General features: G+C 36.7%; 1 protein-coding gene across 1 annotated transcript; it reads right to left on the reverse strand.

Annotated features, from left to right (window-relative positions):
- Positions 1–7484: 7484 nt before the first annotated feature.
- On the reverse strand, positions 7485–58903 carry AHR (aryl hydrocarbon receptor). The gene is made up of 11 exons (XM_077757664.1): positions 58771–58903; positions 47705–47892; positions 31650–31753; positions 27207–27296; positions 25541–25664; positions 24825–24955; positions 23059–23261; positions 22208–22317; positions 21167–21308; positions 12769–13990; positions 7485–9916 (listed from the first exon to the last, which is right to left on the reverse strand). Exons 1-11 carry the CDS (start codon positions 58833–58835, stop codon positions 9770–9772), a joined length of 2526 nt encoding a protein of 841 aa, XP_077613790.1. The 5' UTR covers positions 58836–58903; the 3' UTR covers positions 7485–9769.
- Between the last annotated feature and the right edge of the window lie 85276 nt (positions 58904–144179).

Below are 144179 nucleotides of genomic sequence, written 5' to 3' on the forward strand. Positions count from 1 at the left end.
GTGGGGCAGAGTGTTAAAGTCAGGGTTTCAGATCAATTTACAAGGAGCTTTAGAATAATGTATTTTGTGGATAGAGAATATTTCTGGCTTGTCAGGTTATGCCGTGCAAATAACAGCTGTCTCTGTAGTCAAGAATCAGGAGGAGGTCCAGCAAGGAAAGTGGGATGCTTGAAAGAGCAAGAACAGTCATAAGTGATGGAGACTACTTGCTGTGGGTTTCTGCTGTTGCTGCACATCTTGCAGAGGCACCAACTGTTTTTGTTCTGAACAATCTGTTAAGATGTTTGTACAATGAACAGCCTTAGAACGTAGCGTCTCCTTTCAGAGCAAAGGGTCAGGCATGCCTACCACCATTAAAAAAATTTTTGCCTTCCCTCATTTCAGGGTTCCTTTGTTGTAAGTACATGTCAAGATGTTGGTCTTGCCTTGTGGGGAACCAACGGAGATTTTAATCGGTTGATGCAATTAGGAGGAAGGGAAGTATCTTCAAAGGCAATAGAAATTAATACCCTAGAAAATAGATACCCACTTAGAAATTATGTTAAATTCTATGTTAACCTAATTCTAAAACACAAATTTCAGTCTCTCTTCTAAATCTTTATGCCAGAGCCCCCAAATTAGACATCAGTACCCTAAAATGTCAATAAAGGTAGTTGAAAAAACATTTTAAAGATACAGCATCATTGGGGCGCCTGGGTGGCTTAGTCGGTTAAGCGTCCGACTNAGATACAGCATCATGGAAAAATGGAGTTGAGAATAAATTTATAGATATTCTATAAGCATTAGGATATCCAGCATTACCTGAAGCGATAATCCTGAATAAAAGAACAAAGAAATTTCATGTATCAAGGTTAAAAAAAGGTATTTGAGTATTTTGATTTTTATAAGTAGAGAATAATGTGTCCTTCTTGTGTTGGGGAAAATATACTGGACCAGAACTCAAGATACATGAGGTCAGTGTATCACCAACTAAAGAGACTTGTATAGGATAGTCTTTTTTTTCTCCAAACATGAAATGGGGGGTGGGGCATCAAATCATTCTGAAGATCATATCTAACATAGACATTATGGAATCACAGATTCTCAGAAGTTAAGGAAACTTAGTAGTGACAATGTATATACACATCACAATTTTGAATTTTCTCAGAATTGTAAATTGTAATTGTAAATGAGCATTTCTAGAGACAGGAAGGTCATTAGATTTCACATCTGTCTAACTGATCTCCAATTCATCTTTTAATGATACTCTTCTTTATATTAAGGTAAACTCTATTAGCTTGTAACTTTTGTCATTGATCCTCAATTAACTTCTGCACCATAAACAAGAATATGTTTTTCCCCATGTTATTATGTTAGTTATTTGAAGTAATTATGTCACAGACAATCTTTTGTTTTCCAATGTCTTAATTGCTGATTCCTATTAATTCTTCTGTGTATGAATTTGTATTTCTTCATGGTTCTAATTGGTCTTAAAATGTGAGTTGCTTCATGCAGTCTATATACATCAGACACCACAAACAGAATTCTGTCAATCCGTCCTCCTGAAAAATTTTGCTAGAGGTAGAGGGCCTCGTGTCAGAAGCAGATTCTTAGGAGCTATGGATCCTGTCCAAGATGGTGGTGGTGGGATTGGAGGTGGGGACGGAAGCCAAAACTGGTTCTGCCTAGGGTGGAGTTTTAAAAGTTTAAATAGCACAGGAAAGCTAACTGGGTGGACTTAAATTCTATCCAAGCAAGTGTTGACATCCTAAAGATCACATACTGGGAGAGCAGGCAAGTTCACCTAATGAAGGTGACTTTGCTTCTCAGGTAGGAGTCAGAGGGTCAATCAGGGTCCCTGAGACAGGGAAACCTAGGGTGGGTCTCCATACTCTTATAATTACATCATAAGAATATGTTGGTTTTGGCATTTTAATATACATATGAATAATCAGAGATGCTAATTAAAAATAAGATTCTCAGGATTTTTGATTGAGCATGAAGGGTCTTCAGAAATCTAATTTTTATAGCATTCTTCATATGATAAGGCTGCAAGATGGCCCATGAACACCCAGGAAAATACACTATTTCTGATTCATTCAGAGACATCAAGTCCTAAGGACCTGGACCATTAGTGAGGGACTCCCTCCTAATGGGAGGGGGTAAAATACAAACTATTCAACTGGGTGCCTGAACATCAGTCTCAAACTGCTCCCTATAGCACTTCGTTGGCTAAATGTTCATGGAATGAACGACTCCCTACTTCCCCTCTCTAACCACTCTCAAATCCTTGCGTGTTGAAAACGTGTTTTTAATTTTAAAACTTCTCTCAATCCCTGTAATTGTTTCTCTCCTACATACTCCTTTCCTATCTCATGTAGGAGATTTTTGCCCCCTAGTTGGCCTTTTCCTAGGTGTGGGTCAGCACATCATTCTAACTGAGTTCTAACTGTGACTACAATCTAAAGTTTGTTAAGATCGTTGACATACAGAAGCAAAAGACTCCATTGTCCAGTGGAAGTACCTCCTATGGTAATGGATAGGGTAGCACAGAGATGGAGGTATAAACAAAAATGATGGGAGAGTCACTAGATTTATGCGGGGAAAATGGTTCATTCAGTTTGTTCAAAGACAATTTAAGGTGCTGGTAGGATATTTAAAAACTGTACTAAATATTTAACAAAACAAACTATGGAAAGTCTTGGCCAAGAATTCAGAGGAGAGGTCTAGGCCACACACTGAGTTGTACACAGTGATATGATTAGGTGAGATGATAAAGAGAAAAATATATAGAGATGAGATGAAAAGGGACAGACCAAACCTTATAAGAATGTCTAGACTTAGAGAAGGTTGGACAGAGAGACCAAGAGTAATCAGAAATCAAGAAATTTGAGGACAATGTTATGGAAGCTGAAGAAAGTATCAAGAAGACAAACTTTGCCCCTTAACAGCACACCTGTACACATAAAATTGGAAATAGTGAAATTCAGAGTGTGACGATTAAATAAGAGGTCAGTAATGAAGAAGTCATAGCCAGCTGCTCTATTCAGATGTAAAGAAATGAAACAAAACAGAAGAATGAAAGAGTGTGATTTCTTTTCATTAGAAGGGAATGGATTATGCTTGTATGCTGAAGACACTAGTGCACTGAAGGTGTGAGAAAATGAAGTAAGGGAAATCTGAGTTGATACGGTTGATAGAAATGTAAAAGTCCAAGAGTAGAAAACTGAAGTTTATGTCAGATTGGTTTTACCCAAATTAGAATGTTGTTATAGCAAGAGATGATAAGGAGGCCAGGGACCTGAGGGGTACAGATTAGAAAGATGGGGTTAGATTAATGGGGGTAGATATTGGATGCATTAACTGAGACAGAAGTCTTATCTTTTATATAAAAGACATACAGAGGTAGACAAAGGTTGGGTTGCTGGCTTTAAGTTATGAGGGATCTTGGCTCATCCTATTTTTTAAAATTTATTTAGTTTTTAATTTATATCCAAGTTAGTTAGCTTATAGTGCAACAGTGATTTCAAGAGTAGATTCCTTAATGCCTCTTAAACATTTAAGAGTCTCTTATGTTTTGTCCCCTTCCATGTTGTTATATTCTTTTTTGCTTCCCCTCCCTATGCTCATCTGTTATAATTCTCATATAGGAGTGAAGTCCTATGATAACTGTCTTCCTCTAATTTCACTTAGCATGATACCATCCAGTTCCATCCACATAGTTGCAAATGGGAAGATTTCATTCTTTTTGATTGCTGAGTAATAGTCCATTGTATGTCTATACCACATCTTTATCCATTAATCCATCAATGGACAGTTGGGCTCTTTCCATACTTTGGCTATTGTTGATAGTGCTGCTATAAACATTGGGGTGCAGGTGTCCCTTCAAAACAACACACCTGTATCCCTTGGATAGATATCTAGTAGTGCAATTGATGGGCGGTAGGGCAGTTCTATTTTTAACTTTTTGAGGAAACTCCATATGGCTCCTCTATTTTTGCCTCACCTTTCTAGTTTCCAGCTTCTGTTTTACAAGCCCCAGGGAACTGCTAGCCCTGTCTTCATCACATGAACATGTGCTGGCTAGCAGAGGAAAGGACAAAGGCAAACTAGATTCTTTGCTGCTGTGTCATGTGTCTTTAAGCATCCGTTCTGGAAGTTATCACACATTTTCCTTTCATGTAGTTGGCTGAAACTCATATCAGCTATACTTATCCATGAAGGAAACTGAAAAATGTAGCCTTTTTCCCTCTGAGCGACCAGAAGAAATTCAGGGTTATCCTATTTAAAAAGAAGGGAAGATGTACCTGGCAGTTGCTGCCGCAGATGGGGTCAACGTTTGTAGTGAGGCCATTTATTTCAGTTTTCTCACTTTGTCTATTGATCAGGAAAAGAAGGTGCTTTCCCCATGGCTATGGATGAGAGTGGCAGTTATCAAGAAGGAGGTGAGAAATTCCAGGATACAAGCAAAAATACTGTTGAAATCCTGATACTGAGGTCCAGGCTGAGGGACTTAAAAAGAATAATGTGCACTCTTGTGTCTGGAGAAGACCATAAGGGTGAAGAGCTAATTGAACAAAGAAGACGGGATTGGGAAAAGAGAGGAGTTAGTGTGATTAGAAAAGGAAATTTCAAGTTGGCAGAGAGGAGGTGTTGACTTATACATGCTCCAAGTCTGAGCTGTGGCTGTAGTCCTCTGGAATGGAAAAGTAGATTACTATAGTTGATGTGTAGGGGTTATAGAAGGGTCCTTGAGAAGGATGATGTCAGGAGATAAAAGTGGAAAGGAACATTGACCTGGATGCTAAAAACCAAGATACTCATCAAATCAACAGTGAATAGATGGAGAAGGATTGGTGTCATGCTTAGATTCACCTCCAACTAAGAGGTAGCATGGATATCCCAGGGAAATAGTAAAGACAGATAGATAGTTATTGAGTACTGTCTATGTGGCAATCATCAAACTAAGTGTTTTTCTAATAAGAAAATTATTTTTTTAATGTTTATTTTAGAGAAAGAGTACAAGTGGGGTAGAGAGGGAGATGGAGAATCTGAAGGAGGCTCCAGGCTCTGAGCTGTCACCATGGAGCCCAACGTGGGGCTCAAACTCGTGAACTGCGAGATCATGACTGAGCCGAGGCCCGACGTTTAACCAACTGAGCCACTCAGGCATCCCAGAAGATGATTTTTAAATACACTATTTTGGAATAATTTTAGATTTATGTTAGAGATGCAAAAAAGCACATTTTTTATGTTTATTAGAGAGAGAGAGAGAGAGCACGAGAGTGAGCATGTGTGGGGGGAAGGGCAGAGAGAGAGAGGGGGAGACACAGAATTGGAAGCAGGCTCCAGGCTCTGAGCTGTCAGCACAGAGCCAGAGGTGGTGTTCAAACTTACAGACTGCAAGAACATGACCTGAGCTGAAGTTGGCTGCTTAGCCACCCAGGCACCCCAAAAACAGAGCACTTTTTAATCCCTTTCATTCAAGTTCCTCTAATACCAGTGTCTTCCATAGCCATGGGACATTGTTGAAACAAGGAAATAAGTTAATAGTCAAGTACCACTCTTAAACTTTATTGGGATTTCTGTAATTGATGCTTTTTTTTTTTTTTTTTGGTCCACTTGGACCTTTGTTTGCAGTGTGCCCTTTTTCAACGATAGGATGCAATCCAAGATGCCATAATATATTTAGTGCCCCTGCCTCCTTAGTCTCCTTTGGTCTGTGACAGTGACTTGGTCTATTCTTCTTAACCTTTACATTTTAAAGAATACTATGAGGGACCGTGTGCATTGTTTCTCACTTCAAGTTTGTCTGATTCTTGGACACAATTAGACTGGGATTATGTGTCTCTGAACCACAGAGCTGAAGTGTGCTTGTCGGAGCATCACTTAGGGAGATAGGTTCTGAAGCAGTTCATCATAGAGGCAGGAGTTGTAGAATGGATGAGTTTCCAAAGGTACAGGATATAGGAAGAAAAGATGACAAAATGTCAGAACCAAGCCTGTCACCAGACGGGAGGAAGGGAAAGTAGCTAACAAAGGAAGACAAGGACACATGAGGCTGTAGGACACTGGATGTTGTGGAAGCTGAGGGAAGAGAAGAAAGAGTTCATCGATGATACAAATGGTGGGGTGCTTGGGCCTGCAGAGCCATAGACAACCAGCCTCTGGTGAGAAGGAAATTAAGTGAACTTCGATAAAGCAGCTGAACAGAAAGATGGAAAATAAAGCAAGATTTCAGGAGATCACAGATTGAGAAAATGGAGGTGAAGAATTTAGTAAGACAAGGATGCAGGGTCAAGTATTTTCCAGGCTGGAGGGAGAACCAGCACAGAGAGAAGTTTATAGAGGAGAGAACAGACTAGACAGGGGCCATGTAGATGCTCTGAGCATGAGACTTGGAAAGGACTGGATTCACCTGGGAGTTAGGGGAAGCTCTCCTCCCATATTGGAGGTGAGCCTAAAAGATCAAGGACAGTGGTCCTGTTGAGGTCTGGGTACAGACACACTAAGGATGTGTTACAAGTTTCTGATGATTTCAGTTTTATTAGTAAAACTGGAAGTGAGGCCATCTTCAGAACAGGGGAGACAAATGAGAGAGATATTACCTAGTCCTGTGAGTTAGCTAACACCGCTAGGTCAGCGTTTGGTAGGCTTGGGGAGAGGGTGCAACTTGAAGTCATTCCTGCTGATAGAAGCCATTGGAGCCAAAGCAAAGAGAATAATTATCATTATCTGGATTTTTTTACTTGATGTTTTCAGATCAAATGGTTAAAACTGAAACTCTTAGACAAAAGACTCAGTATTTCTAAAATGTTCAAAGTATGGTGTTAACTTGCCATGCTTATATATCCTGTGTTGAGAAAAGTATCTAATGATTGTAATGATTGTAAAGGCTAAACAAAAGATGAATGTAGAAAAAGTTAATAGAAGGAAAACTTTTTTCAGTATTTTTTTCTTCAAATGGTTCTAACTGCAACATTCTTGGTGAGTGTTTTAAGTCTTGAGTTGAGTTTAATGCCAAAGGCATAACATATCATTTACATTTGTTAGAGGATAGACTTAGGCAATAATTTTTCTAATCCGAGAACAAAATACAACGAATTGTTTTAAAAACTCATCAAATATTAAATCAGTAAGGTGGAATTTTAAAATTTGAGACACTAACACCACTGCATACCTAACACTAATACAAAGTTTAAAAGAGTACTCCATTTCAAAAGCATTTTAATCTGTGAAGTTACTTGAAGAGTCTTTTTTATATCCAGGTAAAGGCTAAAATATCCAAGGACAGCATTTTATAAATTATTGCTTCATGCAAGTATTGTAGATTGCCTTCATCTAATACAGCTATAATACTGTACTAAACAAACATGCTCACTCCCCCTCTGTGAACCAGAAAGAATTCACATTAAAAAAAATTTATATTCGATTATTTTATTACCATATATTATTATATACAATTTTGTTTGATAAGGAGATTATAAATCATACTTTAAACAAAACTGTATGTATGGCATAGGTAAGCAGTAACATTTTGAAGAAAAGAGAAAAGCCATGAAAACATCTACCAAAAGTTTAGTAATACTGAAAAACACTAGTCTGTGCAGAGTAATGAATGAAACTTCTTCCTAATACAATGGAACACTGGAAAATCTCCGAGTACTGGAAGAACAATTTGGCTTAGCAAAAGTCAAGTTAGACATATCCACACAATCAGAAGTGCATATTACCTAAAAAATGAGTCTCTCATTAGACCAGCAAACAGAGCATTCTTTCTTTGTTTGGCACTTAGCAATACAGACAAATATGGTTTAATGTGATTTTATTATTCTTAGATACAGTTTATTTTATATAGATAAAAATATACAATATTGCTTTAAAATTTTTTAATTTTGTTAAGTGTATACCTGTCATCCTATTCATAATTTAAAAAGCCTATTTTTCCACTAAATAATTCACCCAATAGCATGTGGAAGAGACTACCAAAAAAATGGTTCCGTGAGGACTTACTTAATGAAAGGTTTAAATGTAAAAATGGAATAGTAAGCCAGACCACTGGTCTAAATCTTTAGTGATCCCTCATGCTGGAAAAACATTATGAAATGTTTTAGACAAATTGTTTTTTTACCTTAAATTGATTCTATGGATTCAGGGTTTTAACTGAAAATGCATAGAACTGACAGATATTTTGTCTGAAGTCACTTTGATATACATCAATTTACTAAAAGAAGAAGTGAAAAATAGTGTATTTTACTGCACCTCGGTTCAAGATTCCAAAAGGTTTTTATATAATACATGAAAAATGTGTGTGCCCTTCACATGTCACATTTAAATAAAGGAGTCTTTTTAAAAAGTCACCTGAGGACAGTAAAGTTAGCAAGGTGATCATTTGCATTACCAATAATAAAGGTCACGGTATCCTGAAACAACGTAATGTTTGTTTGAAGTTGTTAAGAGAATGGCATGGTTGTCTTAATACAAAAGTAAAAGCAATTGGATTCATTATTTGATTTTTTTGAAAAGACACAAGAATATATGTAAGACTCAAATTACGTGCATATATAAGATATAGACTATTGGCAAATGACAGCTTGAAAATGTTTTAAATTTAATTTTGTTCATTACAAACTATATATGCACCATTCATGTCATTCAGAACTTTGCATCAAACATTGCTACGTTCAATCTTTACGCTCCTCAAATACGAGAAAAACAAATAGTTTCACTGTACTCATAAGTGAAATTTATAAAGTCAACATATTATACCTTAAAGTTCATTCTAGGTCTAAAGTAGTTTTTAAAGAATTTATACACATTGAAATGATGAGTAAAGAGCTAGAAATAAAACTACTTCCTCCTCATTTCAAGTTAATAAATATGGTTGCATTCAAGCAGATCTTTCTGCATCTGCAATACTGACCCACCATGATGGAAACTTAAGTAAATTGCAATATATCTCTTTCTTCTGAAAACACTGTTGGAATTTTAATGCTGCAGTCTTAATATTTATATCATGATCAAAAAATAATTTGGAAAGACATTTTACTTTCAAAATTTTTCAACATAAGGCACATAGCAACATTTAAGATCTAGAAGCAACTAGGTTATATAATAAATACTTTTTCAATCATAACTTGCCCTTTTTCTGAAGAAAGTGGGTGAGTAGTGCAGTTAACACATGCCTGGATTGATAAAAATGACTGAATTTAGGAAATACAAATAATATTTGTGCAGAATGTTATTAATTAAAAAGTATACCTGCTATCAAATATACATCCTACAGTGTTATAGGTATAAAAAATTGTGAGGCACTTACATAACAAAGGAGGAGGAAAGCACTGAGATTATTGTTTTATAAAAGCACCAAACCACTTACTTTAACATCTGAGATAAAAGCAGAAGCTAAAAATAAAATAGTTTAATTCGATATTTGGTGTGCTAATAAGAATATAGAAGTTGAGAACTCAAAAGTATTTCATTTTTTTCTGACACAAATTTTTATTCAAAAGTGTCATAAAGTTCTTCCGAATAAGTTTTGTATATTCGCTAGCATTCAGAACATTTGTCTATAGTACAAAGTCATAATTATCTTTTAATGACTATAGTATATGTAGTTTTGGTAACTTTTTTAGCTCTTAAAAAGACTACCATTTGGTTTGGAATACTAGTGCCAACAGCATACATCAATGCCTCCATGTATAGGTGCTGATGTCCAACACTGACAGTTCCATTATTCTGTAACCTTCCATAAATTAAGCCAAAACCTAAGGTAAAAATGGGCTTGGCCTTACAGGAATCCACCGGACGTCAAGTCAGGGAAAGGTCTGGCTTCTGATGTGTGATGAAGGGGCTGAAGGTGTGTGGGAGTCTGAGTGTTGTTTATATTACTTAATTCAGCTGGATAGGTTTCGTTTAAAACTCCTCCATTCTGAAACTGGAAACAAAAATAGCAATGCAACTTATTAGGATAGATTTTTCAAGTATCTTAAGCCACTACATGATAAGTATTTTTAAAATCTTTGCCTTGCATGTTGTTAACTTCAAATTCCTTACATAATTCAATGAAGACCAACTGAGCAAATACTATGCGTTAGTTCCGTTTATAACCTTTTTGGTTTCTCCATTAGATGGTATAGATATGTGACACACATTGGTCTCAGCTCAGAATTGGCATCAAGAGTATTTGATTAACAAATTGCCTTTGGTATCAGATAGGAATTGACGGATCAGAGAGTACCAGTTATGAGTCACAGTTATATATATCTGTCACGCATAGGTTTGCTGTGACCAGATTTCATCCCAGTCAAGTTCTGGGTACCAAAATATTGACTGCATTTAAAATTATTAGACTGGGCTGCAGGCTTAGGACTTTTCTGTAAAAGGTCATTTCTGACAGAAGCATCTTAATATTCCTAAAACATTACAGCATGGGTCTGATTTCCTAAAGCATTTTTTTTTTTTGTTATATGCTTTTAATAAGTGCTACTAAAAAGTATAATTACAGATTAAGTTACCAAATAAAATGCTTGCTCTTGTCTTCTTATAATAAAATTAGTCTAATTAGTCTACAACTGCTACTAAAAAAAGGCAGATACATAGTTCTGTAGGCTTTTATAGATTACAGGGCCTTTGTATTTTATATAGTTACTGAAAGTTACAGGAACGTTCAAATAGTTCGAAATCATACCCTTAATTCCTTGAAATAAACTCTACCTTTCTAAAGCCTATGGAACATCAATTAATGTTAACATCAGACTTAAAAGATTCTCTAATACATTAATACATAGTGAATGTCCTATAATCTAGGTCTTCAGAGAATGGTAGGCTTCGAATAAGTTACTGTTACAATTCATAACAAAATGCATGCCAGCAATTCTCTTTAAGTATATTATCAAAAGCAGTGCTAGTCAATTAAAATATACTGTGAGTCACATAGGTAATGTTTAAAAATAATTCCCTGGGGAAATATGCAGGTCTACAGACTTCGTATTCCCTCACTGTTCATAAAGAAGTAGGGGCGCCTGGGTGGCTCAGTCGGCTAAGTGTCCAACTTCGGCTCAGGTCATGATCTCACAGTTTGTGGGTTCGAGCCCCGCGTCGGGCTCTGTGCTGACAGCTCAGAGCCTGGAGACTGTTTCAGATTCTGTGTCTCCCTCTCTCTCTGACTCTCCCCTGCTCACACTGTCTCTATCTCTCTCTCAAAAATAAATAAAACATTATTTAAAAAAAAAAAGAAGTAATACAAAGTGGCAGGAAGAGGAAGGAAAAAACTCTCAAGAGCCTAGTAATGAAATTTTAGTTTATATAAATTGTCAACAATTTACCCAAGTTACCTACCCATGCTACTTCATAGCAACATTGTGAGTGTACTGAATAATGAATTTTGATGTAACTCAAGGATGAAATAATGGTAAGAGAAACTTTCACTGCCTTATCTACCAAAAAACTCCTATACAAACAAACCTATACTCTGATACACAGAAAACAGAAACTAATGAACTTAATTTTAATTAAGATTTTCTTCAAAAGCCTACTTAAGTATATAAAATGAAGTAAATATTTTCTAACAGAAAAGCATGAAGGTAAACATGATGCATTCCCCAGTGGCCATAGAGAGCAGCTCTCATCACTATTAACTTTAAAAAGGATTTAAACTGTGCTTGCTGCTACAAGTGTTCAGATGGTGTATTTAAAAAATACAGGGGCTCCTGGCTGGCTCAGTTGGTAGAGCATGTGACTTTTGATCTCCGAGTCATGAGTTCAAGCCCCTTAAAGAAATAAGTAAAAATAAAGGGGCTCTTGAGTGACACAGTTGGTTAAATGTCAGACTTGACTTCAGCTCTGGTTCATGAGATCAAGCCACGCCACAGGGCTCTGTGCTGACAACACAGAGCCTGCTTTGGATTCTCTGTCTGTCTCCCTCTTCTCTGCCCCTCTCTGCTTTCTCTCATACATACATACATAATTTTAAAAAATAAGTAAAAATTTAAGTACAGTACTCAGCTTGACCACAAGAGAAAAAGCCAATGAGTTAAGCTTTCTTTACAAAATGCTAGAAAAACCACTCCATTGTGAAAGAGAAAATGAGGATCTAGCAGATAACATGGAGGTATTGCCAGAGAACACTGAGGAGTGTGGGACTGAATTCAGGAATCACCAAGGACAAAGGCATCTGAAGAAAGCACGGGTGTATTGACTTTAATCCAATTTTAACACATACAAAAAAGATTGAGCTTCAAAGGAATTACTTTTAAAAATGCAAATATATATTTGAAGTCTGATTAAAAAATTTTTTAATGTTTATTTTTGAGAAAGAGACAGAGCATGAGTGAGGGAGGGGAAGAAAAGGAGACAGAAATGGAAGCAGGTTCCAGGCTCTGAGCTGTCAGAAACAGAGCCCAAAGCAGAGCTTGAACTCAGAGATAATGAGATCATGACCTGAGCCGAAGTCCGATGCTTAACCGACTGAGCAACCCAGGCGACCTTGAAGTCTGAAGTTTTAAAGGGACATATAATTATAAAGAAGAGAGAGAAACCAAAGGATCTATTCTAAACAATATACTTTTTCCTAATTTCACTAACATACAACATATTCACGTTGCTGTAGCCCTTGATTTCTTTCTCCTTGACTGTTTAGTTAAAAAAAAAAAAAGATCTATTAGTAACATACTACTACTGGAAAAGTATTGTCTTATAAAATAGTAGTCACATAAAATGTTTATAATTCAGGTCTATAATTTAAGAAGAATCACTGAAAGGGTTTATTCAGCCCAATAAAACTCTTACCTGGTTTAAAAATGCCTGCGGCTCCGGCACTGTCGGGCTGTACTGCATCTGTGGCATGTGGCCGTGCGGAACCTCTGGCTGGCACTGGTACAGGGACACAGCCCCGGCATAACAAGTCTGAGGAGTTACCATGGTTGACTCTGGAGTAAGTCCATGTGTTTGGTTTTCAGGAGCTTGTAAACACGTGAAAAAATCTTCTAAATTTGAAGTAGTAGGGTATGAGGATGGTTCTAAATTCCCGATGGGAAAGTCTAACTGTGCCCCCTGGGAATGTTGGGGTAGTGCGGGCTGATTACAGGGGACAAAGCTGTGTGTGTAAGGCATAGCATCCATCTCCGATTTGTAGGGACACTCTTGACTGGTCCCAGGTAAGTCCGAAAGGACATTATAGTGCTGTAGCTCTTGCTGCGGACAACTAAAAGGCACAGACTGGTTAGAGCTCCAGTTTGCAAACAGGCCATTAACTTGCATATGCTGCATCTTCTGACACAGTTGCTGCTGCTGCTCCGAGGCTACCAGGTTTTGATGGTGCTGCAGCTGCTCCTGTACCATACAACTGGAGTGCCCAGCCAGGGGCTGTTGCTGCTGGTACCCGGAACATGGGAAGGCAGGCTTCCTTAAAGAATCTTGGACGTAGGTCAGGATTTCATCTGTGAGGTCAGTATCTCTGAAGTCGTCCTCACCAGAAAAGTCAGTTCTGAAAAATTCTTCATTCTGTTGCATGTCTTTGATATCTTCAAAGTCAATGCCCAGGTGTTTCATAATGCTGTACAAGTCACTATTTCTGTTGTCTGCAAAGAGCCCTGATTGACCTCCAGAGATTGCTGGGTTCATTTCCTGAGACTGACCTATTTGCTCATGTTTCAGGATACTATTCCTTCCCATTGGTGCAATACTGTCTTGCCAATTACTGCATTCAATCATAGATTCATTAAAAAGATTTCTTTCAAAAGTTGTATTATTGGAAGCAGGATAGAGATAGATAGATTCATCTTGTTGCATCATAGCACCCAGGAGGGAACTGGGATGGACAGAATCCTTACTTAGAGTTGATTTGGTAGCAGACTCTCTACCACTAGCACCATTTTTAGTCCTTATTGGTAAGGGATCCATCATGGGAGGAAAAGGGTTGTTTATCTGGTATAACACAGCTTCTCCAGAAGTAAACATAAAAGGCAACTTTGTATTTCGTTTTCGTAAATGCTCTGTTCCTTCTTCATCTCTAAAATTGGGTACAAAAAATAAGAGTTGTATCAAACATTTTAAAAATAAAAAATGTTAAAAACAGCAAGCAAAATACACTGCAATTGAGTTTGATTTGGAACATGAACTTGATTTTGACACAAGTTTTCCAGATGACAAGTGCTGGAAAACTTTGTACACAAACTTAAGTGATTTAGAATTTGTCCCAGATGGGGCGCCTGGGTGGCTTAGTCAGTTAAGCGTCTGACTTTCGCTTAGGTCATGATCTCGTGGTTCGTGGGTTCTAGCCCCGCGTCGGGCTCTGTGCTGACTGCCAGCTCAGAGCCTGGAGCCTGTTTCAGAGTCTGTGACTCCCTCTCTCTCTGACCCTCCTCTGCTCACACTCTCTCTCTCTCCTAGAAATAAATAATTAAAAAAAAAAAAAAAAAATTTGTCCCAGAATCTTAAGTTATTATTTTCACCCTCAGTGTCCACCCCTGACATCCTCTGGCAAAACATAAATTCTAAGTGGAATAAAGATCCAATTATAAAAACAAACTCTAACAATTTAGGAATTAACTCTCCTGGTCAAGGCACCCCCTGTGCAGAGCAACTCAGGACTCCTTGCCTGTGCCCACTACAGCACTGGTCATTCAGCCAGAGACATGCAGTCTACAGAAGAGATCTTCCTACAACAGTCCACTCCTTCAAGACTGGGAGACGTACCTGTTACACCTAATTAATTAGAAAGTCAAAAAGAGAGAGAGGACAGAGGAAAATTCTCCCAACAAAAAAGACAAAACTTCAGGAAAAAAAATTGAGATAAACAATCTAGCTAATTGAGCTAGCAAAGAGCTCAAAGGAATGCTCAAGGGACTTCGGAGAAGGGTAGACAAACACAGTGACAACTTCAGCAAAGAGACAGAAAATATAAAAAAGAATCAGAGTTGAATACAATAAAGACAAAAGGAATCAACAAGAGATCAGAAGATGCAGAAGAATGGATCAGTGATCTGGAAAACAGGTCATGGAAAGCAGGCAAGGAGAATAGTAAAAAGAAAAAGAACAAGTTCAGGGGTCTCTGAGACAACATCAAACACATAAACATTCACATTATAGGAATCCCAGAAGAAGAGAGAGGGAAAGGGGCAGAAGCCCTATTTGAAGAAATAATAGCTAAAAAATTCCCTAAATTGGAGAAGAAAACAGGTTTTCAGATGCAGGAAGCAAAGAAAGCCCCAAACATGATGAACACCAAGACATATCAAAGTTAAAAGCAGGAAGAGAAAAGTAACTACTGATGTACAAGGGAAACCCCTTAACGGCAGATTGCTGTTTTTTCAGCAGAAACTCTGAAGGCCAGAGTACAGGCCTAGAGTACAGGCAGTAGATCAATCATTTATAAATGAGTGATTTAACCTTATGATGGTGAAAAGACAAAAGGAGTAAAAATCAATTAGATCTAAAAATTAGGGAATCATAAAAGATAAAAAAATAACATCAAATATCTAAAAAATGGAGAGGTAGTAAAAACATAGTGCTTTTAGAACATCTTCAAACTTAATCATCACTATAAACTGCTATATACTTAGGATGTTATATAAGAACCTCAAGGTTAATGCAGACCAAAAATGTGTGAATGACAGACAGAAAGGAATCCAAGTATGAGACTAAAGAAAGATATCCATCAGAAGGGAAGAAAGCAAGAAAATAAGGAAAAGAGAAGAACTACGAAAAAAAATCAGAGGAATAAACAAAATGGCAATAAATACGTATGTATTAAGTATAAATGGTCTAAATGCTTCAATCAAAGGATACAAGGTGACTGGATAAAAAACAAGACCCATCTATATACTGCCTATTAGAGATTAACGACAAATTCAGAGTAAAAGTGAAGGTATAAAAAATTTTCCATGCAAATGAAAGCAAAAAAAACCTTAAAAGACAAAATATATTTTAAAACAAAGACTATAACAAGAGACAAGAAAGGGCATTACATAACAATAAAGGGCTCAATCCAATAAAAGGATATAACAAGTGTAAATATCTATGCACCTAGCATAGGATCATGAACATATATGAATCCTATACAAATAGACATAAAGGGGCATAAACTGACCATACTACAACAGTAGTAGGGGACTTTAGCACCTCACTTACATCAGTGGATAGATCACCTGGGCAGAAAATCAATGAGCAAACAAGTGGCTTTGAATGATACTTAGACCAGATGGAGTTACTAGATACACAGGGCATTCCATCCAAAAGAAGTAGAATACACATTCAAATGCATACAGAACATTTTCTAAGTCAGATCATGTTGAGTCACAAAACTAATTTTAGTACATTAGAGACTGAAATTCTATCAAGCATTTTTTCTGACTATAGTGGAATGAAACTAGAAATCAATTTTGCAAGAAAAAAAACTAGAAAAAACATGAACACATGGAGGCTGAACAACATGCTATTACACAAGCAAAGGATCAACAAAGAAATCAAAAAGGAAATCAGAAAGTACCTGGAGAAAAAATGAAAATGGAAACACAATGGTCCAAATCTTTAGGATACAGCAAAGCAGTTCTAAGTAGTTTACCCTAATAAAGGCCTATCTCAAGAAACCAGGAAAATCTCAAACAAATCTAACCTCTGACCTAAAGCAACCAGAAAAAGAATAAACAAAACACAAAGCTAGTAGGAAGGAAATAATAAAAAGCAGAGCAGACATAAATGAAAAAGAGACTATAAAGAAAAGATCAATGAAACCACGAGTTGGTTCTTTGAAAAGATAATCAATAAACCTTTAGCCACAATCAAGAAAAAGAAAATACGCAAATAGATAAAATCAGAAATAAAAGAGAAGTAAAAACCAACACTACAGAAATACAAAGGATTATAAGAGACTATCTAAAAACTTGTATGCCAACAATTTGGAAAACAAAGGCAAAACCAAATGATCAGGACTACACCAAAATAAAAGGCTTCTGCACAGTGAAGAAAACCATCGACAAAATGAAAAGACTACTGAATAGGAGAAGATATTTGCAAATAATGTATCCAATATGGGATTAATATGCAAAACACAAAAAGAATTCATACAACTTACCAAAAAGAATCTGATTAAAACAAGTACCTGAATAGACATTTTTCCAGAGAAGATATACAGATGGCTGACAGACAGATAAAAAGATGTTCAATATCACTACCCAGAGAGAATCAAAAACAAGAAATCACAAGTGGTGGCGACGGTGTGGAGAAAAGGGAGCCCTCATTCACTGTTGGGAATGTAAATTGGCACAGCCAGTGTGGAAAACAGTCTAGAGGCTCCTCAAAAAATTAAAAAAAGACTAACATGCAATTCAGTAATTCCACTGCTGCATATTTACCCAAAGAAAATGAAAACACTAACTCAAAACAGATAGAGGAACCCCTAGGTTTATTACAACATTATTACAGTAGCCAAAATATGGAAGTAACCTAAGCATCCATTAACTACAGGATAAAGACAATGTGGTATAGGGGCACCTGGGTGGCTTAGGCAGTTAAGCGTCCAACTTGGGCTCTGTGCTGACAGCTAGCTCAGAGCCTGGAGCCTGCTTCAGATTCTGTGTCGTCTTCTCTCTCTGACCCTGCCCTGCTCATGCTGTCTCTCTTCGTCTCAGAAAAAAATAAAACATTAAAAAATTTTTTTTCAAGACGATGTGGTATATTGCTCAGCCATAAAAAGGAATGAAATCTTCCTATCAGTAAAACATAGATGAACCTAGAAGGTGTTACATTAAGTGAAAGAAGTTAGAGAAAGATGAATACTGCATAATTTCACTTACATGGAATCTAGAAAACTAACAACACACACACACAAACAGATATAGTGTCATACATATAGAAAAAATAGGTGGTTGTCAGACTGAAGGCGCTAGAAGGATGGGTTACATAGTTGAGTGGGAATAAGAAGTATAAACTCCCAGTTATATCATGGGGATGAAAAGTATAACACAGGGAATATGGTCAACAGTACTATAATAACTTATATGCTGACAAATGGTAGCTACACTTACAGTAAGCACTACACAATGTATATCACTGTTGAATCACTATGTTGTACATTTGATACAAATAAAACATTGTATGTTAATTATATCTAAAAAATTTTAGGAATCTGATTGGGAAGAGCCATGTCTAAATAAAAACCTAGAATCTCTATAGGAAAATAGTAGCATAATTGACATAAAAATGAAAAATGTTACATGGCAAAGGAATTCATAAATCAAGTTAAGGCATGGATAACACATGTCATGTTTGTAATTTCACATGTATTCTACATATAGTATGTGTGTGTATAAATATATCCAACTTAATACCCATAGGAAGTAAAGAGCTGGTCCAATGAGGACCATGAGAGGTAAACACCACAGTAGAAAATAGGGAAACAATATGAACTGACAAGTCACAGAAGGAATACGCCCTACTAAGATACAAAAGATGTCCTGCCTTATTGGTAATGAGGAAATGCAACAAATAACCTTTTAATAACTAATAGAATAAGAAAACACAAAACTCAAATAATAAAAACATGAACAGCAAAAACGAAATCACTGATAAATGAAGAGTACCATACCTGCAACAGAACATAGATTCTTGACCAAAGCACACGGGATCTGTTACTATCTATTTGATCATAAATAAGCTACCACAAATTTCAAAGAAATGAAATCACTCCTAGAATGTTTTCTAACATGGAAGTGATGTAAAATCCAGTAACAAGAAAACCAGGGGTGTCTGGGTGGCTCAGACGGTTGAATATCCAACTTCGGCTCAGGTCATGATCTCGTGGTTCGTGGTTTCAAGCCTCACATCAGGCTCTGTGCTGACAGCTCAGAGCCTGGAGTTTGCTTCAGATTCTGTGTCTCCTTCTCCTTCTGGCCCTGCCCCACTGGCGTTCTGTCTCAGCCTCTCTCTCAAAATTAAAGGCAATGAAAATTTAAACAAACCCAGAAAATCCCCAGTGTAAACAGTATATCCTACTATATTTTTAAATAAATCATAAGTGGAAAAAACAAGATATATCAAAACATGAGGACTGTACTTAAAGTTGTGCTTAAGGGGAAATTGATTGCTTAAAGAAAATGTTGGAAAAATATCAAATACACCCAAAGAAGGTAGAAAGAATAGGCAGACATAAACAGAGTAGAAAACAAGCATACAGTAGGAAAGCTCAACAAACCAAAAGTTGGATCCTTGAGAAGATTAGAAACTAATGGCCTTCTAGCAATATTATTTGAGAAGGCACAAATTTCTAATAACAAGAAACGTTTCTTTAAAAATCACTACAGGTATTACAAACTGAAAAGGAAACTGCATAAAAGAGAAAAATCATCATCATGTCAATGAAGTTGACACAGCTTACTAAACATTTAGTAAACTAAAGAGAAGGGAAACTTTTAAATTAAAAACCTGTACATACACACACAAATATGAACATATAAATACACATGTAGATATAAATCTATATATTTAATAGCAAAATATATATATAATATATATGAATATATGAAAATAATATCGACTGATGTATAGAAGTATATGTGTATATATGTTTGTATGCATGTAGTATCTAGATATTTTATATGTATATATATGTGTCTGTGTGTGTATATATACATATATATAATTTAACATCGAAGGCACTACCACAAATATCATACTTGAAATATTAAATGATTTCCCCCTGAGACGGGTAATAACACAAAATCAAAACCTGATATCATTATTTCTTTTACATTTTACTGAGGGTCTAACCAGTGCAATAAAGGAATTTTAAGAAAACAACAAATGTTGAAAGATTTAAACAAATATTGCAAATGACACGGTATATAGTAAAAATTTTGAAGGATCCAGACACTTATGAGAATAAGTAGATTTTAGTAAGGTCACTGAATACAAGCCAATATTTAAAAAATGATTAGAAAATGCTATACACATGCACACTATTCTTTTTAACGTTTTCTTTATTTATTCTGAGCAAGCGAACAAGTTAGTGGGGGGCAGGGGGGACAGAGAATCCTAAGCAGGCTCCATGATGTCAGTTTAAGAGCCTGACTTGGGACCTGATTGCACAAACCATGGGAGATCATGACCTGAGCTGAAATCAGGAGTTGGATGCTTAACCGACTGAGCCACCCAGGCACCCCACCATGCACACCATGTAAAAAAAGCATCACAAGATACCAAACATTTAGAAATAAAATTAAGTAAAAGATACCTAAGAGTCAGGTAAGAAAAATAAAACCCATTATTAGGATAAAGACATAGGTACATACTCATATACCCATATGCATATACATATATTCACCATGTTCAAGGGTTGGAAGAGTTAATATTGTAAAGATGTTGATTATCCCCAAATAAGCTATAGTTTCAATGTAATTCCATTCAAAATCACAATAGATAATCTGGTGGAACTTGACAACTTATTTCTAAAATACAAAGGATAAAGAAGAGACAATCTTGAAAGAGAACAATAAAAATTCCTCAACTAACATGGAGAGTTTACAGACAGACACCAAGATGTATTATAAAGATGGAGTAATTAAGATAATGTGTTATTAGAGTGAAAACAACTAGACTAATGGAACTCAGAAAGAGAACCACAGATATAATCCGCTGATTAAAATGCAGTGCAGCGGGGGGGAAAAAAAAACAGCCTTTTCAATAAATGTTACTGGTCAACCATATATACATATAAAGGAAAATATTAACGTTGATCTTACCTCAAGTCACATACGAACATCAGCTCTCTAGAGTGGAGAAAACATTTCTAATACAAATATTTGACAAAATTCTCATTTACAGAATCTATAAGAAACTTAAAAACCACTGGTTGCTTAGAAAACATGTACAAAACCCAGCACTAGTATGCATTTATTTTATTTTTACATATGGCACTAACTTTTCATCTTTCCTTCATACATCACAGTAAAACCCTGGAATTTTCTTTGGTTATTCTCTTTCTGTAACTCCATATATTTAGTTCAATAAGGTTTGTCAATTCTGTTTTCTCAATGTCCTTCTATACATATTTTCAGTTTTTACTGGAAATTTCTCTGAATTTCCAGAGAAAATTCTCATAGAATTTTTTAAAATTTTCATGTAAGAGAATTTATAAACCAAACTATTATTAAAAAATTAAAGACATGAAACATTTTGTCTTTGTACTTACGTCAGAGGCCTCTGAGTTGCAATGATATAATCTGGTCTTCCATTTTTATACACTAAGCGCGCATTAGACTGAACCCAAGTCCATCGATTGTCTTTGGTCAGAAGTCTGAATACTATCATGCCACTTTCTCCAGTCTTAATCACTGAAACAAAATCCAAAACTTAAATTATCAAACCTGAAATCAATGTTTTAAAGAACACATCTGAAACAAAGCCACTCTGATATATTTTTAGATATATTTCATTTATCACAAAAAATGATAAATGTCTTGACAACTTTTAAACACAATATATTAAAATGTAAGGAAACAGTTCTTCAGAGTTGTTTTTTTCTACTTCAGACTAAATTTATTATTTAAAAAACACTTTTTTAATGTTTATTTTTGAGAGAGAGACAGAGCGTGAGATTGAGGGGAGTAAGGAGAGAGAGAGAGAGGGAGACACAGAATCTGAAGCAGGCTCTAGGCTCTGAGCTGTCAGCACAGACCCAGCTGTGGGGCTGGAACCCATGAACTGCGAGATCGTGAGCTGAGCCAAAGTCACATGCTTAACTGACTGAGCCACTCACAAGCTCCTAGACTAAATTTATTATTATTTAGTAGGTTAAAGGGAAGATTAAGTCAAAATTATGGTAATACATCCAACTACAGAGAGAGTATACAATCTGAGAGAACAAAAAGATTAAAATTTCATTTTAAAAAGGGAATGTTTCTACCGCTTAGTATTTTATTTAACCATTTTAAACCATAATCTATATTAACACAGACTTATAAATAAATGATGCCATTTAAAATGCTATTAGAAACGGAGTGAAACATGGGGCAAAATGTTTATTTTCATAGTAATTAAAGTATGAGACTCTTGTGCGGTAGGTGTGGAACAGTTAATGAACAGTGTAATTCCAGTTAATCATAATGGTATGACACTGACTGGAAGTTTATCCAAATAATTGCTTTAAACTCGTTACATTATGTAATAATTTAAAACATACAATAGAATATATGCCATTTTTTCAGACATGGCATAATGAAATACAACTTACTCCGGATATGGTACTCTGCACAATAAAGCATGTCACCCGCGTGAACAAATTGATATCCTGATCCTCTCATGCACAATTCTGCTTCAGTATAGCCTAAAACAAGTTTTCCTCTGTTTTTTTTTAAAAAAAAAGGTAAAATAAAAGATTAAAATTTAACACGAATGAACGAAACAACCTAATCAGTTATATGCTATTTTCTGCAATGTTTTCCTTGATTCAGAATTTCATATTAGCAAGTAAAAACAACAATATCTATGCAAGTGCCCTCTTTTCTTTCTGGCTGTTAATATCAGTTTTATTTTCTTAAAAAAAACCATGAAAATGAGTATGTCTAAAGATGAATCTGACACAGCAGATTATGTAGGTAAAACAGAACTGTTAATCAAAACCTAGCATGCATATACTCCATTTCAAGAGGTGAAGTTTTTCAAATCTGTCTGCGTTCTCATATTAGGGGAACACCAAGTGCAGGTTTTGATATGATATGAATGCCAATATCACAGTCTACTTCATAATTTTCTGGAAGTTACTCAACTTCTAGGGTTAAAAATCAAATAGAGTTTGTGCATTTTAAAAATGTAAAACACACCAACAAATGTCATCAGGACAGTGCATCTTACTAATAGAAGCAAATATCTTTTTGATAAACTGTGACAAGTATTGTAAAAAAATTACAAGAAGCTTTATGAGCCACATGAAATTATTTTAAAAGGCTACACTGAAAGAGTATGAAGTAACAGCTAATAGACTAATAAACGTTATAATCTACGCTACATGTTTTACACGCTAAGACAGATATGCTGCACCAAAATATACATTTAATGAAAGAAAACTGAACAAGTTTTACGTACTTGGCATCACAACCGGTAGGTGTAAAGTCCAATTTGTGTTTGGTTCTAAAGATGAAGTTTTTGGTTCGAATTTCCAGTATGGAGGGTGGCTGAAGTGGAGTAGCTATTGCAAACAAAGCCAACTGAGGTGGAAGTATTGACCCATCCTTCCCTTTCTTGTTTTGTCCGTGAAGATACTTTAACCTCCCCTGGAAACTCATTGCCTTTAAAAAACCAAAACCAGCTCGTTAAAATTTACACTTTAAAACCCTTCATTTCCGAAGGCTCAGTCATGACCATTTCCAGTATTCTTGATAATTCCATAAAAGTTCCTGAGGCTGACTGATGCTACTTGCATTCTTTTCTCCGCAAGAAGCCCATTATAACTATCCCAAAGGACAATATGAATACTATCCTACAGGGGCTGCCCAGTAAGCCACTCCTTTTCAACTGTCACCACAAAAATGCCTGTTATCATCTCTGAGCTCACCACTGCCCTGTCATTCACACCTACAGTATACAGCTCCTTCCCCCCATGCCATTCGATACATGTTTCCTAAATGAATGATCAGTACTAACGTCATCAAGTACACATTAATTTTCAAATAGAGATGAACTATATTCCAAAGCTCATGGTCTATTTCATAACTCATGGCTATCTTTTACATAGAAATAAAATACAGTTTTATTAAAACACTAAAAATGAATCATAAAGTCACATAAAGAATGCAGAACTCAAGGTAACAATAAAGAGGGGTGCCACCTCTGACTCTGGCTCAGGTCATGATCTCATGGTTCGTGAGTTCAAGCCCCGTGTCAGGCTCTGTGCTGACAGCTCAGAGCTGGGAGCCTGCTTTGGATTCTGCGTCTCCCTCTCTCTCTGCCCCTCCTCTACTCACACTCTGTCTCTCTGTCTCTCTCTCAAAAATAAACATTAAAAAATTTTAAAAAGATAACAATAGCGGGTACTTTTAGAAGACCGAGGAAACAAAGATAATTTAAATGTGAACATGATCAACTTAGTTGCTTAAAACAGTATTAATCAGGCTGAGGGATGATTCTGACCTCCACAAGATATGGTAGCAAAACAAAGAACCAAAGACCTGATTATGCAAATTCCACCTGAGAAATACCTATTAGCTGATTGTCAGCTTTTTTTTTTTTTTTTTTTTAACATTTATTCATTCTTGAGAGACAGAGAGACAGAGCATGAGTAGGGGAGGAGCAGAGGGAGAGATAGGGAGGCACAGAATCCAAAGCAGGCTTCAGGCTCTGAGCTGTCAGCACAGAGCCTGATGCGAGGCTCGAACCCACAAACCATGAGATCATGACCTGAGCTGAAGCCAGATGCTTAACTGACTGATCCACCCAAGCACCCCTACAACCATTTTTCTATATGACAGTTACCGTAGCTGTGTAGAAAAGGACATGATAATTTTCTGTTCAGCAGGAATTAAATCCAAAGAGGGTATAAAGCAGCAGACAGTCTGCTAAAAAAAGGGCTACAAAGTTCTTGTTTACAGAAAAAAGGTCCCAGAGATATTTTGGCAAAATACAAGGTCCCATCTGACTTCTCTCAGTCTTTGTTACTACATCCTAAAAGATGGAGATTTTGAGTCACGGAAGATATTAGAAATCTGAAAAAACAAGTTACTTTCCTTCATGAAATTATTTTATATAGTAGGTTTCTAAAATCAAACTCCAATCTAACCAAAGAAAATGGTTTTGACATTTCTTTATTACTTTCTGAAACACAACTGCTAGTATCAGAAGATTTTGCACCTTACCAGAAAACCAGATGAGTTATCCAGGAGACACCTTAGTCGGCACACGAAGCTCCTCTCCATAAATGAAGAGTTTTCTGGAGGAAGCTGGTCGGGGTTATAACAGACTGCTGGCTGGGGGAAGCCATTTGCTTCTACAGACATAATAGCAACACAAATTTACATCCCATTTTGCTACACAATCAAGTGTCTGGATAGCTAAAATTTGTGTCAATTTCTAAACTGGATTCTATTCTGAATATAAAAATGAAGAATCATTTTAAAAGAGGAGCTAACGAAAAGAAATATATGCACAGAATATCACTTTTACTACATAGAACTTCACCTACTCAGTTTTGTTTTTATTGTCAATAATTTTCATCTCTAACACTTTGTATCAACACCTTCACACATTTCTAAAAGCAGAACAACAACTTCTACACACTCTAGGATCAACTTTATACACTCTTTCCAATCTTTCAAAAGTTATTTTTATAAAATATAGTACTAAGTATGGTAACACTTCCTCACTTGAAATTCATCAGTGGTGGTCATTTGTCAAAATATTCCTTAGGTCATCAGTCTCTATGACTTGGCTGTGACATACAACTGCAGACTCCTGTCTTTCTGCTTCTTCCCTACCTCTGCCAAGGAGTTATAAGCCTCCAGAGGTTTTCTGCCTCCTTGTACAGAGTTATATTAAAAACTCACCAACGTTATCTTTCGGTGAACATCCTTACCGTCAGTTCTTTGTCCAGAGTCTGTACACTGTGGAGGGTTTAATGTCCAGTGCAGCTGACGCTGAAATTCAGGTCGGTCTTCAGTGTGAATAAGTTCATACACACTCTGATGTATGACATCAGACTAAAGAAAAAAGAGAGAGGGACATTTTTTTAAAGTACTGACTAAAAAAATGTGGCTTACTAAATTAATTTCAGAATGTGACTATGTTACTGGGTGGTTGTTAATGGTGATGAATGCACATCAGACGTATGATCACAGAGCTGTTCAGTCATCCAAGACAGGAAAGGCTAGATGGAGGGGAGCTCTGTAACTGGTGAGCCTAGCGCTCCTTGCCAGCACTTCCCTACCTCGTCATTCCTTCATTGGAACACATTAAGTTCTGTGTGTTCTCAGCCACTTATTGTTCTTTTATATCCTAATTTTTTTCACAAAACTTTGTCTGCAAACAGTTGTCTTAGACTTCTCTAAGCTTAGGAGTATTAAATATCTTTCACTGTCCTATAATGACTTTTCTCTATATTAAAGTTTTATTTCCAGTACACTCTGGAAGAGTAAGGAATTATGCCTTTAGTGGGTCAGAATCCTTCTTTTGACTCTCCATAAAACAGGCTTTGTCGCAGAGCCAGGTTCCCCTAGTTTAGCTATCTAGACTCACACCTCCCAGTGAACTTGTCCATTACCCAATTACCAGAGTTCTTATCTAAAACACAGACTGGAGCATACAGATTCCCTTAACAAAAAAGCTAGAGGCTTCCACTGTGTATATAACACAGTTTAAACTTCAGTCTGTATAATAGTGCAGACACTGTTATTCAAACCAGCAGTCTGGACATCACCTGTGAGATTGTTAGGCATGCAAATTCAGAGGCCCTACTCTGACCTACTGAATCAGAGTATGTGGCATGGGACCCAAAGATTTTAGTTTTATATCAAGTTCTTCAAGTGAGTCTTAACACATTAGAATTTAAGAACTACTGATACATAAGAATAGCTAGCAGTCAGGTGTACTTACAAACTGTTCTCATGTCACATAGACACTCTTGCCCCTCAGATAGGACAAACACCACTCCATCTACGTACCATTTATTCACGAACATTAAACAAATCCAACACATTTCCCTCTTAAGGTACTCCCAGTCGACTGCTTACAGTAGTACTTCCATCTTTTCTTTCCTGTGTTCCCTCCACAAAAGTCCAACCTCTGAATCTTATGCTTAAATACTAATTGCATCAGGATACCTTCTATTATCAGCATTAAGTCAGAATTAGAGATATAAACCATGATATTTTGCCTGTACCTTTACATATCACCTCATTCATTTCATAGCTGCCACATGCCCTCTGGTATCCATAACTAATCTGATGGCAAATATTCTCCTGTCTGCCCCCCATCCAATGTTTCTAATATATGAGATTCTTTAACAAGAGAAAGATGAAACACAACATGCATGAATCTCATAAACATTTAAGAAAATTATAACGCAGTAAATTATTAATAGTAAAGAAATTATTAGAGGCAAAAAGATGATTTTTATTCTATAAGCACATTTTAATTGATATTTTCTATATATAAATTATCAGTTATGTCCCTAAAATGTAGGATAAATAGAGTAATTTTCTAAAAAAAAAAAGTTTTAAATGACCCAAGAACAATATATTTACCTGCTGGAACCCTAGGTAATCTTGTATAGTGGAAGAAGCATAAAATACCAAGGCATCTGTAGTGACAACCAGCACAAAGCCATTCAGAGCCTACAAGGGAAAAAATATCTCTAAAATTAGTAATGTGACTAAGTAACAGTACGGTCACTCATAAATACTGACTTCAGTTAAGGCCGTTACTTTTACTACTAAAAACTTTTCTTCTTAAAATGGTTAAAATGATCATACCGCATAAACACAGACATACTGTATACTGTGGGATGAGAGGGACCTATTCTTACCTTTTGATTTAGGTAAGGAAAAGCTGACAGCTAAATTTACTGCTCAATCACAGTAACTTCAATAGAAAATTGGTTTCGTCTTCCTCGTGCTTCAGATATTATTTTAAAAATAGTGTATATTTTTTACTGTACATGCTTTTTAAATTGTATAAATGTATTATAATCTGTCACATTGCTTTTTAGAGAAAGTCTGTAAAGATGCTGATTGGTTTTTTTTTAATGCTTTATTTATTTTTTGAGAGAGAAACAGAATGCAAGCAGGGGAGGGGCAGAGAGAAAGAGGAAAATACAGTATCCAAAGCAGGCTCCAGGCTCTGAGCTGTCAGCACAGAGCCCAACGCGGAGCTTGAACCCACAAACCGTGAGATCATGACCTGAGCTGAAGCCGGACGCTTAACCGACTGAGCCACCCAGGTGCCCCATGCGGATTAGATTCTTAAGAGAAATGTGATAGAACATCTTTGTACAGACTACTCAAACACTGATGCAATTTGAAATCTGAATACTCCCAAAGCATTAAAAAAACTTAAAGCTTTATTGGAAATATGATACATATATGGACTGCATATAAAACACACATAAACGTAATACAAGTATACACAAATGTATGGCAGATGTCCATTTAATTACTAATAAATTCAAGTTTAAAGATATCATTGTATACATGCTATTTCTGTTTGTTCCATCTGTACTATGCTTCTGTTTCTTTCCATTTTACCTGCTTCTGGCCAATTTTTATTTTTATTATTCCCTTTTCTCCCCTACTTTTAGCTTGGAAATTTATACTCTCTTTTTCTATTCTTTTAGAAATTACTCAAGTCCACTGTTAATATTTCTATACTCTTAGATAAAGAAAGAGTATTTAGATCACTTTAAACATTTACTGTTGTCACATATTTTATTCCTGTAAGCTTTCACGGTTTCCTGCTTCAATTCATTTTAGCAGAGTTCAGTCTGTTCTTTGCTGTTATGATGGCTAAACTCTTCTGAGACTTTCCTCTTCTTGACATGGTGCGGTTTAGTGAGAACCATATAGTTTGGAGTCAGAGTTAAACTGTATTCCTATCCCAGTCTCTTACTATCTGTGTGGCTTTGGTTACTTATGCCTTCAAATTTTAGTGTCATCATTTGAAAAATAGGCACTTTGGATATGAAGACTATTTCATCTTATCCAGCACCTGGCACAGAGTCGGCACTCAATTAACATAAGGCACCATTACTATAATATAAGGTTGTGAAAATGAGCAAATAAAGATTTACATGATCATGTTTTGTGAACTGTTGAGGTACATCATGATAGCAATTAGTTAGTTCAACACTTAATCAATAATGACAAACCAGAGAGGACACATATCAAGTACTGGAACTGGAAAATTACCAAGACACTGCCACTGTGCATAGGATGCTTGCAAAGTGAGGCAGGTATCTACCTTAATTATTAGATATGGTAGACGAACAGTGACTGTCTTCCTTTTCACCCTAATTCTTTTCATCTTCAAGATTCTTGGTCTATGACATATGCCTGCGAAACGGACTACAAAGACAATGCACAGGACCTACTATTTAACAGTCACTTTTCTAAATGTTTTTGTATACCCATCAACATTCCATTGAGGTAGGTGCCATATTCCAGTATTGCAATCAAGTAACTGAGGTGAAGAACCGCAAAACAACTTGCCGAAGGTCACACAGCGAAGCTGAGCCAGAAGGCAATCTAGCCTGACTCTATGAAGCCTGTCCACTTATCTACCATGGTCTGCCTTCTATTACTCACCAGCTGCGGCAGGACTGGGCTCGAAGGTCCTTGATTTCAGAGACTATGGCTACAATGCCTGCTGATTTCTCCAGAAGGAATGGTGCTGTCATCCACTGGGAACTTATATATTTACTCATTAACACCCTCCATATTAAATATTCTTAACTTTCAGTTGGCAATAACAGATATACCCATTTTTGTATTTTTTCCTCCCCAAAATATCTTCATTTTGGAAAAGAGTATCTATTTACCATATGCATTTTATTTTGGAGACTGTCCTGCTTTTTCAAACAGCAAAATGAAGTTAGTACTTTCCAATGACCTCATTCTACCAGAAGACACAAAGATAATTTAAGGTATAATATCATACTCTTATACAAACATTAATCATCAGAAATAAAAAGCCTTTAAAAAGAATATATGCATACTGATTTTATGTATATCGTCAAATGATCTTAAATACTAAATGGGACAAGGATATTACTTATATTGAATTATCAGTAAATAAAAAGAATATGGTAATTTCATATTAATAAATGAGATTATCATTCTCTAGGCTTATAAAGATTTGCCCTGCCTATCCAAGAGTCATTTTGAGATTATCTTTAATGTAAGAGAAATAAACTGCAATCGGTAGTATTATTTATAGTTTCAATGGCTGTTAACTAAAAAACAAAGCTGCTGATTATAATCAGCACCACGGTAAGTAGCACCAGACAGAACACGATTAAATAAATGAAAATAAATGTCTGAAATAAATAACAGCTAATGAAAGGATAAAAAAAGTCATTTTTTTCATTTTTATTCCTTTTAAAACAGTAATAAATTTAAGCTAAGCTTCAAAGTAATTATTTCAAATTTTTGTTAATAAAATATTATGTAACATTTTCTTTCTATATCTCCTTTGTTAAAACTAAAGGAAAAGATTTCTCATTAGTAAAAGTTTCACGCCAGAGGGTATACTGTACCTCTGGAAACATTCTCTATGTCTTAGGACAATTGTTTGATAATCAACAATATAAAGTTAGATGCCATTATGGTTACTGTATATAATGCAATATGCCATTTTCACATGTCTACAACGTTTTTGGTCATCTGTTTCAGAAGAGATAACAAGCATGATCTAGCAAATCAGACAATATGTGATGCTTCCTACTGGAAAATTTACTGCTGATATGCAATATAATTCATAACGTATGCATTTATTTTAAATACCTAAATGTTTCTAATTTTCAGATAATTAAGAAAATAAGACTAGCTTTTCATTAGTATTATTTTTATTCCTTGTCCTTGACATAGAATTTGTTTACAATTTGCCTAAATATTCTAGGAGGGAAAAAAAACCATTGGCCCATAATTTACACTGTTTTACCAAATGTTAAGCATTCCATGTCTGGTTATTTTCATTTGAAATAAAGGAAATCTTTATTACTTCACTACAGAACTCACGGTGTGTGTTGATTCACATGAAGCCACAATTATTAGAATGTTTTCCTATAACCTGAAGAAGGTGTCTTTCTGTTTCGAACTATTACATACATAAAGGTCCTTAGCCAGGGAGAGGATGACTCATGCTTGAATACATTTAATTTGTTTAATCTAATGGGTGCAAAAGTTAATTTTCACAATTACAAAATTATAATAAAAAGTGCTATAAATTCCTGGGTTACACATAAGCATTTTCAGAATGAATTAATGGAGCTACTAAAGGTTGCAGCTACTTTTGGTTACAATGGCAAACTAAGTACTTCATTCAGTTTACCAGGTAGAACTGAAGATGATCACATAATAGTAATAACACATATCACAGCATACATCTTCATTCTATCTTTTTTTAAACAAAATGAATACCTGAGAATTTTAGCTCAGAATCAAGCATCCTATGAGTTCCAAAAAACAGAGTAAGAAGAAAAAATTAAAATATTTTCATAGACAAATCTAGAAACTAAGTTCTAAAACAAAAATTAGGGCTTTTGGCTGTGGAGACAATTTGTAGCATGCCGAGAAGACAGATCTCACAGCTAAGAGACAAGAACACAGTGGAAAATAAAATTCAGTTAAGAACATTTTCGAACTATTAAGTAAATACAATTAACTGCTTTCATGAAGCTATATTCCTGAAAAAAATATATATGAATTCAATGTCTTAAATGAGAACCTTTAGAATAATGTAGGAATTCTAACTATTTAAAGAACTATCCCAGGGAACTTGATAGGTAGGCTTCTAATCTACTCAATATAATTACATTTTTTCATATCTAGCATTACACCACTGCTGCAGTCCTGGTAAAAGTGACAGGAAGCCCTGGGTGAGTTCTAAGTAAACTGGAGTAACTGAAAGACTGATGAATTAATCCTTCATTTACAATGTTTTTATTAGGAGAAACTATATTTACTAAAATTTACCTGTAATAAGAATTCTCCTTCTTGCAGATGCAGGCCTTCTCTGAATTTTGTTCTACAGTTTTCCTGGACCCCATGTCTGTCAGCAGGGGAGGGCTGTAATGCAACTGTGGAGAAAAGGAAAAGGCAATGATACAGTAAGTAGTTTGTAAAGTAAGTTATTTCAAAGGGCTATCATGGAAAATCTCCCTATACCTAACAAAAACACAGTTTGAAATATTGGTGTCTACTGCTACTATAATGACTAAGTAATATTCCTTTGTCAGTGATGGTTTTCAAGTCAATGGACAGATAGCTAAAAATAATAATTTAAAATAAATAAAATAATTTATTTAAAATAATAGAAACTTCTTATGAGCTCATTATGATTTCTGGCATGTAACTTAAGAGTTTTAAAGACTTGCATGGTGCCTCTATAGCCACTCTTCCCATTTCTCTTTACTTATGAGAATAATAAGGTTTCTGAGAACATAACCTATAACCTATGATATGATTTTCATATCAGTATATACTTATCTAAACAATGAACTAATAGTGGTGAGGAGAAAGAATCAACCACATGCTTTATTAAGAAATCTATTTCCATTAAGTTTAGAATCTTCTCATCCAGCTTTTGGGTAAAGAAAGCAATTAGTATTATTAGTAGAGACTTGTTAAATTTATAAATCAACTCACGGAGAATTAACACCATTGTGATTTGGAATCATTCTATCCAAAAACGTGCATTTTCTTCCTTTTGTTAAAATATGTATTTTTTGTCTCACTAGAGTATTTTAACATTTCCACAAAAAAGATTTGCACATTTTTATTTCTATGTATTCCATCTTGTAAAGTAGCATCCCCTTCCTAACTGCTTGTGGATTATGTAAAGAAGGAGAAGTCTGTTGCCATGTGGGATGCTTACTTCTGGAAGTAGCGTGTTATAATGCTTTCTCTTCTCCCCTCCCAACTCTCTTCTTCACTGTGTGTGTGTGTGTGTGTGTGTGTGTGTGTGTGTGTGTGTGTAGAGTGGGAGGCACCACAGCTGAAGGGTAGTAATAATAGCTGCTATGTACTTACTCAGAATTTTTCCAAGCACTCTCAGATATTATCTCACTTAATATTGGTATCTGACAGAATTAAGTTCAAATCTTAGCTTTGCCATTTATTAAAATGTATAGGCTCTTGGAGCCTCTGTCCTGATATGTGAACTGGTAATCGAAAACAAACAAACAAAACAACTTTCCAGGGTTATTGTAAAGAATAATGAGAATATATGTGAAGCTCCTGGCATTCAGCAGCTCAATAGTAGTTCAATAAATGGTAAATTATTATCAGTGTTTCCCAGATCCTAGAGACTATCTTGTTGTAATACATAAACTTTTAGATATGATTACAATACAGTATTTCCATTTTTTCTGATCTATTTTTAACCTTCAGAACTTAAATAAGAGAAATCATTAAGTGAAACTGACTTTGACATTCCTTTTAAGAGTTATTTCATTAGATTTTTATTGCACCGAAGATAATCTGGCTTGGCAAAAAACAAGATTTACTAAAAACCAGATTTTCTCTGCATTTGAGCAAAGCCTCACATATAAAACATTTTCCCGCTGAGGTATATTTTCTGGTAAATCAGTGCATGTATCACACTGGAATCTTATGCCAAGTTCTTGCTTTTGCAGAACTTGAAACATACCGCTTTCAAAGAAGAGGCCAAAAGATTGGCCTCTGAATGTAACAATTTCAAGAGGCCAAAGAACATATTTCCTTAGGCCAAAAAAATAGTTTGAGGTACATAAATTGATCTAACAGTTCATCAAGACCAAAGGAAACGCTTAATCTTTCTCAACGAAAGGTAGAAGAGAAAAAGGCTTTTTCTCCTTTCCTGTGCTACTGCTGCTTGCCTTCCAATGGTCAAATTTGATTGAGTGCATTAAAACCTCACAATGTCAGGGTTAACTATGCTCCAGTACGAGGCACCATTTAAGAGTTACACCAAGTGTCATTAAGGTTTACTATAAAAGAAAACAACAAAACCAAAACCCACACTTTGCAAAAAGCAAAGTACGTAATTATGAAAATGGATAGATATTATTAGTATCAAACTTTTAAAATGTCTAAATTACTAGGAATCTTTTCAAATTAATTTTTAATTAATAGAATTGATGTCAATTCCAACCAGAGCTACTGGACCACTGACACTATTCGACTCAGAGCAATTTACGACTAGGGATATTAGCCGATGTAATTAGAAATCAGGCTTTCCCTTTAGCTGGGAATGGAAGTTATGGAAATAAAGAACTAAGAAAGAATGTCAAAGGCCATTAAGTAGCAGAATGTAGTTTATTTAAAGTTGTACAGGAACCGGGGAGAAAAAAGAGAACAGACCCTTTTTAAACAACAATGCTTACAATTCTAAATGTTGGAAGGTTAATATACATGTAACTGCTAAAGCAGGAAAAGTGACAAGTGCTTACAAGGGAAGGACCACTGGAGGGTGCTTCCAGAAATATTTCTGTTGCTCTTAGGTTTAAGGTTAATAACCAGTGAGGGATTTAAACAAATACTGTGCACAGATGAGTCCAGAAAAGATGCACTCCCTTTGCATTCTCATTTTACAAATACACCAATGTGACTTTTTAGAGATCTTACTTTATGTCTCGGCCTCGTGACCCAAACTGTGCAATTTCTGCCCCTCTCTGAAGTTTGTCCTCTGTTTCTCGATCTCATACCTACCACCTCTCCATTCTTAAAACTGCAAGAACTACTTTAATACTAGTCCTTTTCACATACGTATTTCTTGCCTTCATTAGAAAGCCAAAGAAGTGTGAGATGGCGTGGGGTACTGTCACCAGGGTACTTCCACCACCTAAGTAGCCTTAAATAATTTCCTTAGTAATAGTATGTGCTACGTACTGAGCACACACTGTATGCCAAGCAGTTTGCATACATTCGATCTTGTTAGCCTTCCAAATAGTATCCTATGAGATTGGTATTATTTTGTCCTTTCAATGCAACTGAAACTAAGAGAGGTTAAGAAACTGTCCCCAGGTCAGAGAGCTTAAAATAGTGAAGTCTATCTAGATTAAACCCAGGTAGCCTGACCCTACTCGTGCAAGCTATTATTAACCACATGCTGGACTCCTCACCTATGCCAACCACCTGTGACCTTTAGTGTCTTCATCTTTAAGTAAGGTCATTGATACCTCTGGAGACAAATTCTTCTTAGGGCTAAAGTAAGATGTGGAGTGCCTATATACCTAAGTAGAATCATAATTTACAGCCCAGGATTGAGATAATAGGCTATATGTTGATATACCCTCAAACAAACAATTACGAAAAGTTGACACAAAAAATGCACACCAGGGGGGTGCCTGGGTGGGTCAGTCAGTTAAGCATTTGACTCTTGGTTTCAGTTTAGGTCATGATCTCGAGGTTTCATGAGTTCAAGCCCCACATCAGGCTCTGCACTGGCAGTATGGAGCCTGCTTGGGATTCTTTCCCTACTTCACTCTCTGCCCCTTCACCACTCATACTGTGTCTCAAAATAAATGGCTTAAAAAGATTTTTTTTAAATGCACACCAGAGATAACTGAGCATATTTTCATTTCTAAACCGGGAGCATTAATGAGTATCATCTATTAGGACTGCTATGATGCCTATATATTACAGATTTGAAAGCACCTCACAGTTATGAATTTTTATAAAAGTTCTATCAATAATAAGATGCATAAGACACCTAAACATTACATCACTGGAATGAAATATATGATATTTCATAGAAACAAAATGTAATTATCTGAAATTAAGTCACAGCCAATTCTGTTACTTGAGAAGCATTTGCTGTAATAAACACACTTGTTAAAATCCTCCCCACGTGCAAGAATACTACACCTTCTAAAATATAAAGATCTGACTTTGAACAGTCTGTGGAATATTAAGATTATAAAGCATCAAAATAGTTCAATTATTTCCTCATTGAGAGATCAATGAAGCAATTATACAAGAAGTTAATCTAATAGATGAAGGAAACTAGAGTATAAATACTATGAGAGCATTATCAAATGGTCATTTTACCAATTGATTCAAGTCTTAACTCCCACATGTATTTAACCATATCTGTTTCCTATATATGATACCTTCCTTCCTTATACATCTAAGCTTGGATTTCCATTTCTCCCTATAAGCCAAATATTTCCTCTTTGAAAATCATGTTCTAAAGTGTTCAACAGAGAAATTCATGAAGAAGAAATATTGCATTTGATAAGTTATATTTTGTATGCTACTGTAATATACAATTAAATAGAAAGATGACATGGTAAATATCTTGCCAGGGAAAAACAGAAAGCTTTTAAATCTCTACTTGTTGATTTAAATTCATTTTATTTTATAATAATTATTTCCCCTTTATTCTGGCAGAAAAAGTTAAATTCCCTTTGCACACTGATATAAGCATGAACGAGAGCAAAGCTATCACTATAAAATTTAACCACATATAAACTTCTATAAATTAGGAAGGGTTAAGTAATGCAGTAATTCTTAAATATAAGCAAAACATTTCTAGTTTAATCAAGCATGGATCAGTACTTATAAATAATTTCCAAATAATATATTAACTGCACCTAATGAGAGTGTCTTCTACATACTTTGGGGTAAAAGAAATATTTCAACACAGAGTTTGTGTTTGTAAATGAAGTGTTATTCTTTTGAGGGAAGAAATTTAAGAAGCTTATGCTATATTCTAAGGTCTTAGGACACTAAGATTAGGTCCATATAGTTTACACAATACTTTCACGTGATATTGACAGATTTTTTTTTCTACTTAGAAATTTCTAATCACCAAGGCAGAAAAAAAGTAAATTCATTTTTGAAAATGAAAATATATGCTTATATCTTTATGAATGAATATAGGTTGCAAAACTGGTAGTTTACTGTCTTTTTAGCCAATCTAAAACACATAATTTTAAAGCTAAGTCCTTAAAAGTTAGACCTATTCCTGCTCTCAATTTAGTGGAAACTGACTTCCAAAAATGTTAACATTTCTACCAGTTTTACATTTAGTGATCTGCAATCCTACTGTAACAATGTTAGGGCCCTGAATTAATGGATCCAACAAGAGCAGTTCGCTTACCTTTGTAGTGGGGAAGGAGTTGCACTAAGCTTTTTACATATTCTAGAGTAGAATTCAAATTGTATTCGAAGTAGCAGAATTTAATCAATTAAAGCAGTGATTCTCAAACTTTCATAGACAGTACAATTACCTAGAAGGCTATGGCTATCAAAATATGTTGCTGGACCTCACCCTCTAAAATTTCTGATTTAGGGGACCTAGGATGGGGCCTTATAGTTTGCATTGCTAACAAGCTCCCAAGTGATGCTGAGGATCAGGTGCCACATTTTGAGAACAATTCATAAACTTTAAAATGTTCTGGATCTCATTCCTTTATTATTTTTTAAAATTATTATTCATCTGCTTAAAGAGTGCATTTATCAATATGAAAGCCTTCAGGAAATGTCCCAATGCCAATTTAATAAAGATCAAAAGGGAAGCACATAATTTAAGACTAAAACATACGACAGTAACAAAAAATTCTGTATTTATACAAATACAGCCAGCAGCACCTCTGTGTACCCCTCACCAAAGCAAGTCATGTCACTTTTCCCTGAACAAATTGTCTAGATTTCTATGTGTGCCACTTTTGAAAAGGGAAACAATATGGGGAAATAATTACATATTATGCAAAAAGACTAAAGTTTATTAGCAACTATCTCTAATCAAAATACAAAATTAACTCAACAGATACCAGAGAATAGTTATGCCAGGTCTGAAAGGCCTCTATGCATATTCAACAATGACAACAAAATCACCTACTGAAACAAGTAAAATATCAGTATTCTGCAATTAATAATTATAATTTATGTAAAATTCTAATTATAAAATTTACTTCATACAGCTCATATGCTTAGGATAAATCCACCCCAAACAACACATGAGGGAGACAAGTATTTTTACTATCCAGGATGAGAAGACAAGACTCTGGGCAACAGTGAGGTTAAAGGTCCTATCTAAGGCCACAGGCTTAGCCTCTAAGTCTCCTGCCTGTCAGTGCTTTTGTTCTGTGACAGTCTCGCCTCTCTGCCATCCTAAGATAAAGAGACAGAAGGCTGCCTCCATAAGAGAGAGACCAGACGTAATGACACTAGACACCATTAACAATCCAGTTGACAACAGAGTATCTATACAACTGACCATAAAAGGCACTACACATCATATGAGAAAATTTAAGGCTGGAAGAAAGCAGAATAATTCAATACAATTTTGAGTTAGATTGATGCTGTGTGACTGTTTGTGTCTCTTCTCAACCTCTATGACAAGCACCTGAATGGCTTTCTGGCTTCTATGGTCAATCAAGGACCAGAAACGATCTCCTACAGTAATACACTTTTCCTCTATGGACTCTGATGTCATTTTAGTTCACAATTTCATGTGCAATTTTCTTTTGAGCCTCTAAGAACTTGAAATAGCAAAAGAAGGTATCGTTTTTTTCCTGGATATACATTTTTAAATTTATATCCAAGTTAGTTAGCACATAGTACAATAATGATTTCAGGAGGAAATTCCAGAGACTCATTTCCTACATATAACACCTAGTGCTCATCCCAACCAGTCTCCTCCCTAACGCCCCTCGCCCATTTAGCCCATCCTGCCACCCACAACCCCTCCAGCAACCCTCAGTTTGTTCTATTTAAGTCTCTTATGTTTTCCCCCTCACTGTTTTTGTATTATTTTTCCTTCCCTTCCTTTATGTTCATCTATTTCATATTTTAAATTCCACGTATGAGTGAAGTCATATTGTATTATTTGTCTTTCTCTGACATTTCTCTAATTTTGGTTAGCATAATACACTCTAGTTCCATCCACATTGTTGCAAATGGCAAGCTCTCATTCTTTTTGATTGCAAAGTAAAACTTTGCATCTTTAAAGGCATCTTTAAGCAAAGTTTCACCTCAGCACAGTTTCATACCCGATGTACACACAGATTTGCTTTCCTTCACTACTGCTCATCTTTAAAACATCTCATCTATGGTATTTTTCCTCTTGTTCTGTATGCTCTCCCCTGGAATATTTTATTCACTTTCATGGTTTAAAATATTATTTCAACTGTATTATAATGACTCCAAAATCTAAATCTCCAGCTATGAACAAATAAATGAATTTGAGCTACCAATTAAAAATGGTTGATCAAGGGGCACCTGAGTGCCTCAGTCGGTTAACCGTCTGACTTCAGCTCAGGTCATGATCTCACGGTTCGTGGGTTCGAGCCCTGCATCAGGCTCTGTACTGACAGCTCGGAGCCTAAAGCCTGCTTCAGAGTCTATATCTACCTATCTCTGTCCCTCCTCCACTCAGGCTCTGTATTTTTCTCTCAAAAATGAATAAACATTAAAAAAAAATTTTTAATGGTTCATCAAAAGGTAAAAAAACTGTAAGAGCATGATTTAAAAATATGACATAAATATGATTACTAACTAAAAATGATTAGTGGTAATGTAACTATATTTCATTACAGGCCTTAAAGTGATTAATTTTCTATTATATGTAAATACAGTTTCTAAAGCACTACAAGATGATGTTGTAGATTTCCATTAACCAGATCACAAAGCCACACACAAAAAAATTAAACAAATTAACTACAGACATTTAAAATCTTTTTTCCAGGGAAAAAAGGAAAAAATGCTAAAAGTTGACAGGGTTTAATAGTACCCCAGTGGTAACCTTTCTTAAAAACAAACAAACAGAAAAAAAAAAAAAAGAAAAAAAGCTAAAGGGATCAACTTATGACTACCTGGACCTACTCATGGCCAAGAAATTAAGGATGACACAGACATATAACACTAAGTATGATTAAAGAGAAAACCCATTAAAAAGCAGTAAATTTAAAAGAGAAAAAAGCAAAGCCTAACATAAAAGATGTGATGGGTTCAGTCTGAATCTTTAATATACAATTGTGTTTTTTGAAAATACCTATCAAAGTAAAAGAATACTCACTGATGAAAGTATCCTATATAAAATATCATTAAATATTAAACTCATTCACAGAATCTAGTGAATCTTCTAAGTGAGAATATCTGAAAAAAAGAGAAAGTATATTCCTTATCCAAAGAGGTAATATTATTAAACTTAACAGCCAGGATTTAATACAACTTCAAGGGATTCAAAAAAAATATTGTATTATGCCTTTTATTTGTCGCTGTTTCAATTTATATCAATTAGATTATATAAAGTCCATACATTAAAATTTTTTTAAATCTTTACATTTTTAAATCTTCAAGTTTTAGATCTTTAGTTAAGTAAGCTATCATGAATGTTATCATCAGTTTCATGTTTTAGAATGTGAATTCTGGGAAAAAAAAAACATAGTTCAGTTACACTAAGGTAGATAACACCAGAGATAAATGAAACTCAATCCTATATGATGATTTCAAATCTACTCATCTTTTACACAAACAAACCTACTATAGTTCTTTCTAGAATTAAGAAATCACATTTGCTATGATACTGTATTTCTGAAACTTTTGCAAACTACTTGGTAGCATACAAATCCCATGAATGAAAGGCATACATATAATAAAACCCTTAAACTTTATGAAGTTTCAACCCCTGAAACGGCTTTTTATTTAATTGATTTCTCTGCTTGTTTAAGCTCATGCTTTGCACATGTTTCTCAAGATAGTGTTCTGGGTTACTCAGACACCAAAACAGGATTGAAATCCAGAGGAACACACAAGCTCAAGATGAATAAACACAATAGCTCTCTTTGAAAACCTAATGAACTGGAAATGAACTGTTAACTAATGACAAAAGGAAGACCAAGAAAAGAGCACGGATAATTTTTTAATTTCAAATAAAGTCAACAAAGATCCATATTCGACAGTGAGGATGAATAAATGTTAGATCATCACATCGTGTAAATTAACTATTGTCATCCTCCCCCTTAGAGTATTTTTTAGACTTTGTGAATTTAGAACATTTCAGTATGTAAATAATACCACACTTTATAAAATGGTGATTTTTAAGTATGTGTAATGGTTCAGAATCAGATTTTCCCCTATGTTACTTAGTTTTGAAAATAACCAGAAACTATCCCTATAACCGCTGCCTCTGCAGGAGTTGGGAATTAGAAACTCAGACCTCCAAACATACTTTTTAAAAAACTTTTAATATTTATTTATTTTTGAGAGAGACAGACATACACAGAGACAGAGTGTGAGCAGGGAAGGGGCAGAGAGAAATGGAGACACAAAATCTGAAGCAGGCTCCAGGCTCTGAACTATTAGCACAGAGCCCAATGTGGGGCTTGAACTCATGAACCACAATCATGACCTGAGTCGAAGTCATACAGTTAACCAACTGAGCCAACCAGGCGCCTCCCAACCCCCGCCACAAACTTACTTTTGCCAGGCTTACTGAAACCTAGACAAAATCATCTTTTTGTGTTTATGTTTTCCTTCCATACATTAAATTTATATATCTCAATTATAAAGATGTCACAAAATATAACCCATGACATATACAATGGAGGATGTAGAAGACTTCACAGTTCATAATTATATTTTAGTAGTGTAATATATACTATGAATATTTCATTGAAATAATAGTACATGCCACTGATCCCTATTACTGCTGCACTGAAAGAAAACTTTTCTCCTTAGATACTTGCCTCAGCAGAGATATGAATTAGTCATTCCCATATTTTTAATTTTGGGAATGCTGTTCAAAAGTAATTTAAATGCAACGCTTATATAATAATCAGTATTTTTAAAAATGGTAATGAAATCTAACTCAAATATTTTTATATGCTACAATAACTCTTACAAGAACAAAATATTACCATACTGACTCTAATTAGTCAACAAGCCAAATATGCACTGTCTGACTTGGCACTACGAGACACAATACAAGCCTTTCCTTTAATATCGCCCAGTTTTAAAGGCTGGGTTGTAACCACCCAAATCCTAGTCGCCCTCAATAAACTATTATTGGTCATAGTAAATTATTTAAACTTCTTAGATATTTTCCCTCTCAGAGGTAACATGATATTTGACTTTACTACTCATTTTGTGACTTGGGTCTTCCTTTCATGCTCCACTTTTCTTTTTAATTAACAAAGTATAGTTTAATCTTAACATTCTAGAATTTGGTGAAAAACTTTGAACATAATGTTAAAGATTTCCAGGACCTCAGTCCACACTGACTTGTGAGGTCACAGCTCCATTTGATTCTTTACTGTTCTCAGGCTTCCCTCTGGTCTGATTTAATTTGCCTTGTGAGGCAAAAATGGCACTTTGCCAGGTTTAATCACCAGCATCAGAAAACGTCAATTTTGGATTGTGGGTATTTTTTAATTTTTTTTTCAATAATTTTTAAAATATTTGTTTATTTGAGAGAGAGAGAGAGAGCGAGCACAGTCAATGGAGAGGAGCAGAGAGCAGGGAAGGAGAAACTCTGCTATCAACCCAACGCAGGGTTCGATCCCAGGAACCGTGAGATCATGACCTGAGACAAAATCAAGAGTCGGACACTTATCCAAATGAGCCACCCAGGCGCTCCTGGGTATTTATTTTCTAAAAACAGAAGACTCTACAGAGGAACATCAAAGATACATAATTTAGAGGAGTCTTCATAAAATAAAAATAAGCAGGGAAAAACAGAAGATAATCCAGAAGAGCATTGTTACTGAGGAATCTGAATAGAACTTAAACAATTTAATCTATCCTTATTAATATATTGTTATTAATCCTTAAAATATGTCTACATGTGTCCATTGTGCATAAATTAAAGCATCACCTTATTCTTAACAAATTTACAAAAGGGACTGATTTTTTAAAAAGTATGTAGTTCTGTTTGCAACATTCCCATCTATACTGACAAAAATTTTTAAAGTACCAAGACTGCCAGACTCCTGGGAGGTACAAAAGGAGAATCCAACAAAGAAGAAAACAACCAGTGAACCAGGAACAAGCTAATACTCATAAAGATAAGGCAAAGGAGCAAAGCAATAGCTAACGAATGAACAGGAAAGTACTGATTGGAGAAGGATATAGATGATACTAGTTAGTCCTAAAAAGATGTATGTAGCTTTCACATTTGCATCTTTAAATATTTGTTCATGGTTCACTGTATGAGCCAGCCAATCAAAAACCATGTAAAAAATTTACTGCTACAATTCCATAAAATATTTCTCACATCTGAATATTTATAGATAGAAAATATTTGATGGAATCAGTAACTGTAATTGGCTACTGGCAGAGAGAGTATCTAGAAAAAGCAAAATATTAACATCTTAAACTAAGTGTCAGAACTACACATTCAAATACATAATTGAGAAGTTCAACATGAGGTTTACATTGTTGTCAGATGTAAGTTAGTGAAACTGAGTTAATAATTATTTACTGAATGCCTACTATAGATTGGACATTGTTCTAAGTGTTTAAGGAACAGCACTACACATAATACCCTCAAGGAGTTTCCATTCTAGTTAGTGAAACAGACAATATATAGGACTTTTACGCATGCCAGAAAAACCAAAGCACTATAATATAAAAATGAAAATGTTTATAATGATTATTTCATCTGTGGCATAAACAGTACAAAGTGAAAGATAATTCTCTGAGCTTTAGTGCTAGAATACATATAGTTTAAGAGTTTTCAAAGATTAAATATTCAAAGATTCCTTCAATTATTTCTTCAGTTCAAACCAAAATAACTAATAAAACTTCTAATCTTCTTACTTCCTTTGAAACTACTCCCTAAGTATTGCATGATGAAAACCGAATAGGTACAATTTTAAAGATTTCACATTATATATTTGTCACAGTTGCTGAGACACTTGACCTTGAGCTATTAGAGAGCAGAAATCTTTTTCTCTTTTTCCTTTTTGTGAATTCAGCACCTGCACAGGGTTTAGAATAAAGTGCAATCTAGAATTATAAAATTTATTACAGAATAATTTTAACCTAATAATGTTAAAGAAAGTGCTTCTAACTTTACCATACCTGAAAAATAACTATCTTGTTCAAGTACTTCAAAGTTCTATTTCTGAATGTTTTGATTAATTAGAAATGGATAAATATTAGTGTACTTAGCTCCTCAGTGCTGCTTTTCAGCCAGTCAGGGCAGTAGAGTCATGGCTCCAAAGTTTAAGAAGATCCACCCAAGCTGGATTATTTAAACTCGCAATAAATAGATGTATTTTCTTGGAAAAATATCTATTGTTACAGTAAAACTTGAGTTTCCTTTCTAACAAGATTGTATGATTACTCGTTTATATTGTTGTTTCCGCAGGAATTCACACACCCCCTGTTTGCATCCTGTTATTCACTTAGAGCTTCCCTTCACTTCTCTATACTGTTTTCCTAGTAGTAGGAGAGTGGTTTTAACTGCATATAAAAATCCCTATCAGTAAGCATGATCCAAGTCTTCTCGTTTGTAGCATTTAGTATTTGCTCAGATTTTAAAACTTACTTTGAAGTATTTATTGCCTGTGTCCTTTCAAAATATTGCATTGCCTTCCTACATCACAAAGACTGTGGAATCTATATTCTACTGATTCTCACTTTCCATCTAATTCTGTGAACAACCTAGGAAACTTTAGGGTATACACTCCACTAAAACCTAAGCAAGCACGTTTATATTCTTCCTAAAATTTTGTACATTTGGATTTGTCTTTCTGAAGGCAAAGAAAAATTTTTTTTAATAATTCAGGGATAATCAAAGCCAGGTTAAATCACTGCCTCAGACTCATCTAGGATGCATAAGAGAAGGACAGACTCCTTGGTTCTACACAGACCAGCATGAGCGGGGCAGCCCCAGAATGCGCCCTTGAATAACCTTTCCAAGTTATTCTGATACAAACTGAAGTTTAAAAACCAGTGATGCAAAGGACCTAAAATTAAAGGTAATATAATGGATGGAAGAATGACACAAATAGGGTAGTAAGACCCTACTTATATTAAATACACCAACAAGAGCTAAGAAAACAATTTTTAACATTTAAGAACTCCAAAATGAGCCCAGCTATGCTATAATAACATTCTTTATAACTCAGGTTTGAAATCTCCCTTACTTGAGGTATTCAACAGGACACACATGTCTCATGAAAAAAATATATACATATATAAATTTACACATTAAACATACATATATTATCTCAGTATATATGTGTATGCACACACACACACACACACACACACACACACACAGTGCTTAGAAAACAGTAGTTACATTAGTGCTTAAACTGCACCTGGCTACTCGGCAAGCAGCTTCAATGATTACCCACTACTTCTTTGAGAGACAAAGAGAGAGAGAGAGAGAGAGAAAAGAAGGGACAGAGAGAGGGAGAGAGAGAGCATTGCAAGCAGGCTCAGCACCTTCAGTGCAGACCCTGATGCAGAGCTCAAACTCACGAATCATGAAATCATGACCTGAGCCAAGATCAGTCCAATGCTTAACTGACTGGAGACACCCAAGAGCCTCTTACTACTTCTAAACAGAGCACAATCTATAAATTTTTTCTTTTTTAAAAATTTATTTATTTAGAGAGAGACAGAGACAGAGAGAGGGCACTTGTGCGTGCACATGAGTGGCAGAAGGGCAGAGAAATAGAGGCTCCCAGGTAGGCTCCATGCTCAAAGGGCAGAGTCCGACACGGGGCTCCATCCCAAGAACTGTGAGATCATAACCTAGCCATAATCTGGAGTCAGATACTTAACTGAGCCACCCAGGTGCTCCTTTTCTCTTTGTAACATTTATAGTTTGACTTCCGTTATACAGGAGCAAGAAATGAAAAGGCAAAAATGACTAACATCAATTCATCTTTACCAGAGTCAAGGAATAACATCTCTCTGGCTTCTAGTCAGTGAACTCTTTAAGGGCAGAGACCAGGTGCTGTGTGTCACAGAACCCCCTGCCACCAGGTCAAGCAGTAAGTCCTGCAGGTGAACTAATGCTGAGGATTAGGACAGCATTCCACAAAGCTGGGAGTGGTTAGTCTATGAGAGGGCCTCCCAAACTTCCATATGCATCGGCCCCACCACTCTACCAGAGCTTTATTCTGCAGGTCTAGGGTGGGCGCAAGATCTGGCATTTTTTTTTTTTTAATGTTTTATTTATTTCTAGGAGAGAGAGAGAGACAGCGTGAGCAGGGGAGGGTCAGAGAGAGGGAGTCACAGGCTGAAACAGGCTCCAGGCTCTGAGCTGGCAGTCAGCACAGAGCCCGACGCGGGGCTCGAACCCATGAACCACGAGATCATGACCTAAGCGAAAGTCGGACGCTTAACCGACTAAGCCACCCAGGCGCCCCAAGATCTGGCATTTCTAACAAGTTCCTAGGTGACACTATTGCTGCTTGTCTGGGGACTACACTTTGAGAACCACAGATCAGGGAGAAGTCCTCAGGACTGTGCTTTACAAATGGTTCCCTGAAAAGAAAAGTAATTGAAAGATGGTTAGGAAGAACACAAGGCATCCAAAAACCAGGTGCTAGTTCCAACTATATCAGACAATTACCATTTAGTTGATAAATACACACACACACACACACACACACACACACACCGGTGAATCACAAATAACCCAATCTGGAGATGAAGGATCTGATATAAAGGAAAATTCAAAGACTTTATAGAGAAGTAAAAATTTTAAGTGTCTACTCTGAACTTTTAAACATATAATCTGCCTTGAAATGATTATCCTTATAATCAGTGTGTATTGCTCAAATTACAATTCTTAAACTATATAGCTTTTATCCAAAATAAAGGTCATACAGAGCAAGCAAACAAAAAAATGTCCAGGCTAAACATAGCAAACCATTTAAATATAAACCTATAGGGAAATAACTGTTTTGCAATATTCTAAACACATATTATTAATTCAAGTTTCTGTAGATGTGTCTAGGGCAGCAGTATCAGCATGGTCTGAAAGCTTGTTAGAAATGCAAAATCTTGGGGCATCTGGGTGGCTCAGTTGGTTAAGCATCCAACTTCGGCTCAGGTCATGATCTTGCAGTCTGTGAGTTCTAGCCCACTGTCGGGCTCTGTACTGACAGCTCAAAGTCTGGAGCCTGCTTTGGATTCTGTGTACCCCCTCTGTCTCTCTGCCCTCCCCCACTTGCGCTCTGTCTCACTCTGTTTCTCAAAAAGAAATAAACGTTAAAAAATAATAAAAAAAAAAAGAAATGCAAAATCTCTGACTACTACCCAAACCTACTAAAAAATCCCATCCTAATAAGATCTTTATGTGACTTGTAGATACTTTAAAGTTTGAGAAGCACTGACTAGGCCACTGAGATTTTATCGTTGATTCTTTACTACTATTTGTAAAATAACATAATATATTTAAGACTCAACATTTCCTGAAAAAAAAATTTCTGACATATAAACAGATAAAAAGAGAAACTCAGGAATTATTTTACATGAGAAGATACACTGAAACTTCATTTTCAAGCAAAAATTTCCATTAAAATACTTTATTGCTATGAAACAACATGTGATTAGAAGGTAACTTCATGGCTGAGTAAACTGAGGTACAGGGATGCTAAATGGTTTGATTAAAATCAAATAGTTTATCATGGCATAATGGAGACTGAAATGTAATTCTGACTCCTATATACTCTTTCTGGTGGCAAAAAATTACATCTTCCTAGAGCATTTAAATACACTGTTAATACAAAAGTAGTAGAAGTGTACATAATATTTTAAAGAATAAATGAAATATCTACTCAAACATGTTGAAGGAAATCAGCAAAAATATGGCATAGTATATGTGTTTTAATCTCTTCATTAAAAAGAGAGAGAGAGAGAAAGACTTTAAAAAATTGCGATGGAAGAAGTGGCACTGGAAACTAAATGGGCATAACTTTCAAACCTATGATTTTCAAAGAATGACGCTACACATCAGGCAAGTAGAAGCATCTTTCTGATGAATGAACCTGAAACACTTATTTTTAGAAATACTACAAGCTTGGCTCTGATAACTTAAATTTTCATATACAGCAAAAAACAAAACTTCTTCTTACCATCAAAGAAGCTCTTGGCTCTTAAGTAACTAACACTGAGCCTGAGAACTGAAAGTTTGTCCAGCTTATTAATAACATCTTGTGGAAAAGGCAGCAGGCTAGCCAAACGGTCCAACTCTGTGTTAAGTCGATCTCTATGTCGCTTGGAAGGATTTGACTTGATTCCTTCGGCTGGGATTGGCTTCACACTGGAAAACAAACAAAATACCACAAAATAAGATACATAAAGCTAAATTTCTATTGCATTATAGCTCCTCAAGTGATTCTGTAAAAAACAAAAACACCTAAAAGTCTACTTCAAGTTTACACAAGTCCTTTCAAAATGCTCCTTTGTATCTTAATTAAGAAAAATAAGAAAATGGGTAAAATTCCTCATAATGTTTCATTAAAAGCTTATGAACTCATCTTAAGAAAATCCTGAGTGCATCTTATATACTTCATACTTCCTTCGCTTCATACATTTGTGGTACAGTGATTCCCAATAACAAATCCACCATAAATTATTTTTTCAAACCCTGCCACTGTTATGGAAGGAAATAAAAAAGAAATCCGCAATTAATTATGTGAAAATGATGCTTCCTTTGCTATTTTCCACAAGAAGCATCTTGGCATCATTTATGATATAGATAAATAAGAGCTACCCTAAATAAAAAACTTATCTTCATCACCCTCAACTTCCTATATTTAACACTTTCATCCTGTCAGTGACAACTATTCAAAGTCCTCTGGCACCTCCATATGGTCACCTGGGCATTTAATGGGATTCTCCAAAGTTAAAAAAAAAATTGGCTGTGGTTATTTATACTTGCTGACTGACAAGTATTAGAGGTTAACTGAGATGACTGGCAAATTTTGCATTTAGGACTTGTCAATAATTCTACTTAATTTATTAGCTTTCATAGCTTATGCCTCAGAAAACTCAATGACACCCCAACGTGTAGCATGATTTTCCTTGAGAGAAAAGATATTTATAGCTAAGAGTCCAACTTGAGTTAAGATATGAGAAGCTGGATAACTTCACACAAAGGCCTTTGCCAGGATTTCACAGCAGAAATTCATTATTTAAAATGAACTGATAGATCATCAGACACACATAATGAAACCTACAGAAGATATTAAAAAAACAAAGTAGATCATGCCTCTGAACCTTTCCATTTGCCAGAAAAATAAAAACGTATTCAGGACATTCTTACAACAAAGACATTTCCCTCCAGTTTTTTTGAGAAGACAAAGACATTTTCGACAATTCAAATTATAGTACTTCAAAAGTAGAAATTGGCTCAAGTATAGTGCTGATTTAATCAAATATTTCTAGATGCTTTATGTTTTCAATGTTGTATGTGGAGAAGTAATACTTTATTTAAAAATTAATAAAAAGTCAATAGAGGGGCACCTGGGGGGCTCAGTCAGTTAAGCGTCTAACTTCAGCTCAGGTCATTATCTCAGGGTTCATGGGTTCGAGCCCCGCGTTGGACTCTATGCTGACAGCTTAGAGCCTAGGGCCTGCTTGCAATTCTGTGTCTCCCTCTCTCTCTGCCCCTCCCCTACTCACATTCTGTCTCTCTCTCTTTCTCAAAAATGAATAAACATTAAAAAAATCTTCTTTAAAGTGAATAAAAACTTTAATGTTTGTTATATACTGTCCCTAACAAGTAATTTCTTCAGAACTTATCTATTTCTATTTTTATTACAGTTCATGTCATTTCTACAAAAGTACTAATAAACTAATAAACCATATGGCATATATACAGAATAAATCAGGTACTTTCTCCAGACTGCATAATTGCATATTTAACAGAAATTGATAACTGTTTCTCTATTTTTCCTTTATCATACTGCAATTATAATAAAATTCAAGTCATCTTAAATTTCTCCAATCAATCAAGTGGTTTTCAAATGTTAACCGATAATGCATGTCTACCTCACGGAATAATTCTCTACTGACTAATCTCTTGTTAACACAAATATTTACTTGCACTTATCATGTCTTGGATAGTCTAGAAAACATTCTTCTCCTCTATATTCAAAAAGTGTTATGGGAGCAAAGTATGTGAGCAACTACCTACCTGAATTAAGATTTTTATAGACAAGGTGGTATCTGAGATGGACCTTTAAAGATGAATGGGATTTCAGGAGGAGGCAGGGCTGAGAAACAGTGACCTGTGAAAAGTCCCATGTCTGGAGCACGAAGCATAGAGCACAAGAGAGAGGAGAAGGGGAAGCTGTTGGGGCCCCATTCATGCAACAAATAGGAACCACCTACCACGGGCCCACCTACCACGGGCCCAGCACAGAAGACTCCGCAGTGAACTATATGTACTCAAGTTCCTGTTCTCCTGAAGCTTACATTCCAATGGGAGGAAACATAAATAAATAGATGAATGAATAAATATACATATAAATTTCAGACCTGCTATGTGTTAAGAAGAAAAATAGAGCAAGATAAGGAACTGGAGAGTGACAAGTGTGCTGGTTTTGATGGGCAGGGAAGTTCTCTACTGATACATTTCAGCACTGACATAAATACAACAAAGGACTGAGCCATGTGGGTATCTGATGAAAAAATGTTCAAGACAGAGCAGTCAGTTTCCTCACAGAAATGGTATAAAATTAGACTCTGGTTTCTGGGAGTAATCTTAAGCTCTGAGCTGGGATTTACATGACCAGTCTTGTGTTTTTACTAAGCTGAGTCTGGCGATGGAGAGGATGAAACGTAAGGCAACTCTCAGTGAAGCTAGCACTTGTTTCTAAAATACAAATCTACGTCACTCCTCGGATTTAAACCTTTCAGTAGCTCTGGAGGGTCCATGTTTCTTAGCCTAGCAAACAAAACAGTCCTTGGTTTTTTATAGCCCCCTAACTATTCCTCTGGCCTCATTTCCTCCAGCCAAAGCTTTTCTTGTCCATTATAAAACAGACAGAAGAAAGTATATAGTTAACAATACATACTTTGGTACTTTCATGCACATTACTCTCCAGAATCCTCTTGTTCTGTCTCATCAGCTACAAAGTCCTGCTCAGTTAGATCACTTCTGTAAAGTCCTCCCTGACCTACTCAAAATGGATCCCTCTTGTACTCCTTCTGTATCTTATGCATCTTAAGCAAACGTCTTATACAACCATTCCATTAAGGAACATCCTGTGCAGACAGCATTTCCAATAAATTGAAAAGGAAATTTCATCTTGCACTCTTTGGTAGCTTTCCAGTAATGATTATAAAACACTGGGGAGAAGACAGTAACACAAACAATGAACCAAGACAAACTGATATGACACAGAGAAATAACAATCACAGTACAAAAAAAAAAAACCATTCAAGATATTCCTCCATGAGGTCCTGCTGTCCATCTTGCGGGGGCTCTCTGTAGTATGCAACCATGAGCTAGATGAAACTACTTCTCTGCACAACGTAAAACTGTCCACAGCTCTAATGTGTTATCATACACATTATGGAACATTTAGCATGAGATCAAATTTCTTGTTATGTAACAGGTATTACTTAGACCTGTTTGTTGCTCTTATGACTATGTAAACTTGATCGTTTTGTATCCCCATTGCACAGCATAGTACTAGGCACAGAGTGGACTTTCAATTAATGTCTGCTAATCAGAAGTATCTGGAAAAAGAGTTACCAGGGCCTGACCAAAGGCTTGGCATGAAATACTTTAAAAACAGCACTGTGTGCCTATCATAAAGCTTGCTATATAGCAAGACTCAAATGTTTGCTGATGGGGCAGAGGAAATATGGAAGAGGAAAACACTGAATGAGGAAGAAGGAGCTCATGGTAACGACTTTATCTCCTAATGGAAGGTGCACCAAACATAGAGAGCGAGACTAGGTGACAGAGCTTGATGATACGGACCTTTAGGTATAACAATGAGGAAGAGGTATGGGCAAAAACAACAGAGGAGGAATTATAAGAAGACAGGAAAAGAACCAGGCTGGACTATTCTGGACATTACAGAACAAAATCAAATACATTGAAAAATTAAATAAAGTCATACCTGAGAAGTACCCACCAGATGTGGCATTTCAAATGCACTACTGTTAAAGCTAAAGCTTTAGCTAGCTAAACCCACGTGGCATCCTTTGTCATTGATTTTGTGAGAAACGTTCGGAACTATTTTGTGAAAGTATTTCCTACTTATCTATATATCTTAAAGATATGCATAATAATTAGAGATCGAGAGTAGTATTACATCAGTTACATGTGACTTGGGTTATGCCAGGACTTTTCATTTGTATCACCTTTAAATCTATGCCAAAATACACTGCCAACTACCTGTTTAGATGAGAGGCTATATTTGAAATATAAACAAACAATCCTGTAACTTTAGACTTAGGAGATCTGAAGTTAAGATCTCTCTTGACATAGAGACACCACTGATGTTGATATAGCAAAGGAGCAATTTATTATTTTCTTAAAACCTTACCTCAAAAACCTTGTCCCAACCTGCAAATCACAACTGTTGTGAAATCAAGACTCTAGCTGACTGCAGGCCTTGTGTCTGTTTTTGAAGCCCTGCGTGCTCTAAGCACTGCTGCTGACAGGCCCAGCACCATGTCCAATGCCAGTATAAGTGCCATCTTTAAAGCCTTTCTAATATCCCAGTGTAGAATGTCTGTTAGACTCCTCACTTGTGCCCAGGGTTGAAAACAAAGTTAAAATTTTAACTCAGTTCAATCTAGGTTACTATTAAGTTACCATAACTGTAAGTTACTGTAACTATAAATGTTTAAGTTTTTATATGACATTTATCATAAAACCTCAACTTTCACGCAAAGACAGAGTTTCAGTCATCCTATAAGATTAAAGCAACATCTTCTAACAGAGATTACCTACCACAGTACTGAGTGTGCTCTATCAGCTTTTTCCTCTTGGTGATTTAATCTATGCTCCTTTAGTCTATGTACCAATAAATTGTTTATCTGTTTATATTTTCCAGGACTTAGGCATCCCCTTCTTTGCATGTGACGTGGTACTACTCTTCACTTTAGCCAACAGCTAGGAAACTGAAATAATCCTCAATAAATCTCTGCCCCATACTGACTTTACCCAAGCTACTCGTTCATCGTTTCCACCCCAATGGCTTCAGTGTGTACTTATTTATCTCTGAAAGTAAATGTTAAATGTTTAAAGTCATAAATTCTATGATTAACGTAATGTTGGAGAGGTGATCTGTGACACAAATAAAGACACAGTTCATTGGCAGGCTGAATACAGCTGGATATTTTACTTTCTCAGACGAAGGGGGAAAAAATCTATAAGAATTTCTGAGAATTCTAGCTGGAAGTCACTTTTAATGAGCCAGAATTCTTTGATCACTCTGTTGCTGCCACTCTATAGTTGGGATGAGTCCTTCCCTTTCCCCCGTTTTGCTATACCTAAAGAGAGACAATAAGGTAAAACCAAATATAGTCTCCAGCACAAGACGTTAACAGTGAAAACCTGGGACATGAAAGATGCCCTAGAAATCACGGTTATTTCCAAAATTCTGAAAAAAGTCATTAAAATGTTTCCTTTTTCCCTTCTTATACGAATGTACATTTTTTTTAGTATTTCCTTTGGAATCCATAAAAAAAGGATCTACTATGTCAAAATCACTAAAACATGACAATTTTAAGTGGTAGTCAATTGTTTAGTAAATAATTCTCAAATACCTACTCTGTGCATGGTATTAGGAAGCTCTGGTGGCTACAAACACAAATAAAAGCTGGAGCTAACCTTGAAGAACTTCTCTTACTAGGAGGAGATGCATTACAAGGCAAAATGAAACACAATGTGTCATATGGTTGCCTCTGAGGAGCTGAGGAAGTAAGAGCAGGCAGAGCCAGGGGAAGGGTTAAGGAAGACAAGTACATAGCTCCCTACAAAGACCCTTCTCTTCAGGTAATTCATGCTAGACAAGGAAAACAAGAGACAGACAATCTGTCTCCAATAAACCTAAAAGATAGCTAAACTCAGATATAAATAATATGAAGATGAAAAATAGGTATAAACAAAATCAATGATAACATAGAACAGGAAGGAAAATGTATTCATAGTATATTACTTAGCTCAACGGTAAACAATATTTACAGTTTAAAAATAAGAAAACACTAGAAGTTAATTTAATCCAAAATAGTGATAAAGTTATATTGGGAGGGTGACCAAAGGTGAGAAGGAAGGAGATATGAAGTAATAATCACTTTATCACAATAAAACATCAACAGATAATACCTAATATGCTGAAAAGATAGCATGACACACATATCCTTGACTTGTTTAACCATGCATGTGTTATTTAACAGGAGTACTGTTCAAAAAAATATTTCGAGCAAACAAAGGGAAAAAGCAAGCTGAAAAATACAAGACAAAGCAAAACAATACACTTCAAGTAGAAAAATCCGCAGATACACTATTACTACTAGTACTACAACTTCATACACACACACACACACACACACAATCCCAACATTTAAGTACAATTACCTACCCCTCCTCTTTTTCGCCTGTGAAATTGACAATTCACATTTTAAAGCAAAAATGCAAGGACACAGGCACTCTCCCATACTATCCACAGGAATAAATTTTTTGTAGAGTAATTTGACACTGTTTCAAAGTGTAACATTGGGCTCAACCTTGAAAGTATACATACATACCTTTGTACCTCCAGGTTCCACTTAAAGGATTTTTTCCTAAGGAAACAACTAACAATTTGCATAGAAACTCCTGTATCTCAAGGGTATTCTCTGAAATACCAGATAAAATATTAAGAAGTTGGAAATAACAGAATTTCTCCCCCAGAAGAAAAATAGTTAAATCATGGAAGATTTTACAGAGTGGAGTACTACGCAGCCACTGAAAACCATATTGTAAAGGAAGGAAGGCAGGTAGTAAATCATAAGAGAGACTAAGAGGAAAGATGATGAATCCAAGTATGGAGATAAGCACAAGTCTGGGAAACAGTAAATCATTTATTTCACATAACACTAATTAGTGCTATTGGAAATAACACTAATTATTTGAGGAGAAACAGAAGACATTAAGACATTAAGGAAATCCCTAGTATATGGGTGTGCTACATGTATCACTAAACTTATTCACCTGAGCATTATTGTGAAGTTGGTAATAACATAAGCTTTAGAGCCGTAAGACATGAAATCCGATATTCAAACTCAGCTTTTTCATTTACTGACAATTCTGAATCTAAACCCCAGATCCCTTTCTATAAATAGTAATACTTTTTCACACTACTATTATAAAAATAAAATAAAATGATGTGTATAAAACACTGAGCATATATATATAACAGTAAGTACTAATGAATAGCTTTTTGATAATGAAAAATTTGACAAAAAATTGGGCAAAAAAGCCATTTTTAAAAAAATGTGTAAGTAGAAAGGTACTGTTGTTAGACATATGCATGGTATTTATTTCTAAGTTAGTTGTCCTCATTATAAACAATGCTAGGCATGCACTATGTAAGTTTTTATGTCAGTGAAGTAGGACATTTCCGCCATGACCGTAACTGAGAACATAATCATATACTGCCTCTTACAGGAGACCTGACTGTTCTGTGATCATGCAAGCTACAGTTATGTAAAGAATAGAATTTTCTGTTTCATTTATATCATTAACAGTCTTTACAGTTTATAAAAAATTTTGTTCTGCTCATCTTAGTTGTGAGACTGACAGTGTAGGTACTGACCATCCTCCTTTACTGGTCAATCACTTGCTCGGATCTACAAAAGCAAGGAAACTAGACCTCATCCTTCAGTTCAGACCTAATCCTCTTTCAATTTATTTCTCACTTTTCCCTCTTTTTGCCAGTTATTTCTCATAAATGCTGATAACTAAACACTTTCATTCACTCATTTCAGAGTTCCAGTATGTAAGGATCTCTACAGTCAGTATGCATAAACTATCTAAGTAAAGCTATCTGAAAAAAAATGATGAAGCAATAATTATGGAAGTGAAAAGATCTATCCCTTTACTTTAAAAGCTATTTGGAAAATGATACCATAGTTTATTTATATGAAATATTTTAAGTAAAACAATACATAATTTTATTCCACTATTATATAAATGAGGCTTATGAGGCTTAAATAAACTAACTTAGCAAATATAGCAACAAAGACCATGCTTTTAAATTATATAACTAGTATGTTAACAAGGTAAACCGCATCATCTAAGACCGAGAAGTTATTACCAGTACGGCTGCCTTGATCACTATTGCTCTATCATTTTTAAGTGTACATGTCATTTACTCAACACTTAGTATTTACCAACAATCAGTAATAACTTTCTAGAAAAACAGTAAATTGAAGTACCATTAAACTTCTCTAGTAGTAACAAAACTTTTAAAAATATACAAAGTTATTATCCACAGCAAAAAAAGATTCCATTTAACTCAATAGTATGATTTTCACCTATCTTCATGAGACAAAATAAATAAACGAACAGTCCTTTCATCTCCAAAGAAAACAAAACAGGAACACAATTTAAATTAAAAAAATAATTTTTTTGTTTGTCTTCTAAGTAGAGTTATGATATATAGAGCAACACCTTAAAGAAAGCAACAGGAGAATCCATTCCTAAGGGTAACTTTGGAAAATTCCTTTAGGAACTTGGGTCTGGTGCAAGGTTGGTTCGGATCCTTTAAGTTCCTAACTTAATTATTCCAAAATGAAGGGAAACATTTACTGAGCATCTACCATGTACAAGATACTTCAGTGGGATTAAACTTAACCCATTTAAATTGTATTTCATGCCAATTAGATAATTTTCAATGTTAGACTTGCCACTAGGGGGGGTTTACCTTGTTTGTAAAGTCAAAGATGCACTGGAAGAGCTTCAGGTTAAAGTTGTCACCTAATTGCTTATAAATTTTTATAAAACTATATATTAAAATCACTGTATTGTTAGCAGTCCTATAATTATGATACAACATATGTTTTATTTAAATAAAATAAAATGACTCTTACTTCAGGAATCAAAGTTAAATACCATTTTCAACTCAAACTAACGGTGTTTTCCTGACGATGCTGACATATTTTAGACCTCATTAGCTAAAAACTAGTAATTTAACTAAATGTATATTAAACGTAGTATTAGATTTAACGCTACATTCCTAAAATAAACCCTGACTAACGCATTATAAAGTAATTCATTTCTAATTCAGGTAAAAACTTATCAATTTCACATGATTCAATAAATGGCAGCACTGGGCTTTTCTTAGGGAGCGATGTGGTGACATGTTAAGGCATTTATAGGACTAGACACAACACATAGTGCTCAATAAAGATCTGATAAACATCTATACTAACTAAAATAAAATGAACGTGAACATGGAAAATGCTTTAGTTATACTGTATTACAAATGATTATTAAATACAAATATATTTAGAAGTTTTAGGAATAATGTTAAAATGCTAAAATAATGAAAGACAGATCTTACATAAACAAAATGCTAACTAAAAGCCAAAGATGTTAAACTTTATCATGAATACCACATTAAGGCTTTTGATTACAAAAAAAGTCATCTAGATCCTTTGTTACAGCAATGATTAAAACCGAAGAATTCATCAGGGAGATCTCCAAGTTTTCTGACCATACACATAAAATCCATGATACCTCTTTTATATTACGCTAAGTGTATTACTTATGTACTGTATTAACATATACACAGAACAGGCATTTGAGATGCCTCTCAACTTTAACCACCAAAGACAAGTTAGACAAACACATTTTTATCTAAGAAACTACGTTATAAAATATAAGTATTTTAGGCCAATGTCACAGAACTGCCAAGATAGAGAACTGCTGACTAGGCAGTATTCCTAATGTCAGCCACACTGCAGGATTAAACTTCCAAATTTTAATCAGTCTATTTATAGGCTAATATCTTCTGTTAATGCCAAATCTAGGTCTGAAGAACTGTAACTGAAATTCTAAAAGGAAATTAAAACTCCAGACTAATGAAACTTTTAAACCAGTTACTGGTTCCAAACACAAATTTTAAACTGTTATTTTTCTCATCTGGATTAGTGACCTAAATTGAGCTTTAAGCAGTGTACACTTCTGACCTGTTCTGAGTAAACGTTTATGTTCTTTAAATGGTTTATGAAAATGTGAAAAATGTTAAGTAGCTCAAAGATCATAATTAGTAATAAACACACGAATACAACTAACTCAATCTGTGAATGTTTTTCCCTGAAACATCATTTTAATGTATTCATCATCTCACACAAATATATTACCAAAGCAAATATCTAAGTTTCTAACCACTCTATCAGAATCCACAAAACTTTGAAGGAGGGGAAAAAGAGAAAGATGCTAAAAATGCAAACGTGTTTTAATAATTCCAGCTCCAAATCTTTCACTTTACAGAACCTAAAATCACCTCAGAAGTGGTAAGAAAGCCCCCCAAAAGGGTGGCTGAAAATACAAATCTCCCGCTGTATCCCAGCCACCACACTCAACTCATCCCTGCTCCCAATGTATATGCACCTCACCGATATGATCACGTTGAGCGCTAGAAAATTACTGCCAAATAAGTAAATAAGAGCGCAACAGAAGGCCGGTTGCAGGGGCCAAAAAATACCTTCAGGGGAACTCACACCCTTTTTTGCAGAAGGCACGTGTTTAGCTCTTTAAAACATCTGGCCCTACCAGAATGAAAATAATAACCGTCCTCTAACCTAACCAATGAGGATATTAAAAATGGAAGGGATTTCAAGGCGGTTTGCTGTTAACTAATGCACCAGCCCCACTGGGCAGGCTAGTCCAGTTAACAAATTAAGACCACAGAGAAGAGAGGTGTAGACGGGTGGGAGTGGGAGAGGGTGCGTGTGCACCGCGAATTGGGAGGGGGGGGGGTGCAATTTTTTAAGTGCAATCATTAAAAACTCAAAAATGTAAGTCCTGGGTCTCTCGACCGGTCTCTTGAGCTCGATTCCACGGACTGTATCGTGAATGAACTAATCTCTGCACTGCGGTGATTTGGGGGCGGGGTGGGGCCGCCTCCCGCACCGGGGTGCAGAGGCGCACACTCCGCGCGGAGGACTAGCTCTGCACACTCACGTTTTCTGCACCGGCTTCCGCCGCTTGCGACTGGCGTAGGTGATGTGGGCGCTGCTGCTGTTCATGGTGCCCAGCCGGCGGCGGCTCCTCCCCAGGAGCGGGCGCGGACCGCCAGGTTCCCGACCCGGACGACTGCAGCNCGGCGGCGTCGAAGGCGCCGCGCGCCCCGAATCCTGGCTACCGCAGCTCCGCGCGTCCAGGTGCGCCGCTCGGGCCTGGCGCTGAGAGGCGAGGGGCGGATACCGGAGAGCGAGGCGGCGCAGGTGCCTTCTACACCCGCGGAGGCGGCGTAGCGCTGTCCGCAGGTAGGCGGCCCGGGTGGAGGAGGAGCCTGGGCCTGTTTAGAATCCTGGCCGGGGTCGCGCGCTGGGGCGCAGTGCCCGGGGACCGTCGCCGCGGCCCCTTGGGTAAGGAGGCGCAGCTCCCCTGCTCCTGGGGCTTCACTTATCCCGGGTGCTTCCCGCCTGCAGAGCTCAGACTCCGGCCGCACTCCCGTTCCCCCAGCCTCCGCTCGGCTAAGCGGCTGCCTCTGCTTTGAGCTGGTGGTCCTGCTCACGTCCTCGGGACAGAGCGTCGAGGGGACTCTCCCAGCGTTGCCTTTGGCTTCGGTGAACCGCGGCTGAATAGCAGAAGCGCCCGGGACCCCTCTGCGGCCCCGCCCAGCTCATCGTAGCCCCGCCCCGTCCTACTTGGCCACACCCTTAGCACATCCCTTGAGGGCCCCACCCTCCCTGCGCGTGATGACGTAAAACGTAACGATGACCCCTCCCCCGCCGCGTAGCCGTCTTCTTGAGGTCAAGGGGAGAATTCCGTGGAAACATTTCCACACCTCCAGAAGGGAGGTGTGACAACAGATTACGTAGAGCCAAACCCTTTGTAGCTAGACTAGCTCAAGGAGAGACATGCCAAATAGCGACTTTAACTTCACCTATGTGAGAAACAGTGACTCAGCTAACTTTTGGCTAAAAATTACAGAGAGCTGGCAGATAACTAATGGGACTCTAAATATTTTCCTAGAGGGGAAAGGTTCATTCAGGAGGCCACATCTGAGTTGAACTGGAAGGCTAAGAGTTCCCTTGGCCTTATATTGTTTCCTTACCAGTCAGAATAATTGTGTTCCTCTATTGCCAGATTTCGTTAGGACGTAAAGGATACAACTAAAGAAAGCAGGAGGCACTTGGAGATAATAAGTAGTCTGGTAAAATTGGAGAGAGGTGCTGGAAGTGAACTTCAGGAATTCTAGAATCAAATCATAAAGCCTGATGATGAGTCTAGATTTTATTTTGTAGTCAGTGGAAGCCTTTTAAAGACGTGCAGCAGGAAGGTGACATTGTGGTGTCCTAGAAGTCACTCTAGGAGGAAAGTGCAAACCGGATTATAGGAGACCAAGGCTGGACGCAAGGGGAGTAGTAAGAGAGTTGTTGAAATAGTCCAGGTAAAAGTCCAGGGAAGTGACAGTGGGACAGAGGAAAAAAAGAACAAATAGATGATGATAGAAAGGGATAAGAAAAGAGGGCACACTCAAATAGCTCCATGATTTCTGACTCTGTGCTGGTAATCAGGGTGGTGAACACAGAGAAGTACATTTCCCTGTCAGGAACAGAAAGGTGTCCATACCAGGATGCCTAGATGGCATCTCACACCATATTCGTTGCTACATTTTAATATGTCTTCGAGCTACTTTCATCTGGTAAATTTATTACCTCAACTGCATTAATAAATTGAGCTTATCATTTGATTTAGCTGAAACTGCTTTATCACTGACTTTTCCATTCCCCAGGTCAACCTACGAAACATACTCAACTCCCCTTTCACTTCTTTCTAATTATTACAGAAAGTGCTGTTACATTTTGTTCTTTGCAATATCCCTAATTCATCTCCCTCTACCTTATTCTTCAATAATTACAGAGAATGCCCAGCCCAAATCCCATACCATTTGGGATTCTTCAACTGATATTATTCTCAGCATACAAGTGTTAGGAATTGTGCTGTACTGGAGAGATAATAGTGAACAAAACCAGAAATGTACCATGCTCTCAAGGAATATGGGAATATGGTAATCTACTAAATAAATCTGACCTAGTCATGAAGGCAAAGATAGGCTTTCGGGGAAAAAAAAAAAAAGGTAATTGAGTTGAAGTTTAAAGGATAAGCAGTGTAACCTAGGAGAAAGGAGGGAAAGAACATTCCAAGACACTGAAACAGTACAAGCAATGTCCCTTTACTGGGCTTGGCTGATATAAGGAATCAAAAAAGTTCAGGGCATATAATGTGAAATTTGTGTTTCAAAAGTATTACTGTATCTGCAGGATGTAGAACAGATTAAAGAAGGAGAAGCAGAGTAGAATGGATGGAAGTAATACTCCTTAGGAAACCATTTGTAGTACCCCAGCCCAGAGATGACAATTATTGACACTAGGATGGAGATGATAGTGCAGATGAAATAAGTAGAATAGATTCCATAGATATTAGGGTGGTATCAGAAGATAGAATGGATATATGACAGGGAAGAGGATGTGTCAAAAACTTAATAAAATTCTGGACTATGTACCTTGCTATGTGTATTGGCATGTACTTTTAGGAAATTATTAATTTATCTTAGATCTATGTTTGAAGTACCTTTGAGACATCTAAGGGAAGATGTCAAGTAGGTCATAGGACATACAAGTTTGTAATTCAAACTGTATGTATAGGCTGGAGACATAAATTTAAAAGTCATTTGCATTTAGGGACACCTGCATGGCTCATTCAGTTGAGCATCTGACCTGATTTTTGCTCAGGTCATGATCCCAGGGTGGTAGGATCAAGCTCAGCATCGGACTCCATGCTCAGCATGGAGAACAGAGATTCTCTTCTCTCTCTCCTTCTGCCCCTCTCCCCTGCTCATGTACTTTCCCTTTCTTAAAAAAAAAAAAAAAGGCATATGCTTTTGGTTGACAGAGCATGGAGGTTATACGGTACAAATATATACTGGAAAAGAAGGACTATGTCACAAAGAACTTCAATATATAATATCTAATAGCTGCATAGAAACTTATGGTCCTATAAAACCAAGTGAAAAAGTCACTAGAATGATAACAGGACAATGAGACCATCATGTCATGAAGAACATGAGGAAAAGTGTCAGGTGTGGTTCACAGTATTGAATGCTGTTGATAGGTTCAAGTAAGATGAGAACTGCAAGTGACTTTGTTGGCTTCTCAACATGCAACCATTGGTGACTTTCATGAACATAATGCTGGTGGACTAATGGGCCTGCAAGTCAGATGAATGTGGATACAGAATCCAATCCAGTTCTGTATTGGGGATGAAGAAATGGCATAAGCAAACACAATTCTTTCTAACAATTTCTTTTTAAAAAAAGTTTGGCTGTGGAAGGGAGGGACCGGCAATGGTAGCTAGTGGGGGGGTGGTGTGTAAAGGGTGTAAAGGGTTAAACTGAGGGGTGTGTGTGTGTGTGTGTGTGTATGCGCGCGCTTTAATGGCTACTACTTAGGCAGTTGAAACAAATAGGAGATTGACTATGTAAGAAAGACAAGGAGCAATGAAGTAACAATAGATATTAAAAATAGTAAAGGCAGGGAGGAATGAATGCCAAAGAAGAACAGGAGAATTAGGATTATAGTAGATTAGGTAATAGGAGAAACAGCTCCTCTAGTGCTTTACTCTTCATAGCTGTCCATGGCTTCTCAGGAAGTTATAAGAAATACAGACTCACTGGGGTGTTTTACAGAGTCAGAATCTGAATTTTGAATAGAATTTGAGTCAGAATTTGAATTTTGATAACTGAAGTGTACATAAAGTTTAAGGAGGACTACACCATAGAAGCTGGAGGAAAGGACCATGGGTGGGATGTAGCAGGCTGGTCATTTTTCATCAGAAAGTCAAAGATGTGATGAGGAGGGTATTCTAGCATGACCTACAAGGAAAACAGGTGTGTTCTGTGGTTGATGATTTTGTTTTAATTTTACAAGTTGATAAAATAAAAGTGATCTGGGAAATGGGAGGAGGGAAGGAAGTAGACATAAACCCCATATCCTGGATGTGTGATGAGAGAAAATAATTAGGCACCATTTGGGAGATGATAGCTTCAGGGACAGCTAGCTTTCAGCCTAAGGCAAAAGAGGAAGCCAGTTCCCAAAGATGACACACTTTGCTGCCTCTATTTTACCTTCTCTTTTATTTCTTCATCTCTGTATTCCTGCCCATCACCATTCTATGTAAAATGTATAAAGTGTAAACAAATAATTTCCTCCTAGCAGAGGAACTTCCGGGGTGAAAAATGCATTTTGAAACTTATTGATTGTGTAACTTAAAGCTCCTTTTGGAAAAGAAATATATGAAATGAACTAAATCCCATGAGCCAATCTTAATTTAGTGTTTTTTTAAACAAAATGTCTACCTTTTAGAAAAATATCATTTCTTGTCAAGTTAGCTAACATACAGTATATACAGTGTGCTCTTTGCTACAGGAGTAGATCCCATGATTCATTGCTTACATACAACACCCATTGATCATCCCAACAAGTGCCCTCCTCAATGCCCATCATGCATTTCCCCCTCTCTCCTGCTCTCCCCAACCAACCCTCAGTTTGTTCTCAGTATTTAAGAGTCTCTTATGGTTTGCCTCCCTCTCTGTTTGAAATATTTTCCCCCACTCTCTTCCCCCGTGGTCTTCTGTTAAGTTTTCAAATTCCACATGAGTGAAAACATATGACAATTGTCTTTCTCCCACTGACTTATTCCACTTAGCATAATACCCTCCAGTTCCATCCACATTATTGCAAATGGCATGATTTCATTCTTTCTCATTGCCAAGTAGTATTCCATTATATGTATATGTAAACGACATCTTTATCCATTCATCAATTGATGGACATTTGGGTTCTTTCCATAATTTGGCTGTTGATAGTGCTGCTATAAACACTGGGATACGTGTACCCCTAGAATCAACACTCCTGTGTCCTTTGGTTAATTTCCTAGTAGTGCTATTGCTGGGTAGGAGAGTAATTCTATTTTTAATTTTTTGAGGGACCTCTACACTGTTTTCCAAAGTGGCTGCATCAGTTTGCATTCCCACTGACAGTGCAACAGGGTTCCCACTTCTCCACATCCTCGCCGACATCTGTTGTTTCCTGAGTTGTCAATTTTAGCCAGTCTGACTCTAGTGTGAGGTAGCATCTCAGTGTGGCTTTGATTTGTCAAAATGTCTTTCCCTTAGTTAGTTACTTGGTAAAATCATTCTCTACCTTTTTTTTTTTTAATTTATTTCTAGGAGAGAGAGAGAGAGAGACAGCGTGAACAGGGGAGGGTTAGAGAGAGAGGGAGACACAGACTCCGAAATAGGCTCCAGGCTCTGAGCTGGCAGTCAGCACAGAACCCGACGCGGGGCTCGAACCCACGAACCGCAAGATCATGACCTAAGCGAAAGTCGGACGCTTAACCAACTAAGCCACCCAGGTGCCCCTATCTTTCTTTTTCCTACTTTCATACCCTAATTTTCTGCTTGACTTTAGGACTATTTTCATTATCCAAAAATTCTATGAGGTTATACTATATTACAGTCTTAGTGTAGTAATTGATGTCTGTATACCAATAATAGTAAGATTTTCAGGGTTTATTTTACTTTATTAGTGACATCATGCACTTCCCTGGCAAATTTTGCTTATTGTGTCAATGAAATGAGTCTTTGTAGTATAATGCCTTAAAAAACAGTGTTGCCACTTTCTAAAAACTATCACTTTCTATTTCTAACATGACCATTGTTGAACATGAGTCTCAAAGTGTGGTTTGTGGCCATCACTAAGATTTTAAAATTTTCTGTGAGCAATTTTTATGTAATAACATAATTTCTTTCTTATCACAAAAAATGCTTGTAAGAGTTTATGAAGATTTGATTGCCTTATCAAAGCAATGTTACCTTCTTATTTCATTTAATCTCAAAAGCAAGATTACTTTTTGAGGTTTCAGATACAACTACAGTTCTATGGGTTCCTTTTTCCTGCTACATATTATGAGAAAAAGAAGTAAGTTTTAGGAACGCTATTATAAATAGTAGCTGTTTTAGAAGAAAAGGAAATAACTAAATTGAACGCTAACCCTATTCTGTCACAGTACATGTATTCATCCATTTCACTTAGCCAACACAATGACATCGGTCGGACACTATGCAAACCGCTAGCTCCATGTAGTTCAGAGCTTCAGCATTAAAAAGTACTTCTTCCTTTTCATGACATCATACCTTTGTGATGCTGCGTTTTTGTAAATTGTAGTTATAAAACACAAGGACCATGAGAAAAGAAAATGAGGGTAGTGGTTCCAATCCAATCCCAAGATTTGAGAATTTGTAAAGTGCCCAATAGATGTGCACATCTCATTAAGAATGAAATATTTTTTTAAAAATGTGCGTGTATTATTTTTTTAAATAGCTAAGTGGTTAAGACAGATGTATATAAGTTTGGCCCTAACAACTTAATAAATGGAATTTTAAGGTATTTCTTTTACCCTGTGAGGTTGTGAAAAATTACTGAGACACTAAGAGTACCATGAACAGGCAAAGTCTGGGTATCTGTGACATAGCTAAACCCTTCTTTTAACAGATGAGAGACTTCAGGCCCAGAGAGATAAAGTAGCCTGCTTATCATAGTCTAGAATGCAGGTCTTAAGACTTCTATTCAAATATCTTATTTATCTCACTGTGAACTGGCTTGATTCATTTCTTAAATAAAAATAATCAGCTTATGGCAAGGATGTGGAGAAACAGGCACCCTCCTACACTGTTGGTGGGAATGTAAGCTGGAGCAGCCCCTCTGGAAAACAGTGTGGAGGTTCCTCAGAAAATTAACAATAGTACTCCCCTATGACCCAGCAGTAGCACTGCTAGGAATTTATCCAAGGGATACAGGAGTGCTGATGCATAGGGGCACATGTACCCCAATGTTCACAGCAGCACTCTCAAAGTGCTGCTTCTAGCCAAAGCATGGAAAGAGCCTAAGTGTCCATCACCTGACAAATGGATCAAGAAGACGTGGTTTATCTATACACTGGAATACTACATGGCAATGAAAAAGAATGAAATCTGGCCATGTGTAGCAGTGTGGATGGAACTTGAGGGTGTTGTGCTGAGCAAAATAAGTCAGGCAAAGAAGGACAGATACCATATGTTTGCACGTATAGATGGATTAGGAGGAACTTAACAGAGGACCATAGGGGAGGAGAAGGGGAAAATAGTTGGGGAGACGGAGGGAGGCAAACCATGAGAGACTCTTGAATGCTGAGAACAAACTTAGGGCTGATGGGGGTGGGAGAGAGGGGATGGGGGGGTGATGGGCATGGGGGAGGTCACTTGTTGGGATGAGCACTGGGTGTTATCTGGAAACCAACTTGATAATAAACTATTTAAGAAAAAATAAAGTGATGAAAATTTAAAAAAAAGTAATAAATACAAATTCTTAAGATTAATTTAAATTGTGAGATCATGTGTATAATGACCTAAATAAACAAACCAGAAACTTATTAAAATAAAAATAATCAGCTTATACATCACTTTCTTTGACTCTAACACTAAAGAACAGATATAAATATCTAATGGCTATTTCTAAATGCTTAATACCTTTTTTCTTTCTTGGATAATCTACAAAATGTCATAGGCAGAAGCCAAAAATTAAAAGTAATTAATAGGTGTTGAAAAATGTTGGAAATACCTTTTAGGCCAAGGATGATCTTAACACACAAAAACACTACAATAAAATGTAGGAATAATTTATTAGTCAAAATTATTTTTGTTTACTTAGGGATAATGTTTTGTTGTAAGAAATATCAAGAGTTTTAACATATGGAAGAATATTCTTAAAATATTAACATGTATTCCATTTAGATTTTGACTTTTGCTTGCTGGAAGCTTTAGTCTTGTAAATGTGAAATTTGATGACATGATAGATTATGAAGAAGCTTTGTGTTTCACATGCTAAGATTCATATCTGACGTATTTAACATTTATTAAATTACATATGTATAAATATTTTTTGTTTAAAGCTATTTAACTTTACAGATAAATGTATTTGTGATTCCCTTAATGATACATAGTTTTAAATGATCATATAGGAGAAATTGAAATAAGATCAAACATATTTAGATGAAAGAGATATTTTTTAATTGTATTAAACATGTAAAGAATACTTAAAGAAATGTAAATTATTGTGACATTCTGACCTTAAATCTATAATGCAGACCTGCTAAAGATTACCACATTCTTATGCATATTAAAAAGCAAAAACAATGTTTTCTTTCTTGAAAATGTTTAACTTGGATTTACTCAATCTGTAGATAGCAGTTCTCAACTTCTGTTGTACAGTGTAATCCCCTGGGAGCTTTAGGAAATACTTATGTCTAGGGTTTCTTTACCAAGATTTTGATTTCGTGATGCAGGGTGTAGCCTGGGCATAAAGATTTTCAGGGCTAACAGTTGTACGGTGGTTGTGTAAGAGAAGATCCTTATTCTCAAGGAAATACCTGCTGTCACATTTAAATGTGAAATATCCTAGTGTCTGTAACTTAATGTACGGGCCTAGCAAAAAAAAAAAGAAAAAGAAAAAGAAAGAAGTACACACACACATATACGCATGTTTATACATACACATCTAGAACCGTGATGAGTATATAGGTATTTGTTGTATTATTCTTTCAACTTTTCCATATGTTGGAATTTTTGCAATAAAAAGAAAAATTAATAGCCAGAAAATAATGTTTTACCCTCAAATTTGCAATTTAGAAACAAAATAATTATTTGAAACCTAATAACTGTTTCAGTGAGAGATGAAGCCAGGACTGATAATACTAATCACCCAACCCTTGCTAAGATAAAGCTCTAGACCTTTCTCTAACCCTTGATATTCTAAGAAACAGATGGAAGATAATTTAAAAAAAAAGACTCACATGAAATTTCTGCACTTCTCTAGTGTGGGAACAAACCTCGAAGTCTAAATCTCCATTTTGCAGCATCTGTGGGCTGAGGAATATATGCATTATTAGTTGCATATTTCAAGAATTACCTGGTTTATACTGACTATAAATCGTTCATTCTACTGTATTTATTAGTCAGTTATATATACTAAAATGCTAATAGTTTCTAATACCTTACAAATATTTTTTATTTGTTCTTATACTGTAAATTTGAAATTTCTTCTTTATCCATTTTCTTGCATATACTCCCTGAACTGTATAAAACTTTATAATGCACCAATAGTCAGGATTTATATCTGTGAGCCTTACGTATCAAAATAACAGGTTTTTAAAAAATCTTTTGGGAAAAATGTTAACTTGCTAAATCTTTTCACCTTAGTACTATGCAGAACAAGAAGGATAAGTAAGGGTCTTAGGACCCTATCAATCAAACCTTGTACCAAGTGTTATAAAAATCTGCCATTACCTGATTGGTAAGTTGATAATGATAATGGACATCTGGTTATATAATTAATCAAGGGGATATAACTGAGGGTGGAATGTCCTGTATAACACCAAGTTCTCCACCCTTCCCTCCTAAGGCAGGGTGGAAAAAATTCCCTTGTAAACCTTAAAACTTTAGTTGAGTCGCTTTCCTGACTGAACATAGATTGACTTCCCATATGCCTTTACGGAGACAAGGAGTCCTGATGGAAATGGATTGGAAGAATTCAGTTCATTCCCAGTTTTGAACAAACCTCTTACATTCTTTCAGTCCCTGGTTTGGGTTGAATATTTGATGTTTATCTGAATCAACAAATAAAGAATCACATAAAGCTAATGTGTTTCTAAGAAAGAGCATGGAGACCAAACAATTATTTTGGAGTACATTAGTATTTAAAGAAATGCTAACTAGATTATGAGGTAAACAATCCTTATCTAAACTCTTCAGAAACCAGAATTTTCCAATACTTATTAGTTATTGTTTTTCCATATTATTTAAACTAATTTTAATTTTATGAGTTCTCAGATTTCTACCAATGTTTCACATGATTTTTGAAGCAGATCACCACCAACACCAAAAACATTAATCAACACACACATTATATTGGTAAAAACAGTAATCTTAAGCTGCTAAAGTGCTTCCACTGTATACAGAAAGTAGATGAAAGATATAAATGACAAACTTTGACTTTTTAGTTATTCTCAAGCATCTAGAGTTAAATGTTAACTTTGCAAGGACTGAATTTTTTATTATTTTTTAGTAACATGGATTTAACCCCTTCTTTTCATTTTAACATAGTATTGTTGGGTCTAAATAGGCATATATCTAATAACTTATCTTCTTTTAATGTTTAGGTAAGGAATTTCTGTGCTTAGATCATTAAATGTGCATATAAAAATACGTTTCCAAAATTCCTTTAAAAATCATTTGAAATGAAAATTATGGTTTAATCGACATTACTGAGATACTACTGATTCACTACAAATTTCCCATTTATCCATTTTATTTACATATATTTTTTATTTTAATATCGAAGTACAAACTTAGGAAGATTTCTTTAAGAGAATTTTCATTCTTCTCATTTTCTTTTATGTATCATTAAAATTCAAGAGGACTTTACACCCCAAATCCTTCCTTTAAATGTTTTTCTTTCAATATTTTTAACAGAAAACACAAATAAACATACAGTATGAATATCGCCAGACTGGCAGGTTTTCCCAGCAGAAAGAAAGCCACTAATGTAGTCTCTAAGAATGTCCTTTCTCCCATTTTAATAAGAAGGTTTGTGTTGTTCTGACATTAAATGGATTAAGCAGCAAGCCTGCTGAGAAAAATACTCAAAGGTATTAAACCCTTGCAGTGTTGGTTTAACTGTAAGTACTGTAAAATAAGATTAAGTCTGAGTTTGGAAGAAGAACTAGATTTGACATAAGACTAAAAGGTAACAATATTCACAGATGCCTGAATTAATGCTTCAGTGAAAAATATAATTAGCACAAGATTTGAAAATATGTCTCCTTTGGCAAACGTCTTCAGAGAGTAATCAGTGCTGTAGACTGATGTAGTGGAAGGAGCACTGGGCAAGTAGCCAAACTCTTTGAATTCAAGTTTGTTGCTCTAGCACTCACAAGTTCTGTGACCTTGGATGAGAAATTTCTAAAGTTGTTGAATCACAGTATTGTGGATGTGGCCAATTGGCAACCGTTCCCCACTTTAGAGTGTGCATTTCTGTACTGCAGAGTCCCCAGATTTCTGCGCAGTTGAAGTTGCAGATGCAAATTAGGTTCAGCCAATTAAACGTACTTGTTGAGAGTTGGAAGGCAGAAGTCAAGTGAAGGTCATCTTCCTGCTGCTTGCATTGTTTGGTGCCAATAAGCGAGACTGTGAAGATGTGATTTTTGAGTGATGGGTTCCAGCGTCCAAGTTCTTGTTTCATGGGTTTTGAGAGGCTGTTGTGATGGCAGCAGTAGTGGTTTCTTGATCCCTTCCTTGTAGCTCCAGTTGTGTGTTTCTGAACTCAATTAATTCCAAAGCAACTTCTGGATTTCTTACCTTTCTCATCGAAGCAGAAGTAGTAGTTCCCCTGATAGGTCAGTTCTGCTGTGTTCTGGAAACATTCCTCGATGCCTAGACTGGAGCCTCTAACTCTAGACTTTCCAATTATTTTGTAAGCTTTTAATTCTCTGTATTGGATTTCTGTCTACTTAAAGTATCTGGACCTTATTCATTTTCCTGAACTGAACCCTAACCGATACACACATAAGCAAATTGCATTCATACCCAGCAGGGTAGTCAAGAAGACCAAACTGTACCACCTAAGTGTATTCCATATTGTTTCCTCTTTTTTGAAAGATAGGTAGTCATGATATGACAAATAGCTGTTAAAATTGTCTTGTGGTATCTTCATGTCATTAATTTTACTCAGATAATATTGATCTAAACACGCTTTGTGAAGTATTGGTTCCACTGGGCAAGTATCACAGAAAAAACAATTGCATATTTAATAGGCAGCTAGATATTATAAATCTCTGATTCCTAAGAATGTCCATGCATTTGACTGATACCTTTCTTGTAACTGGAATGAATAATTTTCACTTCAATTTTATATTTTCCTAGTAATGTTACATTTTTATGATGGCAATAATTAGAAGCACTGTGGCCAATTCCATAAGTGGAAATGCACTGACAGACATACCAAGTCAGTCAAGATTTTGAGAAGATTTGGAAAAATTTTCTTCTGTGTTCTCATACTTTCTAAAGAAATAAAATCAAAATCAAAATAAAATCCTTGTCTAGCACTTTTTTTTTTCCAGAAACATTTATTGTTGCCTATGTGGAGCCAATACACACTTTACCTTTAAACCAGTTTATATGCCCAAGCACCATTAACACACTAGTCCTCCTCAGATTAATTTACTGACTTTCCTTCACTGCTCTTCAGTTTCAACCTGGCTCCTGACTCTTGTCTCCATTTCTATTGTCTTATTCTGCAAGACATAAGAATTCTGCTTATTCTATTTGTCCTATTCTTTGCCTTAAACTTGCAATGAGTTTTTGATTTTGCCTCTTCTGAAAGGTCTTATCACATTGACCTTTTTTTCCCTTGAGATTTTCTTAGAAAACATATATCATTTCTATCTTATGATACATACGGAGAGATTCATCTTATACTGATCTTATTATATTGATCTTGGTCCCTTCAGGACTTAAATTCATTTGAACCTCATTGTGGTCAATACCCTCTATTTCTCCTCAAAAGGTGAATTCAGAAAACAAGAGAATTACACTGACTTCTCATTACTTTCTTATATAATTTTAAATATTAGACAGAATAAACTACATTGAATTTTTAGTGCTCTCCGAACAAAAGTTTATTTACTTCCACGTATATAAAATTCCATCATGTAACCTTATGTTCATGATTAAATCTATCATTTCTTAGCCAATTCTACCCTTAGTTTGTAAATTTAACCTTAACTGGTTCTTAATATTTAGATTTATCTAATAAATCCGCATTTCATTTTAGATACTATCATGAGCTTTGTTCTGAAAATAATGTGTTCTGAATACATATTCCACTTCCCTTCTCAAGAACCTGCAGTTTCTCCTTGTCCATCAAATCAACTTCTATTTTTACCATTTTTTTAAGTTTACTTATTTATTTTGAGAGAGAGTGAGAGAGAAAGCAAAAGAGCAGGGGCAAAGAGAGAGGCACAGGGAGAATCCCAAGGAGACTCCGTACTGTCAGAGCAGAGACTGACGCAGGGCTCAGACCCATGAACTGTGAGATCATGACCTGAGCCAAAATCAAGAGTTGGACACCCAACTGACTGAGCCACCCAGGTGCCCCTATCCAACCAACTTGATTGATTGATTGATTGATTGGTTGGTTTCTTTATATTTCTAAGAGACTAAAAGAGACAGAGCATGAGCAGGGGAGGGGCAGAGAGAGAGGGAGACACAGAATCCACAGCAGGCTCCAGGCTCTGAGCTGTCAGCACACAGCCTGACGCAGGGCTTGAACTCATGCAATGAATCATGACCTGAGCCAAAGTCCAACACTCAACCCATTAAGCCACCCAGGCACCCCCTAACTTTACTTTCTTATCTAATTGTATCATCCCCATTCCCTAATACATACCCTCCATATCAATCAGAAAATTTCTTATGATTTCTTGAAAACATCAAATTTAGACTTGTCTCTTTAGCACCATGTGTGTTGGAAAACCTACTGTCCACTTACTCAAATTGAACCCATTAATTTCATAAAGCACTGACTTGTGTCATATGTTCTTCATATTAACTTATACGATATATTATTTATGAGTTCTTTCATTTACAAGCTATATTTCCCATGTAATTGATGATTGTGCTGGTGAAATGTTAAGTGCTTAATCAATATGTGTTTGAGTTTAATTTAAATACTCAATACAACATAGCCTAGACATTTTATTGTTGAAGTTAAACATCCTAAAAATTACAGTCATGTGTTTTTTAGTTGTTGGTTTAGTCACAAGTTTTCTCATTTACAGTGCCTCTTTTTTCAGATGTCAGTAACAAGTACGGGTATATTACTTGTAATTCAAGATAATCTATAAAGTAGTTTATATACTGAAGCTAGATAATTTCACTACTTGTACAGTATACTATTCATTCAATACGCATAAAGGATGCATTCATTCAACAAGTATTCAAGTATCTGCGATGTACTGAGTAATGGGGATGGCATAAAGAATAAAGCACGGCCCTTGCACTGCTTTCAGAACATGTACTGGGTAAACAGGGCGAGCAGTGTGAACAGGAGTATGATGGACATGAAGATTATGCTTAGTATGATGTACTCTGAGAGCACATAAAAAGGACGTTGAAAGTCATGCATTCTGGAGTGACAAGCTAAGCCCCGAGGAGTAGGCATGACTCCAGCAAACAGCTTGAGGAAGTCAGAGGAAACCCAGACCAAGGTCTAACGGCAGTGAATGAAATTTCTTGCTTGGCATGTGAAGTTTAAAGATACAGGAAAAACTACTTAACTAAATTTTTCTGCTGGTATATTTAGTTCTGATTCAGATTTCATATGATTCTAGTTCATACTTTGAAACCTAACAAAATTACATCAAACCAAAAGAACATGCTGGGAATCATAAATTCTTAAAATAATTTTTCAAAAACAATTATTCCTAAAATGTTTCCAAGGGGAAACTTCTTTTCCTTCTGTTTCAGGTCACATTTTTCTTTTTAAGTTTTATTAATTTTTTGACAGAGAGAGAACACAGGCAAGGGAGGGGCAGAGAGAGAGAGGAGGACAGAGGACCTGAAGCAGGCTCTGCACTCACAGTATAAAGCTGCATCTCAGGCTGACAGTCTCAGACTGACAGTGTGACAGGCTGACAGCAGTGAGCCTGACATGGGGCTCAAGCTCACAAAACACGATCAAGACCTGAGCCAAAGTTAGACATGCTACCAACTGAACCACCCAGGTAGCCATTTCTTTCCTTTTTTTTTTTTTTTTACATGTTTTATTTATTTCTAGGAGAGAGAGAGAGAGACAGCGTGAGCAGGGGAGGGTCAGAGAGAGAGGGAGACACAGAATTGGAAACAAGCTCCAGGCTCTGAGCTGGCAGTCAGCACAGAGCCCGACGCGGGGCTCGAACCCACGAACCGCGAGATCATGACCTAAGCGAAAGTCGGACGCTTAACCGACTAAGCCACCCAGGCGCCCCCTCAGGTCACATTTCTAAAGAGCTTTACAGAGGGAGCACTCTCAAGAGAAGGACACGTGAAAAGTAGGATAGGGTAGGGGATGGAGCGAAGGAGGCACATGAAACACCATGAAGGCCAGCTGTAGTTTGGTCCTATGGGCAACTCGGGAGCATCAAGTGCATCCACAGTTGGTCCCACATTGAGTCAAGAGGGCTGGCTTTTCTTAGTGAGGAGGAAAGTGAGGATAACCTTCTGGATGCAGAATGCAGTGACTTCCACAGAGCAGAGGGAAATTTTAGGGAAAAGGGGGAAGCAGTGAGCCTGGTCCGCCAACACTCAGAGCACCTGGGGATGGGTGCAGCTGGGTACAGCAGCTGGTAAACTGCTAACAGTTACCCCTAACTAACTAACGGGGCCCCTAAACCATGCTTGTTCCATTTTCAGGGTTTTGAATTCCAACCAAAAATACTTATTTGTTCAAATGTCTACTATAGTTTCCTGTATAATTAAACTGAATCGGGGGCGCCTGGGTGGCTCAGTCGGTTAAGCATCCAACTTCGGCTCAGGTCATGATCTCACAGTTTGTGGGTTCGAGCCCCGCCTTGGGCTCTGTGCTGACAGCTAGCAGAGCCTGGAGTCTGCTTTGGATTCTGTGTCTCCCTCTCTCTCTGACCCTCCCCTGCTCACGATGCCCCTCTCTCTCTCAGAAATAAATAAAAACATTTAAAAATTTTAATAAACTTAATTGGCTTTGTTGATTTTGGAAAAGTAATTTAGAGAACACAGAAATTATGTGCTATACATTTAGCTAAAGACACATCTGTATGACACAAGGCAAATTCAGTCTTAGTGAGGTTACAATCATTGCTTCTAAGTTTTATTATATACTAGAAAACTGCCCAAATAGACATTAGCCATCAGTTTGGAAAATAAGAGTCACACTGTGATGATGTTTTATTGTTTTCCTGGTTTTGCTTTAGGCAAAACCTCCGTTTCTTAATTTTTCTTCCTACAATTTTTATTTTCTTATTAATTCTATTTTCCCTCTTTTTCTTTTCTTGCATTCCTCTCTCTCCCTTCTCTCTCCCCCTGTCTTCTATCCCTCCCTTCCTTTTTTTCTTTCTTTTCCCAGTGTTGTGAACTGCCTGTCACAGGTTAACTAAAGCTCAGCCTGGAACTGAGAAGAAATAAATGGTTTCTTATTAGGTGTGCTTGTTTTTGTTTGTTTGTTTTTCTTTTTAATTCACTTAAAACTTTCTGAACCACTTCATGATTGTGATCTTCTCTGAATTTTAAGCTGTGACATTCACTTCCAAACTGCCTTCCAAAAAACTGAATAACATTTATTGTATTTCTTCATCATTAAACTTTGGTGAATTTAGGGAATATTCTTTGAAATGACATTTTTTTCCCTTTCTTAGCTTATTGTCAAGTAGGTTTCCATATAACACCCAGTGCTCATCCCAACAAGTGCCCTCCTCCATGTCCATCACCCCCCTTACCCTCTCCCCTACCCCCATCAGCCCTCAGTTTGTTCTCAGTATTTAAGAGCCTCTCATGGTTTGCCTCTCTCCCTCTCCCCAACTGTTTTTTCCCCTTCTCCTCCCCCCTGGTCCTCCGTTAAGTTTCTCCTGATCTATTTATAAGTGAAAACATATGGTATCTGTCCTTCTCTGCCTGCTTATTTCGCTCAGCATAGTACACTCCAAATCCATCCACATTGCTACACATGGCCAGATTTCATTCTTTCTCATTGCCATGTAGTATTCCATGGTATAGATAAACCACATCTTCTTGATCCATTCGTCCAATGATGGACACTTAGGCTCTTTCCATGTTTTGGCTATTGTTGAGAGTGCTGCTATGAACATTGGGGTCCATGTGCCCCTATGCATCAGCACTCCTGGATCCCTTGGGTAGATTCCTAGCAGTGCTACTGCTGGGTCATGGGGTAGTTCTAGTGTTAATTGTCTGAGGAACCTCCACATTGTTTTCCAAATGGGCTGTTCCAGTTTACATTCCCACCAACAGTGTAGAAGGGTGCCCGTTTCTCCACATCCTCGCCAGCATCTAGAGTCTCCTGATTTGTTCATTTTAGCCACTTTGACCGGCGTGAGGTGGTATCTCAGTGTGGTTTTGATTTGTATTTCCCTGATGAGGAGTGATGCTGAGCATCGTTTCATGTGTNGGCTTTCTCTTCTGGGGTTTTGATAGTTTCCTGTCTCACATTCAGATCCTCTATCCATTATGAGTTTATTTTTCTGTATGGTGTGAGACAGTGATCCAGCTTCATTCTTCTGCATGTTGCTGCCCAGTTCTCCCAGCACCATCTGTTAAAAAGGCTGTCTTTTTTCCACTGGACACTCTTTCCTGCTTTGTCAAAGATTAGTTGGCCATACATTTGTGGGTCTAATTCTGAGTTCTCTATTCTATTCCATTGGATGTGTGTCTGTTTTTGTGCCAATACCATCCTGTCTTGATGATGACAGCTTTGTAGTAGAGGCTAAAGTCTGGGATTGTGATGCCTCCCGTTTTGGTTTTCTTCATCAGTATTACTTTGGCTATTCGGGGTCTTTTGTGGTTCCATACAAATTTTAGGATTGTTTTTTTCTAGCTTTGAGAAGAATACTGGTGCAATTTTGATTGGGATTGCATTGAATGTGTAGATTACTTTGGGTAATAATGACATTTTAACAATATTTATTCTTCTGATCCATGAGCATGGAATGTTTTTCTCTTTCTTTGTGTCTTCAATTTTCTTCATAAGTTTTCTATAGTTTTCATAATAGAGATCTTTTATATCTTTGGTTAGTTTTATTCCTAGGTATTTTATGGGGATTTTTTGGTGCAATTGTGAATGGGATCAATTCCTTGATTTCTCTTTCTGTTGCTTCATTATTCGTGTATAAAAATACAACCGATTTCTGTATGTTGATTTTGTACCCTGTGACTTTGCTAAATTCATGGATCAGTTCTAGAAGGCTCCTGGTGAAGTCTGTCAGGTTTTCTTGTAGAGTATCATGTCGTCTGCGAAAAGTCAAAGTTTGACTTCTTCTTTGCCAATTCTGATGCCTATTATTTCTTTTTGTTATCTGATTGCTGATGCCAGGACTTTCAGCACTATGTTAAAAACAGTGATGAGAACAGACACACCTGTTGTGCTCCTGATCTCAGGGGGAAAGTTCTCCGTTTGAAATGACATTCTTGAGAAAGAAGTTCTTTATAAATCCTGCAACCCAGGGATCAAGGATTTCCTGGAACTGTTGTACTTAGCTAAGTTTTTTGTCTGTGTTTGTATGAAGTCAACTTGTCATCAAAACAAAATTAATATTGCATATCTTTTGGTCAAGGACACATTAAACATTTAGTGCAGCATGCACAAATTTCAAAATGTAGAACCATATAATTAGTTGTATATATTTATGACATAAGGTGACTTTTACAATGTGCAGTGCTACTGTTGAAAATTAAATACTCACCAGAACTAATTGCACCCAAGCAGTGAACTAACTGAAGATTATAGGCTGAAATAATTTAGCCCTAATAATTTAAACCATTTTTTGCCTCCAGATAGTGGCTCTGTTGAAGATGACATGAAACTCTGACATAATTGTGATTGCACTGTATTTTCTGAATATCTGTTGTGCTATGTAGCAACCAGAATACTAATCACAATGGCAAATCAGTCATTTGTTTACTCAATTGTTGGAAGGGATGCTGTGTCTATTCCTAAGCCAATGATCTGTCCTTGTTATTGTGATGACACTGAGGAGAAGCACAAACAGATTGGTGCACTCCTATTAGCACAAACTGCCCTGGTCAGGATAATGTGGATAAAGTGGTCCATTGTCTTCCTTTTGATTCATAAACTCTGTAAGAAGTATTGTGATATAGTTTTAACACTTTTGCATTCACTGTCCACACAGCTTATGTAAACTGCATATTATTTATGTGAATATTCAATTCTCAAACTAAATAAAGTCTACATTTTACATTCAGTCCTTTTAAAAAAAAAAAAGAAAATTAGTTTTTGTTGAATATAAGCCCTGTGCATTTTATATACTTTCTTGCACTTAATCTTAACAACTCTATGAAATAAAGAATTTAAAAAAATGAAAGAAATTCACAAACCATGAAATTCACCATTTTAAAGTGTACAACTGAGTGATTTTTGTGTATTCATTAATTTATCAAACCATCAGTATTATCTAATTCATCCCCCCCCGCCCCCACCGCCCGAAGAACCCTGTAGTCATTCATAGTCACTCCCTATTCCCCCTTCTATCAGCTCTCAGAAAAACACTAATCTACTTTCTGTCTCTAGGGCTGTATCTGTTGTGGACATTTAATATAAATGAAATCCTACAAAATATGGTCTTTGAGATTAGCTACTTTCGTTTCTCGTAATGTTTTCAAGGTTCACCCCTGTTACAGTATATATCAGTATTTTTTGTTTCTTATGGCTAAGTGACATATCATTGTGTTGACAGATTACATTTTATCCACACATTCATCAGTTGATAGACAAATGGGTTGTTTCCACTTGTTGGCTATTTTGAATAAAGCTATTATGAACATTCCTGTCCAAGTTTTTGTGTTGACGTGTTTTCATTTCTCTTGGGCATACAGCTAGAAGTACAATCTTGGGACATATGATAATTTTATATTCAAATTTTTGAGGAGCTGCCAGACTGTAAAATGTTCTCAACATTTTACGTTTCCACCAACAAGGTATGAGCGATCCAATTTCTTCATATCCTTGCCAAACATTTTATTCTTTTTTATTATAGCCAACTTGGTAACCACTTGATTATAGTTTTTTCATTTCTCTACTAATGATGCTGTATATCTTTTCATGTGTTTATTAGGCATTTGTGTGTCTTCTTTGAAGAAATATCTACTCAACTATTTTGCCCATTTTTAATTAGGTAATCTTACTGTCTTGTAGGAATTACTTATATATTCTGACTTCTAGACTCTTACTATAATATGAATTGCAAATATTCTCTTCTGTGGGTTACTTTTTTTCTGGACAGTGACCTTTAATACACAATGTTCTAAATTTTAATGAGGTCCAATTAGCCTATATATTTTCTTTTTGCAGCTTGCACTCTTGGTGTCACAGCTAAGAAATCATAACCAAATCAGAGGTCAAAAAAATTTGTCTGTATATTTTCTTTTGAGAGTTTCATGTTTTATAGTTGCATATTATTTATGTAAATTTTCAATTCTCAAAATGAATAAAGTCTAACTTTTTCATTCAGCCCTTTTTTTAAAATAAAAAATGAAAATTAGTGTTTATTGAATAGAGGCCTTGTGCATTTTATATACTTTCTTTCACTTAACCTTGCAACCCTATGAAACAGGTGCTTTAAAAAATGAAAAATAGTTCTGAGAGTTTTATAGTCTTAGTTATTGCACATAAAAAAATAAAATTTGATCCACTTTAATTTTTGTACATAATGTGAGGTAGAGCCCAACTTCATTCTTTTGCATCTGGATATTCAGGCATTCCAGACTTTGTTGAAAAGACTATTTGTGGGGCACCGGGGTGGCTCAGTCAGTTAGGTAGCTGCCTTTGTATTATGACCTAAGTATCAGGTCATAATCTCATGGTTTGTGGGTTCAAGCCCTACATCAAGCTCTGTGCTCACAGGTCAAAGCCTGGAGCCTGCTTCAGATTCTGTGTCTCCCTCTCTCTTTGCCCTCTCCTGCTTGTGCTCAGTCTCTCTCTGTCTCTCAAAAACAAATAAGTGTTTTTAAAAATCAAAGAAAAAAGACTATTCTTGCTCCTATTGAATTATGTGGGCACTTTCCCTCCAATATTAATCATTGTCTTCTTTTTAAACAGACTTTCATGGCTTTTTTATATCACTTCCAAGCCTTCTCTTATTTTTTTTTAATTTTGGCATTTTAAAAAAAATTTTAATGTTTATTTTTTATTTTTGAGAGACAGAGCGTGAGCAGGGGAGGGACAGAGAGAGAGGGAGTCACAGAATTCGAAGCAGGCTCCAGGCTCTGAGCTGTCAACACGGAGCCCAATGCAGGGCTTGAACCCACGAACTGGGGGATCATGACTTGAGCTGAAGTTGGCCGCCTAACTGACTGAGCCACCCAGGCACCCCGAGCATTTCTTAAATCTCTTTTTTGCACAAAATGATTTTTTATACCAAGGGATCAAGTTAGAAAATGTCATTTTATTGATATCTACTTGTAACAATTTTCCCTTCAGATTTGTGTCAGCTTGTCAAAAGTTAAAGACAAACGTCAAGAAGATATGTAACATAAATCTTAAAAATTTAAATACATTTTGGAGCATTTACATAAGATTTAAAAACCACTTAAAATGTATAAGAAAATGGCCATATTAAATGTATGTTCTATTGAGGTTTCCTGTCTACATAAAGATGCTAAACTTCAAAGGCAGATAAAGATTGAATGCCATTCATTATATAAACATGTATTAAACACCTGCCATTACACTGATTGAATGTACTTCATGATTGAATACCTTCCATTAACACCAATGCTGGGAAACCAGAAAAACTTTTCCTCTAGGACGTACTTAGGCACAGAGCAAGACCAGTAAACACGCAATTACATTCAAGCCTATGGTAGGGATGCAAGTGTTACAGAACAGGGAAGAGCAAACTTTGCCTCAGGGAGTTACTTAGTCGGTGACACCCATTGACTAGATCTTGCAAATAAAGTCTTTCAAGAAGAGGAAGAGGCAAATGATTTCCAGCTCACTGAATGACATAAACAAGGCAGAGAAGGAGAACAGGAGGTACTGAGCAAAGGAACTCGAGTTCTGTGACTACATGCTAGAATGTGTATGGGAAATATGCTACAACTGAGGACTGAGAGGTGGGTTGAGGCCAGATTATAAATTGGCATCAGGAGTATGTGCTTGATCCTCTAGGCCAAGGGAAATCATGAGCCTTTTTAAGCAGGAGATGATCCATTGTTTATCATAGTTTATATGTTATTGCAGTGACCTGTTTTCAACTCTAACCTGCGAGTACACTAGTACAGTGGACAAAAACTTGGACCCCAGAGACACAAATGTCAGTTCAAACTGAGCCTTCTCAGCTACACTTTTATGCAATTTTAAGTAGGTTATGTAATCTCTGAGGCTCTATTTCCTTTTCTGTAAACCTCATAGATTTGTTGTGAGAATTAAGAGAGATAGTACAGGTAAAACATTTAGCACAGTTCCTGGAACATATTACGTGCTCAGTAAATGGTACTTCTATAAGAATGTCTTTGAAGGCTGCCTCGTGTTTCCAGTGCCATTGCAATCTGTAGCCCTCTAAGGAGGATTTATAATGACATACTGAGTTTAAGGATTTAGTCTAGCAGCATTTGGAAATACAGGTCTAGAGTGTAAGAGTGGGTTTGGGCATGTTTATTATTGGCTATGAATTAGGCTATCACCCAAACATAAATAATGAAACATAAATGGGGAAGAGTTGTAGAGCTTCACAAGAGAGAGAAGAAAATAAAGAGAGAATATTCTCATGGTTTAGGGGCATGCAACCTTTGTACAATTATGAACACTTAGTTCTTTTCCACAGAGAATATGCACATATATAGAATGTTTTGTATGGAGTTTTAGGGGTTCATAGATATCATAAGCTCATCCAAAGGACCTCTGATTTTAAGACTAAGGAAATAATAAAGAATAAAAATGTAAGACTTGAAAAAAGGTAAAGAAAAATCCATAAAAGAATATATATACACTTAGTTTGTATCTGTGGTGACTCTTTAGGGAGCCAAGATCTTTGCTGGTAATATGGACCAGGAAATCAAGAACAATAATTATTTAGCATCAGGATTAGATCCTTACTTATCCGTATAACCAAGTTCAAACCAAATATCTGGCAGTCTTAAATTGGGCAAAGAAAAGCCTCTTGCAGTGTGACAACTTTATGGTCAAACATTTTATGGATTTCCTCCGAGCACATTAGTCAAATACTGAGGGTAGATATCAGGCAGAGTATATTGTATCCGTATTGTTTTTCACATGTACACTTCTTATCACCACCAAAATGGCAAGCCCACAGAATGCCCAGAGAATGTTTTCTAATTCTCAAGTTTATATGAGAAAATCCTATTTGGACATAGTAGTTTATGTAGATATACCCGTAGAAAAATTTTCCTAAAATGTGTATGTTTCTTTCTTCCTCATTTAAATACATCTTCCATGTTTCATAGTCCCAATCTCTTTATCTCTTAGAAAAAAGGAAGTGAAGCTTTAAAGGTCCTTAGAACTATATTTCTAACTAAGTTCTATTGATGAAGTGAGGTTATTCTTACTGATTAATTGGAGTTTCCTCATCTCTTTGAACCCGAATGCTTTAGTAATTAACCAGTTTCATCCATGGTGAGAATTATTCATCTTATTTTAACTGGTGGTAAGCATGAGGATTAAGGCTACAACTGATTTTTGTTCTATGCTTTATAAACAACTAAAACTAATTAATCGAGGAAGCAAGACCGGTGGTAGAAGCATAGACTAGAGGAAGGTGTGTGTTTTCTTGTGTAGTTCAAGAATTATGCAATCATTAAGAGCCAACTGTGTCCTAGAGAATATGTTAGGTGCTAAGAAAACAAAGACTACGTAAAGATTTTCTTTTCTTTGAGCAAGAACTACTACTAGACTACAAGCCCGAGAAAGACATCACAAGGTAATTACAGCAAAGTTTCACATGAAAGTTAAGATACAGCTTCAGAAACGTGATGAATCAATTCTGGTTTCAGAGAAGCTGCTTACAAACTCATGGGAATTTTTTCATAAGATGCAGGACATTTGGCAGCCCATTTCTCCTCTCTCCCAACTTTCACATTACTACATAATTGAACCTGTAATTCAAGAAAAACACTACTGATTTTTGCCACCCTGCCTTTGACCATGCTGTTCTTTTTACCTGGAATTCTCTTCCCCTTTCATACCTTTCAGGTAAATTCAGATTTCATCTGGGAGATTTTTTTCTCAGGTGTCACCCTTTCTTTGTGATTTCCGTGACAGGATCCCATTCCCCCAAACTCCAAGGAAGCTAAATGCATTCTCCTCTGTGCATTATTATTATTTATATGTTAATTCCTCAAATAGATTAAGAGTGAACTTTTGAAGAAAGGAAAAGTGTCATATTAGTCTTTACTCATGCTGGGGAAATCACTGGCAAGTGAAACTGGAAAAATTGGCTGGTGCAGAGCATAAAGAGCCTTATGAACGAACTATGGCAAAGCTTTTTTGTGCCCACCAGGCCCATGGATTTGGCTTCAGTAAGGCTATTTTTAGAGCAGTTTTCATTCACAGGGCCATAGGTTTTCCTTGAATAATTATCAATAAATGTGATATCGTGCAACCTTTATTTGGAAAAATTACTGGTAACAATTTTGAAATCAACAGGAAAAAAAGAAGACCAGTTAGGAGGTTATTATAATACAAAAATGAAGGCCTGAACTAAAGGCATAAGAAAGGAGAGAACAGGATGGATTCGACAAGTATTTTGTGGGCAAATAGTATTTGATACTTGACAGATGTGGAGAGAGAAGTTTTCTAGAATGACTCCATGTTTCTTTCCTAGCCATTGGGCTGATAGTGATGCCATTAATGAGATAGGGAATTAAAGAGTGTATGATGGGAGGAGGATCAATTTGGGGTTGGACATCCTGAGTATATATTGCAGGCTGGATATGTAAATAAGGGTATCTGATAGGCAACTGAAAAATGATTCTGATGGCCAAGGAAAGAGGAAATTTCCAGAAATACATACTTGGGGGCCTTAGAATATAGCTACCAAGTATATGGCAGAATAGATACACTAAAAAATCCATCTGGTCACCAAGACACAGACTTAAAGAGTGGCCATCACAGGTCCCTATTTTATTTTTAATTATGAAGAAACAGAAAATTTGTTATTGCTTCACAGTTTTTAGACCTCCCAGGAATAAATAACCTAGATAAATGATGTAATTGCACCCTATCATCATGGAATATTTTTCTCTATTAAAGTCTCCTTATAAGCAAATAGTTTTGTTTAAAATCTGCCTTTTTAATGTATAAAAAGATTTACTTTTAAGTTGAGCATGCCATGTCAATTCATGGCATGTCAAAAAAGCTAAATATTTTGGAGATATAAATTTGTCTGGATGATTCACCTATTTTCAGTGATGATGCCTTCTGTACAGATTATACACAGGTTAGGAATGGCTGGTGAAATACTAGCTCAGGGAGTGAATAAATACCACCATAGAGCCTTGACCCATGGAGGTGTCCTAGAGGTATGATTTGGAGTTGGGTTTCTCTTTGGACCCTAGCAAAGCATTTGATGCTCTGGGATGGAACACTATCCTAGTGGAGCATCACAGTAGCAGGTTCACAGTGCTATGGTTAGTTTTGGCAAGGTTGCCACAACTACACCATGGGAAAGGTGTGGGATGTGCATATGTGTGTGCGTTGGGGAGAAGGCAAAAATTCACCTACAATACATTCAAGAATGATGTCTTCTGATGCCAGCTCCAAATTCTGTTTCTATTTCTGGCTGGGGCTCGGTCACTGAACAGGAAACTTGAGTGACAGTCCTCAGAGTCCTAAGAATCAACACCTTTCACCCTCCACCCCCATCAAAAATGCCATGCCTATCATTGTACTCTGTGAAATGAACAGGAATACAGAGGGAAAGGAATCAAGAAGATCCCAGGACTTCCTGTTTTGCCATGGCAGAGACCCTTGGGCTGTGGGTGAACAGACAACAACATAGCTTGAGGGAGCATGGGCAGAGGTTGCTATCAAGTTCTCCAGTTTTCCATGATAAAGTGGGTAGATGGTGCATTGGAGAAACAGGATTGTGTAAAACATATGACTTCCTCTTTCTATCGGAGATCCCCAGGGTGGCCTGAGGCTGGGCTCCTGGTGCTCTCCCACTTGTCTTTAACCTTCCTTAGGGAATACTAATTTGATACTGATTGCTCCAAACCATGAACGTGAAGTAATCATTGTTTCCCTTTTTCCTTTGTGAAATGGGAGGCTCAGAACCAAGATTTGTGTCTTTTCTTATAAATATCCTAGAGTGAAATCTCTTAATATACTGTTTCTCTCCTTTGTTTTCTGTCATCATTTAAAGTTTGTCTAATCTGTGCTTGAAGTGAAAACATCTTAAACCCATTAGGTTAATTGTATATACATAAATCGAGTTATTTATTTCTCAACTTGATGGAAACAGACTGAGTTAGTTTCCCCAACATTAGAATCTTTCTCATCCTCCATAGCAGGTTTCTATAAAGCACATGCTAGGAGGTCAGTAGATGATGATTTAGGGCAAACAGACCTCTATACATCTCTAATAGTCTCAGTGGACTCTGAGATCCAAAATGAAAATATGATGTGATGGATTATATAGTAAAAACATAAAACTGTTTGTGAATTCTGTATTTGTTGAACAAAAATGAATTGGTAATTGTGTCTTTAAAACAATAATTTTGACAAAAGCATTTGCCCACACAAGTTACTATACTGAAAACCAAGGAATGACTCATATAACCTGCAGCTCATAAAACTGACAACAGATATGTCTACTTAAGACTATGGATTGTGACTCTCACACAGCTGGAGAATGATTCACTGTAACAGTTAACTAAATTCAATAGCTGCCTTTTCCATATCAACATCGTAACAATTGGCAATAACTGGGCTCACCGTGAAGCATGATCTCAGGAAACTGACAGTGTCATATCCCAAAGCTAGATTTGTAAAGGGCGCCAAAGTGATGTCAGAGCAAATAAATGCCAACCTGAAAATTCATCTGTATGACAATCAACTCTGCAACTTTCCTGTTCTCTTCAAATAGGTCTGTAAACTTGCAATAGGTACTGATTTGAAGTGGGGGTAGGGGGGAATTACACACAAAAAAATTTCCCCAGCCTTAATGAAAATTCAATTAAATAATTTTTTTGTTGAACACCTAACACTGGCTAGACACCATATTAAAACATTCAAGGTTCACAAGAGGAGTAGGACATTAAGATATCAGGTAGAATAAGAAAAAAAAATAAGGAAAAAGATCAACAGAATGCCAGAATTCAGGCGCTTATTTAAGCATTGTTCTTCAACCTATTGTGATGCTGCTGCTCTTAGGTCATACCTAAGTATCCAGACCTGTGGTACTTCTCTCAGTTTCAACTGCCTTCTGCGAAGATTATTGTTATTTAAGCACCTGTTAAGCACAGGTGCCAAATTCTGACCTTTGTAACCTATTCCAGGAAGTAGAAGGCAGTATACTTAACAAGAGTTACAAGTAACAATTCTTCCTCTAACTAACTTAGATCTGCTTGAGGAACTATGCATTTTTCCCGGGCTCTCTCCTGTGAGATATGGAAAACATTGAAGCATGCTAACCAATCAAATTTCAAGAACTAAAATTCAAGAACCTTAGGCACCCCAAATTAGATTTGTCATGATCCTTGATTCACTACTGCTTTCTTCATCAGTCCTTGCAATTTAGCTGATAGAAACTGTATTAGTCATTCCTCTGTCAGATTAATGGTGTCGTGTAAACAGGGGACAGTCCCTGTGGGTTTGAACACTGCCTTCTACCTATGCGAATTTAGACTAGTGTAACCAACTGTCCCTTTTTGCCTGGGACTGTCCCACTAGCACTGAGAGTCCTGTGTCAGGTGAAACTAAGTCCCTGGCAAAGAAGGAAAGCAGGGCACTTTAGATCCTATCCTAAATGGCCTCAAATAATCCATTTTCCTTTAAACTTAGCCAAAACCTGCAGCTAACATTTAATCACAGTATTACTGGGTTCTCAGTCGGTAAGCAGTGTCTAAGTGCCACATTCTAACCATTTGAGGAAGATACTATTATTTTCCTTTAATGTTTATTTATTTTTAAGAGACAGAGGCAGAGCGTGAGCAGGGAAGGAAGAGAGAGAGACAAGGAGACACAGAATCTGAAGCAGGCTCCAGGCTCTGAGCTGTCAGCATGGAGCCTGGGGTGGGGCTCAAACTCACAAAGCACAAGATCATGACCAGAGTGGAAGACAGACAGTAAACCGACTGAGCCACCCAGGAAGGCATCCCAGGAAGATACTATCATTAACCCCACTTTGTGAATGAAGAAACCATGCATTGAGGATTTAAATAACTGGTCCAGGTCTCCCAATTAAGATAGATTCCAGTCCTTACATCCTTAAGTACTTCTAGGACCTAGAAACAAATAAAATAACACCTCAGTATATTCCTTAGTATGCTTACTTTTTTCAGTGGTGAAACAAACATGCATGCTGGGGACTGTACTGTTAGACTGAAATAGAAGATGCTTTTGTAAGACCAACAGAGTTTTAGCATAAGTAACATCCTAAGGAAAATGACCAATTTAAAGTTTTATTATTTGTATAACATAGCCCATTTTTAAGCTATAATAAATATTATTTTTCTAGCTATCTCATAGAACAAGGAAACAAAAAGTTATTGGAAATACAATGTTCTGGGTTTCAATATTAATCTTTGCTTTTGTTAGGATCTAAGTTTCTAGAAGGAAGCACCACTTCCATATTGGGACTAGTTTGTTCTAATTTTATAGCTTGAATCTTGTTTGCTTTCGGTCAGATAAAAGACCATTATCTTTTATCTTTCAATGTATTTATGCACATACTGGGACAGCTTGCCGTCCTGTGCTTCTTGAAGGGGTGATCTGTTCAGCGCCCATCTTTCTGAGGAAACAATAAGCTCCCTCAGGGAGAGGATCCCATATGCTGTGCTCAGTATGTTACTAACAGTGTCTAGCAAAGAGTTTGGTTTAGACTGGGCCAATAAATACGGGTTGAATAAAAGAATGCCTGAAAATTGAATAAATGGACAAGTGTATAGAAGCTTTATAAACTTTGAATCTGAAAAGAAAAATATGGCTGCCAAGAATTAAGGAGAAAAAAAGAATTTTAAGTTGTAGAAATAAAAATGAACATAGTAAAATAGTGTGGTAACAGAAAATCAATGTTATTATTGCAGTTAACATTTATTGGGTGGTTACTATGTGCCAAACACTGTACTGTTTTTAAACATTTAATCATCATAACAAATCTGTGAAGTAGCTGTTATTATTGGCTACAATGTTACCTATGAGGAAATGAGCCTTTGAGAGCTTAAGTAACTTTTGTACGATCTCACTGCCAACAGGTAGTGGAACTGAGGTATTAATACCACATGCTTCCACAGAACTCTGAACTTCCCTTATCATGATACTCCTCAAATGTCTTCATAACTGCCTCATCAGTATCTGTATTCTCCACTCTGCGAAGGCAGAGTCTGGACTAATGAGACTAAACATTTTATTCTCAGAACCAAAGAACCTGACACCCAGTAGTAGTGGTTCAACCATATATGTCAAGCGAATGAGACCATAGTTGAAGAATCAACAAACTTCTGGAACAAGAGGACTTTTTATAGAGAATTATAGAGAAAAATAATAGATTACTAACATCCTTCAAGGGCTACCATTTAGAGGCCTATTCCCGGAGATGGTTACCCACACTTGGTTTTAAAAAAAAGATCTCAGCTGTCAGATCCACAGAATGATACGTATATATGGTACAGAAAATGGCCTCGCTAAGTAGAGCAGCCAGGGGCTATGCTGGTGGAGCATGAAGGCCAGTAACGGGCAAAATATATAAATGACAGCTAGAGATGATGAGGTAATAGTTCCAACAAGAGAGGATGACCTTGGCATCAGGACCTTATTAAATAAGCTATCATTGTGGGGAGATGTTTCTCTGCCCAGTCCTCATGGAGTTGCTCCCTGTCTGAATAAGAACAAAGGACAGGCTGATTTCTGCTGTACTGTTCCCACCCTGTGCAACAGAGACTTTGGTGCATGGTGCTTAATTTAGAGAGAAGTCAGGGTAAAGGTAGGTGAAGACTAGCAGTTCTACCAAGTGAAACGGCTCAATCTACTCAGGAACACTTAATACACTGAGTTCAGTGAAAACTGGCACTGAGGGTTTTTTGTACAGACCATTCAGAAGTGGGTTTGTAACAAAGGGGATTAACCAGGATGGTGGGTAGGTCAATGGATGGATTCAGGTGATGACAGCAGGAAGAGCAATGAAAGCATTCACTAAGAAAACACAATGAATAGAGGTACCTGGGTGGCTCAGTCAGTAAGTGAATGACTTTTGGTTTCAGCTCAGGTCATGATCCCACGGTTCTGAGTTCAAGCCCTGCAAAAGGCTCTGCATTCCTCGTGAGTCCTGCTCTCTGCCTTCCCCCTGTTCACTCTCTCTGTCTCCTAAAATAAATAAACTTCAAAAAAAGTATTTTCTAAAAAGAAAATACAATAAATAATCAAGGCAATTCCATAATTCTTCAAGTATGTTTTAACAGAGGAATAAAAATAACTATGTTTGAGTGCAAAAGCTTAAACATTTTTAGGGTTTTTTTTTAATGGTGTATTGGAAAGAGCTGCAATTTAGTTAGGGGGATGACGAGTTTGGTTTTAGATATATTAAATTAGGATATGGCAAGATCTCTGAGAAGAACAGCTGGAATCACAAGATTAGAATGCTCATTAGTGACCAAGACGTGGGGTTATCACATGGACGTGATCATGAGGCCATCCACTTAGGTAAACCGGTCTTGGGAGGAGAGTAAGAAAACCAGTGAGCCTCAGGAATATCCATGGAAAATGGACCAAAGGATGAAGTGTAATTGGAGGGGTGCTCAGGGGTGGTCAGGAAGTTTGTTGTTTTAGGATTACAGAATTCAAGTGATGAAAGAGTTTTAATAAGGGCCATAGTCAAACTTGTTTAATATGACAAAGGAATCGAGAAGGAGAAGATTAAGAAAAGACATTTCGATTTGTCCAGTAGCAACGTCCCTGAAACACATAATATGTATTGGTTTATGGAAAGCAGCCAAAAAGCAAATTAACGGGTGAGAGGTAAAAGGAGATGGTCCGCACACACTACTCATGTAAGGGCTTTGGGTATAAAAGGAAGGAAAGAAGTATAATGGTGGGAAATGTTAAGGGCATTAGGTTAACAAAATAAAAGGGCACTGATATAATAAAGACGAATCTAATCTTCCTGAATTCTAAGCTACTCCCTCAAAGTAAATTAGTAGCCTTGTGAGGCTCATTAACTCTGTGAGGGCACCAGGGTATTGTTCCCCGCATTGTGCTGCAGCGCCTGACAAAGCAGAGAGGTTATTATTCATGGCTTTAGGAAAAGCACTTCCTGTCACATTGGAGAGACTCCCTATGAAATAAAGATACCATTATAAGAACAGAAGCAGCAGTGTCTGCTCATCTAGAAGGAAGACAAATTTGAAGATAACTGTCAAATCCTTTAGCAAAAAGTTAATCTACCACACTCAGATTTTAAAACACTGGACTACTCCCGTGTCACCTTCATGTCTAGTTTCTTCACCTACAAAATAAGGAGTTTGGAGTTGATAATCTACTTAAAAAGAAAAACTTTTGGCTTTCAAATTCTATGTTGTTTGATTCTTTTCCTTCTCAGATATGATCATCCGTAAGGAAAGAAAGGGTGTCCATAATACAAAATGCCATGACATAATTAAGAATAAATACAGGAAGCTTCTCTCTTCTTTTTCTCTTCTTATCTCCATTTCCCTTCATTTTGCCCCCTTTGACTTAAAAAATGCATCTTGAAAACTTCATGAATAATGGATCTTATGAATATTAAAAGGTATAAAAATTTCCACAAAGTGGTCATGGACTTTTTACACATTTTACCTATCATGTGGCTCCTAGCATTCTTGTAAATACTATTACTATCAACCATATGTCAGAAAAGCCGTAATAATAAATCTTGCCATTGTGATGTTAACTTATTTGACCTAATTAAATTTTGAGAACAGAATGGGTATTGTTAAAATAGATTTTCTCATCTGTAGGCTTCTGACTTACTGATTTACTTGGAAGGGTGTGAGAATTCTAACCCTCCACCCCCACCCCAGGAATCTCTGTATTGTGCAAACTTAAAAGGATGCATATTATAAACGGTGGAGCCTAAAATATGTTTCAATTCATGACACATTTGTTAAGGGCCTAGTGCCATGAGATTTTGGAGATATCAAATGAAGTTGGGGTAGCTATCTATAGGAGCTAAGTATCTAACAGGAAAGAAGGAAAGAATGGCCATATTTATTACTTACATCCAGATGCCATCTTACAGCTTAGAATGTGCTTTCACCATTATTCTTGTCGGACCCTGACAGCCACTCTGTAAGGTAAGCGTCCATCTTAGTTTCCTATCTTACAGGTGATGAATCGAGGAACAGAGAACAAAAGGAACGTTTCCCAAATCAATGACATTAGTGACGGATGGACTGAAACCTGTATTTTCTCTTTGAAAATATCAAGCTCTTTCTCCTGTATATGGAGGCAGTTGGATACAAGAAATGTTTAGACACTTACAGTTAGACTAGATGTGTGGGGGTGAAACAGCAGGAGCCATTATTGCAGGATACAATGCCAGAAAGCTAGGCAGGAATGACTTATTAGAGGACTTTACATCTCAATCCTAAGAAGTTAGGTGTTGTCATTTATGTATTGAAGCTAACTAAAGGATTTTGAGCAGGGGAAAGACAAGGTCAGATCTGTGTTTAGGAAAAGAGCTTGATGGCCACAGGGGGACTACTGGGAGGTATGAAAGCATTGAAACCAGGCAGCAGCTCTCACCACTTGATCTAGGAGGGGGACAAGGGGGTCTGTGACCAGCACAGAGGCAGTGGGACTGAAAAGGGGGGTAACGATTTTAGAATGGTTTCTGAAACAGAAGGCATGCTCAACTTCGGATTTATAGGGAGGTTATCAGGACTACGTTCATGACATGTGTCATAGTACCCACTTTCCGGTCTCTAAAAAATATTTAATCTTTCAAAATATTAATTGTGCAAGGTAGGGGGCTTATATATCACTTTCTGTTAGAAGCATCTCCCTAATGATTTCAAGTAATTAATTTGTTCAGCGACCTTCAGTATAACTGCAGTCTTAATTTTTTTCCTGACAATCTTCCTAAGCTCTCTCTGTACCAAGTCCGGGTATGAAACCAGCCTTTTGGCTGGTGCACCATGGGTTACACAGGGATAAAAATCAAGACATCAGCAAGGCTGCACTCATTTCTGGAACTTCTGGAGGCTGCTGACATTCTTCAGTTCATGGCCCCCTTCCTCCCTCCCTCATTAAAGCCAGCAATGGCGGGTCAACCCCTTTTGATTTCTATAATTTCAGTCCCATCACAGTTTTCTGGTTCCTTCAAAGCAGAAGTGAGATTTGAGAATCCACTATGCCTATGATGTCCTCTATCAATATCAGTACAACATTCCAAATATTCCTTTCCAGAGTTTGTAATGAGGATGCCCATTGTACTAGGCATAGTACCACTCTTGTGTCTCAGACACCACAACTAATATCTACACATTCCTACATTGTAAACCACAAAATAAATTTAGATTTTCCTTAAACACCTGAATTAGAGTTGTTTAAATCTCCACTAGTTGAATGTAGGAAGTTAGCCCACCAACCGGGATACCCCATTCCCAAGTATTCCTCCAATTCCTAAGGATACATTTATATGCACTAAACATGATCCTTCATCTTCTCCCACCCTGAACTTTCTCCCAGTGAAAATGTACTTCACTGGTCACAACTGCCATCACTATAGTCTTTGATGGTACTCTCCTTTTGGCTTTCCATGAAGATGGCCAGACTGGCCTTCTTCTGATTCTCTACAACTGACATGAGACTGTAATGCTGAACAAAAAGGATCAGAGATGATGGGAGAGAAAAATGTATACTTTATAGCTGGTGCTTCCATACGTAGCCTTGCTCAGATATCCGTCAGGTCCAGACTCCTCTATAAACACAGTTCACCCCGCTTCTAGGAAGGCCTCAGATGAGTTTCACTACTGATGGAACAAATTCAAACTGACAGTTGTGTAGAACAGGAACAGGGAGATACAGAGTGTGAATTCATCTTTTAAGAAGTTTGGCTTTCACCCTATGACTTGTAAAACATCAAAGGGTCTCCTATTTTTATGTTTTGTGCCAAAGCACGCCTCACCCTGACAGTTTTCTCAGTAACTTCAGAAAACTGTCCATGAAAGCCCAGACAGATACCAGTAACTAAGCAAAAGTCTCTCAAAATGAAAGGAAATTGAGGAGGAGTTTTCTCCTCTCTTGGCTCGAAGAGAATGTGGCCCAAGAGAGTTGGGTCATTATCATCAACTTCTCATATCGTTTTTCTTTTTTTTAATGTGGGGTGTGGGGGATGTTGGTGTACTAGTTTCCTACTGCTGCTGCATCAAATTACCACAACTTCAATGGCTTCAACAATACAAACATACTAGCTTATTGTGCCATAGATTAGAAGTGCACCATGGTTTCAGAAGGCTAAAAATCAAGGCATCAGCAGGGCTGCATTCATTCCTGGAACTTCTGGAGGCTGCTCACATTCTTTAGTTCGTGGCTCCCTTCCTCTGTCATTAAAGCCAGCGATGGCAAGCCAACCCCTTTTTAAGTAACATCTTTCTAGCACTTCTTCCATCATCATTTCTCTCTTTGTGATTTATAGCCAGGAAAGGTTCTCTGCTAAGGACTCTAATTAGTCTGTGTCCACCCAAATAATTCAAAGTAATCTCCCTACTTCAAAATCAGTTGGTAAATAACCTTAATTCCATATGTAACCTTACTTGCCTTCTACCTTGTAACATAATGCATTCACAGCGTCCAGGAATTAGGACTAAGACATCTTTGGGAGTCATTTTTCTGTCTACTATGGTTGTTTAAAGACAAGGAGCTAAGAGTCAGGAAAACATGGACATTAAAGTGAAAACTAGACCAAAAAAGTCTCTCCCCCCTTAAAAAAAGGCAACAGGTTCTTGACACCATTAATCAAAAGGCAAGTTGGTAGAATGTTAAAGAGTAGAGGGCAAAAACGTTTCTCCCAAAGGAGAGCATGTTTATTTTTCAGTATTTTATTTAAGTACATTTCAGTAAAAAAGAATTTGCCTTCATTGTCCAGTTTCTGGTGTTTTTGTGTATTTCGTGGGGGCAATCCAGACTGGCTTGCCCCTGTCTCAATACCGTGTCTGCTAAAGAGATGCTGTGGTGGGAGAGAAAAGTTTGGCCTTACCAAATTTTGGGCCAAGTTACCAGCACTGCTTACTTGCCACTGAGGCAGATGCCTCCTTAGCATTATGCATGGTGAAACATTTTCCAACGTTACCACAACTATTCAAGATTTTACTACTTCCTGTTGCTCATGGATGTGAAAAATAGAACATAAGCTATGGGCTTTGTGTTTGGTAGACTAATGCCATGGGCAAGGTGCTGTTTTCTGGGGGCAGGTAGCTTCAAAGCATGATGGCAGTTAAGTCTGAGTAGCTGGGTAGTAGTGTAACCTCTATTGGAGCAGTGAAGTTGTGAGAGGTGTAACTGTACCTTAGGTGTGACCCTTGCCATAGTGACTGGTCATGTGTCCTCTGCTCTGCGTGTTACCTTGAGTGCTGCCTGAATACTCATTCGGGTTTGCCATAAAGGAGATTCCAATGCATGACATTTAGCAGGCCTAAAATCAAAATGACCCAGCAGGTGATGCTGTATAAATTCAGGTGAATCAGTACTGAAACTAGCCCTAGCATCCAAGAAGGATCCTGGAGATCATTCATCAGATAGTGGCTCGTTTGTAAGGAAGTCTACTGTTTCTGGAAAGGAAGAGGGCAAATAAATCAGGGAGGAAGCTCTATACCAACCAGTACAGAAATATTTAATGACTGATAGCACATATCATCTGAACAGCAGACCTGATTTGGATTTAGCCAAAACATTGGGTAATTTTCTCTGCTATTCTCAAAACCCAAAGAGTACCTAGGCAAATGGGAACTTCTCATCATTTCTATCCTTAGAAAGGATGCTACCCTTGGTAATTCTAAAAGAATGTTCTGTTTTTATACCATGAAGAACTATTTTTTTCTCAATAAAGAAAATGATACAAATAATATTTAGTAGGCTATGCCTTCAGTATATATCTTTGTATATCATTCTTATTAAAATATTTCATAAAAGAGTTTTATAGGATTCCTAATATATTTACCAATTGATTCCAACATCTTAAAACTTTAATTGGGGCCCAAAGTAATAGTGTGGGATAAAATTAAGATCCAGTTTTCCAAACTTCTGTTTAAATTGCTATGACCATCACTAGCATATTTATTCATGCTAAAGTGACTGATATTCCCATAGACACTCTCCCAACTTAAGTAGTATCTTGCAATTAAATTGGATTCTCCTATGAAACAAAAAGTTTGATAACAGTCACATTTATATGATCATTCATAGCTATAATCCTATCTGCTAGTTGGTAAAAATAAGAGGACACTGTCAAAATCAGTGAAGAATTTCTAGAAGCTGTTAAGAAATACTTAAGGAAGAAACTGAGGAGACAAAGTGGATAGGAGCATCAGAGTTGCATAATTTGCAGTGGCCTTCTTGTAAGTCCCTTGAAGTCAAGATTCATTCAACAGATTTTTACTGAAGCTACTAAGGCAGGCTAGAAATACAAGTAGGACAGGAAGAGATTATTCTACAGATATGAGGTTTCCTCATGAACAGTTGTTGATATAAGTGATAAAAAATGGAAATGATGGGAATGGAAAGGTTTAGTAGAGGAAATGACTAGTCAAGATTTTGTGGGTTTAAATATATAATATTTGTATTTGCACAGAATCGTTTTCCACCTACATCCTCTTTCTAATGACACATAATCTTATGCCAGTGCTGGTGTGTCAATCATTAAGATTGAAATGTCTAGACTGGACTGATATTCTCAAGGTTCTTGGCAGAATGACTCACTGGGTATGAAACCACATAGACACCAAGCAATCACACTTTTAAGCCCAAGGTGATAGTCTGGCATTTCTCGACATTTACAATGTTAGAAGTTGAGTAACCGCAGAATAGCAAGTTTCTGTACATGGTAATCTGATAAAATACTCAAGGAAGATGCACAGAAATTAAAGTGAGTTTACGTCTGTACCCTTCTAGTTCAAACATCGTTTCCCACTGATATGACTGGTACTTGCGGTCAAAATAATGTCTACCACTTTTTCAATGGTTAAATCACACCCTTGAATTTCACTTACTCTGAAGTTTGCAGTATGTAACCTCAAATGTACTCTTTTTCTGTCAAAAATGCATCTACAGTTGAGGCATTTAAAAACAACTAGAATAGAACTACCAGCTCAACTAAAAGTTCAGAAAAATGAAATACACATTACTATACACACTCATGGAGTTTGTCTCACACTTAAAAAACTCAACAGGTATTCTTCTACACTGGTAGAAGAATATAAGGAGTCCTTTTGAAGTTTGCAGATAACACTAAGGAGTGTTCTTTGAAGAGGTATGGTACACAGTGTGATAGTGCATTTGGTTCAAAACTTCCACAAACTCAATTAGGTTTTATCTTTAAGACGTACAACTCAATATGAACAAAGTAATAAGTGAATATAAACATTGTGTTTTAAAACTTTAGAAAGCTAGGGGATGTAAAAATAGTTACCAAGAAAAAATATAGAGAGAAACATAGAAAAACAATTTTTAAAAAGGTCATTTTAGGGCACTGAAAACAGTCTGTGATATGATTATGATAATATAGGTCATTGTAGATTTATCAAACCCTTAGAACGTACAGCACCAAGTGTGAATCCTCAAGTAAACTGTGGACTTTGGGTAACTGTGATGTGTCAATGGAGGTTCATCCTTGGTACAAAATGCACCATTCTGGTGAGTGACATTGATCATGGGGGAAGCATTGCACGTGTAGGAGCAGAGAATATTTGCAAAATTTGTATACGTCCATTTCCCTGTTTGTGTAAAGCTAAAACTGCTCTAAAAATGTAAACAAAAAGGTATTAGAAGTTCAGAAATGAAACTGATAAAGCACAGAAGTATCATCTAAGTATTTTCCTGTTAGAGAAAGAATAACATTATAAGAGAGTAAAGATAACAAATACAGTACTTTGAGAAATATAATATGCTTATGTCTTTGCATTTCCTTGTGAAGAGCTGTTTCCTTAGGCAGGGGATCTTGGGAGTGACTAGGACAGCCACAGCAGAAACATCAAGAAAGAGTAAAAAGTCCCCAAAGGCAGGATGCAGACAGATGATGTTTTTGACAGCCAGACTCTGGGAGGATTTCCTAAAGTCCCTCATCTCTCCGTTTAAAATTTCTAAAAGCTGGCTTACCAAGATTGATCAGAGAGTTTTAGGGAAAAAAAAAGGGGGGGGGGGCTCCAGCCAGAAAGAAAGAGGAAATAAGAAAATCTTATCTTTTGGTTCCAAGGGTTAATGGGAAGAGAAAAAGAGGGGCAGGTAGAGGAAGGCAGAGACACACATGGCTAGATGTCCCCTTTCCATGCTGAAGACCTAATAGGAAAAGTGTGTGACATGAAACAAGATGCTCCCGAAGTCTCTCACTAATCCGGGCCAGATGGAGCAGGTGAATTTGGTGGTGGAGAGGTGACCTGAGTCTGGCTTCCTTTTACACCTGCTTCTTCTGTGTCACAGATAGGATCTACAGTGCCTGTGTTTCCTGAGGAGGACATGTGCAAGTAAGTTGAGAGTCAGGTTGGGGGTTGTGCTCCAGGGAAGCCCAGAAGTCAAGGCTCAGTGGCTGAGTAATCAGGTGCCTGTGAAGACTGCAGAGGGGCTGAGTCAGCAGGAAGTTGGCTGCTCTGAGCAAACCCTGGCTGTCCAAACCTGAGTTTCATTAGCTCACATTTCCATAGTAGATGTCTAAACACTGCTCAGATACTCTGGAAGCCCTTTCAGTGTCTCTCGGTCGAGGCAGCAAACTAAACCAGCCACTTCACACCGGAGGTGACCCCTTCCCACCACCTCTACAATGGTCAAATAAACCATACACTCCAAAACTACAGCAGCCCTGTTAAAAAAAAAAAAAAGGCTCAGGACAAAGCCTGATTTAAGATACTGTTCATATTACCATATATTAATATTATAGAGGATTTAGTTTGGGGAGGAGACTAAATTGTTACTTTTTCTTTTAGTTCTTCCCACCTGTGGCTGCATATGATGAAAACAATCCGATTGTTACCAAGAAATAGAGGCCATGGTTTCTTTTCAAATCCAAGGATGTGACTAAGTTTGCAACTCTATTACAACCATCTTATTATTTACTTCTTTAGAGCTTTCTAATCTTTTCCTGGAGACCTAGATTATCGTTGCCTATTTTCCAAATAAGAGTCTCCTTCCTTGGCTATCATGACATTGACCTTCTGTGTCTTTTCCTGTCTATCCAAAATGCCTTGTTTTACATGTCTTTATCTGCAGATCTTTAAATTTTTTTTTTAATGTTTTATTTATTTCTAGAGGAGAGAGAGAGAGAGAGAGAGACAGCGTGAGCAGGGGAGGGTCAGAGAGAGAGGGAGTCACAGACTCTGAAACAGGCTCCAGGCTCTGAGCTGGCAATCAGCACAGAGCCCGATGTGGGGCCCGAACCCACGAACCGCGAGATCATGACCTAAGCGAAAGTCGGACGCTTAACCGACTAAGCCACCCAGGCGCCCCTGCAGATCTTTAAACTTAGCCATTTCTCAAGGCTCATGTTTCAGTATCATATAATGATCAATTTTGTTTGATGTTTCGTTTCATGAGAAATCGTTTCATACACAGCATGAAGGAAAGTATTTTATTTTATTTTTTAAAAGTTTTTAATGTTTTTTATTTATTTCTGGGAGAGAGAGAGAGCGTGAGCAGCGGAGGGTCAGAGAGAGAGGGAGACACAATCCGAAACAGGCTCCAGGCTGTGAGCTAGCTGTCAGCATAGAACCCTACGCAGGGCTCAAACCCACTAACCGTGAGATCGTGACCTGAGCCAAAGTTGGACGCTTAACCTACTGAGCCACCCAGGCACCCCTGGAGGAAAGCATTTTATAAAAAATTGTGTTATGCCCAATTTGTTCTATCGTCTATAATTTTGTATTGGATAATTGTTTCACCATCGTCTTTAAATGAGTTCATGGCTAATCTATACTGACCCTATTTCAGTCTTTCAAGAACATTGACTGTCATCAGCAAGATATTGTGGAATGCTTTACATAGCAGAGGTATTTGTTAGAAAAGTGAACTGCTTTGGTTATGAAGAGTAGACCAAGGAGACATAAAAGAGAAGTTAGGAAACATTTTGTTCTAAACTAAAAAGAAGAAAAAAGAAATGGGTAGCAACTGATTTTTTTTTTTAATATTTTATTTATTTCTAGGAGAGAGAGAGAGACAGCGTGAGCAGGGGAGGGTCAGAGAGAGAGAGGGAGATACAGACTCTGAAACAGGCTCCAGGCTCCGAGCTGGCGGCCAGCACAGAGCCCGACGCAGGGCTCGAACCCACGAACCGCGAGATCATGACCCAAGGGAAAGTCGGACTCTTAACCGACTAAGCCACCCAGGCGCCCCGGGTAGCAACTGATTTCAAAGTAAAGCAATAAGAAATACATGCTTCTTAAAGAGAATGGGCAAATGCCTGTCTAGCCACTCAAGTTGTGTATGACCTCATGAAGTCGTCAGGTCCAACTGTAAGTTTCTTTGTTCATGTTCTTTCTTTCAAATGTCTGGAACAGTTGAGAAAAAATTGCAATGAAACAATGGCTTATAAAATCCAGTGAGCTAGAAAATCAATTTTAATTAATTCAACTTGAAGAGTTTCCACATAACCAGCACTAACTGAGCATGTACTATATGAGTGATAAATACAGAGAAGAAGAAAGCATGATTCTGGCCTCAAATAACTTTACATTGAGCAGGGGGAACTAGGCAGAACCTAAGACCATACATACAAAAAGGGGGAGACTTTAATTTTTTAAATTATGGGGAAGGTTTCTCTAAGAAAATGGCCAATGAGTTGGACTCTGCAGACAGGAAGACCTTGAGAAATGTTCTGAGCCGAGAGAACCATATGTACAAAGGCATTTCCACAAGCTTGTTTCCTGACTCTTTATGCTTTTTGATATTAAGTTAATTCTCTTAATTGTAATGCAAATGTATCAAACTGTCCACCAACACATGCATTTATAGTAAAAATGCAATCCCGGTAGAAAGTTAAAGGAAGTTTCCATCATTATAACAATATTCTTTACTGAGGTCTAACTTTAATATATAATTGACCATTTTAAATTATACCATTTAGAGGTGCTTGGGTGGCTCAGTTGGTTAAGCATCTGACTCTTGATTTTGGCACAGGTCATGATCTCAAGGTTTGGTTTATGGGATGGAGCCCGACATAGTTCTCTGCGCTAACAGTGCAGAGCCTGCTTGGGATTCCCTGTCTCCCTCTCTCTCTGCCCCTCCCCTGCTCTTTTGCTCTCTCTCAAAACAAATAAATAAACTTGAAATAAATAAATAAATAATAAATAATTTAAGCGTACTATTTAGTTGCACATTTTGCATTCACGATGCTGTGCCACTATCAGCTCTCTTTTGCATTTCAAAGCCATTACAGGAAAGGAAAGATGAAAATTATGTGAATGATCACATGAAGTTTAAATTCATTATCATCTATCTCTCCTAATAATCGGTCCATGCTAAGGACAGTTCTAATTTTATTTGTTAGAAATTTAATTAGCATTATTATTTAAATTCAATCTCTATTTTTGGGACTCCATACCTTCAGATTGTTTCACACAATTCATCAATTCGATTTTTAGTTTTTAACATAATGGTTTAGACCTTATGTCCATACAGCTTAGGTTACGAAGTGCACTTAAACATTTTTATTCATGGCATCTATGTATATAGAATATCATCCAAACTTAAAAGGGAAAGACGTTCTGACACATGGTACAACATGGATGGACCTCTAGGATATCATGCTAAAAGAAATAAGCCAGTCACAAAAGGACAAATATTGTCTAATGTCACCTATATGAGGTACTCAGAGTAGTCAAACCCGCAAAGAAATAGAAGGGTGGTTGCCCTGGTGTGTAAGGAGGTGGGGAGGGAAATTTTCATTCAATGTGTACAGAGTTTCAGTTTGGGAAGATAAAAAAATTCTAGAGATACATGATGGTGCTAGCTGCGCATATGAATGTACTTACTGCCAATGAATTATACACTTTAAAATAGTTGAAATGGCAAGATTTATGTTATGTGTATTTTACCACAATTTAAAAAGTAAAACTAAAAAAATACAGATTTTCTGGTTGATCAGAAATAAGTTACCCCACTGAGAGCACTGAATAAACAAACATTCCTACTGCTGTGAGAAAACACTAGGGTAAATGTTCTTATGGTGCTACAGACATGTCATCTTCATGGTTCTATTTACAGTTCCAAGTCATTCGAAGCACAGAAAAATCCAAGAAACTGATCTCACCAACAGGCACACCCTATGTTTACTGATAAGGGTCAGCTCACACGGGAAAAGTCAGCTTCCCTTACAAGGGTTAAGCTTTCCATTTAATGGGGCCTCCCGTTTTAAAATTGTCTTCTTGAGCAAGAGACGGACACATCCTAACCTGCTCTATCTTTCTTTGCCAGTATAAAAACATCTGAATGGCTGTTTTGTAAGAAAGAGCATGTCTTATAGCACCTTCTAAGTACAGAAAATTATTCTAAATATGCACTTCTCAGGAAGAAAACTAAGCTCTTTCTACTTTTAAAAACAAAAGACACAACAAATATTTATATATCAGACTCATTACATATTTTACTATGATGACTTCTATTTCTGTTGGATTACGGTTATTGAAATACACATGCTCTAAAGAAGCATATCATAAATTTGGGCATTTAAAACTGTAGCTGAGCACTGGGAACAATGACTAATTTAGAAGATATCTGTCAGTAATTCAAGAAACTGAGAACATACAATAAGATAAAATAATATAAAATTATAGTCTTTTAAATAGGTTTATGTTGTAATTGATGAAAGGAAAAATTATTTTTGTTGACAATTTATATTTATAACATGAATATTATCAAATAATGTGCCATATCACAGGGACATAAATTACTTGAGTTGGGAGTATTTTTTAATGAGTATCTACTTTAAATTACCTTTAAATGTTTGTTAACAAACTTTTGGGAAAGATGGTATGTTGAGCATAAGTCCAGTTGAAAACTATCTCAAAACAAAGGGGCACCTGGGTGGCTCAGTCGGTTAAGCAGCTGACTTCAAGGCAGGTCGGGAACTCACAGTTATGAGTTCCAGCCCCATGTGCAGCTACATGCTGACAGCTCAGACCTTGGAGCTGGATTCTGTGTCTCCCTCTCTCTCTGTCCCTCCCCTGCTCACACTCTGTCTGTCTGTCCCTCTCAAAAATAAATAAAACATAAAAATATTTTAAAAACTATCTCAAATACAAATATAAAAATAGATAAAATATTTTTTTGTTGGTGGAGGCAGTGGTGAAAATTAGGGAAGAAATACTTCCTTGTGTCGGGAGAAGTCCAGCTGTTTGTCAACTTTATCTTGTGGAGATTTCTCCTATTCTCGGGCTTCTCGTGGCCATCACATGTGGATGCTACTCAACACTGACAAAGAAGATCTGAGTGGAATACTTCCAAGCTGTCCCTTACCACTATTTTGCCTTTCCAAATTAGGCCTCTGCCAGAATGTCTCCCCTTCCAGTAAGGTCACACCGCTTTCTTAGAGAGAGACTCTAGATGGGTCTTTTATGCCTTCCTTTAGTTTGGTTTCTCCTGTATTATCTGTAGAAGCTTTCTTAAGGGATGTCTGAGCTATTTTCCTGGACAAAAGATGTTACTCTTTGATCACAAGGTAAGAATCTGGAATATCACTGTTCCCTTGCCTTTGACTCTCGCTAAGGGAATAAGCTTAGGGTTCTCTGTTCTTTCAAGGAAAAAAAAAATCCTGCACCCTGCATTTTATCCCTTGTGATTATGGCATTACTTTCTCTACACCATCAGGCTACCTGAAAGACTGCCTCCTCCCGCCATGGCCCAGTCACACCATGCTGCTGAAATCTACCAGTCCGCCACACCCATGATCTCTTCATTTCTAAAACAGATGAAGACTTTGGGATGCTTATCTTACCGAATGTCTCAGCATCATCCGATAATACTATGGCTATGGGCAAAGCATTCCTCCTTGAGCTCTCTCACCCTTTGGCGTTTTTTTTTTTTTTTTGACACCATGTCTTGTTTTTCCTCTCTACTTTCCCTTATGTCCATGGAGTTTTCTTCCACCTGTCCCTTAAATGTTGATGTACCCAAGGATGCCTTCCTCACAACTCAAACTTAGTGAGTTTTTTCTCCCCATTGATGTAGCTTCTTGTAGCAACAATAAGCTTTGGCACAAATCTGCATTTGTAGCTCTGGTTTCTCTGCTCCTACCATATCCACAGGCTCAAGTTCTTTCTGAGGATCTCCGATGAAAGTCCTCCCAATGCCTCACACTCAGACTCTTCAAACCTCAACTATTCCTCTCTTTTCCTACATTGTCTTTCCTAGTTTATGCTCCTAATTAGGAATCAGGAGTTACTGTAAGTGAGCTAAAGATGAGAAAGTCAACAGAAGTTACTTATACCTAACAAAATTTGAATTTTTTTGTCATGAGCATGCAATGGTAATAACAAGCTAGAAATGTTCTTGATAAACTCCTATGTCTCAGTTATCAATTTCATATACAGATAGAATAAAACCTTACCATTTCATTTGATATCCTGCCTGCCAGTTCCAGATTAGGGTAATTGATTTATATGTTTTTCTAAGCAGTAAGCATTTTGCATTTCAATGAGGCTGTGATAGGAAATAATTCAATAAATATGGTCTATGCATGAGTTTTCCTATCTGTGTGTTGACATTAAACTGAAGTCATGGTGGGGCACTGGCATATGGGCATTTGTAGAAAGTTTAGATATAAACCAGTCTCAGGAAAATGTTTTTATGCCTGAATTTTAAGTATCAGGGTTTTATGTCTGGAAAGTATTTTGTTTAACAGAAACAGCACCAAGTACAGTCAGCCGAAACAGTGACTGGTGATATTCACGCTCACAGTGCTGAACAAATGTCATGACTTTTTGTTTTATATACCTTTTTCTTCATACATTAGGCCAGTGTTTACCAGAAAGTGTACAGCACAACCAGTAGATGTTTTGACCTGTGAAAAGCATTACTTAATTCTGTAAGGTCTCAGGTAAAAGTTTTCAACTATGAGTTGACCTTTGGCCTGTGAAACTACTGAACTGTTCAGAGTCTTCACCCTCAATGTCTCATTACAAACCCTGAGCTGGCACTTGAAAGTTAAAGTCAGATTTATAAACAACTCAGGACAGATTAGCAAATTAATGTTAAGGTCTCACGTCATCGTGTTTTCATTTTCTTTTGCATTTGTGTTTTGGACGCCGTCTCTAGGCTCAGAACTTATGTGGTCTGGGTGTGAACAGTGGATATGTTCAGCATGGAATGCTGAAAAAATTCTCACCAAACAAGTGTAACAGTTTTAATCAGAATTAGCTAAAGGGCATAACACTATAAAAGAGAAAATGAACCACTCTTGCTGTCATCAACAATGAGGAAATGGCTCTAGGCAATAGCTGCAAAGTGCTTTTGAACTTGAAAAGCTCACTGACTTGGCAGTGAGAAGGATCTTGTTTGTCCTGCTAGTTCTAAAGAACCATTTATTCCTCAATAATTCAAGTAAGGAAGGCACAAAGAAAAAAATACCATCCCGTTTTTTCTAGATATCTCCCCTTACATATTTTACATCACATCCAAAATACAAAATTGGTTTTTATGTAGATCTTAATATGTGTTTTATCTTTCTATTTAAAATAGATTATCTTTATAACCTAATACTGAAAATAAGACGATACATGCTATAAAGTTAAAGTTGTTTCAAAAAATGATAGATCTTTTTTAGGATATTAAAGCAGGAAAATTTTTATCATGGTCTCAATACCCTTTTTCTTTTCTGAAATAATCATAAAAGGATTTATTTCCTCAAGACCTTGTTAACTTATCTAAACATCTGCTACTCAAAAGTAATTACTTGGGAATTTCCAGGTCACACAAACATGAAAGTCTAATGCTACAGGATTCAATTAGACAGAAACCAGTAGCCAACCAAACACTTATTTTTACCTTTGTACTCCCACCAGCAATGTACTGATTATCCCACATCCTCCCTAGTGTTTAATGTTATCAGTAATTTTTATTTTAGCCATTTTAACTTGTGTGTGAATATAACTTGCCATAGTTTTAATTTGCATTTCCTCAGTGGTTAATGATGTTGAATATATTTTCATGTGCTCCTTTGCCTTCCAAATATTCTGTCTGCTGAAGTGTCTGGTAGGGTTTCTCTCTTTTTCTTTTCTTTTTTTTTTAAACCAGGTTTTAATTGGGTTGTTTTCTTACTGTGGCATTCTGAGAGTTCCCTTTTTTTTACTATGGGGCAAGTCCTTGTCAAAGATGCGATTTTCAAACATTTTCTCTCACTTGGTAGCTTGTCTTTTCATGCTATTAGATAACTGATTTTTGACAGATTCAAAGGCAATGTAGTTGAGAAAAGACACTCTTCTCAAGAAATAGCCCTGGAGTACATGGACACCCATATGCAAAAATAAACTTTGATTCCTATCTCAACCCACATACAAAACTTAACTCAAAGACATCATAAACCTAACTGCTAAATTGGAACTATAAACATACTGAAGACAAGAATGGAGAAAATGTTTGCGATCTGACACTAGGCAAAGACTTCTTAGATGAGACACTAAAAGCATGCTTCATAAAAAAACTGATAAGCTGGATTTGATAAAAATTTTACAAGTCTGCCCTTCTCAGGAAAAACACTATTTAAAAAAACCACAAAATATAAGAATGTGAGAAGAAGAGATGGAATCAGCAAAGGAGTCTACAAACAAATGGCTAATAATAGGAAAACTCCAGAGAGTGTCCTGAAAATGAAGTAAAGAAATGGTATCAAGAAGGAAGGGGTGATCCACTGGGTCAGATATACTAAGGAGGAGTGATTATTTTAGTTTGAATCAGGAGTAGACACAGACAAATGTCCCCAGACTCTATCTGGTCAGTTTGTGTCCTACTCATGACTCAGCCATTACACCAAGGGAGGAGCCACAATGGCATCACTGGCCCATTATCTGGTGAGATGAACTTAACACTTGGTACTCTAGGCTTCGTGTCTGGGACACAAGGAGTTGAATTCAGGCTATGGGTACTTTAACTTCAGTCAATATTTTATCTCCATTCATTCATCCACTCCTTCAGCAGTTATTAAGAGACATCTCTCAGCTCAACATTGAGCACATACTGATGATGAGTATGTACTAGTGATTTAAAACAGGCCATGTCTGAAATTACAGAATTTATGGAATAGTGGAGATGAAAAGCATTAATCTAATGGTCACACTGGGTGAAACTATGATGTTTCTTTCTACTGCACAGTAACAAAGACAAGTTTATTATCAATCCTACTACTATGAGGTATTATTAATCATAGCATTGTGACGACTATGTTTGGAATAACTCTTTGCTCATCAGTGGCTTGTTTATATCAATTAGCTAGCACTTCATACTGTGAATGTGACACTGAGTATGGCTAGGTCTTGGGTTTTTTGACTCATCTTTATGTTTCTAACTGAGATTTCTTTATCCTTCCCCAAACTGAAGTTGCTATCCACCTTAATTTCATTCTCATACCAAAATATTTCCCCTCTTTTTACTTAATTTCTTTTTAGAATTAGTAAGACAAATAGAAATGTAAGGCCTAGAAAACATTAATCATGATTAACTGGGATGAATCTGAAATACATGTGGTTTTTGTAAAATACAAATATTCACAGGTATTACCACTTGTATGAAATTGATAATTTAAAAAATATTAGCAATAGAGGTAGAAAATAAAGACATATTTGAATAAAAATAACATTCTATTTCAGCAAATATATCTTAATATAGGTAGATATTTATTACTAGAAAGTTTTTCATGTTTTCTTATCATGAGCATTTTTCACAGAGGTTAAGAACACAGATTCTGGAACTAAAATGCTTGGTCTCCTAGTTTGTCTACCTACCAGTTGTGTTGACATGAGCAAGTTAACCGCTCTAGGCCTCAATATTCTTACCTATACAGAACATATAATTCTTGTGCTTACTTTAAAGTTATTATGAAAATTAAAATTAGTTATATGTATAGAGCATTAGAAGAGTTGCTAGTAAATTAAGCTTATTATATATATGTATATATATAGACACACATATATATAACATAAAATATATATGTGTATACACACACACACACACACACATACACACAGAGAATGAGAGAGAGAGAGAGTGAGAGAGAGAGAGAGAGAGAAAGGAGCTGAGGCTCTGGGGTTAGACAAGTAGGTTCAAAGCCTGGTTTTACCACTTACTATTTATATGACCTCAGGTAGTTAATTAACCTCTTCATACCTATCAGCAAAACAGGACTCATAATAATAGCATTTATTCTTCATAGAGTTGCCATGAAATAATGCATATGAAGCTATTAGCACCTGCAATTAATGGTAGCTTTTCTTTTAGGATTGGTGGTGATGTATTTCCAAAAATGTAGATGGAATCATGTACACTGAACACAAATTATTTATGATCTATTCTAACATAAAATAAGAATAAAAGGGAAGGAGAAGAAAACTATAACCTAAATTTGCCTGCATTCTAGCTCTCCTGAATGAATTCGGCCACTCAGAGAATTTCCCACAGAGAGTAACTTAAACCCAAAAAGAACACAGAACAGAAATGGTGACCGAATGATTTTAAGGTTACCAGAGTGAGTGAAAGGCTTCTCATTAACAGGCGATCTATCTCATGATTTGCTCTCTGTGAAGAAGTTGGATTTATCAATGAAAGAATGCTAAATACTTCACTTTTGATGTAATGGCTAAAAGTAGTAAATGTGTAACAGCAGGCTGTCCAGATGGTTGTTTAGTCAACTCAAGAGGAAAAGTCATAAGTTTGGCGGTAGAAAAAAATACACTTGTTTGCTGCTCTGGGGTGAGCTTTAAGAGAAATGCAGTTACTGGAGAAACCACTGCAGCCTACAGACCAGCTGGCAGACAGCCATAGGGAAAGAGCAAAGACTGGGGCCACTGAGCATGTCCAGGACTGGGTTGCAAGTAGCTATAAGCACTGTGAATAGTAACCACAACAGTCAAAGGACAATCTATATGCACAAAATCAGGGAAAGGACTGTTATGACCACATTCATCTTTCCTGTGACATCTGCTTGTACAGATGGTATCCATCATCAACTGTACCACCTTTTCAACTGAGAGGGGACCATCTTCATGGCGAGACCTAAACTTTTTAACCAAAGTAATTGAACTACTTTCCGTAGGAAGCCCCATTTCATCATGCCGGCGATAGAAATAAAGGTTTTTTTCACATGTTCTTTTTCCTAGTGGGGTTTTTAGATATCTATTATAAAACAAACAAGAAGATCAGATGAACTATAATTTTAATTATAAAGTTATTTTTTGAAAAACACTACCTCTATTAATAAGTTGACAATAGAAAAATATGAGGAAGTATTTAAAGAAGTTAAGACGTTTTAATCCACCCTTTCAAGTTTCCAAGATACCACAGAAACCTTTCTCCTGGAAACAAGACTAATTTTACCATGATAAGAGGATGTGATTGTGCTGAAGATAATTTGCTTTCACAGTGAAAATTCCCCTGAAGATAAAGAAGATCATGTTCTCTGACTTGGACCAAGTGATGACAAAAACTGTATTTGAATTTTGGTCTTCACTTATTGTCTTGATTTGGGTGAGTAAAATGTTTTATAGAATTAGAAATAAAAAGATACCTCTTTAACTTAATATCCCGTAATATTTATTAATTAAGAATCAAAGACAGGAATCTGTTTTTCTCATAAAAGAATAAAAGTAGATACAAGTATACACTTCTTGTATAAATTCTCATAGTAAAAATTCTTATATATATATTTCCTTAGAATTCTTAGTATGTCATGTTTAGGGCTTTATTCTTTGCAAGATGATGGCTATTCTTATCTGGAATTTACTCTTACACTAAACATATTTTTTTGTTTTAGTTGTTGCTGACCATTAAAGTTTACAAATTAAGCCTGCTTAATTCTTATAAGCCAGCACAAAACCATACTATCGAGGGTTAAGTAGAGGGCTGAGTAATTTTCTAGTTAAAATTAGTAAGTGTAGTCACAATCTACTTATACCATGAGGAACCCAAAACATCCTTTATAGGCATGGTGAGTTATTTGCAAACTATTGTCTTTTCCTTTATTTAGGGAAATGTCATATCAACAACTCCAATGTCATATTTACTTTATCAATTCCTTTATAATGCACAAGGATTACTAATTCTAAGTAGGAAATAACCAGACCAATGTAGCTTTATAGCTACGGTTAAAAAGTGAGTGTTCAAGTAAAATATAAAGGTTTCTGGACTTTCACAAACTTTTGAACCTCCACAGCTTGCCAAATTTAGTTAAATTTTAATTGAAATGTAAATATTATTTATCTTAAAATGAAAAGGAGAATTAATCCAAACTGTTTAAGGCAGGTAGAAAGTATTTTATGTAATGTTTTGTTAGATATATATCAATAGGGAACAAATACTATGCTGCCTGATAACTTCATATATCCCATGCCTTTTACTTCCTAATGGTATTATGCAGTGGTCTAACAGGTAGTTCTTAAAACTGGTGGTGGAAAGGTCATGGTGCTAACAAGATTAGATTCATAGCCAATCATCTTCAAAAATGCATATGAAGAGTAAGGGAAACAGAAAGTCTGTACACTGCAAAAAAAAGAAAAAAGTTTCTGGCTCTCTAAAACCCTGTGAGATGAAAGGTGATAATTAAAACACCAAAAAATAAAATGTCTGCAAAACCGGGTTTTGTGTGAAACATTTACCTTAGTAAGTTACATTAGCAGAATCCTGTGTTAAGGTGGTGTAAGAGAGGATATGAGTGTGCACAATGGTTTTGTTAGAAACAGCATAACCTATGAAAGATATGAGTCCCACAGTTGAATTTCACACCATCTAACCAATTCTTCCTTTCCCAGGCAATGAGAAATACTTCCTATCAGTCCAATAGACTTCCTTACCAATGTAGGGCTTTGTATTCATTCAGGGCTATGGGACAATTAATCCTAACAACAACAAAATCAGTGAAATGAATGGATGATACTGGACTTCAGGCATAATTAGAAACAGCCTTTTTAAAATTTTTAAAAAAATTTTCATTTATCTTTAAGAGACAGAGCATGATGAGGGGAAGGGCAGAGAGAGAGGGAGACACAGAATCTGAAGCAGGCTCCAGGATCTGAGCAAGCATTCACCACAGAGGCTGATGTGGGGCTTGAACTCACAAACCATGAGATCATGACCTGAGCTGAACCAAGTGAGTTACCCACTAGCCCTAGAAACTGCCTTTTTCTAAAGTCTATAAATGAAAATAATAATAATAATAATGACATTCAGTGTTAAGTGACTTTTACTCTTTCTCAAAGGAGTGGTAAGTCTTTTTGAAAGTATAGAGGCCATTAAATGTGTAACATTTGCTTCAGGTAATGGGTTAAAGATTCATATTCCTAAGAATGAAATGCTGTGTATTATTCAGTCTCTATGCATTGTGTGATCACTCTAGTCTGCCACGCTTTTCTATTTTCAAGGAATAAATATTCTACCTCTCCTGAGTATCAAATGAATAAAAAGGGTAACTAATTAGTAGCATATTAAATAAGTGAAGAAAATCAAAGTTATAACATTAGCAAAGACTGAAAAGAAGTATGTTTAGAATTGATTCAAATTAGAGCATAACATATCAACACCTGTGGAAAATTTTTCATCTTAAATGTATTTATTAAAAAGTTATATTTGAAATAAAAGAACCAAGTAATCATCCAATAATCTAAAACAAGAACAAAAATAAAGCCAAGAAAGGAATTAAGTAAGATAAATATAATTAATGAATGCATGAAGAAAATTGAAATAATTGACAGAATCCAAAACAAAAGTAATTCAACGAAAGGTCATATGAAACAGGTAAACCTTTGATAACTACAATTAAGAAAAAAGGCACAGTTTTTTTTTCAGAAAGACTATATACGATTATATCTATATAAGAGTTAAAAATTACTAAAATTAGCAAAAGAAGACCTGGAAAATCTAGAAAGATAAAAAAATAGTAACAGATACTGAAATGGTAAGGAAATAATGACTTGTTCCCTACTGGTCCTCACTAATAGCTCCAGACCAAAGTTATTTTATGAGCAAGTGTGAACAAATCTTGAAACAGGAAATTTCTATTTTAAACAAGCAGACTATAATAAATAAATAAATAAATAAATAATAAGATGAGTTTGTGTGTGACTCTGTCTGTTAAGCAAATGACTCTTGATTTTGGCTCAGGTCATGATCTTGGGGTTCATGAGATAGAGTCCTGACTTGGGCTCCACATCTTCATACAGAGCTTGCTTGGGATTCTTTCTCTCTGCCTTTCCCAAACTCAGGCATACCTCCCGCTCTCTCTCTCCCTCCCTCCATCTCTCTTCTTCTTCTTCTTCTCTCTCTCTCTCCCTCAAATAAACTTTAAAGAATAATAGTAATAAAACGGTAACACACTGAATCCAACAATGCAGTGTAAAATTAATGCAGCATGACCAAGTAGGGTTTTCTCTTGGGAATACAAAAATGGCTTCCCATTGAACTCTTTCAGTGGAATTAACTATATTTGTCTATTAAAGGAGGAAAACCATTTGATCATCTCACTTGATTTTGGAAAAAGTATTCTAAATGAATTCAGGATGTTTACAACAATTTTTAAAAGCTTTTGGTAAAATAAAAAATATGTAAATTAATATCCTTGACTTTATAAAAGGATCTACCCAAGTCCCTCATCAAGCCCTATCCTTAATGATGAAATAGGCTTATATGGACAAGAAGAAACTGCTTCCCTTTTAATGTGAGGTCCCAGTTAGTGTGATAAAACAAGGAAAACAACTTAAATATTGGAAAGTAAGTCATAAAACTGTGAAAATATACAGATAATATAAACATTTGTATGAAAACCTCAATGCGGTGGATAAGGGAATTTAATCAAGATGGCCAAATACAAGCTCACCATATAATAACATGTAGCTTTTATTCATATCAGTAAGCCAATGAGAAAATAAAATAGAACAAGAGGTCTATTTATAATACAATAACCACATCAAATACTTAGGAATAATCCTAAAATGACTTTAGTAGAAGGCATAAAAGGAGAAAAATACTTTGTTCATGAATGAAAAGGTTTAATATTTAATGATGTCTGTTCTCTCAAAATAATCTACAAATTTAGCACAAGATTAATAAAAAAAGAATTTTTTAATAAAAAATTAACGCCTGTTCTAAAATCTGCAAAGATTGAATATATAAAAATCACCAAGTGCTTGCTTAGGCAGCACATATACTAAAATTAGAACAATTCAGAGAGGAGTATGGCCTCTGAGAAAAAAAAAAAAAACCCAAGATAAATCTATAAAAGAAAATGACAGGATGGCCTTGATTGACTACTACATATAGAACATATTATAGAGTTAGCGTTATAAAAATATTGTATTAGTGAAAGAGGAATAGATAATTAGATCAGTGGAAGAAGAATTTAAAAATAAGTAAAAGCACATGCTAATTTAAGATACCATAGAAGTGTCATTTTAAATAAATGGAGTAAGAGGTACATTTTTTAATATAAGTTCTTGGGAGAATTATCTACTTATTTAGAAAGATGCAGTTAGCTCATATCTCATATTCATAAAGACAAATTTCAGATGATTATAATCTAAGCATAATATTATAAGAGTATTACATTAATATAATTTTTTCCTGTTGGAATCTGGAAGTTATTCTTTTTTAATGTTTGTTTATTTTTGAAAGAGAGCACAAGCGGAGGAGGGGCAGCGAATTGGGAACAGAGAATCTGAACCAGGTTCCATTCTGATGGCAGAGAGCCCAATGTGGGGTTCGATCCCACGAACTGTGAGATTATCATGTGGGCCGAAGCAGGACACTCAGCTGACTGAGCCATCGAGGTGTTCCTGGACGGTATTCTTAAATAAAAAATTTTTAACAGCAAATAACTGGAAGTGCACTCAATGTCTACGAATAGAGGGACTCCTAATCTGTGGTATGAAAAATAAGGCATCATTTTAAAGAAAAGAGGCAGTGATAAAGGGAAAAAATCAGGTTTTGGTATCATGGTAACTATATTATGATACAATTTTTATTTTAAAAAAGATCAAAGCAATACCATATTATTTTCTCTATAATTATCAATTTTTGCAAATGCATAAAACAAAGTCTAAAGTACCCACATTAACCTGATAGCAATGGTTGGCTGTATAGAGGGGGACTAGAATTTAACATTAGTATCATAGATATTTTAACTTTGTAGATTATACTTAAATTTTAAATACGGATATCTAAAAATGGATAGGTTATAGGTATAAGTAAAAAAAAAAGCATTGTGGGGAAAAGGTGATATACATTGATAATATCTACAATGGAAATTACAAATATGAAGATCAAATGTTACTAGAAACAAAACAGCTGTCTGATTTGACAACTGTGGGAAAGAATAAGTATTTTTAACAGTTCATCTAAAATCCCACAGACTCCAGCAGTTTTAATTTTTTCTATGTTTTAGTAAAATAAAATGTTTTCAAAATACTTCAAAGGGTAAATTATTTCAAAATAGTTAAATTAAATAAGTATAATTTATAGTGCAAATCAAAATATTTAAATCATGCACTTATGTTATATCACCGGAGGGAAATTTTTTATCCAAATGTTTTTTTTGTAGCTTAAAACATAATGTTAACCCAGGGTCCATATTATTTTAAGTGCATTTAGTGCCTAAATTAGTTCTAGGAATTTCTCTTCTCAAAATTAGCCAATGTTGACCATGAGGGATTCAAAAGCAATATTAACCCAAGGTCACGAAAATGGCCCTAAGAAAACAATTTTCCTAAGCGTAAACACATAAACCAATCTTATGTACATTTTTAGAACTACATGTTCTTTTTTAACTGTTGCTGATCATTTTGTGCATGTTTGAGTTCTACCAGGAATCCTATTTTGATCTCCTCATGCCCAAAAAAGATAGAAATAAGGAAAAATAGAAAGGAAAATAAAAACTGGCTGTGACTCAGAGCTTAAATTTTATTAAAATTAATGTCAGTGAAGATTTTTTGGGGAGATAGTTAATACTGGCGGGAAGTGAGAAGGGTCTTCCTTAGCAATGCTATTGGGAGAGCAATTTAACAATGTCAGTCAAGAACCTTGACAAATATTCAAATAATTACTTACAGTGGATCTATGTCTAGGTATTTATCCTTAAAAATTTGCAATTAGAACGGACGAATGGATCAAGAAGATGTGGTTTATCTATACCATGGAATACTACATGGCAATGAGAAACAATGAAATCTGGCCATGTGTAGCAACACGGATGGACCTTGAGGGTGTTATGCTGAGCGAAATAAGTCAGGCAGAGGACAAATATCATGTTTGCACGTATAGGAGGATTAGGAGGAACTTGATGGAGGAACAAGGGGGAGAAGAAGGGGGGAAATGGTGGGGGAAAGGGAGAGAGGCAAACCATGAGAGACTCTTGAATGCTGAGAAACAAACTGAGGACTGATGGATGTGGGGGGGAGATGGGCATGGAGGAGGGCACTTGTGGGGATGAGCACTGGGTGTTATATGGAAACCAACTTGACAATAAACTATTTGTTAAGAAAAAAATTTGCAATTCTATGAAAATTAATATTCCATGGTATTCATCCTAGGATAATTTATAACATCAGAGGCACTAAAATTCTAGCAATAGGGTACTTTTGGATAAACAAACTATGAGACATCTGTGTAACAGATTATTATCTATTCAATAAAATGTCTTTGAAGATGAATTCATGACCTGGGAAGATGCTTATATTTATCAAAAAAGATACAGCATTTTATTTATAATAATGAGTGAACTCACATACCAGTACAAATTTATAAATATCTATCTATCTGTATTTACCTACTGACCTATATTTGAAAGGAAAGAAATAGTTGGCAAGTGACTCCTGAGATAAAACAATGTACTTTTATTTTCCTAGAGTGTATCAATTTGGTTCTTTGACAGTAGGTACTGAAAAAGTGAAAAATCTCTTTATTGCGTAAAGTGAAAAATAAGAGAACAATTAAAAATAGCCCAATCCTTTCTCCTCTAATTTCCCATTCCTGGTTCCCAGGGAGAGAGCCTCTAAGTCAGCATGTTCTTCTTTCAGTGGGTATGCATGGTCTCTTCTTACTCAAAGACTTCACTGCTGCTGTAACTTTTTTTTCCCCATTTCTTTGTTTATTCTTCAGGTTGAAGTGGACAAAGTATTGTGTACTCTGAGCCCCTACAGCAGAAACCTGCCACTGTCTAGCAGAAGGTGGTACTGAAGTCTGTTAAGTTCAGTATCACCTTGAAAGATAGGCTGTAACCTCTAGGCTCCTCAGTCTGCGAGATGGAGGCAGAGGAGAAGGAAGAAAATATGCTGACAGTTAAGAAGAAACTTGGTGTCAAATGGTGTGAAGGAGTATAAGATATTCGCCACTGTGGTCTTGCCATCAACTGGGGCTCAGCTGGGACTACGGCACGGTCAGGCTGATCGCCACCAATTTCACTGCCACCACCATCACCTCCCACTCCAACTTCTGTTTATGAGAATGAGGCTAGTTTCACAATGGTCCCTTACCTTCAATGCTACTACTTCCAAAGTGGGGTGGGATGATATCTTTTTTTTTTTCCTCAGTTGTTAAGGGAGATAAGATTTGGTGATATTTGAAATCACAACATTTACCTGCCCTTATTATTCTGACTATTACAACATTTTTTTTGTGATCAACTGTAATTTTTAAACCAAAATATGCTTATTACCATGTGAACTCCAGTTATCAGCATGACCTCTGCTTCTGCTTCTCTTTTTTCTAAGCAGAGTCGGCTACGTCCCTTATTTAACCTCATTTCACAAAGGTTAGATAACCACAAACAGAAGTTTTAAAAACTCTGCTTTAGTTATAGACCAACATATTAGTAACATTTACATTTAAGTTTTTGAATTGTGGGTAAATTTTCCAAAATTTTTTATAACAAGTATTACTTTTGTTCTAAAAGTAAAGAGAGAAAGCAATATGCATTGTGGGTAAGAGCTGACCTCTAAGCTATTTTAACTACTTTTGACCCAAATCACATTTACTGATGGAAAAAAACATATATATGTAAGATGAGCAAAAAAATATATACTGCTGCTAATTTAACTCTCTATAATGATATTTCTGTACTCTGCTTTTCATAATATAAAGTCACCAAATTCTGTGCCTTCTGGTCTTTCAGGTTTCTGCTCAAACCTTCCCATATTATTCTAATGCCCTCTCTCCACATGTTCACTCATCTAGTAGCTATCACCTGTACATTTCTTCCATAATTCCCACCATAAAATCTGTAATTATTTTATTTGTTTACTTATTTTCTATCTCCATACCCCTGTAAGTAAAACCTGTAAGTAAAAGGCTGTGAGTCCTTTTTCTAGAATACTGCCTGACATAAGACAACACTCAACTGATATTTAAAGAGTCAATGATTAAATACCTTATATAGCATTTTTAAAAATTTTGCTAGTTTTCCTTTTTCAACCAGACACCAGAATAGCTCCCAAGATGACGAGAAGGTGATTGACTTAGACTCTAGTGATAGCAAAAAACTAGCAACTTTGATTTTATTTCACAAGTGAACCATCACTTTCCCTGTAAATGAATAAAAAATAAGCTTGGGATCATGTTGTTTTCACATAACTTTAAATTTCTGCATGCAACAGTATTTCCAGCTCCAGCTGGAATAGAACTAAATGTACTGGAATATTATGAGAAAAGCTATTCCTGTACAATGTCCAATCTGATTTTGCAAACTAAGTATGTTTGGAAAAGTTGTAGAGAATATGAAAGAGATTTTAGATGCTAATGCCACAAATATCTTGGTACTAGTCTCAAAAATTGACCCCAAAAAGTCACTTAATATTTCTGCCTTTCATACTATACAAAATGTATTGCACATGCTGTGTTTTAAAATAAATGATCAAAGTAGGAACAAAACAAACCATTACATATAGTGCTTTCTATGTGCCAGGAACTGTTTTTTACATGCTTCATGTGTATTATTAACTCCTCTAAGCTTCTGGACAACCTTATCAGATAAGGATTATTAGCATCTTTAGTTTACTGATGAGGAAACTGAGGCACAGAGTAAGCATATTAAAGGGCAAGAAGCAACCACAGCAGCCCATCTGATTTTCCTTCACTAAGCACAGTGCTTTTTGCTTTATAAAGCACACTTTTCCCTTTCCAGGGTGAGCGTTGGCTGGCCCAAGGTCATGTAGCTCGGCAGAGCCAGGACTGAAACATAGTCTGGCATGAGAAGTTTTCTCCTAGCTCTCTGTGTTGTGATGTCTCTCAAAAGATCTAAAATGGATAAGACATGTTAGAGGAGCTCAGTCTGCTATCATTTACACACCGGAACCTATGGCCTAGATAGGAAGGAGCCTGGAGTTGGATTTATAAGTCTTGGAATCAAACTCTGAACTCTTTTCTTGAACCTGTTGCTCATGTAGCTTCCTCAGCTCTGAAGTGGTGATGCAACCCCCGCCCCCCTCGCCGCGTTGTGCTTTTGTTAGCAGTGACTGATGAAATAGATGGCATATGCTGCATCATTCTGGAAGCCTTAAAGAATAATTGAGTCCTCTGTGAATTGTGCCTATCTCCTTTTTCCTTCTGTAAATAATGAAACGCATGAAATTATTTAAGCAAATGAGGGACATCAAATATTCAGTGTAGCTGATCTCAAGTGCACAACCAAGACTCTTCCCATGTCTTTTCCATTTAAATATCTAATTCAACAAATCTTTCAAGGATACTCAGGAACCAAACCCTAAGCAGGTTCTGTAGAGAGTGGCCAGAGGAAAGGGTATGGTCACTGTTCTCACAAGTCATGGACCACAAAGGAGATAAGATATCCAAACCAAAGCACATCATGATATGTGCTGTGAGAGGAAAAAAGTTCGGTGAAATCAGAGGAGGAAGGAGCAGGTTTGGGTGGTGAGATTAGAAAAGAAGACTTCCAATATATGAATATTAGCAGAAAAGAGGAGCAACATATACAAAAAAAAAAAATTTAAGTCTCTGTGAATCAGTTTTCACCTTTCATCAAACATCCACTGTTTTTAAGCACCGTGCTAATAGGGGAACCCAGGAGAGGAAGACAGAGCTTTAGAGTATGGGGAAGATGGTCTGAGTTCCCTCTCCAGAGCAGCACAATGCCCCAAAGGACACCTGTAACTAACAACTGTCCTCCACAGAGGTGGAGAAAAGAAGGAAGTAGGTATAATGTTACATGGACATTGATGAGGAAGTATTTAATTCTACCTATGGCAGAAAGAATCCAGCGAGGGCCACAGGAAGGGATGGCTTAGCAGTCTCAAATGAAACTTAAGTAGGTAATATCTATGTAGTTAAGAGAAACAAAGGGAAGGATAGTTCAAGCAAAGGACACATGACCCTTGAGTTTGGATATGTGTGTGTTTTCTAATAGACCTGAGCATCAGACAGTAAAACAGGACAAGGCTTTAAACATACAACCCCGGGGAGGGGGGCGGTGAGCCCCACGGAGGCCAGCCGGGAGGGCAGGCGAGGAGGCAGCGGGGGACAGCCAGTCCGCTCCCCTGACTCCCCCGGAGCAAGGTATCTCCCCTGCAGCTGCCGGGCTAACGGTCTCGAGCCACCGAGCTTCTAGGGGCCAAACTGGCAGAGGGCTGAGGACAAACATGGATCAGACTTGACAGGAGGAAGTGGACCACAGGAGCAGCCCCCGCTGGGGTCTCCATGGCAAAGCTAGATTCACGATCCTTTAAAAAGGAATAGCTCCTGGGGCGCCTGGGTGGCTCAGTCGGTTAAGCGTCCGACTTTCGCTTGGGTCATGATCTCGCGGTTCGTGGGTTCGAACCCCGCGTCGGGCTCTGTGCTGACTGCCAGCTCAGAGCCTGGAGCCTGTTTCAGTCTTTGACTCCCTCTCTCTCTGACCCTCCCCTGCTCACGCTGTCTCTCTCTCTCTCTCTCTCTCTCTCTCTCTCTCTCCTAGAAATAAATAAAAACATTAAAAACAAACAAAAAAAAAAAGGAATAGCTCCTGCACAGAATCAGGGAGGGACGAAGCGGCAAGAACTGGGGAAGGAGAGTCTCCTAATGGGACCCGCGGAGAACCACGTTTATAGGCAAGCCGAGCAAGGTAAGGCTGCGGGGCTGACTTCCCATCATCCACTGCACAGTGGCAACGCACGTGGGCAAGGGCAGTGCCTGACACCCTCCAGCCGAAATGACTCTCCGGGCGGGAAGGGAGGCCCCCTGACCAAACTCATACACCAGACAAGAGTCAGGGAAGGACGAGGACAGTATGCACAGATGTTGCTTTAGTTCTCTCCGGCCTCACCGCGGAGCTGTTCGAGTAAAGGGATCAGGCTCCTGCCCCGCGCACCCCGGCCTTCCTCATGGAGCAGGAGCCAGCCACCTCCCTGATGGCGGAAGCCAGAGGTCCAAGGTAGGGTTGCTTTATGGAACTAGGTGGGTGGGTGGCTGGAGGGATAACTCTCAGTTCCCCAGTTTTCTTTCAGAATTCACCTTTTGCTTAAAAAAATTTTTAACGACTTGGCTTGATACCAGTCTCTTCTATTTGAGCACTGACCTCGGCAGCAGTTAAAAAGACTTGGTTTCCCATGTCAGTCTCTGCTTTCCACTCTTTACAGAATGTCCCAGAAGGTTGGGACAGGAATAGAGGGAAAGGATGCTTTTAAGCAAAGGAGGATCAGGTTCAACTGGCTAAAGAGGTAAGAGAGGAAAACAATGAATTAAGTCTTTAGAAGCCTGTATTAGAAAACATTTCTTTTTTAAACTTTTTTTTAATGTTTATTTTTCAGAGACAAAGAGAGACAGAGTGTGAGTGGGGGAAGGGCAGAGAGAGAGACACAGAATCTGAAACAGGCTCAGGGCTCTGAGCTGTCACCACAGAGCCTGACATGGGGCTCAGACTCATGAACTGAGAGATCATGACTTGAGCTGAAGTCGGTTGCTTAACCGACTGAGCCACCCAGGTGCCCCTAAAACATTTCTAACACATAGTTCATAGAAGAGTATGATTCCTTTTTATTCTCTCCTGTATTATTTTGAAATACATTTGAAACCACACATCGTTTCAACCATAAGTATTTTAATATATATCTCTAAAAGCAAAAAGACACATTCTAACAAAAAAATAATACCTAACACACCTACAGAATTTAATAATATGAACCAACTTTGTAAGATTTTTGAGACTGAGTAGCTTATAAAACACCAAGTTTTGATGCTCTGAGGAAATAGCAGAACTAGAAGTGAAGGAGGTTAGTGCCATCAACGTGTGGGAGATGCCAAGGATTAGGAAATAGGTGACTTCTCCCTGAAGGCAAAAAACAGATGAAGGCATTAGGGAAAACATTTGAATAAAGGCCATTAGACAGGAGGAGTTTGAAGAACATGAGATGTGGGAAGGCTGGAGGAATCAAGAAGTCTCTCCACTTGTGAATACAATGAGACAGGCTGGGCCTTGAAAGAGGCCAGAACATAAAGCAGGTGGGGAGAACGGTGGCATAATTCATCTAAGGGAAAAGGTCTGAATGATGCAGTGGAGCCTGACTGGTACAAACACTCACCTCCCAGGAAGGTAGGGAAATAAGGCACCTAGTAGAGGAGACAACAATATGTATTCGAGATTTCTGGGATTTGAACTTCATTCGCTGTTTGAATAAATGTTAGTTGAACATGGAAACCATGCTAGGAGCTAGGCCTACAAAAGTATGACATCAGACCTGCTCACAAGTAGATTTAGGTCTAATGTGGGAGGCATATGAGCAAAACTACCACAATAATTACAAATCATTCAATAAACATGTATTGAACATTTTCTATGGGTCAGATACAGATGTAAGCTTCAAATACAATGATAAATAAGCCATCGTCCTCAAGAAGCTATCGAACATTAATGAGTTTTGACTCGATGCTGCCACAAAAAAAAAGCATTTTTAGGGCAAGTTATTTTTCTCTCTGCACAAAGAATTAAGTCAAGGACAGTCTGAGTCAAGAAGATAAAGTGGTAAACTGAAATAAGGTAATAGCAGCAAAAACTGAGATGAGGGGATCATACAAGAGATGTATGAGTGGGGGAAAAATAGCCAGAGAAACTGAGTAAATAATGTCCAGAAGTCTCAGGTGGGGATTGTGTGTGCACATGTGTGTGTCTGCACACACACATTTCAGGTGTGAGCCACATCACTTCTCTTTTCAAGTATATGAAAATTTTCTCTGCTACTAACACTGAGCTGTAGAGAGATCACCTGTCTTTGACAGAAAGAAAAATTTAGTTTACGTGTGGGGAGATCCCAGAACATCTTGCTGGGCACACTGGATTTCTCTGTAGAAGGGGAACTTCCCCACTGCTGATGCCTTGATATGCTGATCTGTGCTCCTCAAATGTGAGTGTTGGCTTAATAAAAACAAAACAAAACCAAAAAACTGTGTTTTTTGGATATCAATATTAAGGTCCACTTGGAGCGAATGTTTCTTAAATGATTGACCAAAGTAAACTCTTCTGTTCTCCACGTGTTCACTTGGAATCAGCAAACAACACATAGATCAAAACAATCAGTAAATTATTTCCAAGGTTTGGAAACAGAAATCCTCAGATGATTCACTGATGATTCAGATTTCTGTGTATCGCGTCTACCCTACTTGTTACCAAGGGAACTAGGGGCCTACTTCCTACCACACCGCGGCTATAAAAAGTACCAGCAAAAGCCACAGGGGAGTAACTTCTCTACTCCTTTATTAAAAATGGCTAACGGACTACATGTCAGTTACACAAAAAAGATTTGCATTTTATCTATGGAGGTCATATCCATGAGGCATTGAGATGCCAGGTTATTATTCTATTTATCAACTGCTTTTGTTCTGCCACTTTCCTCATGCAGGAAGAACTTTCTATAAAGTACTAAAGATGCCAAGAGAAAATGCATTCTTCCTGAGACAGTCCAGGCCGATATGCTTTTGTAGTAACAGCCATGGTCTTTGAAATCTGTTTCAACCTCAGCCAGGGTTAAAACCCACAGTCACACTGCCAGCCCGGACTGTTTCTCTGAGTCATGAGGGCAAAAGAAGGAAAGAGACAGGGAGAAGGAGATAGGTTGCCTTCTACAGGAGGGTCCTGTACACCTGTAGCCCTGATTGCTTAATCCGTCTCTGACAATCACCATTATTAAGAAACAAAATTATTGCTATGGTCCAATATTTTTAAGAGAAAACCAGCAATGGATGGATTCTATTACACAGATAACCTAAATTTTTCCTTCTCCTTGGTGCTCTGAGTTCAGTTCTCATCTGGAAATAGGGCATGAAGGCTGCCTTTATACATTAAGTGTCAAGAGGACAGATGCAGGATATAAGTTAACAGCACAAACAAGCACCCTTTAAGCTCACACAGAGCAGGGGCTCCCATCCATTAGGAATGGCTGTTAGGAAAAGATCATTGAAAACATCCCAGGAATAATTCTTTCGTTTACCTTAATGCTTATTAGAAAATTTGTAAAGAAAGGACATTTCCTCTTTTCAGATGCACACATTTTCTGTCTATAGTTCCATAAGGGCAGAAAGAAGCTACTGGATAATCTTATATAAGCCTCACCTAAGAGGTATGAGATGCCTAAGTGCTTTTTTATGCTCAAATTTATAAACTATTAGAGCACTTCTGCTCTTTGAAGGGGCAATATGATTGAATATGAACTTATCAATTTAAAATTTGTTAAATGGGTGGTGTTACTTATAATAAATAGTGATTTTTTTGAAGGCACAAACTTGATCATAACAGATTTTCCCTCCCTAATCTATCCTAATTTTCCTATTTCTTAGTGAATGAAATCCAAGCTCTTTTTCCTGGGATGAAGAGCCCTTCATGGCCTCATCTGACATCTTTTGGTACTTGAGCAACACAAATTTATATCTCCCAGCTCCTATCACTGCCTCGGACCTCTGTGATTTGGCACAAGGACCTTGCAAAACTTGGAATGTCTTCATTCTTTTCCTGTGTGATAGCTTCCTATTTATTCTCAACACAATTCAAGTATTGATTGCTCTGCCAGGTCTTTCCTGATTCAATTGCTATCAAAGGCAGTTCTTATGTAGGACCTCTGACTTTCTCCCTATTTAATTGTACTTAAAATACTGCATGTAACTATTTGTTTATGTGTACATGTACCTTTTCTTCTGTTACCCTGCACAGTCCTTGGGAATCAGATCCATATTATTATTTTTTTATCTTTGTATTTCCAACACTTTGCATGGTACCCAGTATACTTGAAGCCCTTTGTAACTTTTGTTGAAATCTTTCTGCATTTGGCAAACCTTATGATTGTTGCTAGAAGAAAATTTATTTTAAATAAATGCATCACTAGAAAAGGTTAGTGATATCTTTTAAAATTTTTTTAAATGTTTTATTTATTTCTGAGAGAGAGAGGCATCGTGAGCAGTGGAGGGTCAGAGAGAGGGAGACACAGAATCTGAAGCAGGCTCCAGACTCTGAACTAGATGTCAGCACAGAACTGACGTGGGGCTCGAACCCACGAACCATGAGATCATGACCAGAGGCGAAGTCAGACACTCAACCACCTGAGCCACGCAGGCTCCCCAGGTTAGTGATATTTAAATAAACATTGCAAATCTGTGCCTTAGAATGCTTTGTAGAAGAGGACTGTGTCCAGAATTCCTTGCTGGCTAACTAAGGAAAAAATCGAAGTATATAAGTCAGGTAGATGGGATATAAATTAGAGATACTTGTTCAACAAAGAACAATGACAGTGAGGCTGTCCCCCAATCTCTGATGTTGGGACTTGCTGGTGGAAAACTTAACATGTGATTTTTCAGAATGTTCCAAGGACTCTGAATGGAACAATATTAGTATGTATCTTAATATCTGATTCAAAACTATGAAAGCTTTGCCACAGAGCCATCAAACAAAAACTGAAATAAGGGCTCATTTTTATCATATATAGTGGGTTGGTGTTTTTGTTCTTGTTCTTGTTTTTGTCTTTTTTTTTTTTTTTNCCCAGCCCTGAGAATGAAAGATGAATGTGAACTGACAGGGACAGATGAAGCAGGAGGGTCTTATTTTATTTAAAACAAGACTCCTAGTGTACTTCTTCTAGGAGATCTAAGGTGTCCATAATGCATGGCTTACTATAAAGGAAACTAGAGTAAGTACTGAGTACTGTGACTTCATCAGCAACTTGGACCCTGCCTGGCAAAAATGGCTGTAGCACAATGTTAAGGTTCTTGGAGCTAAAGCAGGAGGCACATCCATTAAAATGAGAGACGTTAGGACATGCTGAGAAAGCTACAATAGAAATAGCATAATTGGGCCAAATGCTAGAGTAGGGTTAGGAAATGTAGAGAAACCAGGCTGTAATTGAGAAGTACAGGGATCTTTGAACAAGCATCTAGATACCGACTTGCCTTTGTGTGGGCAGGTAATGTTGGTGTAAAGTGCTTGGTAAACAATCGCAAAATACTCTCCACTTCCCCTGAAGTAGTGAGAATTTTCTTCAAAAAGAAGGCAGAATAGAGACCTTATTTGTGCCAGAGTTTCTAAATCCTCAGTGGACTTGCTATTTGGAATTACCACCTACTCTCCTGATAGTAGTACTCCTGAACCAACCCCATGGAGCCTAGGTTTTCACAGTAGTCTCACAGAAACCCCATAGTGAGCATGAGAAATGCAAGGCAGATTTCAAGAAATGCACCGACAATTTGAATACATGGAACTGTTTGAGCTGTGTAGTGCTTCCTGTGTCTTCCTAACATCAATGAATGGACTTTTGTTCTCCACTAGGATATATTCCTTTATGGATGCTGTCGTCTGGATGTTCCTCTACCTACATATTTTCTGGACCACATCTTTGTGCATTTGGCAGTAAAGACTCTCAGGAACTCTTAGGAGGAATATGTAAAGACATGGGCTGCCTTCCAATTCTGAAACAAGATGGCACACTCACTTTTCCCTTCTCCTGAGGGGCCTCTCCCAGAAGATTACCCGGCAACAGCAGGAAGCCCAAGGAAGTAAGTGCCTTCTGTCCCCACCAATGTCACCATGGGGACTGAGCAATAACCCTAACAGCAAGACAAGAGTGCAGCTGATCAGAATAACATTCGGGGCACATGGGTTCCTCAGTTGGTTAAGAGTCTGACTTTGGCTTAGGTCATGATCTCACAGTTCGTGGGCTCGAGCCCCACGTCAGGATCTGTGCTGACAGCCAGCTCAGAGCCTGGAGCCTGTTTCCAATTCTGTGTCTCCCTCTCTCTCTGACCCTCCCTTGCTCACGCTGTCTCTCTCTCTCTCACAATTAAATAAAACATTAAAAAAATTTTAAAAAGAAAAAAATTCAACGGGCTCAGGAAACCAAAATGTCATTGGAAATACAGAAGGTATAAGTAGGATCAAGAGTCTTCTAACATAATAACCAAAATGTCTAGGACACACGAGAAAATCACCCATCATACCAAGACCAGGAAAATTATGATCTGAATTAGGAAAGACAATCAAGTGGTGCCAGTGACATGATAAATTAGATGGTGGAATGTCTGACAAGGTTTCTAAAGCAGCTTCAAAAATCAATTACAAATCCTCTTGAAAGAAAAGAAAAAAATAGAAAATCTTAGCAAAGAAATAGAAGTTATGACAACCTATGGAATAGGAAAAAATATTTTCACATGATGTATTTCTAAAGAGATATGAAGGGCCAACAGGTACATGGAAAAGTGTTCAACATGACTAATCATCAGGGAAAAGCAAATCAAAACCACAATGAGGTATCACTTCTCAGAATGACTATTATTAAAAATATAGGAGATAGCAAATGCTGGCAAGGGTGTGGAGAAAAGAGAACTTTGTGCACTCCTGGTGGGAATGTAAATTGGTACAGGCACTGTGGAAAACAGTATAGAGCTTCCTTAAAAAAATTAAAGAAATAGAACTAGTATATTCTCCAGCAATCACACTTCTGGCTATGTGTCCAAAGGAAAAAACAACACTGTTGAAGAGTTATCTGCATCCCCATGTTCACAGAAGCATTATTTACAAAACCAAGACATGGAAACAACCTAATGTATAGATGAATGAGTAAAGATGGTGATATAGTATATATATAATTATAATAAATATAATGATATTTCAGTGTTAAAATACCAATATATGTTATATATCAAAAGATAGAAACTTTAAAAAAAAAGAAAACAGAACAAAGGAATAAAAATTGTAGAAAAGACCTGGGTGAGTTCACACGGTGCCATTTCCAGATGAACTTCTATGACTCTGGTTGTGTTTCAATTCATCATAACTATTATATATGGTATTAACAGTTGTGAATGGAATNTATAGTATTCTCAGAAATAAAAATAACATTTATTCATCACCTGTTCTGGGATTACCCAACCCAGCCTGACTTCTTATTATCAAAATTAGCATCTGAAATACTAGAGAATGATGCATCTTTTTGTAAGAAGTTCACAGTATAACTATAGGTAAGTCTGCATCTAGTTTCAAGATAGATGGTATTACTGAGACCAACTATTCTGAATAGAAATTCCAGTCACAGTTGATGATCACAATGACCTTTCAAGTTCAGAAACACTATCTTGAATGGATCTTCCCTACTCCCCCCAGAGTACACTAGGTGAAGTGAATTGGAGTCTCAGAATATTTTATTTTCATTATTTTAAAAATATTTATTCTTGAGAGAGAGAGAGGGAGAGACAAAGTATAAGTAGGGGAGGGCCAGAGAGAGAGGGAGACACAGAATCTGAAGGAGACTTCTGGCTCTGAGCTGTCTGCACAGAGTCTTATGCAGAGCTTGAACCATAAGATCATGATCTGAGCTGAAGTTGGACACTTAACCTACTGAGCCATCCAGGTGCCCCAAATCTTCTTGCCCAGAAAGATCCTTAGGGGGAAAGGAAAAATTCAGTCAAACATGGTGAAAACTGACATAGCAAAATAGGGAAATACTACTACCTGCATGTTGGTATGCCAAGTAAGGTCATCCAGAGGGCTTAAGCAGCTTCAGATCAAATGGAGTGGTGGGTGAGGGACCCCAGACAATGGCCCTAATTCTTGCCGCTGTCTCCAGTGAATTTGTGGCCTGGCTGGAAGGGCCAAAGCCAGAGACAACAGCAGGGACAACACAGCAAATCATCATTCAAATCAAGATTCTCAAGCAGAGCTTTGGTGGTGGAAAGCTGAAATCCTTATCTATGGATGGCTTAGTTTTAACTATTCTATGTCATTTCATGTCCCTGGAAGAGATACTTCTATTATATTTTCAGTCTGCTCTTGAAATAATGTGTTATGACATAAAATTCAAACTCAAATGTACCGAAGGTCAGACTTGCTCAATTTGCCCAAAGGAAAGATCATAATGACAGTTCCTAGAGAGGTTTTAATATGTCAAATGTAATTATATTTCAGTCAGTTCAATATTTTTGAGCACATTCTTTGTACAAAGTTCAATGCAGAGCACTTTACATCTGTATTTCCATCAAGCTGTTTTACTGGTGTAAGTTTTAGCTTTGAAATAAAAAGAGAAGTGTAGTTCTCAAGGATCAAAATAGTTCTCACATATGAATCACTTTTTGGTTCATGAATATCCATGTCCAGTCATAAAATGTCCATTTATTACAATCTTATATTCCCATGTTCCATCTCTTATTAGAAGTATTTTGAAATATGACCAAAGAGAAATAATCCTTAATCAAGGATAAATATGATTGGCCATATAATCAAGGATAAACATAAACTAGTTCATATGACAACGAAATAATTTTGAAGTGGAAACAAATGCGAAGATAAATTACTAAATTAGAGAAAACAGTATGGCATATAGCTATCAAAAGTAATTTTTTCACACATTATGAGAAAAATAAAATGATCCACTATAAATACTGTTTTATGTTTTCTAATATCAACCAGCTTAAAAATATTTAATATCAGGAATAGACAAGTTAATATAGTGTCTCATCATACTGCTTAGACCAAATACTTAAGCAAACATCCGATATTTGAAAAGGATACTTGCTTTTTTTACACATGATATTTTTGAGGGAGAGGTTTCTTTTTCTTTGAAACAGCATATATTTTAAATGACCAGACACGATTTCAATTTATGTTCCTAATCAAGCTCTTTTTTATTTCAGTTGGAAGTCTTTACATTTAAACAACTTTGTTTGATTAAGTTCAATGTGAGGAAACCTCTTATTTGCTCTTTCTCCTTAAAAGGACTAGTCTTTGATAAACAGTTTTGTCTCTTATCCTGGGCTGTAATCATAAGCATTTACTGGGAAAGTAAAGTCTCTGAGGTTTTCATGGAGAGATGGCTTTCAAAGAGTGCAAATTGTACTCTGCCTAGTACGTTACATGTCATCAATTAAAGATAGAAGAGCCATTGACGTTGACGGTTTCATTTATATCCCTTCTGGCTTCTGTTCGTTCTTTCATGTTTTCGCTGTCTTCATTACTCTACTATGCAGCCTGCTGGTAACTCAAGAATACCAATAACCAAATGTTATTTCATTTAGTGGATTTTCCAGCTTCAGGGAACACTTCTATTTTAGTTTAATTTTAAAATGGCTCCTGAGGAGATATATTTCTAATATCTGATGACACCTGTTTTTGAAATTTGTAATCTCAAATACTATAACTATTTCTTAGTAAGTATATCTTATAAATGGTAAGCATTCAAGAAATATTTACTGCAAAGATGAATTGTGTGTTCTAAATACACAAGAATATCAGGGTCCTTAAAATTAATGTAAACCATACCTAATTCTTCATCGAATCCACCTACAGACAACATTATCTTCCTCTTGGACGATCAGTACTATCTTTAGGTAAAGGAGAATAAGTCTTGTGATGTTGCAGAAATGAATTCAGATCCTGGTACTACCTCTACTGGCTGTGTGATATTGAATAAGTTAGTTACCCTCCCTGAATCTGTTGTTGTTGTTTTTAAGAATTAAACACATAGGGGGCTCTGGGTGACTCAGTTGGTTGAGCAACTGACTCTTGATTTCAGCTAAGGTCATGATCCCATGGAATAGGATTGAGCCCTGTGCATCAGCCACCCTGCAGAGCATGGAACCTGCTTAATATTCTCTCTCTCTCTCTCTCTCTCTCTCCCTTTCTTTCTCTCTCCCTTTGCCCTTCTACCCCACTTGTGCTCTCTCTTTAAAAAAAAGAATTAGATATATAAAGTAAAGAACACATTGAACATATTAAATGTTCAATAATAATAATGGAAAAATTGTCTGAAGGAAAAAAGTTGGGAGAGTTTAGGATTTGTCTTTTTTATTTCTCTCAGTTCCTTACTCTCTGAGCACTGTGGTGATGCTCTCCCTTGGAGGATACTGCTATTTTCTCACAGAAATAGAAAAGAATTCAAAAGCTCCTCTGTCAGCCTCTTTCCTGCGGAGTACGCCAGGCTGCCTGCTTCACAAAAAGCCACTCTGTCCCCCATCCACCCTGGCTGTGCAGCTTTCACGTTAGTTCTCTGGACCCACGCTTCCTCTCACCCCCTTACGTAGACTCTCCAGCGTTCAGTTTGGGAAGCAAGATGGCATCGTCTGCAAGTTAGCTATCTTTTTAGGAATGGGAAGTCTCAAAATCTGCATTGCAGTAACTTGATCCCTGGGGCTGTGCAAGACCCCTATGGAAAAGTGCTATGAAGAGTTTTGAATTATATATCACGTCTGACATGGGGTGATCACTAATTTTTCTATTAAAATAAAACAACTATTGTCTTTCAGGATACTTAATGTGAATTTTAAAGATGCTTCAAATAATCACTCAAAATTCTTGGAAAATAAAATATCTATTCTATTGCTGGATGCAACTCTTTTCCTGGAGGAGCAGAGGAAATATATATACACACATATATATACCATATATACCCATATATATGGATATGTATATATGTGTGTGTATTTACATATATGTATATGTGTGTATATGTATATATGTGTTTATACATATACCCAAACACATATACACATGTGTGTATGTATATATATACCCACACCCACACACATTGACACATGCACACAATGTATACTATATATACGATGTATACTATATATATAATTTATACTATACATTACTTAAATATATATGCTTATATGTATACACACACACATACCCACATATATATACATATATACACATACCTACACCCACATATACACATACACACAGTGTATACTATATATGCAATCTATACTATATATTGTATACTATGTATAATATATATAGTATATAAATATATAGAAGTAATGTACTTATTTTTTAACACACGTTGCAACACTTTCTGTGAAAGAGCCCGCTAGGGATTACTTTGACCTGGGGGTGGTAGGGAAGCGGCAAGAAGGCTTTGGGTGATACTCAGAGGAGCAGCTACTTGATGGTGGAATGCATGCCATCACTCCCTCCTGCTGTGATGCTACAACACAGGGTAACAGAAAGCACCTCACCCTCATACTGAAGGGACCTGCCAGTGGCATGAGAAAAATAAAAAAAGCACAGCCTGAATCTTAATCGTTTTATCTTCTCTATTTCTTAGTATAATCACTTCCCACATTTTCTGTATTACATGTACACATATGAGAAAGGATACAGCGAGCTAAAATGACTAGAGCCAAAGAGGTAAATTTCCTTCTTGTGTTTACTCGTAAGAAATCGGCATTCCAGGAGCACAAGAGACTTTACTCAAAATAGAAACACAGAAGATATACAAGACTCAGAAATGACTCTTCCCTGTCATGTCTCCTACATATTTGTCTGACACATGTTCTACAATACTATATGACATAAAAAGATTGCAAAGCTGCAAAGCCACAAAGCCGCAATGTCGCAAAGCCTAGTGTGCATGACGAGTTGGCAGAGTTACTGGGAAAACAGCCTGGATGACATCTGGATGTCTTTCAAATACACTACAGCACATCAGGCAGACAAAACTTTTCACTTTGTCTACTTTAGTTTAAAACCATTATATTTTACAAGGATTAAAATAAATAAAATGAAAAAGAATGAACACAAATAATAGGTCAGGTTGAAAATACTCATAAAATTTTTACAGAAACACTGTCATGGCATCTATATTTACACAGTCCGAAGACTGAGAGTGAATTTAATACAATTCAGTAGTAATACTAATAGACCATAAAATAACTGCACTAAACTCTTCCCATTTGTCTTTAGAGTTCATGTTCTGACAACAGTGGTTTCTGAAGAAAGGCTGAGAAATCCACAGATTTGCAAAACTCCTGAGTCTGAAGCAATTACTGTGATAAATAAATACACAAACGATGCTTTGTCAATCAAATCGAAATGATAAAGCTTCAGGTGACTGCGTGGTTCAGTCTCTTAAGCCTCCGGCTCTTGATTTCAGCTTGGATCATGATCTCAGGGTCATAAGACTGAGTCCCTCCTTGGCTCTGCACTGGGTATGGAGCCTGCTTAAGATTCTCTGTCTCCCTCTGTCCCTCCCCAATCTGCATGCACATGCATGCACACTCTAAAAATTTTTTTAAAAATAAAACAAATAAATAAATAATGAAGCTTAATACGAGTATATATATAATGATTCTTCTAACTTTGTAACCCTACTGTGCATACTACTTTGAAACTATTTTTTTTTTCATTTAAGACATTATAAATAGTCATCCTTTTCAATTATGAATTTTAAGGGGTGCCTGGGTGGTTCAGTCAGGTAAGCATCTGACTTTAGCTCATGTCATGATCTCATGGTTTGTGGGTTCAAGCCCTGTGTCAGGCTCTGTACTGACAGCTCAGAGCCTGGAGCCTGCTTTGGATTCTGTCTCTCTTTCTCTCTTCCCCTTCCCCACTCGCACTCTGTCTCTTTCTCTCAAAAATGAGTAAACATTTAAAAACATTTAAATTATGAATTTTAAGGGGCGCCTGGGTGGCTCAATCGGTTAAGCGTCGGACTTTGGCTCAGGTCATGATCTCACGGTTCGTGGGTTCGAGTCCCGTGTCGGACTCTGTGCTGACAGCTAGCTCAGAGCCTGGAACCTGTTTCGGATTCTGTGTCTCCCTCTCTCTCTGACCCTCCCCTGCTTACACTGCCTCCTTCTCTCTGAAATAAATATAACATTAAAAAATTTAAATTATAAAGTTTAAAAATACAAACAATGGTTACACTTAATTTTAAGCTACTATTAATTGGGTATTTGTTTTTAAAATTTCATGACTGTATCTAATCTTTTGATCAAGTTTTAATAAATGAATATTTGGGTGTATTTCTCATGATATCTATTGATTAAATTCCTGGCAATGGAAATTCCAGATCAAAGGGCGAAGGCTTTTGAAACATTCTGTCAAAATCTCCAAAATGGTTGTGTCCACTCTCATCAGTAATATGTAAGGATACACTTACAATGTATTCCTCATAAATATCTAAATGTTTTGTATTCTCATCCAGATAATCTCAAATAGTACCTTTGCAGATAAAAACCTCTTTGGGTACTAACCAAAACTCTACTATGATGACACCTCCAGAGGTCAATAGTCAAAATGATCATGTAACCTCAAAAACACATGCACAAGAGGAACTAACTCATATTACCCATGCAGCTAGGATGCTATCAAAACTCTAAGATCTGCAGCTATTTTCTATTTCTCCTAGAGAATAAGCTCTGGGTAAAGACTAAACGCTAACTGTGGTACGCCTGGGTGGCTCAGCGAGCTGAGCGTCCAACTTTCGCTCAGGTCATGATCTTGTGGTTTGTGGGTTTGCACCTTGGGTCGGGCTCTGCTGACAGCTCAGAGCCTGGAACTGCTTCGGATTCTGTGTCTCCCTCTCTGTGCACCCCCCCCCCCATCCTGTCTCTACCTCTCAAAAATGAATAAATGTTAAAGGCAATTTAAAGCTGGTTGCTTTGTGAAGTTGTGTTCAGATTTCATTACCTAAAACATTCAGATGTAATGAGTCATCCCATCGGATTAACATGTAATAGATTGAATGCTGGGTGAGAGTGAGAATTCAGAGGGAAGAAAAATGATCCCTGCGGTCAAGCTTTAAGTACTGCCTTGGGAAAACTTTGTCTAGATGTGACAGGTTTATTTCAAGACCTGTTTAAAACCTTAAGTACAGGTTTATTCTGGCTGTCGAGTAGAAATCATGGGAAATCAATTGTCCTCAAGTGATTTGTTTTCAGATGTATTCAAATTCTTTTATGGTAGAATAATTGAGTCATTTTTAATCTTTGGTATAATGGAAAGAGCATAGGAAAAAAAGGTCAGAAAATTTTTAATATCCTAGCTCCACTACATATACTAAATGACTTGGTGGAGTGGGCCCACTTTAATAACAATAGCTAATTTTCACTCAGCACTCGTATTTCAGGCCTGTACTAGCATATGTGTGTTCTTGTTTAATCCTCTAACACCTGTAGGTCTTTTCTAGAGGGACTTAGTCATTGAGTGGTAGAGACCTCCTGCCTGTGTACCTCCAGAATTCATGGGCTTAACTGCCACTCTATTGTTTAAATTGCTCTTCTGAAAAATGGGGACATTTAGGGAGTTAGACTAGATATTTCCTAAATTCTACACTAAGTATAAAATTTTCGTTTGCCTCCTAACTTTTTTCTCTAAGTAAAAAACAAAAACAATCCTTCTGTTCACAGAATCAATAAAGCTGAAGGGGTCATTTGAATCTCCTGGTTATGGGGCACTTGGGTGGCTCAGTCAGTTGAGCATCAACTTCGGCTCGGGTCATGATCTTACAGTTCCTGAGTCTGAGCCCCGTGTCGGGCTCTGTGCTGACGGCTCAGAGCCTGGAGCCTGCTTCAGATTCTGTGTCTCCTTCTCTCTCTGCCTCCCCCCACCAACCCCACTCATGCTCTGTCTCTCTCAAAAATAAACATTAAAAACAAATTAAATCTCTCAGCTATAATCATATGACTTAAAAAATTAACAGAATTATTGAGGTATAATTTATACATTGTGTACAATTTGGTGGTTTTTACTATAGTCACAGCGTTGTGCAACCATCACTGCAATCCACTTGGAGCATTTTTATCACCCCAAGAAACACATTAGCAGTACTTACCCATTTTCCCTCCACCCCCTAATTGAAACCCAGCCCTAGGCAACCATGATCTATTTTCTGTCTCTACGAATTTGCCTATTTTGAAAACTTCATATAAATGGAATGATACAATATATGGCCCCTTGTAACTGCCTTTTTTTTTTTTTCCAACTGAGCATACTATTTTCAAGTTTCAGCCATGCCATAGCCTAAATCAGTAGTTTTTCCTTTTCATGTTACATAGTATTTCATTGTATGGGCATACCACAGTTTGTTTATCCTTTCATCAGTTGTTGGATAATTGGGTTGTTTCCAATTTTTGTCTTTTATGAATATTACTGCTAAAAGCATTAGTTTACATGTTTCATGTGAGCCTAGGTTTTCATTTTCCTTGGGTAGCTATCGATGAGAAATGCTGGGACATGTGGTACTCTATAGCTAACATTTTGAGGAACTGCTGGAGTGTTTTCTAAAGCAGCTGCACCATTTTACATTCTTACCAATAGTTTGAGAATTCCAGTTTCGTCACATCTTCCCACTACTCATCACTGTCTTTTTGATTCTAGCCAGCCTAGTTGGTATAAAGTGGTAGCTCATTGCAGGTTTGATTTCCATGTCTTTTCTAGCTAATAATGTTTAGCATCTTTTCATGTGCCTATCTACCATCTGTAAATCTTCTCTGGAGAAATCTCTATTCAATTTCTTTGCTCATTTCTTGAGTTGTCTTTATTATTGAATATTACTGAGCACTCTTTATGTATTCCACATATATATTCTATCCTAAAAGATAAGATTTGCAAAAATTTTCTCCATTCTGAATTCTTTCCACTGTTTTTGCAGTGTCCTTTGCAAGACAAAACTTTTTCTATTATGATGCCTAATTTATGTACTTTTTTCTTTTATTTCTGATGTTTTTGGTGCCATATCTTAGTATTCACTGCCTAATCCAAGGTCATGAAAAATTACCCCTTCATTTTATTTTAAGAGCTTAATAATTTAGGTCTTACATTTAGGTCTTCAGTCCATGTTGAATTAATTTTTCTATAGGGGGTTAGGTAGAGGTCCAACCATTCTTTCATGTGCACATATAGAGTAGTGCTAGCACCAACTTTTTGAAAAAACTATTCTTTCCTCATTGAACTATCTTCACATCCTTGTTGTCTACCTTGTTTTTGATCTCCAATTTTACAGGTCTATTTATTCATTTTGCTTCCCACAGTACCATCTAATTGTAAATTCCTTGAGTTGAGGGACCACGGGTTATACAAATGCATGCCCCCCACCTCATTACCTGGAAGACTACTGAGTCTGTAGTAGACACTTAATAAACACTTCACTGATTGGTTGGTTGTTGAAAGGAATTGAAGTTACCCAAGGGGTAAAGGAAATAAGCCAGGAGTTTAAAGAGATAACAGTTACACATTTCATCTTATATTAATGTATCTCAACTAATATTTGGAAATGCCTAGTTAACTAATTATTTGGAAAATAATTCAAATTAATATTGTATTAAGAATCTTTTCTAAATCATTATATTCAAACATATTACAATGCTGGTAATATTTGCTGTTGTGGGAATTCCTTTATAAATTTCTTAATCTCCACAATCTGTTCAAGACACAGAGTCAACTTCATATACATTCATGTTTTAGCATCATTATACAATTAATAACATTCTTACTCTAGCCTCTCTCATGTACCCACTAATTACATAGCCAAGAGCATGTGGGTACTAATTATTCAATTTATCAAGCCAAACAAACCACTTACAGACATCAGTTCAAATTAAAAGAAACTAATTGTAAAACATGTGTCCGTTTATTCATTGCAAACACATCTCTCTTGGAGAGACTAAGTTCATGTTGTGAAGTTCTGAGAATTTGAGAAGTAGACAAAGAAAAAGCATGCTTCCACCTGACCTATGAACATGAAACATTTTTTTAAAAGTTCTGGTTTTCCTCCATTAAATGAATATTAAATTAATCTAATCCAAGACTCATTTTTTTAGTTAAGGTTTTCTAGCAAGTCTCTAAAAATGCAAATTGTATAATAGACTCTTGTATTTTTCCTGTCCTTTCCCTTTATTTTATTAATCTTGCAAGAAACGTCATATATGTCTTTCAGAGCATTGAATTTAGTGGAGATGTTTCTGAGAAAAGAAAACAAAATTATAAAAACATTTGGAAAGAAGTTTGAGAAATTGAGGCTCCTCTTTTGTTATCTGAACTGGAAGACTGTCAAATTTGAAACACTGGCTTTCATTTTATGTACCATTTTTTAAAATGTCAAAGTATGCAGAAGTACAGTTCTGCAGAATTGTCTCGGCAAATGTAAACATGGGAAAGTGCCAGAAAACAAAACATAGACATAGAAAAGACCTAAAATCCTAATCAGTCTATTTATTTAGGCAATTCCTTTTTGTTAGATGTATATATATGCATGCATGTATGTATGTATTTAACATTTTTTTATTTTTTAAAAATGTTTTATTTATTTCTGAGAGAGAGAAAGAGACAGCATGAGCAGGGGAGCGTCAGAGAAAGAGGGAGACACAGAATCTGAAGCAGGCTCCAGGCTCTGAGCTAGCTGTCAGCACAGAGCCTGACACGGGGCTCGAACCCATGAACCATGAGATCATGACCTGAGCTGAAGTTGGACACTTAACCCGCTGAGCCACCCAGGCACCCCTATATGTATTTATTTTAATCTGCTAGATCTGAAGGGCCCAAATAGGGAAATTATGACAAAATACTTGAGCTACATCAGGAAATAGGAATAAAAATAAAGTCAGTGATCTAAATATTTGTTAGGAAACTGTTTAAGAGTTGGATTCACATGTGTCTCCTACTTCTTTGGCTATTAATTTAATTACCATGTGAACTAGCTTAACCATATCAAGTAATCATTGGTCCATAGCAAGTAGATGATGAAGACCTTGTCCAGGGTAACTGAATCTTCTACAAAGCAAACATTGCAGTGGGATTCAGCAAAGATTAAACTCTTTGTACCTTATCAAAGCAATAATTAAAATGAATGAAATGTGTTTTTACAAACAGCTGTCATTTCTTCTTCAATAAGGAATTTTACCATTCACCAGTATCAAAAAAGCCCATCTCGTAAGAGAAAACTGTTTTTTTTAATCCAAGTTAGGATAATTTCAGTTGAGAAAAATGTGGTTTTGTCATTTGTCTAGTTTGTTTGTTTGTTTTAAATCCAGGAAGAATTCCTAAGCCAGTAGTCTGAAGGAGCGTATACTTTGAGGAAATTTGATAATCACAGTACATTCTAGCCACTTACCCAAACTCATGGAAACTTCAGGAAAAGCCACTTCTACACTTTTTAATGATTTTTATCTGTTTTAGTATCTAATCAAGATTAGGATTCTTATTTATTATCTTCCTCTAGCATTTCTACACCAATCTTCATATTTTGGAAAGCAAGTAAACATACTTCCATCTTTGAAAGACAAACCTCAATTTTTACCTGAATAATTAAAAAGGTGTAACATACAGAAGTAAGAGGCACTTCCAGTTATTGCTTGTTAAACTATTGGATTTCCTAGGGCACCTGAGTGGCTCAGTCAGTGGAGCAATTGATTCTTGATTTGGGCTCACATCACAATCCCAGGGTTGCGGGTATGACCCTCCCCTCCCCACGTTTATATAAAATGGAGCATTATCCATCCATAAAAAGAAAGGAAATCCTCCATTTGTGACAACTTAGATCGACCTTTAGTACATTATATTAATGAAATAAGCCAGAGAGAGAAAGACAAATACTGTATGATATTGCATATATGTGGAATCTAAAAAACTGAATGCACAGAAATAAAGAATAGCATGGTGTTTGCCAGGGGCTGAGGAATAGGGTCAATCTTCAAGAGGAAGATGTTAGTCAAAGATTATAAACTTTCAGTTGTAAGATGAGTAAGTTCTAGGAATCTAATGTACAGCATGGCAACTGCAGTTAACAATACTGAATTGTACACTTAAAAATTGTCTAGAGTATAGATCTTAAGCATTGTCATCACACACACACGTGATAAACAATGTGAAGTAGTGGATATGCTAACCAACCTTGCTGTGGTAATCATTTTTAAATATATCCGCTTCTCAAAACATCATGCTGTATACCTTACACAATGGTATCTGTCACTTAAATCTCAAGATGACTGGGAAAAAAATTAAGTTAAATGCTTTGAAAAAGAAATAACTTTCAAACTTTAATAGAGTCATTTTAAAAGCAGACAAAAGCCTGAGAGGGCCCCCGTTAACAGTGTTTCACTGTACTGAACATCAAAGACAGTAATTTTTATGCTGATTTAAAATTATATAAAAAATTCTCCAATGCACAATTACACTAAGGAAAGGGAAGACAAAATATGTATGTGTTGTCATTTGAGTTAGATTTTAAACCATATCTTAGGAGAGAGGCTCTACCTCCTGCTCAAATGCAATCCAATACAACATCAGGCTCAAAGCATTCCAGCCTACAACTGCTAACTTAAATCTCTTCAACCTTTGGACTGAATTTCCAATTAATAAAATACTTAAGGGTAGATTTAAAACATACTAAGAAGCAGTCATGAGATAAATCCAGAGACCTGTTCTCTTCAAGAAATGAAATGAAGATGATCTATATTGCTCTACACTAAGTTAGGTTTAAGCAGCACGATAAACATTGTAGTGCATAGTTTTAGACTGGATCTTGATTTTGGACAAAATCAGGGGAAATTGGAGATATTTGATTATGGCTGGATATAAAATGAAATTAAGAAATTATTAATTTATCTAGGTATAAAAAGAGTTATTGTGGCTATGTAGAAAAATATTTAAAAATTTTTTTAACATTTTTATTTATTTTTGAGAGAGAGCAGAGTGCAAGTGGGGGAGGGGGCAGAGAGAGAGGGAGACACAGAATCTGAAGCAGACTCCAGGCTGTGAGCTGTCAGCACAGAGCCCAGCATGGGCCTCGAACCCACAAACTGTGAGAACATGATGTGAGCCGAAGTTGGAAGCTTAACCAACTGAGCCAGCCAGGCGGCCCAAAAATATGTTTATTTTTAAGAGCTGAATACTGAAGTAATACTATATTGTGATAACTATATTCCTTTAAAATATTTCTGTATAAAAATTATTTTCTTAAAGAGATATTTAGCATAATCCTTCTTGATAGGACTCAAGATTTCTTTTCTAATTTATCCAGTCATGTGGTGAAATAATAAGTACCGCCTGTATCTTTAACACTTGTTTTAAAAATAACTCTCTGAATCTTTTGGGATAAATAAACTCATTTTAACATGTGAGAAAGTCTTGTTTCAGATCAAGGTGATTTTCAACCTGAATTTCCAGAACGAACCTCAGGATGTTGAGAAGCACGTGTGTGTGTGTGTGTCTGTGTGTGTGTTCATGGGAGTATGTATCTTGAATGAGTTTTACGGCTTTCACCAGGTTTTTAGAAGGACATGTGACCATCCCCAAACATTAAGAGTCTTAAGAGGTTTGTCAGTGTTATTTGTATAACTCGCTGCTCTATAACCTTGAGATGAACAATGCTTAACTACTCTAACAGTCTTTAAAATAATTGAATCAAATTAAATATATGTGAAGCTCATGGTTTTCCTTGAACTTTTGGCCTCGTTACAGATGATGTTTCCATTTATATTTCTCCACTGCATGCTAAGGATTAAGTAACTCCTGAGGGTTACTCTTTCATATACATTCACATATGTTATAAACTATGCTTAGTTTTCAGACAATGGAGGGATGACAGTTGATTAAAGGGTCCTGTCTTTGAGGCTTTAGAAAAGAACGATCATTTAATCCTAAACCATTAACTGGATTATGTATCTGGCATTAAAGCCTGAACATTTACTCAGTTTTAGATTAAAGTAAACTTCCATGGACATGCTAAAGGCTGGGCTACAAAAGGCAATTTCTATAGGGATAGGACTCATGTTATGGAGAGAAGGAAAGACATATGTGTGGGACTGGCCCCATGGCATGCAGCCTGAGCAGCTGCAAAGGGCTCCATACTAAAAAGGGCCTGGTGCTTGATTTCATGCTTGGCTGTCACTGCCATGAAAATCTTGGCTAAGTTTTGATCAAGGTTCTACATTTTCACTTTGCTCCGGGCCCCACGTATTATGTAGCCAATCCTCTTTATGTGGCTTGGCCCCAGGCTTATCTGTGGGGCTGATTCTAGTTCTGTTCAACTTGTTTCTTGCTCAGCTACTTCTGCCCCCAGTTTCCTTCCTGCAGATAAGGATTGGGGTTGAGCTGCTCCAGTTACTATGGCAACACAAAAACCATGAGCAAGCACATATGAGGATGGGGAATGTGACGTAGGGTGAGCAGAAAAACCTAGGTTAGGCAGGAAAAACCCCTCTAAAGGTTAAACCATCAATGCGATGGTAACTTCATTCAATTTATAAAACTTTCATTGACAATTCAATGCAATTTTTGGTAATCCCCATTCTTCTATTGCCTCTGACATCCCTGTATTAGAAGGGGGCACCTCATTTGTTGACAGAAATAGTCTCATGGCTTCTCCATGCACTAAAAGTAAAGATGGTACTGAATGGTGCTGAATCTGGAAATTCTGGTATTTTCTCTCCAAAAATTTGAAAGCATTGCTTTTCAAAATACACTGGAAGACCAAAAGTGGCAACATTTTGCAAGTCGATGTTTAAAGATTTGTTTGTACCGAAAAATAAATAAATAAAATAAGTATTTGTCTGTACCAGCGATGTTATGTGAGGCTTAGTTTGGTTTTATCTTGGGTATTATTTTGCCACAAATTTATAGTTTACCAGAGCTGTTTCATGGACTTGTGCTGCACACAGCCTGCTCAAGGGGGTCCAGAGGCACCCAAAGATCAAGTTCACGGGCCTCTTGTCTGATCCTGGTGTCTCTGTGATAAATTCCACTGAGGTTTTCAGCAGGAGATTCAAGAAAAATGGGGTAGACAGTTTTACTGTTTTTCAAGGTGGACAAATAGTAGGAATACTACTACTAATAATAATGGTAATAGTAATTATATATGGTAATGATCATAATCATTACATATTATTATAATGGTTAATTACCACCTATGAGGTGCTGTGCTAAATGCTTGATATGCTGCATTTCAGTGAATGCCCCCAGCAAGCTGAGAAGTAGGATAAGTGAATTATCCTCTCTTTGTAAAAGAGTAAAGTGGGATTTAGCAAAATGAAGTGAAATGCCCAAGGTGATATACCTAGTAAATAATGGAGTAGAAATGTTAACTTAGGCTAGAGGAATCCAGAGGCCATGCTCTGAAGCACTGGACTACACTTCCTTCACCAGAAAAACCATTTGAGATCCATAGTCATTAAGAATATGATTTTTTCATTTCTGCCTGTTGAGTGAATGAAACAAAAAAGTCATTCCCTGAAAGTGATTCTATTGTTTTTATGTTCTAACTATTATTATTATTAAAATAATTTTTAAATTTATTTTAAAAATACAACTATTTCTTTATAGTCAGGATTTTAGCTTTGGAGATTTCATGGTCAGCAGACAATCATTCTTCAGGTAGGATTTCAAAGGATGATAAACTGAGGACCCTTGTTGTTGGCTGTCATGAAAGGGAAAAGAAGGGAAGGAGATAACAGACAAGGCTAGGAAATCTATGGTCTTTCTGAGAAAATGGTATACTGTTTTTTATTTTCCTTAAAGCATCACCATCCTGATCTCTACTGTTAGTATATGTACGCAATTTAAAATTATATTTAAGAATAGTCTGAACACCTATTTTATTATCTTTGTGTTTAATTATCTGGCTGTTTCAAATTTTAAGACTGATTTAAGAAGGCAATAACATGCCAATATTGAAAATCACACAAACAACATCTCCAATAAAAAAAATATTAAAGGGGCACCTGCGTGGCTCACTCGGTTAAGTGTCCAACTTCAGCTCAGGTCATGATCTCACGGTTCGTGGGTTCAAGCCCCGTGTTGGGCTCTGTGCTGACAGCTCAGAGTCTGGAGTCTGTTTCAGCTTCTGTGTCTCCCTCTCTCTCCGACCCTCCCCTGCTCACTCTCTCTCTCTCTCTCTCTCAGAAATAAATTTAAAAAACATAAAAAATTAGAATACTATACAATAAAAAAGTCTCATCATTATTTCAATGCAATCTCAAATTCTCTAATACAGAATTATCTTTTTAAGATTTTTGTTTATCCAGACAAGAAGAACAAAAGTAAATTCTAAGCAAATTTTCTGGGAGGAAAATCTGATTTTGGAATTTTGCTGTAAATGTGTGACTGATGAATGTGGAAATGGATAGCCGGAATTTCTCGGCTCTCATTCTCCTAATTACCTACCAGCTCTATAAGTGAGCACATCTAAGAAACCAGATGCCAAAGAAAGAACAAGTTTTGTTTTTCTTTTTTTTTTTTAAATTTCCCAAAGTGCTCTAAAACACATGCTCCAAAAGTTTGTAGGTGGGTATAAGCAAAATGAGAACATTCCATCTCTTGTCATCCTATGAAGACACAGGTAATTCTCAAAGAGCAGAAAACCTCCTGAAAAGCCACCATGCAATACAAAAAGGAAAAATAATGTCAGAGGAAACTCATTTTTCCATGGAAAATATTAATAATGGTTTGTGGTACTGACCAAGTTAAAAAAATAATGGCAAATGATATCTCCATACTAGGTATTTTTTAAATTGCTATGTAGATTAAAGGCAGAATATAATCAGCTGAATATATCTTATATATGTTCACAATTCATTATGATTAGGGATTCATGGCAGATTTCTTGAGGCTTTGCACAAACTTAGTATCATTTCACGATATTTGAGAAACTAATCTAGAGACATTTGTCTTGCTGCTTATTTTTTAAAAAATCTCTTTAACAAAGGTAGGCTTTAGGGATACAGTTTTTTTTATTTCCAAAGTTTGAGTTTGTAATTATGATCTCCATTCAGCTGACATCTTTTTTTACGTGATGGCTTCCATTAATGTAAGTGGTTATGAACAGAAATATAACTGCTTTGTAAAGACAATGGCATATGCATTATGCCAGGTTCACCTCATGATTTTTGACACTGAAATACTTTTGGATTTTATTGCTCCTTAAATAACAATTTAAATTTGCTAACTTTAGGGCCACTTCAAAATTGGTACGATTAGGTCATATAACTGCAATATTCTTCATACCCTGAGTATGCTAGAACCTGCCATCCACAGTGATTTTTCAATAAAAGCCATCAAGTGTAAAGAGAAGGAGGTGTATGAGTTGGAGTCCCAAGATGGAAGTCTCCAAAGGCAACTGTGTCTTCTAATAGAGGGGAAACACAGCTTAGCCATGCTAACTTGATCATCCTTGCTGAAACTTAATTCCGTATTAACCATGGCTTGTCCCTAGCTGCAGCTCTTTGTTTCATGATTGTGTATTTTCCCTTGATCCCCATTAATTCCATCAGTTTAAGAGCACCATTCCATCTTTGGCCAGTCACTCAGGTCAGGAACCTTTTCCTTTGGCTTACCTACCACACACCAGTCAAGCATTGGGTCCTGTACATAAACACCTTGTACACACCTCCCTATCAACCCTTTGATTTCAGCCCACAACTAACTGTCCCTGTTTCTAAGCCTTATTTAGTTTCTTGCCTCAACTGTCTCAACACCCTCCCCCAACTCTTTGTCAACCTCAAGACTTTTCATTCTCTAGTCCATTCTCTACTTCCTTATCCCCATAAACTTTCTAAAGTATAAATTTCATATCTTTTTAGACACTCCCCTTTGCTTTCACATTCCTTAGTGAGGAATCCAGTAACCCCTATAAACATGTATCCTACCAACATCTATAAGAATTCCATGTTTTTCATGTAATGTTTACAGTTTCCTTAGCATCCAGATTCCCTCTCACAGCATGCTAGGAAATACAATGTCCT

This window comes from Crocuta crocuta, unplaced genomic scaffold (genome assembly GCF_008692635.1).
Source record: "Crocuta crocuta isolate KB4526 unplaced genomic scaffold, BGI_CrCroc_1.0 scaffold62, whole genome shotgun sequence".
In the NCBI taxonomy this organism is placed as follows: Eukaryota; Metazoa; Chordata; class Mammalia; order Carnivora; family Hyaenidae; genus Crocuta; species Crocuta crocuta.

What these genes read in the sequence shown, in the direction of transcription:
- AHR (XM_077757664.1), bottom strand. Translation starts at nt 58,835, where the DNA reads ATGAACAGCAGCAGCGCCCACATCACCTACGCCAGTCGCAAGCGGCGG. An exon ending in AAGGAGAATTCTTATTACAG is followed by an intron (nt 27,297 to 31,649) that starts GTAAATTTTAGT and finishes TTTCCCTTGTAG; the next exon opens with GCTCTGAATGGCTTTGTGCT. An exon ending in GCAACTCAGAGGCCTCTGAC is followed by an intron (nt 13,991 to 21,166) that starts GTAAGTACAAAG and finishes ACCCAATTTTAG; the next exon opens with AGATGAAGAAGGAACAGAGC.